Source organism: Megalobrama amblycephala, linkage group LG14 (genome assembly GCF_018812025.1).
Source record: "Megalobrama amblycephala isolate DHTTF-2021 linkage group LG14, ASM1881202v1, whole genome shotgun sequence".
Taxonomy (NCBI): Eukaryota; Metazoa; Chordata; class Actinopteri; order Cypriniformes; family Xenocyprididae; genus Megalobrama; species Megalobrama amblycephala.
This window is the reverse complement of record NC_063057.1, coordinates 45,776,037-45,920,215: the sequence shown is the minus strand read 5'-3', so window position 1 is coordinate 45,920,215 and position 144,179 is coordinate 45,776,037. Positions and strand designations below refer to the sequence as shown.

General features: G+C 40.2%; 5 protein-coding genes across 6 annotated transcripts in view; all 5 read left to right on the top strand.

Moving 5' to 3' along the window:
* Nucleotides 1–10,781, top strand: part of LOC125245797 (tripartite motif-containing protein 16-like) — a 14,564-nt gene extending 3,783 nt beyond the window's left edge. Inside the window, exons 2-6 of one of the 2 annotated variants that reach the window (XM_048156560.1) lie at nucleotides 5,769–5,864; nucleotides 5,951–6,184; nucleotides 6,834–6,993; nucleotides 7,147–7,194; nucleotides 9,061–10,781. In XM_048156560.1, coding sequence (XP_048012517.1) covers nucleotides 5,769–5,864; nucleotides 5,951–6,184; nucleotides 6,834–6,993; nucleotides 7,147–7,194; nucleotides 9,061–9,626 — 1,104 coding nt within the window. In that variant the 3' untranslated portion in view covers nucleotides 9,627–10,781. The remainder of the gene's footprint in view (nucleotides 1–5,768; nucleotides 5,865–5,950; nucleotides 6,185–6,833; nucleotides 6,994–7,146; nucleotides 7,195–9,060) is intronic. The other variant, XM_048156561.1, reaches the window with a different exon arrangement.
* A 21,135-nt stretch (nucleotides 10,782–31,916) lies between these two features.
* LOC125245803 (tripartite motif-containing protein 16-like) lies at nucleotides 31,917–57,268 on the top strand. Its single transcript, XM_048156566.1, has 6 exons — nucleotides 31,917–32,558; nucleotides 44,181–44,276; nucleotides 44,362–44,595; nucleotides 47,431–47,590; nucleotides 47,744–47,791; nucleotides 56,558–57,268. Exons 1-6 carry the CDS (start codon nucleotides 31,986–31,988, stop codon nucleotides 57,076–57,078), a joined length of 1,632 nt encoding a protein of 543 aa, XP_048012523.1. The 5' UTR covers nucleotides 31,917–31,985; the 3' UTR covers nucleotides 57,079–57,268.
* A 13,409-nt stretch (nucleotides 57,269–70,677) lies between these two features.
* LOC125245835 (gastrula zinc finger protein XlCGF57.1-like) lies at nucleotides 70,678–78,169 on the top strand. The gene is made up of 3 exons (XM_048156620.1): nucleotides 70,678–70,755; nucleotides 71,268–71,438; nucleotides 76,449–78,169. The coding sequence occupies exons 2-3, from the start codon at nucleotides 71,318–71,320 to the stop codon at nucleotides 77,543–77,545; spliced, it is 1,218 nt and encodes a 405-aa protein (XP_048012577.1). The 5' UTR covers nucleotides 70,678–70,755; nucleotides 71,268–71,317; the 3' UTR covers nucleotides 77,546–78,169.
* Nucleotides 78,170–83,844: 5,675 nt separating this feature from the next.
* LOC125245801 (tripartite motif-containing protein 16-like) lies at nucleotides 83,845–99,722 on the top strand. Its single transcript, XM_048156565.1, has 6 exons — nucleotides 83,845–84,486; nucleotides 93,545–93,640; nucleotides 93,726–93,959; nucleotides 94,819–94,978; nucleotides 95,132–95,179; nucleotides 99,193–99,722. The coding sequence occupies exons 1-6, from the start codon at nucleotides 83,914–83,916 to the stop codon at nucleotides 99,720–99,722; spliced, it is 1,641 nt and encodes a 546-aa protein (XP_048012522.1). The 5' UTR covers nucleotides 83,845–83,913.
* Nucleotides 99,723–108,276: 8,554 nt separating this feature from the next.
* On the top strand, nucleotides 108,277–116,040 carry LOC125245892 (gastrula zinc finger protein XlCGF8.2DB-like). The gene is made up of 3 exons (XM_048156714.1): nucleotides 108,277–108,329; nucleotides 108,840–109,010; nucleotides 114,147–116,040. The coding sequence occupies exons 2-3, from the start codon at nucleotides 108,926–108,928 to the stop codon at nucleotides 114,905–114,907; spliced, it is 846 nt and encodes a 281-aa protein (XP_048012671.1). The 5' UTR covers nucleotides 108,277–108,329; nucleotides 108,840–108,925; the 3' UTR covers nucleotides 114,908–116,040.
* Nucleotides 116,041–144,179: the final 28,139 nt, after the last annotated feature.

Genomic DNA, 144,179 nt, shown 5'->3' with positions numbered 1-144,179 from the left:
AAGGTGGATCTAACAGTTCTCCAAGTATGTAGGCAATAGCGGATAAATGCTTGGACGGAGGGAACCGAAGTTTCAGTCTCCTGAGAGGGAAACAGAGGGGGCTAATACCCTAATGAAGACTGAAACGGAGATAAACCAGTAGCCAACGAGGGAAGAGAATTATGGGCATACTCGACCCAAGGAAGTTGCTCGCACCACGATGTTGGATTGCGAAAGGCTGAAGTACGGAGCATGCGTCCTAAGATCTGGTTAGTACGCTCTGCTTGTCCATTAGTCTGGGGGTGAAAACATGAGGATAAACTGGCAGACGCCCCAATCAATCAACAAAACTCTCTCCAGAACTGCAAAGCAAATTGGGGACCTCTGTCCGAGACGATGTCTGTGGGGAGACCGTGCAAACGAAAAACATTTTCAATAATAATTTGCATGGTCTCCCTGGCGGAAGGGAGCTTACTAAGCGGTACGAAATGGGCCGCTTTAGAAAAATGGTAGACTATAGTGAGAACGACTGTGTTGTAGGGCTAACACACCCTAGGAAGTAAAATTAGCTCAAATTAAATAATTTATCAGGGAATTATAAAGAGTTGTAAGTTTACGACCGAGCAACTGATTCGTCCAGCGTTCATTTGCTCGAGCCGTAAGCTCTTCTGATCAGAGCAGGTAACTTAAATCAACAGTTTAAGACATTAAATCATAGAAGCACATAATACAAGACACTTTCTTTTAAAAATCTACAGGAGATTTTATTTATTGTAACACAAACTAATCTAAGACAAACACACGCACATACACACACACACGCACATTCATTCGCATTGCAGTAAGAAGGAAATGAGAGAGAAAGAGTTTTAAGAGAGAGAGTGATATGATTAACAGAATTCCTATCAATGTTTTTCAAAGACCCGAACGAACCATGAATCATTAATTTAAATGCACCAGTTCAGTTTTCATCTGGAGGTCCTTGCTTGCATTGACTTATGTGAATTTCCCTCGTCGTGCAGAGAAGGGTTTCCCAAGTCGATGATTTGTCCAGGTTCGGTCCGTGAGGAACAATAAACGGAAGTCTCTTTGTCGCTGGAGTTGAAGCGGCAAAAGTCGTTGGTTGAACTTTGCGGTAATACATAGAACACGAGACTTTCAACGGAAAAGAAAATTAAGTAAAAGCAAAGAAAAGAAAAGTGAGTGAAACTTGAATGGCTTGAATGAGCGACTTGTCTGTTCTTCTTGTTACTCCATGGTTCTGCTTACGACAACAACAAAACTATAACTAAAACTAAAAAACTCCAATCTTCTCTTGCAGTTTGACTATTTAAACTTTGTGACAAACTTTGTTTGTCAGACTTCAAAGGAGTCTTGGCCAATCAGATATTGTCCTGTTTCAAAAGGGCTTTCTCTGCCCCCAATAACACATGGGTGTTACATCCTGGTCTGCTTCAGCAGAGAGTGTCAATTTAACATAATTTCTATTAAATGGAATACAATACATTTTAAACAGATTTCATTCAAGTCAGGATATAGGAAAGGGGGAAAGAGACAAAATAAAGCATACTTTCATTCATTCAGTCAAGAATTAACACATTTACATGAATTGTTGAGTGTTTTAAAGCACAACTATTTGTGAACACATAATGTAAAATGTATGTAGTTAAAAGATGTTTGATAAGTCCATTTAAAATTGTTTGGAACAATTTTGATGCAGTTTTAGTTGTTTAACAGTCTCTGTTGTGTTTTCTGTGAGGTTAGGTCTTTTAGAGAACAAATGGGGCCTGCCTTGTTTTCTCTGTTTCTTTGATCTGGTTATCAAAGAGTCTTAATCTTCCTGGTGACCATTTGGTTTGTCATTTCTCCTGCTATCAGGAAGCATGGGGTGTCATAAAATTAATCAGCCTTGGTGTACTCTGCAGACGAGCTGGAGTCGGAACTTGATTCTGAATTAGGATTATGTTTAAAAGAATCATCTGAATGATTCAATTGTCTGGTTCGTCCACAGTTCCTACAGTGTTATTGTTAGAAGCAGGAAGGCCAGTCATGAAATCCATGGCTATGTGCAACCATGGACAAGATGGAATGGGAAGGGGTCTAAGAAGACCAGCGGGTGGAGAATTATTAGACTTGGTCTAAGCACATACAGGACACAATGAATCAAATCGACGCACGTCGCGCGTCCTAGAGGGCCACCAAAATTGTTGACTAATGGACACGAGGGTTCCTCTAACCCCCGGATGGATAACCTGTTTAGAGGAATGACCCCAACGGAGAACAGCGGGCCGCACAGGCGGGGGAACAAACAATTGGTCAGGAGGACATCATCTGGGAACAGAAACACCAGTAATGGCGGCCTTGACCAGCGTCACCAGCGGAACCGAACTGCCATGAAAGAGCGTCAGGCTTAGTATTCTTTGATCCGGGTCTATAAGAAATAGTGAAGTCAAAACATCTGAAAAAGAGTGCCCAACGAGCCTGACGAGCATTCAACCGTTTATCCGTCCGGATATATTCAAGGTTTCTATGATCGGTCAACACAATGAACGGAACAGAGGAACCCTCCAACCAGTGGCGCCACTCGGCCAAAGCCAAACTAATGGCAAGGAGCTTGCGGTTATCAATGTCATAATTATGTTCAGCAGACAAGAGGCGGTGCGAAAAAAACGCGCAAGGATGGACCCTATTATCAGTAAGGGAGCGCTGAGAAAGGACAACACCCACGGCGATATCAGAGGCATCAACCTCGACAATGAACTGTTTCGTTGGATCATGCGTATATAGAACCAAGAATAAGTGCTGAAGTGAACAGCTCCTTCAGTCTATCAAAAGTGCGCTGAGCTCTCTCGGTCCATTCAAAATGTCTCTTTGGCGAAGTGAGCGCTGTTAGAGGCGCGGCAATGTGACTAAAATTTGCAATGAAACGACGATAGAAATTAGCGAATCCCAGAAAGCACTGGAGAGCAGTACAAAAATCTAGGATGATTCAAAGTGACTGAGTGGAGTATTAAATGCCGTCTTCCACTTGTCTTAATACGCACTAAATGGTAAGCGTTACGGAGGTCTAATTTGGTGAAGATCCGAGCCCCCTGAAGCAGCTCAAAAGTGGATGACATAAGGGGCAGAGGGTAGCGATTCTTTCCTGACTGATGTCATTCAACCCTCTATAATCAATAAAGGGGCGCAACGAGCCGTCCTTATTTACAAAAAAAACCCTGCGCCAGCAGGAGAGGTGGAAGGAACGATAGTACCGGCAGCCAGACTTTCAGATAAATATTTCTCGAGAGCCTCACGCTCAGGGGCTGAGAGAGAGTATAAACTACCACGGGGAGGACTAGTACCAGGGAGTAGTTCTATACTGCAGTCATAAGGACGGTGAGGAGGGAGAGATGCAGCCCTGGAATGACTGAAGACCACCCGCAGATCGTGATACTCCTCCGGCACTCCGGACAAATCGTCAGGCTCCTCCTGCAACACAGAGGCAGAAGAGACAGGAGACACAGCAGACACAAGACATTGGACATGACAAGACAAATTCCAAGTTTGAATAGTTCCTTGTAACCATTTAACTTGTGGATTATGTTGAACGAGCCAAGGATGGCCCAAGACAATAGGGTCAATAGTAGAATGAAAAATAGAAAAGGAAAATAGTCTCTTGGTGGTGAGTTTCAACAAAGGAATCTTCTTCTCACGAGCCCACTGCTCGTCCATAAAATTTCCCTCAGACCCAGAATCAATGAAAGCTCAGCATGTTGCGGTTGTTCCTGCCCACCGGAGAACTATGGGCAGCGTGGTGATAGATTTGGCGGGAGGAGAGCTTGAAACAATGCTCGACAGTATCCCCTGGTCTACTGGCGAGAGTTCTCTTTTAGCGGGCAAACAGCCACCAGATGTCCCGAACGTCCGCAGTACATGCAGAGATGATGGAGAATACAACGCTGACGTTCTGCAGGTGAAATGCGAATACTAGCAGTCTGCATGGGCTCAGGAACCTGAGCAGCCTCAAATGAAACAGTCGCTCATCCAGGCTGGGGTGGAGATGGAGCTCGCTGGGAACCGCAGGCATGGCGTCGGAGATCAGCACGCTTCTCCAAACGGATAGCCAATTACACCAGCTGCTAACACACACATAAATTTCGTTGAGCGAGAAGCACGTCACACTCACATTCAACAATTCCCGGATACAGACAAGAACAAAGAACAGGGAGAAGTAGGCAGCGCAATCAGCGTGAAGACACAGAACAGGTGCATGCACGGGAGCATGAACGCCAGAGGTAACAGGGAACATCTGAAACCAATGAAAGATGAACGATAGAGGGAGAAAAGACACCCAAAAACAAGAGTAATCAAACCTGAGTAAAATTCACTGACTTTTCAAAGACTTTCAAGTGCTTCTCATGTTTTCCAGCACTTCAAAACTCTAAATGTGAATAATTGCATTGCAGATCAATTTAAGGTGTGCCCCTAAATTTTCTGCTTCTGCTCCTAAAAATTTCAGTAAGGGGCTTCAGTGCTCCTAGTAAAAAAAAATAGTCTGGAGCATCATTTACTCATTGGTTAACCTGGAACCTTGTTATTCCAAACGGTTATGATTTTCTTTTTTCTGAGGAACACAAAACTTTCAATCTTCAAAAAGCACAATAAGAATACTTAAACAGTAGGTATTTGACAAAAGTCTGAATTCACAGTACTAATAAAAGAGTAGGCAAAAGTACCCGGATGACCAACTACTTCCGGCGAGATTCTGAAGTGTATATACAATGGACACTTTACTATCCCATGAGGCCACAGGAGAGGATTTGTGAAGGGCTGTTAAATGACGCAACTGTTAGGTCACATGATAATGACAACATGGTGGAATAATTACATATTACAAATAAGTACCTACTCGAGAGTATGCCATTTGTTAGACTGGGTAAACCCAGCCTGATCTGCCGGCGATTTGATTTCGCCCGGCAACTCAGTCTGGAAACCCGTACATTCATTTCTACTGCTTCTGTTACACTTTTGCGGGAACCAATCACAGACTGGCTTATCCACCTTGCTTGCTATTGGCGGGTATAACACGATGACGATAGAGAAGTGATGGGTGTGTGTAAATACCACTCACTTTCATGTTTTTTTTGCACAACCTGCAAAAATTGCTCGATGCCATTGCTGCTTCTGCAAACCGCTGATCAATGCTACAAACCAATACAAACTAAACCTGTCTGGAGTTTTCGCGTCGCTCTGCAAAGTACGTCACCCAGATCGTTGATCTGATTGGTTGAAGGACTATCCAATTGCGTGAATAACGCTCGCTGATCTCGCATCTTGTGCAGTAGAAAATACATAGCAGACTCCCCAGACCAATGTTCAATTTTAAATTGAGCTTGGTCTGGTGATAGCCAGACAACCATTTTGTGATTAGCAAAATCAAATATGGTAGCATGTTTAGTCATGTGACATGCACGAGCCAGTGAGGTTTGCTGTTATTAACGTGTCAACATATTTGATTTGGGCTCTAGAAACAGACATTCAGAATGTCTTCTTTTGTGTTCTGTAAGAGAAAACTATACAAGTTTGGAAAGACATGAGGATGAGTAAACAAATAAAGAATTTACATTTCTGGGTGAACTATCCCTATGAAACTAGACATTGATGAAATAATGCTGACACTTATGATTGGACCTATAATCTTATCATGAAAGATCTTTAACCCGTCAATCTCAGCAATGATACTGGATTCATATCAGTTTACTTGATGATTTATGTGATGTTTCTCCTGTCATTGGTTTGTCCTTTAGCACCAGCTGAAGGAGACGCAGAGGTTGTTCCAGCAGAGGATCCAGCAGAAAGAGAAAGATCTTCAGCAGCTGAGAGAGGCTGTGGAGTCTCATAAGGTGAGTCTGGAGAAGAAGAGAAGTTTGAGAAGTCTCAGTCAGGACTCACTGAAGCCACTGTGTGATTGTGATGTGTGTCCTAACAGCGCTCTGCACAGACAGCAGTGGAGGACAGTGAGAGGATCTTCACTGAGCTCATCCGCTCCATTGAGAGAAGCCGCTCTGAGGCCACACAGCGGATCAGAGATCAGGAAAAGACTGCAGTGAGTCGAGCTGAAGGAAGACTGGAGCGACTGGAGCAGGAGATCAATGATCTGAGGAGGAGAGACGCTGAGCTGGAGCAGCTTTCACACACACAGGATCACATCCATTTCCTGCAGGTAACAGAGATCTAGAAGAACAGGATCATAATGGACTTGAGCAAGAGACTCACAGAGAAACATTTCATGAGAGCAGAATGAGCCGTTGACTGAAGTGTTGATCTGTGTGTTCGGTTATTATATAATCATCAGTCAGACTCTCATCTGATCTTCTTCTTTTGAAAGAGATGCACTTACAAATGCAGTTCAGATCTGGACATCAGGAGGGGGGGGGGGGGGGGCACTCTGTGTTCGGGCCAATTACCAAGCTCGGAGCCCTCTCCCTGGACAGCACGCCAAATATGTTTACCAATTAATTTATCTGACTTTTTTGTAAGTGTGAACTCGTGAAACAGCTTTTCCTGATCAGATCTACTCAACCCTTTCATGTGTCTCCATTGATGCTCTTGATCTGTTTCATTTATGTTATTGCCAGATGTTTGATCATCAAGTGATTTCTTAGAAAGTTCACATATAGTGTAAGAGTCAAACACTAGAACTTATATCTCTAACATGATATAATGAACATGAGAAGAATGAATCTGATGCTGTGAAAGTGCTGGATTGAGGAGAGTTACTAAAGATCAACAAGAGCTGCTCAAATCTGACAGTAGTGCAGGTTATTGGCTGAAGTGTGGAGGTGATGAGCTTTGATTTCTGTTTTCTGTAGAGTTTCCAGTCTCTCTCAGCTCCTCCTGAATCTACAGATGTAAATGACGATCCCTTCAGTTCTGTCTGCTCTTTTGCTGTTTTGAGAGAATCTGTCCGTCAGCTGAGAGACAAACTGGAGGATTTCTGCAAAGAGGAGCTGAAGAAGATCTCTGACAGAGGTAAAGTCCTGGAGATTCATCTGCTCTCAGAAATGATCCTCCATCATCTCATATCATGTAGAAGATCATATTAGAAATGTCTTAGGAACGGATGCAGGGATCATTTTCTCTTGACATGATAATCACACTCTTCATGTCTGTTGATTTCCACAGTCACTTTCACCAACATTGTTCCCAGGACCAGGAACGACTTCCTACTATGTAAGTCACTAAGAAAACAAGCAGGTGGGCACATATACACTAAAGATTTTGGAGATGATACTTATTTATGAAAGAAAATGGTTTACAACATTCTAACAACATTCTACACAATGTGAACATTTTTACAACTATTTATTTCAGTGTCTGTCAGCTTTCTGTAGCACAGCTGCCAAACATCCAGTGAAAATCTTGTGTTTAGCATTCAGAAACAATATAACACAATATGTCTTGTCTTTCGATATGTTTCTTTCTTGTTTTCTGTTGGAAAAATTCATATAAATGCTTCTTGTTTGCTGATTGGATGCAGTTTTTGATAATCTACATAATTAAGGTTTCAGTGCCAAATTTCTGAAGCGTTTATTTGCATGATTTATAAATCGAGGGAACAAAATAATATTTGTGCGCACGATTTAGCCTACTATCTTTTTTCCTGTGTGTCATGTCTGGGGCTCCATAATTTAAATATATTTTAAAATGTAAAATAAATATGTATGTGAAGGTGTTTTCTATCTAGAATTTTTGATGAATAGAAATAGAAATATGAAATTAAAAAAGAAATGTGAGTTATTTTAAATTATTTAAAAAATAGAAATGTTTATTAACATTTTAAATACGTTCACTGTCTTTTTTTTACATTTTTTTTTATTGTACATTTTGCACATGTACAAAGTGGGACAGAGAGCATAACTACATCATACTAATATCCAAATAACAAGACATTAACAAAAAAAAAAAAATTGAGGATTCAATATATTCAAAAATAGGATATCTTCTGAAACTAATGAATAAATTATTATTCTAACTGAAAGCCAATTAAAAACATTCATTCAAGATTTAGAGGTAAAATCACAGTAGTAAAAAAGCTCTTCAAGAATTTCAGAAAAGTAAGAAACTGAAAACTCTTCTGGAAAAATTCCACTATGGATTTATCCTAAACAGGATTTTGTATCAAGTCTCTTTAACCTTTGGGGAAAGCTCAAGACCAAAGTCTACAGCACTGAAAAATCACCAACAACAGACCTACAATGCTTAAAAATCAAATCAATTTAATGGATTCTTGCTGAATTAAAGTATGTTTCTTTTAAAAAGAATCACACTGACCTCAAACATATGAATGGTGTAAATATAATAACAGGCCTTTAAATTATAATAAACACAAAATAATAACCAATATTAAAGGATTAGTTCACCCCAAAATGAAAATGCTGTCATTTAGTACTCACCCTCATGTCATTCTACACCCATAAGACCTTCGATCATCTTCAGAACACAAATTAAGATATTTTTGATGACAGCCTGCCTTTGTTACTAGCAGTTTAGTCCAAATTTTCTGAGGAGAATTGATCGCTTGTTATGATGAACCGATTTAATTTAGGCTTTTACTCAAATGTAAACTTTGATCAGCGCACATAAGCAGAAGCTCAACCAAACCTCAATGATGCACAAGATCAAACCTCTTCCAGAAGCTCAAACGTGCTGCATAACCTATGAGGTACATTCTCGCGTGTTTTGCAGCAAGTTTGGGTTTTTGTTCTTGTTTGGTTGAGCTTCACTCATGTGCGCTGATCAATGTTTATATGCGAGTGAAAAATTAAATTAAATTGGTTCATCATAATAAGTGATCTATCCTCTTCATAAAATTTGGACTAAACCGCACAATTCATATGGATTAGTTTTCCGATATCTTTTTGAAGTTTTTGAAGTGTCAAAGTTTCAGTAACAAAGGCAGTGAGTGGAAGGAAATCTGACAGCATTCTGTCAACAGAAAGATCTTAATTTGTGTTCTGAAGATGAATGAAAGTTTTACAGATACATTAAAGGATCAGATTGATAATTCCTGATTCTGATGTGTTTTATCTCCACCAGATTCCGATCAGCTCAACCTGGATCTGAACACAGTGAATAAATACCTCTGTCTGTCTGAGGGGAACAGAGTGATTGCTTACACTGACATTTTCACAGCACAGCCGTATCCTGATCATCCAGACAGATTTGATGGGTATAATCTTCAGGTGTTGTGTAGAGAGAGTGTGTGTGGACGCTGTTACTGGGAGATTGAGTGGAGTGGAGATATTGGTGTGTCTATATCAGTGTCATATAAGAGCATCAGCAGGAAAGGATCGGGTAATGAGTGTATGTTTGGACGTAATGATCAGTCCTGGAGTTTGATCTGCTCTTCCTCCAGTTACTCATTCAAACACAATAACATAGATACTAAACTCCCAGTAAAGTCCATCAGCAGGAGAATAGGAGTGTATGTGGATCACGGTGCAGGAACTCTGTCCTTCTACAGCGTCTCTGGAGACACAATGAGCCTCATCCACACAGTCCGGACCACATTCACTCAACCGCTCTATCCTGGGTTCAAGGTTTGTTATCTGTTTTGTTCTGGATCATCAGTGAAACTGTTGATGAATCAGAATAGACTGTAGAGAGACTCTACCCATAATGCTTTGAGCTCATGTTAAATTAGTAACAGTGAGATGTTATAGAGCAGAGGTGCCCAAACTTTTTACAACGAAGGGCCAAAAATCAAACTTGATCGAGGTCTGTGGGCCGAAAGTAAAAGTTGCATTATATCAAACTTTTATATTACATTTAAAGTGGTAAACTTTGGTTACCTTGATTTATGATTTCATAATTTTAAAACATTAATCAATTTGCTTAGAAAAAAGAAAAAGAAAAGAATCTTGAACATTAAGGAATCTAAATCATAACTAAACAAAATAATCTAGAGGTTCTGACAAAATGTTAATTGTTGCAGAGTATTTAAAATGTTTAATTAATTTGAATGAATAAATAAAGAATAAAGAATGAATCTTGTGAATGAATGATTCAATGACAAATACATTTTTAACATTCATTTGTTGCCATCTGGTGGCATAACAATGTCATAGATTCAAACATTGTTTAAAGAGACAAGTTACTTTTAAAAGTAGATTTGCTCTATTTTGATTGCTACTGTAGGCATCAGTGTTCATGTGCGAAGTGCAAAGTAATTCTGTGATAATCAGAATATTTGTAAGACAGAAATAGCTATACTTTTTGGTTGAAAAGACTGTGAAGCTGTTTCAGACAACTGCTCTCTCTGGGGCAGCGGCACGGGCAGGAATGAATGTTCCGGGTTCTTTTGTCAAAGGTTTAATAGACAAAATCACTGAATCATAGATATATTATGCATATGAATCATATGCATAATATAACTGCATGTGGACGAAAACAAAAATGAACTTGGTTAAAAACTGATGCACATATTTATGGATAATAATGCAGAAATTAAAACTTGCCATTTTCAACCTCACATGCCACATGATTGTTGGTGCAGCACACGTGTAATCAGAGAAGACCGCTGTAATAATAAAAAGCATTCACATAAACAATTATTAAATTCTATATTTTCAATATTTTTTTTCATTCCATTTTTTGTTTTCACTCTAAGCAGTCCTCCTTCAGACAGACAGTTTTGTTTTTGTTTTCTTGTTCAGTCAGATGGGGCAGGTACAATGGGTGTGTTAAACAGCCCCTGGGTTGCGTTAGAGCGCTCATAAATGGCACACATCTACTTTAACATCTATGTTTTTTTTGTTGTTGTTTGTTTTTGACTTATCAGATGTATTCAAATATAAAATCTTCTATAATCTAAAATAACATTAAACATATTTCCTCAAAACAATGTTTTCTTCAGTGAACAACATTTATGAATTTTGTGTGGGACAAAAAGTTCATTCAACAGAATCTATGCTTGGAGATAATTACCAAATTCCACCTTCAGACCTATTATAAACAATTACAGTTGTAAGAAATGTACAACAAACTTTACAAAATCAGTCCTGTGGTTGGTGCAAAACATTGTGTACACTTTGGCGGCTGCCACGTCAGGTTCTGTGGAGAGAGGAATAGAAGGGTGGTAAGGTTTCAAAAGTGACACGTGGAATGTGGTGTGAAAGTGATACTCAGGAGGGAGTTGAGGGAGCAGATGTACTTTCTCTAGATGCAACACACCAATCCGCAGTTGGAGGGGTCCCACACAGCGACTGACACTCCTTCAACTTAGGGGTTTGCCCGTGATTGAGTGGATCTGGTAGATGGTCGAAGAGGGTGAGGTCTTGAGTTTGAGTTATCGACAGAGGGCGCCAGAAATGAAGTTTCCTGCTGACCCTGAATCGAGGAGCGCCACCACCGAAATAGATACATCGGCAGCAGTAAGGTTTACAACAGTAGTGAGTGGTTTCATCTTTTTAATGGAGGGAATGATGGCACTCATCATAGGACGAGGAGGACGGATTGGGCATGTAGATCTGACATGCCCTGGAGCACCACAATAGAGACACAGATTCAGGGTCAGCCTTCGTTGACGTTCAGTAGGGGAAAGTCTGGTATGCTCTATTTGCATGGGTTCGTGGGCTGGTTCTGGAGGATTGACGGGTTCGGACCGACGGAGGAGGGTGTTGAACAGTGGCTGGCCCTGGTGTTCTTCGATACACGACTGCATACGAGAGCCGAAGTGGATGGATAACTGGATGAAGCGTTCAAGGCCGATGGTATCCTTGTATGCAGCGAGATGCAACCGCACTCTAGGATCCAGACCTTGCCGGTAGGAGGTGACAAGCGCCTGTTCATTCCATCCACTTGACGCCGCCAGCGTTCTGAATTGCAAAGCATATTCATTAACAGACAAGGAACCTTGTTTTAATTTATAGAGTTTCTCACCAATGGAGGAGTCAGAGAGTGGCTTGCCGAAAACTTCCCGGAAGTGGTTGACAAAGGATTCATAGGATTGAACAGCGAGTCCCTTCTGTGTCCAAAGGGAGTCTGCCCATTGCAATGCTTTGCCCTGGAGTTGAGAAATGATGAACGCTATTTTAGAGGTTTCGTTAGGATGCATCTCCAGGAGCAGCGCACATTGCAGGAGGAATCCACTGCAATCCTCCGCCGATCCTGAGTAGGGCGCTGGTCTGACCATGGGACTGGCGTGAACGGCAGGTGAAGGAGGGTGGATGGTGTTGACGGAAGCAACTGCTGGTGTCAGTGACGGTGGTTGAGGCGCAAAGCGTCCACGAGCTCTTGAAATGGATCCGGATGACTCATGTTGGTATCAGGCGGTATTGGTCCGGTCTTCTGTTACAACACAGAAGGCTCGGAGACAGGAATACAAAACCAGGATGTTTATTGATACCAACAGAGTATAAACAGCAGTGCAGGTGAGAATAACGTGAAGATACTGAGATGAATGGAATGCAGAGAAGTGATACTGTCCTTTGATGATTGCAGATATGGACTACTTCGCTGGAGATTCTGGACGAAGGAGATGAGGAACACTCACATGCAGAAGGAAGTCACACGAGGAGAACAGGAGACGCTGGAGACAGGTAAGTATAACACTGGGAGTCCTTGAGGTATACAGGTAAGTCTTGATGCGAACGAGACCGGACAATGAGTGTGTGTGAGTGTGGGTCCTTTATAGTGTTGGTGCAGGTGGCGGTGATCAGTACTCGGGTGATTGAGTGCGTTGTGGTTGGTGGATGGTGGAACCTGACGTGTCTGTGACAATATTGCTGCGTCCCAATTCGCCTACTTATACTACGCCTTAAAAGTATGTACTCTTTCTGTGAACAAAAAGTACTTACTTTTGAGTGTGTAGCAAAAGAGTAGACAAGCTTTGGTACATACTATCACGTCATACAATTGCGTCTTTGCTCTCTGTCGCATCCAGTCACCGTAAACTGCCCTGTCAATCATCTTACATCCTCCACATTTCATTTAGCTAATTTTCTACCGTATCAGAGAGAAATGCAGCACGTTGATCTGCAGTCGCGAGTCTTTCATGTGGAGAACTCTCCTCATATTAATGCATAATGATGCATTTAAAAGTTAATGGCCAATCAGATCTTTATAAAAGTCCACATTGGTATTTGCAGATGAAAAATAACACATATAACATTAAATAAATATTTTCTATCAGTTTGAACTGATTATAAGTCACTCAAACAACCTCTCAGCGTCGATCGTGCATATTCGCCATGTTTTGTAGTTTTTAACACTTTTTACTCGTGTTTGTAGTTCTGAATTGAATCCTCGTACAACGCGCAATGGGTTGTGGGCAATATTAGCCTCTATAGTGTGCACGGATCCACACTTCGAAAATCTACCGAAATAGTAGACCATCCGGGGACTTTTGGCATACTCTTTTCAACATACTATGCTTTGGGACACACTTATTTTAATCTCACATACTATTTAGGATGGATAGTACGGACATTGAGACGCAGGGTATGTTTCTGTTCTGAGAGGATCCTCCTTTATGCCACTTGTGCCAGAGTCCATTATGACTGAAGCATATTTCGATGGATTGTGTTAGTTTTAAATCTGTTAGAATTCATTATTTTTCTGTTGACATTTATGAAAAGATTTTTAATCAAGGCCAGATTTATTTTTAGATTTTTTTTAAGATCACATTTAAAAATGAAATTAAATTTTTCTTTTACATCTTTTAAAGAAAAATTGCATGCCATTAAATAAAATAATTTTGGCCAAATTAAAGATATATCATGTAGGAATCTGCATATATGGTACATGCAGAATTTTACAGGTTTGTCATTTTTTAACAGGTTTACATTTGTCCTCACGTTAAAGAAAACTAGAATGTTTTGGATGGTACCTCAGTTTAGTGCTTTGAAAATCAACAATTATTAATGTAACGAATGTAGCGGTTCGTACAGTTATTAATCAATTTATGGATGAAATATGAATATAATAATTCATAAGGTTATGAATAAATTATGATTCATATATCAACCCAACGGGGAATTAAACATATATTGTGAATCAATTACAACGAATTATAATCAATTACATATATGATTAGTTCTGGTTTAATAATTATCTAGAGAAACTGTTCGTTTGTCCAGCAAACTAAGTCCCTCACAGAATATTATAAACAGAGTTATTTTCTGGCCATGAAAATAACTAAAGCATAAAGCGATCGAAAAACGTTAAAGTGACTTGGGTTTTCAGCTGAAAGAACAAACAGAACAATCGAGCATGAATAACGTTTTAATATATGCAAACTACGAATACAGAGGTAATACATCTAAATATACAAGAAAATACACACCTATGTACAAGAATAGAAGTAGAGAAGGAAAGAGAGAAGGCAAGTAGCAAACTCACAACCAGTCCTAAGCCAGCACGGAAATCAGTTTCATCATCTAAGATTGAGAAACGGCAGTATACTTGCATTGGTTGCGTGTGTCGAATTTCAGGTTAGCGCTGGTGCAGTTCGTTGGCTTCCTCCGTTCAGCGGGAAGGTTTGAACTGAGGACGAGAGTGAGTTTCGCTGGAAGATGGCGATCCCGAAGCTGAGCGCGGTGGCAGCGCGTGGTCACCGGAGAGGTCCGGGAAAAACGTGCACGAGATGCTCGTGAGACAATCGGGAGAGAACACAAGAGATTGTGCGTCTTTGCTTTTATGACAGATAAGCCGACACACCTCCTTGAGGTGGGGTAGCCAATAACATGGGTGCAAAGTTGGCGGGAAAGCTTTCCCTTTGTTTTTGTCTTGCAAACTCATTTGCATGATTTACAAGGTTGGATTAGTGTTCATTTTCCTTCGAAGTACTATTAAAAATAGTACCATGCATTTGTCAGCAGTGTGACATACATTATGGAATAAATCAGATGAACAGCTTTCAAAAGAATCTAGACTTGACATATAAACGAAACATGTAGAAGAAGTTATGGTTTACAGACAAAATTACATTAATAGGAATGAAACTAGAATGGCTACAGTCATTTAAACTCTAAAATCTAAACACTAGGAAGCATATATGCACTTAAAATATAGCGGGTACACTTTGGCACAGTCATATCTTGAGAATAACTGTACATACCATCTCTAGGCATGTTTGTATATGTGTGTGTGTCTGTGTGTGTGTGTGGGGTGTGTGTGTGGAATTTGTCTGGTCAGTCTCTGGCGTTGAGTTTCTTGCCCACAACCGGGGGTTGATCCTTTGATGTTCCAAAAGCTAGGAAATTGGGTCCACTGTCTTACCTCGCCCAGGCCACAAAGATGTCAAATGGGCTCATCTTTGCAGACTGGTCGGAGCCGACTTAGTGATTAACGAACACAGTTCATCAGGTTAAAAGCATTCTGAAAACTCCAAAGTTTATTGATTGTCCTGATACATGTGCATATGCTACATTAAACATTTAAAGGTGAATCTAGTTTAAAGGGAAGCAAAGTTTTGCATTATAAAAATGAAAATAATTTGGATAATAATGTATCTAGAATATATAACTGTCACAGTCTCCATCTACCAGTCCTGTCACCTCATCACACTACATTTCCCAGAATCCCTCCTGCCTCACACCTGCTCACACTCCACAATCACCACATCTGTCTCCTATTACCCTCATCAGCACCTTTCTGTTTAAGCTCACAAGTCAATGCACCTTTTGTCTGGTCTCATCATTCCTACCAAGAACTACTAAACCGACTATCTACCTTTGTGAAACTTACCCGTGCAATCCTTTTTTCAGTCTTTAGTCATCTTCTCCAGTGATCCAGTCATCAAAGTTTTGTCTTTATCTTTCAGCATGGAATAATATGGCAATATTCTTCTAGTCGTTGCAGTGACCTCATGCTTGAGAGGGTACCAGACCTCCTCTGCTTGCTGGCTTGCTCTCAAAATGGAAATCATGCTGGTGATGTGTTCCTCACCAACCAGCATCTCGGCTCTTTGGACGTGACACATTCCTGCTCTTTGCAGGGTCTTCTTTGGGCTTTTCTTTCCCAATGGAACAGATTCTTGATTGGAGGCATTCCTCAAAATGCAGACACATTTCTTCTTGTTTCACTATGGCCAGCTTTGTCTGGTAAAGTGGGATTCTCATTCTAAAAAATGAATTAAAAAAAAATTATGACATATGACTTAAACAACAGAGCCAATTAGAAACCTCACGTCTTGTGCTGGGTGTTATTTGACAAAGTAGGTAACCGTTACCTCTGGGATACTAAGAGCCCACACTTGTTTCTCCCTGAGAGAGTGTTCCGGCCCAGGAAAAAGATCTCTCAAATCATCATGACTGAGGGGGTGGAGAAAGGCCTCATCAATGTTGGCATTTATAAAGACGACCCAATTATTAATAAACCTTGACCTATAATCAATTTCAGCTAATAAATATACTAGCATTTAACTTTGACAGGTCAACTTTTGCTTCTTGTTACTTTGTCTCTTGTCCATGTAAAACAATTTAAAAAAAATTGAGATCACTGTCATACTCACTGATTCACTAAGTTGACAATATATATTACAATATATGTGTTTTTTCCTTCTTCTTGGAAAACATCTGAAAAATGAGGCTACACTTTGTCCACACTTTACATGTCAATAATACATCTGCAACAATAGCACCAAATACGTGTAAAACGTGTGTGCCCCCCAGGACTGATAAACGCAGAGTCATCAAACAACTCATTAAGCAACCAAGAAATACAGTGTGTCAGAGTGAAAATGGATTGAAAGTGGCACTGGATATTGCCAGAGAGCTGGAGATACCACAAGCTAGGCTCCTCATTTCTTATTTCGGCTATGTACTGACACACTTGCCTGTTACTTTCTTTGAAGCAGTTGCTTTGAAGCAGGAAGTATTGCCCAGCGATTGCCCTCCGACTTCAACTTATGTCTTTTCAGCACTATATGATTGGCTTAAGGAAAAAACATTAAAGGTGCCCTAGATTCAAAAATTGAATTTACCTTGGCATAGTTGAATAACAAGAGTTCAGTACATGGAAAAGACATACAGTGAGTCTCAAACTCCATTGTTTCCTCCTCCTTATATAAATCTCATTTGTTTAAAAGACCTCCGAAGAACAGGCGAATCTCAACATAACACCGACTGTTATGTAACAGTCGGGGTGTACGCCCCCAATATTTGCATATGCCAGCCCATGTTCCCAACATTATGAAAGGCATTAGACAAGGGCAGAACATCTAGATGTGCACAGCTGAATCAACAGACTAGGTAAGCAAGCAAGGACAATAGCAAAAAATGGCAGATGGAGCAATAATAACTGACATGATTCATCATAACATGATATTTTTAGTGATATTTGTAAACTGTCTTTCTAAATGTTTCGTTAGCATGTTGCTAATGTACTGTTAAATGTGGTTAAAGTTACCATCGTTTCTTACTGTATTCACGGAGACAAGAGCTGTCTCTATTTTCATTTTTAAACACTTGCAGTCTGTATAATTTATAAACACAACTTCATTCTTTATAAATCTCTCTAACAGTGTAGCATTAGCCGTTAGTCACGGAGCACAGCCTCAAACTCATGCAGAATCAAATGTTAACATCCAAATAAATACTTTACTCACATAATTCGAAGCATGCATACAGCATACATGACGAATATCTTGTAAAGATCCATTTGAGGGTTATATTAGCTGTGTGAACATTGTAAATGAGCTGTAATATAGTCGAGAGCTCGTGTGGTAGGGAGCACGTGATTTAAAGGGGCGGCGCCGAGTGTAAATCAGTGCATTGTTAATGATGCCCCAAAATAGGCAGTTAAAAAAAATCTATGGGGTATTTTGAGCTGAAACTTCACAGACACATTCAGGAGACACCTTACACTTATATTACATCTTGTGAAAAAGCATTCTTGGGCACCTTTAATGTCCCCTGGATCAGATAGGTAATGCGAATCAAACACCTATCTGATCCAGGGGACATGAATGTGTCACTGCACATAAAAAGTGAGAAATCAGTCAATGTGAAATCGACTGGAAATGAGAACTATAGGTTCTATTTTTATGGTATGGCATAGAATTTATGTAATTGTTGGTACATTTTTCCTGTATTTACTTTCAATATAAAAATAAAATATGAAAAGCATTTTCTTCACAAAAGACACAATATGGTCCTCAATTTCCAAGGGGTCATCTTATAAACAGGGTTGTCTTAAGTTCAGAACAATACAGTAACTCATAGCTACTGGTCATGTAGGTCATTTTTAGGTGTTATAAAAGTCAATATTTAAAGGTACTACAGAGGATGTTTTGTTTTATACATTTTTGCAATATTACTTGAAACTGTCTTTACTAACTGATAAAAGACTATTTATTAGGTGCACTGAAAGGAATAATATTACGATACATTATCTGTGCACGAGGTAGGGCCTTAAAAACATCAGCCAATTGTTTACACGATGATCGCGTAAACAATTGGCCCTCTGGCTTGTCAATCACTGCCATTACGTTCCTTGTGAGAGACGTGCACGGCTGCGCGCTCCAGTAACTTTCCACACTCCACAGGCGCCGCATGCAATGTTTTTGTCAGGAGACAGGAGTAACAACTGCAGATTATGAGTTACCTGCGGTGAGTCCGACATAATGAATCCACTAACACGACACAGCGAATGCCGGTGGTAAACAAACACTGGTGTTCCAATACTCGTGCACGAGTTTTGGGAGCCATTCCCTCGAAATGAGCTGCGAAGGAGGGGGGTTGTTCTTACACGTGCTCATTTCAAAAACTCACTAACAGTCTTTGGTTTCTCAGTCGACGAAAAGATCCTCTGTATCACCTTTAAACATCATCCAGTTAATCCATTATTGTAACTTTCTTGTAGTTCCTTTAACTGTTCACAACCTTTGTGAGGAGGAACTCTTTTTTTTTTATAGTTTTTTTATAGTTTTTTATAGTTTGTTTTATCGTTTGAAAGAGCCCACAGAAAGGCATTTTAAAATTTTGAGGCAAGAAAATGAAAATGTGATCAATTTAAAACTTTCTGGCTTTGGAACGTATGTCGTATATGAGACGTTTATTTCTCACTCATGGTCAGTTCCGTGTATGAGGAGGAAGAGTGGAGAAAAACGGAATCAGAGATGCGAAGGGACTATTATATTTTTGTGTTTGCTTTTGTCCGGTGACATACATCAATGCCCCGGTCCTACCACGAGAGATGATTACCAGCGAAGCCTTAGTGATACGAAACCTTACTTGGATGTGCTGACTGCAGGTGGCAAGGAGGGCCAATGATCCGGGATTACAGCGGAATGGAGTTATATTGCCGAAAATTGGGAGAACTTGGCTCCTTTCTACAAGGATAACAGAGTTGTATTGCGTCAGGAGGCGATTGATGGTTTTGCCGATTCTGAGGCCTGCTCCAGGTTGGTAGATTTAAAGTCAAGCCCCGATTATGTGGAGCCCTCGCAGCGTGAGCGGGCGATGGTGTTCAAGCATCTGGATGAATCGGTAAGCTCTATTCGGGAGGAAGCTGTCTACGGTATAGACTTAAGGAAGACCTCAAAGGGTCTACTCATCGCTCATCTGAATGTTAGGAGCTTACTTCCAAAGATCACAGAGATAAGACTGCTATGTTCTGAGCTCAAGTTGTCAGTACTTGGGTGTAGCGAAACATGGTTGGACGATTCGATCTTGGATTCTGAAATCGGAATTGCAAATTATAGTTTGATAAGAAGAGATCGAAATCGTAAGGGAGGAGGTGTATGTGTATATGTCCGATCTGATTTGACGTACAATGTTAGAAATGATTTGGACTGTGCTTCTATTGAGGCTGTGTGGATGGACATTTTATTACCAAAAAGCAAGCCTATTTTAATTGGATCGCTGTATCGTCCACCTGATCAGAGTGATTTTATCAGTTGCTGGAAGGGGTTTTAAATGAAGGTCTGAAACTCCATGATCCAGAGGTCATAATATGTGGGGATTTAAACACGGATGTTGAAAAGTGACTCTGTAATGTATAAGTCCTTTAAGAATTTTTGTGATTTTTTTTTTGCATTGAAACAAATTATTAAGGTACCAACTAGAATTATGCCAAAGTCTCAGACCGTTATTGATGTAATACTGGTATCTGACTCAGTGAAGATAGGCTGCAGTGGTGTTATTGATTGTTGTATGAGTGATCACTGATCACTGATCACATATATATATGTAGAAAAGTGTTGAAGACCAAATTTAATGGACATAATACTGTATCTGTGAGATCTATGAAAAAATATAGACCTGATTTATTTTGTGAGGAATTGGGAAAGGTTGATTGGTCATATGTATTGGGTTGTAAGGATGTTGATAAAGCTTGGGTGTGTTTTTAGGAATTATTTTGTCAGGTTTTAGATAGGGTAGCTCCTGTTAAGAAAGTAAGAGTTAAACAACGATCAGAACCTTGGATCTCTAATGATATATTATGTCGGCTGAAATTAAGGAATGATTGTTTTAAGAAGTATAAGAATGATTTGGAAGTTAGTTAGTTTTGAGCTTTATAAATTAAGAAGAAATGAGGTTAGGGATATGATAAGAGAAGCAAAAAGAAATTATTTTAAGGATAAGATAAATGAAAATAGACATGAACCAAAAAAGCTTTGGGGAGTGTTAAAGAATTTAGGTTATTCAAATGCGGTAAATATGAAGTCTTCAAAATTTTATATAAAGGTGGAGGAGAATTTAATTTCTAATCCAAAAGAAGTTGCTGACATTTTTAAATCAGTATTTTATATCATTAGCTAATAAATTATATAGTTATCTTCCAGGAAGATCTGATATTTATAATGAAAAGCAAGTGCAATCTTTTTATCGGCACCGTGGAATTATTCAAGATTCCTTTAAGTTGAGATCAATTACTGAAAGTGACGTTTTTAAATGTATAAACAAATTAAAAATAAATAAGGCTCCTGGGATTGATAATATTTCGGCTAAATTTTTTTGGGATTCCGCTAGAGTAACTGCTCCTTATGTATCATATATTTTAAACTTATCAGTTCAGCAAGGTAAAATACCAAGAGAGTTTAAAAGTGCTAGAGTTATACCATTATATAAAAAGGGTTGTAAGTTAAATATGGCTAATTATAGGCCTGTTTCTGTCTTAGGTGTGGTGTCTAAGATTATGGAAAGACTTATTTATGACCAGATTGAAAATTATATTCGTAAAAGTAATATCTTGTACGATTTTCAGTCTGGGTTTAGGCCTTTACATTCAACAGAAACTTGTTTATTATATATGACAGATAAAATAAGGAAAGCGGTTGACAATGAAAAATATTGTGGGATGGTTATGTTGGACCTTCAGAAGGCATTTGATACCGTAGACCATAAAATTTTAATGTACAAGTTAAAGGCTGTTGGGTTTGATGAGAAATCCCTCAGGTGGGTTCAGTCCTACCTTGATGATAGGAGCCAGAGGGTTGATATTAAGGGTATATTATCTAGTCCTTTATTTATTAATTGTGGAGTTCCTCAAGGGAGTATATTAGGTCCCTTATTTTTTCTTTTATACATAAACGACCTTAAAGTAGCATGTTCAAAGGAACTTTTTCTTTATGCTGATGATGCAGCAGTTTTAGTGTTTCATCATGATAAGGGGGTCTTAGAGGAAATAATGAATTCACAGTTACAAGAGATGTCCAAACGGTTTTTCGATAATAAGCTTTCCCTACATGCAGGCAAAACTGAGGCCATTCTCTTTGCATCTAAAAGGAAATTTAATAAGGATGATACTTTTTTGATTAAGATTAACAATATGGAAATAGAGGAGGCAAAAAATGTAGTAAACTATTTGGGTTGTTTAATAGACAATAAATTATCAGGTGATCTTATGGCTAGAAAGGTATTTACAAAAATATGTGGTAAAATTAAGTTTTTAGCTAGGCAAGCTGACTTATTGGATGTTCAGTCCTTAAAATTGTTGGCAGGAGCCTTGATTCAGCCCCATTTTGATTATGCTACCTCCTTCTGGTACAGTAGTTGTTCTCAAGGTATGAAAGATAAATTGCAAAAGGCTCAAAATAAATTAGTTAGAATTATTTTAAAAGTGCATTCACGAACACATTTGTATAGTGAATCATTTAAGGAGTTGGGTTTATTGACTGTGGAAAAAAGGGTGCTTTTTTTAAAATTGGGTATGACTCATAAAATTGTCAATAATGTAGTTCCAAGTTATTTAGAAAATTATTTTTATATGGTGAGACAACAGCATTCCTATGGTACTAGGGGTAGAAATTTTAATATTTATCCATGCAAATTTAAAAGTTTGGTAGGGAAGAACACTTTTCTATATACTAGTGCTATTGAATGGAATAAATTACCAGCGTCATTAAAGGGAGTAAAAGATTTTGGGAGATTTAAAAGTTTGGTAAAAAGATGGTTGTTTGGTTATATAAGCTAGCTTGCTTTGTGATGTGTCTATTGTTATAAGTGAATGTATTTTATTTTATATGTTTTTTAATTTGATTGGGAGATATTGTTGCTCTGTCAGCCTCTATTCTTTATATTAACATTGAGGGCTGCAATGGAAATAAGCCAGTGGCTTTATTGTGTTTTATCCTCGACAGTTTTTTGTGAAGTGTATGGGATACTTGTTATTTTGTACAATTTTTATAAAGGCTTGTCAAATAAAAACTAACTAACTAATTGCTAATCGCTATGGATAGGTACATTACAAGATTGCCCCAGGTTGAGTGAGACCATTCTTACGACCACTCATGATGGACAATTGACCATGGAACAGCTTTGTGAATTATCCTGGGTCTGTATGTTGGAGGATATGTAAAAATGAGAAGGTTCTGAAGATACATCAGGACATTAGATGACCTGGACAGGACATGTGTAGGAGTGGCCCATCAGGAATCAGTGAACTGGCCCACTGCAATGGCAAAGAAGCAGTGGGAGAGGTTTTATCACAAAAGTGTATGAGGTGCTGGAAACAGCCTTGGCAGGAGATGTGGGGAAGAAGGACAGAGGACAGATTTCAGCCTTTCAAATACCTGTCAAAACGTCTGGCTAATGTAAGATCAGGGGAGTTGAAAGCAACCAATGAGGAGGCAGAGGAGCACCTTATCGTGATTTGAATTAAAAAGTCTTATATCTAAATGACACATAATACTTCATTAAGTCATACACTGTCTTTAATGTGTATGTTTACATTTGTAGCTATTTGCATATTAATACTCTAATATCTGGAATGTATGGTTCCTACACCCGAACATTATAGTTTTGCCTATTAAACAAAATATTACACTATTTAATTGGTAGTTCCTAATATTTTATTGGGGATAGATAGATAGATAGATAGATAGATAGATAGATAGATAGATAGATAGATAGATAGATAGATTAGTTAACACTCTTGAAACGTTGCAATGCTTTATTTAACATTAATAAGCGTCTTTTTGGGAGTAAATCTCAACTATGAGTAACAGAAAATGTGGATCTCATTTCGCTGTTTAGCGTGAATCAGTTTTATCGTAAACACGAATTTACTGGAAAGAAGTGATGAGAGAATCTTTTTGAATCTGCGAGTCAGTTGAATCAATTGCTTTGTAAAATGATTCAGTGATTTGAATCGCTGTACGCTGATGTCACCTGCTGCTCAAAACAAGAACAAACCAACTGCAAATGTTTTCATGAAAATGTACTCTATTAAATGTGATATACGAATAGTTTAATACAAAATATAAATCACAATTACAAGACACACCCAGAGATTTAGCTTGGATTTATTTTTCTTTCTGTTAATTATTCTCATCTCAAACAGAAAAACTCCTGGTGAAGCGACTGAGATCAATGTGACTCACTACTGTAAAGATGGATGTTATTATTAAAGAGGAGATTGAAGACATAAAGATTGAAGAAACATTCAGTGTGAAACAAGAAGAAACTGAGGAACAAAATGTCCTATATTAGTGTTTTTATTTGATGGAGTGGGTCAGACATGTTGATCACAAGACCAGACAAATACTAATGCTGCCTTCAACCTGAGAAGATTCTGGTTGTTTGGTGTTTGTTATTATGACATAAATGTTATTATGACATAAAAATATTTCAGACAACATTATTTTCTGTAAAATTAAACCCAAAATCAACTTCTGAATTAAAAACAATGAAAACCATTAATCTTTTAATTAATTATGCAACAGTATCTAATTGGGCCCTGTTTCCACCTGGTATTAAGAGTGTGTTTTTGTGCTAGTACCATGACTGGTTTAAGCTTGTTGTGGACAGCAAGACATTCAAATTCTATGGTGGTCAGTTCACGAGCAGTAACAGAAATTAACATTTTTATTAAAGGCCAATATTTGCCACTCTAAGTTGATTTTGAAGGGCATTTTTACCTATATAAATGAAGAACTTGTTAGATCACCTTTAATGTCAAATTCTAACATTCTGATTAAATTAAATTAGAATAATAATTTTCCATGATCATATTGTAATATTCATGTGCTTCAGGTCTGTGTTTTATCAGTTGTTTTTAAGTCAAGTCACGTTTATGTCCAGCTTAAGTAAGTTCAGCATTGATTCATTACATTGTAAAAATCATTAGATATTAATTTAGTTAATTCATCTGTGAATTAGCAGCTCTGGAGAAAACAGTGAGGTCATCGTCCAGTTCAGTTTGCATACAATGGTGTCAACGCAGGCAGATCAAAAACATTGTTGAATATCAAGTGTCCCCAACTAAGCAAGCCAAAAGGCGACAAAAATGGAGAAAAAAACCTTGGGAGAAACCAGGCTCACTCGGGGGCAGGGTTGCCTGGTTTTCACAAAAAACCCACCCAATTGCTCCTCAAAACTAGCCCGATCGTGTTCCAGGGGGTAAAATTAGCTTTTTTGGTGGGGCTCCCCTAGTAAAATTTGCATTCCAGGGACTAAATATCACGTTATTTTGGGTCGATTCAACCCACAGACATGAAAAACAACCTGCGGCAACAGTGTAAAAGTAGCCCAATTCAGCGGGAAAACAGTGGACTTGGCAACACTGGTCGGGGGACCAGTCCTTCTCTGGCCATCATGAACATGATTATGGTTGAGCCATTGTTACAGGTCACAAGTCCGATTGGGTTCGCAACAGTCAAAATATTTAATCCAGATCCATCTGGTTGAAGATTGGATTCATCATGCCAGTATGGAAATGGTTTTGTTGAGGATCTGTGACACTAGCTATGTTTCCATCCACCTATTTTTATGCGCATTTTGGGTTATCGCATAAAAAGATGGAAAATGGATGGAAACGCCAAGATGCGCATAAATTCTAAAAATGTGCATAAAAAATGTATTCGTTTTTGTTCTCTTCGACTCTCTGGATAGAAACAGGGCTTTATTCAAAATTTGTGCACAAGTTAAATACGCAACTTTGGATGGAAACGTAGCTACTGGCTGTTGTGTCGGTGCCTTCACTGGGGATAGTTTTCGTTCCTTTTCCCACTCTCTACACTCCCACTTTTCCATAGCTTTGCACGGCCATTACGTGAGACTTTTCCAAGGGCCAATTCATTCAGGAACAAAGCAAGTGACTGTCTTTATTGATTCGTTAATTAAACTTTGAGTTGCTCAGAGACTCGGCTCTGCTGTGGTTTAATTTTTTTATTCAATACAACTACATCATAGGATAGAAATATAAAACAATAATTAATCGGGGCAAAAATGCCGATGTATCCTGATTTTTGGGGGTACATCAATTGGGCATACATCAGTTCAGCTTGCACGTCATTAAAACAATAATTACAGTATCATCATAGATAATACATATCGCACACTTCTATCCATATAAAGGATTAAAAGATTAGTTTACCCAAAAATGAAAATTTTGTCACCCTCATGTCGTTCCACACCCATCTTCGGAACACAAATTAAGATATTTTTGATCAAATCTGATTGCTCAGTGAGGCATTCTTTGATCGCAAGATAAGATAATCTGTTTGGGTTCAACCTACATGTTACAGTGCATAAATGTTTGGTACCATCGATACTTGTGTTACTGTAGAAAAACAAGTGCGATCAGGATTTTAAAATGTTGATACAGACTCGGTACCGAAGTATTGGTTCTCATGACATCCCTAGTTTCAAAGACATTTGTCATTATTTTGCTTTGATACACAATTAGATGGTAAAAGCAGGTCATTTGTAACTTCAACAAAGATTCTATGCAATGATTGGGCTTAAATCCTGATTGGAATTCTTCACAAATACTGTTGAAAATTGAACATGGTTCAGAAGACACTAATTTTCTGTATGTTGGTTATTTTTATATCATTGTTTTGTTTTTATCTTGTTTTGTTCTGTGTTCTTTTGCTAGCATCTGTGAGTGTTGTAACGCCAACTGTAAGTGGAATGACCCAACATGATGGTCCAAACATCAGAGTTATAGCAAACATATTCTGCCTAATAAATAAATGCATAGAATAACTGTGTTGAGTTTTTGGTATGATGATTGAGCTGGAAAGGTTGCACTAGTTTCTTTTTTTTTTTTTAATTCTTAATCCTTAGAAGATATAATAAATGGAAGATCAATCTACAATTAATCAGTTTACAATAGTACAATTAATCTTCTGGGTCAAATTTTTTTTTTTTTTTTATTAATTAAGGGTTTTACTGCCAGTTTGACAGTTTTGAGACATGTCCTAAAGCAAGTAAAGTGAGCAATTTTGAGAATTTTCTTTTGGTAGTTTAGTGTTATAAGATTGTTTTGATGGTTAAGTTGGTTTTGATGCTTTACATGTTTAAATGTTCGGATGTCTGTTTCTTTGTGCCGTTGAACTGGGGTTAACTCTTTTCCTCTTTCTTCACCTTAGACCTGATGGCACTGAAAGAGGAGAGTGAAGTACTGAATGAAATGGAAGAGAAATATCAAAATAATCATCATGATTTCATTATTGAAGAAAAGCCTTGTAGTTGCTCACAGACTGAAAACACTTCCTCACAAATGATAGCTCAAAAGACAGGGACTAGAAGTCATTTCAGCTGCAAACAGTGTGGAAACAGATTCAATCAAATCACAAGCTTTAACAGGCAAACAGAAATTCACACTGAAAAGCCTTACACGTGTCCTCAGTGTGGAAAGAGTTTTTATCATAAAGGACACTTTAAAGACCACTTGGTAGTTCATACTGGAGAAAAGCCTTTCACTTGCCAAAAGTGTGGAAAAAGTTTCACCCGAAAGGCAAGCCTTAACAGGCACATGGAAATTCACATTAATAAGTCTTACACGTGTCCTCACTGTGGAAAGATGTTTTTTCATAAAGGACACTTTAAAGACCACTTGGTTGTTCACACTGGAGAGAAGCCTATCACCTGCCAACTGTGTGGAAAAGGTTTCAGCCAAAAATCAACTCTTAATTACCACATGAGAATTCACACTGGAGAGAGGCTTTTCACCTGCCAACAGTGTGGAAAAAGTTTCACTAAAAAAGGAAGTCTTAATTGTCACATGGTAGTTCACACTGGAGAGAGGCTTTTCACCTGCCAACAGTGTGGAAAAAGTTTCACTCAAAAAGGAAGTCTTAATTGTCACATGGTAGTTCACACTGGAGAGAGGCTTTTCACCTGCCAACAGTGTGGAAAAAGTTTCACTCAAAAAGGAAGTCTTAATTGTCACATGGTAGTTCACACTGGAGAGAGGCTTTTCACCTGCCAACAGTGTGGAAAAAGTTTCACTCAAAAAGGAAGTCTTAATTGTCACATGGTAGTTCACACTGGAGAGAGGCTTTTCACCTGCCAACAGTGTGGAAAAAGTTTCACTCAAAAAGGAAGTCTTAATTGTCACATGGTAGTTCACACTGGAGAGAGGCTTTTCACCTGCCAACAGTGTGGAAAAAGTTTCACTCAAAAAGGAAGTCTTAATTGTCACATGGTAGTTCACACTGGAGAGAGGCTTTTCACCTGCCAACAGTGTGGAAAAAGTTTCACTCAAAAAGGAAGTCTTAATTGTCACATGGTAGTTCACACTGGAGAGAAGTCTTTCACCTGCCAACAGTGTGGAAAAAGTTTCAACCAAAAAGGAAGCTTTAACAGGCACATAAGAAAGAGAGAAGCTGCTTATATGTGGTTAAGGTGAAAAGAGTTTCAAATGTAAAGAAACCCTTGAGTAATACATGAGGATTCATGTATGAGCGGTTTTATATGTCTTCAGTGTGGAATGAGATTTACAGACAGGAAACACCTCAGGAATCATGTAATAACTAATAGATGTTGTTTGTTAAAACGTACAGTATCTGTATTTAGCATGATTTTCAATGCTTGTGGCCTTAAAGACAAAAAGAATGTATTGAGTGTCGAATCTGTCTAAAATTGATGCCAGACTACGTCCTTAACTACGGTGGCCCAGTAGTGCACAACACAACTAAACTGAACAAGCAAACATAAGTTCACAACACATCGGAAAAAGCCACAACACAACGGAAATACTCCCGACCACTAGGGGTCTCTATGAGCTCAAAGTTAGTTTTCCTTGCCACTGTTTTGCAGTCGGCAGTTTTACAAAGACATAAATACAACGATTAGGTTTAACAGTATGCAACCACTGTATATCGATGTAACACAGTTCATATGTACGGGAAGAAGGAGGCGGGAACCGGCGAACATTCAACGAAAATTTAATTCAAAATAAACAAAGAACAAAACGAAAGTAATGCTGGCAGACCCTCGCGGACATTTGCCGGCCACACAAACATAATAAAACATAACGTAAAGTCCAGGCCTGGTCCTCTCTCGTCCTTCACTGTCGTCGCTCCTCCTTTTATGCTCCCGGATCTCCTCCGTGAGAGACTCAAGGCCGGTGTGCCTCCCAGGTGGAGCTCATCAACTCTCGCGCCACCGGCCTCGCGCCGTTCCCTCACGGCTCTCGCCCGCCCTGGTCGCCACAATCGACATGAAATAGTAATTCATAATTATCTACGTGCATTATAGCTGAATATTTATACCTGGGAATGATTTGACATGCTACCACGGTGCATGATGAAGGGAACATCTGCCAATTCGACCAAGTGCTTAAAACATATAATTTGTATTCAATAAAGTTACTTTTAACATTTATAATCGGACATGTTCAACTAACTTTCCTGAGCTTGGAGAGCCCCCTAGTGGTTGGGAGCACTTCCATTGTGTTGTGGCTTGTTTCCGTTGTGTTGTGGCTTTATTTTGTTGTGTTTCGAACTTGTTTGCTTTTTAAATTTAGTTGTGTTGTGCACTACTGGGCCACTGTACTTGGCTGAAAAGCAGCATGACCCCCTCTCATTAGTTAGTGTCAGGAAGTCTGTTGATCAGAGTGTTGGACTGTTATTTACTAAGTTAACAAAGTTCCATGATGTCATATACAAATATAGTAGTCAACATTTGAAGTGAATCAAAAGCTTTTATCAAAGTTATTCTAAAACCTTCTTGTGATTTAGTGTACATAATTCACTTGACAACTGGAAATAAATTGATTACAAACTGGTTTTATATATATTTATATGTATTCTATTAATCTCTTTTTCTTTTACTACCAAGACAAAATGTGGTTTAGGGAGCATGAAGAATCATTTTCACACATGAATTGACCCCTCTGAGTCCTGACCTTAACCTCATTGAAAGTTTTTGGGATGTGCTGGAGTAGACACTACAGAGCGCTTTAGTGACAATTCTTGCGATACGGTGAAAGGTTTAGGCTCTAATGGATTTAGCTGCCTTACTAGACAGTTTGACAGTTTACTTGAGGCATAAATTCCCTTAGCCTGACAATAACTAAATGGTTCTTAGCTACATACACATTGCAAAAAGCGATGCAACAATTGAAAAGTTAAAAAAACAAATAAAAAATAATAGTCCGTAAGTAGAATAGGGAAGGCATAGGACATAAACGTAAACTTTTTGAAGAATACGAAAGTGCAGTTTTGGCAGAACCTCGCGCAAGGCGATTATTTGTGTTTATAAAGCATATACAGTTGTATTTTTTTCTAAAATGACAGATCGTTTCACTAGATAAGACCCTTATTCCTCGTCTGGTATCGTTTAAAGCCCCTTGAAGCTGCACTGAAACTGTAATTTTGACCTTCAACCATTTGGAGGCCATTGAAGTCCACTATAAGGAGAATAATCCTGGAATGTTTTCATTAAAAACCTTAATTTCTTTTCAACTGAAGAAAGAAGGACATGAACATCTTGGATGACATGGGGGTGAGTAAATTATCAGGAAAATTTTATTTGAAAGTGAACCTTTAAAGTGCACAATACCCCTATTGTCAGATCATTATGAAATCAATTAATATTTGGAATTATATCGGTAATTTTTTCAAAGATCTCTCATTACCTCGCATCAGTACTGATGCTGTGCAGTTTCTGGACAGCCCCATTTCTTTAAATGAGATTCAGGATGCCATTTCAGCCATGCAAAGTGGCAAGAGCCCTGGGCCAGATGGCCTTCCAGCTGAATTTTTAAAGAAATTTTCTAGACAATTGGCTCCCCTTTTGTTAAATATGTACAATGAATCATCAGAAAAGTGAAATGTTTCCCATCAACAATGCTGCCTGGAAGTTTTCTTTTTCTTCTCTCCCATTTAAGGTTTCCCACTCATTTACATACCTTGGTATATAAATATATTGATATCTGACAATATCTTTTGTTTCAAATCAGTGGTTCAGAGCACCAAAGTCACATGATTTCAGTAAACGAACCACTGATTTAATTTAACCTATTTTTCTTTCATATTTTTTATAGTCTTGAGAGTGTCATAAGACAAATAACAAATACAAATCTTGTATAGGCAACATTTTATATTTGTTATCCTCAGTCACTCTCTCAATTGTTTTCTGAAAAAAAGACACAATAGTACATTGTATGAGAATTTAAAAAAACAATATATGAAAACGGGCTATTTTAGCTTAAGGTTCTAGAGGGTTAAAAGGAAGTTTAATTGTGAGATTCTGGAAACGATCTAAATTTAGCAGGACCTGTTGGGTCGGGAAGAAAATAATTATAAGCGGATAGTGGGTGGGGCTATTTATTTAGAATAATAGAAACAAAAATACCCTCATATAAGACCACTTACATTGAGACAGTGATGCTGACAGTGAAAAGCACACAGAGAAAAGTGAATTGAGTAGAGTTGAGGCGAGTTGTTGCGGTACTAAAGAAAAGTGGCTTAATACAACAGTCCTGCAATAAATTCCTGCTACTACACATTTTTTCCCCAGACTTTGAGAGAGGTGTTGATTCACTAGAGGCTGTAAATTTTACTGCTGTTGAACTGTACTGCAATAAAGATGGGTGTTGCTGTTATGTAGCCGACCCTCAGTGAAATAGGGTGGACAAAAACAATAGGAAAGCCTTTTAGCATAACACTATAATTCAGTGGTCTCAAACTGCCAGCCCGCCTCCACCCGCCCCGCAACTGATCTAAAAAATAAAACATAATCAAATCAAAATTATTATTATTTTATTATTATTCTCTAGTTGTCTCATACCATATTCCACATGCAAAGAAAAAGTCGCCGTTCTAAGAGGCCATTCACAGATATCGAATGTCAGTGTTGTTTTATCTGGCTTTAAACTAGTTTAAATCACAGAGACATTTGTTGAAGCTTCTCACTGGACCTCACAGTGCTGTTTTGTGGTTGCATGATCAAGACCAATCAGCGAGTGAAAGCATCCACAGCGCTGGACTGTGTGTACTGTAATTATGAACACAGTTTTCAGTCTGCATTAGCAGTGTAGTATTTAGGACACAGATTTACTGAACTTTTAAGGGTGTTGTCTTGCTTCTCTCTAACTTACATTTTTTGAGTGTGTGTCCGAGACTGATTAAACACAATGTGTGTGGAAACACACATGAAATATTTGGCAGGAATGAGGCTCTTCAAGACCAGGAATGAGGAAGCTGCTTTACAGACACGCCTGTTTTACAGACATCACTTAAACACAGAACCAGGAAACAGGAATCACATGACTTCAGAGAAAGAGAAACTGAAGTGTAGTTGAGCTGTTTTGTGTTTGTGTCTCTGTGTTCATGCAGTAAAATGGCAGAAGCCAGATTTTCTCAGGATGAGTTTATGTGTCCAGTGTGTCTGGATCTCCTGAAGGATCCAGTAGCCATTCCCTGTGGACACAGTTACTGTAAAATCTGTATTACAGGCTGCTGGGATCAGGAGGATCAGATGAGAGTCTACAGCTGTCCTCAGTGCAGACAGACCTTCAGTCCAAGACCTGCTTTAGCTAAAAACACCATTCTGGCTGAAATGGTGGAGAAACTGAAGAAGATTAAATTTCCTGCTGACTGTTACGCTGGAGCTGGAGATGTGCAGTGTGACGTCTGTACTGGAAGAAAACACAAAGCCGTCAAGTCCTGTCTGGTGTGTCTGAACTCTTACTGTCAGAATCACCTTGAACAACATGAGAGTTTGTTTAAAGGAAAGAGACACAATCTGACTGAAGCCACTGGACGACTGCAGGAGATGATCTGCCAGAAACACGACAAGATCCTTGAGGTTTTCTGCCGCACTGATCAGAAGTGTATATGTCTGCTGTGTACGATGGATGAACATAAAAACCACGACACTGTATCAGCTGCATCACAGAGGACAGAAAAACAGGTATGAACTTAAAGATGTCACATTATGATTATTTACATGTTCATAACTTTGTTTATAAGGTCTACTAGAATAAATTTACATATTTAATGACTATTGTCACCCTCACTGTCTGAACACTGTTTTATTTTTTTAGTTTCTTTAAAACCCATCTTCCAAAAATCACAGTCTGCTGTGATTGGTTGACCGCATAAAGTGTGTTTTGTAAATGTAACGCACCTCACCATAAACAGTGATGGAGAGGGGGAGGGATGCAGGACTGAATGATTAAGCTCCTCCCGAACCTACGTTTGTAACTTCATTTATAACATCAGACCTGCATGAAACTGCATAGTTCAGAAATCAGTCATTACAAAAAATAGTGAGGACACAATAAAAGACTAATGTTGTATACTGCTGAGGAATGTGTTAAAAGTACATTTTGATTATCAAGTTAATCTGCATTAGTAAGGCTGCAAAAAAGGGTTTAGAGTAAGTGTTGTAAAAACAGTGGGTCTCATTCACTAAGCATGTGTATTCATGAATCTGTGCATGAAATCTGTGTACAAACGTTTTCAAAAGAACAAACTTCACAAAGTTTGTACACAAAGAACTGTGTACAAAAGAAAATCATGATTCATCTGTTATGGTGCCTGAAGAGAGAACTCAAAAGCAGAGGATAGCGCAGCAGTTTATTTGACACTTCTGAGTATAACTAGAGATGTTCCGATACCCCTTTTCCATTCCCGATACCGATTCCGATACCTGAGCTCAGGGTATCGGCTGATACCGAGTACTGATCCGATACCTGGGTGTGTATCTGTATATACTACTAGCCCTGCATGAATTGATATAATTATTTTTAGGGCTGTGTATTGCCAAGAATTTTGTACAAGACATATCACGATACAGGGATTATGATATGATATATGAGCAATATCACACGAGTAGCCGTGCGATATGGCTGTATATCACCACGCTGTGATTCGTCCGTAGGCACGAGGCCGCAGGCCGAGTGCCGTAGGTAATCACAGCGTGCTGATATACAGCCATATCGCACGGCTACGAGTGTGATATTGCGTTTATACAACAGTTCGACGGCACGAGTGTGTAAATAAATAAGAACAACAACGGAGTGTCTTTAAAACCCTCTTTTGTGCAGCACTACTTCCTTCCGCCACGGATTCAAATCTCAATTTGACAGTTGGACCAAGCCTCCGTTACTAATTCTAAAACGATATTTCAGAACTAGTAACGAAGGAACGTTGAGTCGCTTCATTGAAACACATTGAATTTTGTACAGTATTAGAGAGAGCGAGAGCGAGAGAGAGAGAGTAGGCTATTACCTGTGTCTGGTATATTGCATTACATTAATTCTTCAAGTCGATGTCCATAATATTATATCCTTTATACAAGTCCGTTTGAATGTCCGCTGAGGAAAGCGATCTTTGTATTTGTCCTTTTCCGTAACATCCATTACACCACAGCGCTAAAAACAACTTCCTTTTGCAAAAGTTCCTTTCAATTTAAAAGTCTCTTGTGCTTCACTGACTCATTCTCCTGTAAAGTGTTGCCGCCATCTAATGGCGTATTAATGTAATGTTCACTCAATCCATATTACTTATTGGACATCTTTATATAAAATCATATTTATTAACAATAATATTTAGAACAACAAATAAGCACAACTGTACAGTTCAGTCAAACATAAAGCACTAGTAAAAAATTAGGTCACCATTTACGCTTGTATGTGGGTTTTACAAATATTTAACGAATGAAAAGGATTTTAAAGAGCTTGTGACAAAACCTCCTAACTCCATTGGATCCTCAAACTGTCAATCAAGCCTCATTAATCTGCCTCACCTCCTGAATAAAGTGCGCACGCAGTTTGGACATCTCCTCTGTGCAATGCAAAGGTAAATAAAGATCTGTTGAAAAAAATTGTAAAGCGTTTTCTTTACTCAAAAAAAACATATGTTTATAAAGTTTAATGTTTTACGTATTACATAGTGGAGAAGAGTCTGATATGTCCCGTCTAGTTGTAGCCAATGTGCTATATAAGGATGTAACGTAACGTTTATTATTATCAAATTTAATATAACGTTAGCACAATTCGACTTGCTCTGGAACAAATAATAGATTAATAAGACCAAAGATTGCCCGTTCTATGTACTCAAATTGAATTATGTCTCATGTTTAACCATTATAAGAGCCAGCGGCAAATCCCCGAGGCATTGGCCGAGATGAAGCTGTTCTCGGCGGTTACAGAAGCACTGAACGGCCGCTGACGCACTCGAGCTCGCATCTCCGAAAACGTCAAAACAAATGGTAAAATAGGCGCTGTTATTAAATATGAGTCACATATTTCAGGTCTAAACAACTACATTCTCGCCTAAAAAACTATTAAAACTACAGTTCGTGGTACAAGAAGTAGTATTTGTAAAAATTACGGTTGATTTGATCGGCCGCCATGACGGTCACTTCAAGCGGAGTGATACAAACGGTGAAAAGGCAGTAGGAGTGCTGTTATCACTGAAATATCGCATGGCTATCAGCCAATCAGATTCGAGAACCAGACAGAACTGTTGTATAAATTGTGATATATTGCGATATTGTAAGAAAGGCGATATATTGTGATATTTCTCATTTTTTGTTGTTTTTTATAAAAATATAATTTAAAAATATAAATTAGTGTCATAAAGAACACTCAACCATATGCATAAAACCTGACAAGCAACTTTATTTTAATCAATACTGTATCATTTGCATTTATATCACTAATCACTATTTTGTGCAATCTAAGGGAAAATAGTAAAGTGATTGCAGGATTTTTTTAGGTGTATATGTTTTAAAGGTTAACAGTATAGCAGTTTTTAATTTCTAAACTATTTAACAAGAGAAAGAGCATAGTCCATTCCACGACTGAATGACTGTTTTATATTTAATACTGTAAAGCTGTTTGCTTTAAAGCAGTCTATTTTATAAAGTGCTATTTAAAGTACTGATCTGCAGAGCTGGTGCAACCATATCCACATCAATATGATCAGATGCTTTCTTTCTGCTGCCACCGCTGTCAATTTTGTTGTGTGTTTATTTTAGTTACTGAGAGGAAAACGTGCAGTACATACTTTAAATTCTATCGAAAGCTTCTCTGCAGCGTGGATGATGTCGTTAAGTGAGCTCTCAGATTCATTGCGTTTCCTAAGTTTTGGATTTTAACATGCCTATTTTGCAAACAAAATGACTCTTGTTGATTTCCTTAGTGGCTTCTTTATAGCCAAAATGAGTCCACACTTCAGCTCTGTACACCGCAGGAGCGGAATAATTCTATCATCTTGTAAATTGGGTTTGCTAATGCTAACGCTATTGATGCAATTTTGTCGGTAATCGTTATCGCTCGTTGGCTGTCTTTTGAAAACTGTGATTGAATGAATCTTCTAAAGATTGTTGATTCTGCCATGCCTAATCCTTCTCCGTCCTAGCCTTTCTTTAACCATCGTGTTGCGCGGGGTGACGCGTCTTCAAAGTCAGTGGTTGCTTGTGGCAACACAGCACAACTTCCTGTGTTTGCATTCTGAGCCACGAATTCTCTTGCTGCATTAAGCAAAGATAGCAGGCACAACTCGATATTGTTTAAGAAAATAGTATCGGATCGGTACGTGAGTTTAAGCACTCGCCGATACCGATGCAAGAATTTTTTTGTGGTATCTGTGGTATTTCCGATACTGGTACCGGAATCGGAACAACCCTAAGTATAACAAACATCAGCAGTAGAACAGGTAAGAAAATAAAACCCACAGAACAGATCCAAAACACAAGAGACGAGGCACACAAAACAATCTACTGACAACAAAGGACAGACACCACAGAGAATAAAAGGGAAATGGGAATAGGCAACAGGTGAGGGAAATCAGCTTGTGATCTGTGCGCACCTGCACTGAATAATCAGTGCTGATCAGTGCCAGGTCATGAGCTGCAGAAAAATGACAGAACACACACAGACAACAGGTAAAAGTTTGATGCTCCCTGAACCATGACAGTTGCTCCCAGCTGTCGACAGAACTCTGTCCAAAACTTAGACATGCATTGGGGACCCCTGTCATGCTGCGTTCACACCCGACGCGACTTTTGCGAATAAAACGCGCTATTTGCGCGTAGTTGGAGGCTTGGACATTTTGAGTTTACTCGCTTCATTCGCTTCATACGCTTCATACGCGCGTGAAATTCACTTCACAACAGACGCGAATTTGTGTTATGACAGGGGCTCTCCCGCTCCTTTATGTGTCCCAGACTCTTCCACTCTTTCTGCACAGTTCCTCTGAATAAACACAACTCGTCAGTGAGGAAATAGTTGTAAATTACAGCTCAATTTGTTGGCTTTAGTTAGCTTGTAGTCTCAATATGTGTATATATATATATATATAGCTCAAATTGAGTAAAGACTGTTTTTTACAATTTACCAGATTGTCCGACCTCCTCACTCACTTTCTTTCAAGCAAGATCCTTTTTATTTCTGTTTCTATAAAAGTATGAAGATGTACAGCGAAGATGATTTTGTCCTCCATGTTGTTTCGGATTTTCTGCCTCAGCTCGCTACGTCACGTCACTACTAGAGCAAGCTTCTGATTGGTTAACGCGGCGCGAATTTTCACCAAAGTTCAGATTTTTCAACTTGCGCGTCAAACGCCCGAAACGCACAATTTGCACCGCAGGATGTTGCTCAATTGGAGCCTTCACCCACAGCACAAACAGGACAGGCTGACACAAACTGACGAGCGTCCTGTGCCATGGACGGCCACCAAAACCATTTCTTGATTAAACAGCATGTGCGAGTCGCTCCTGGGTGGCAAGCTAGTTCGGATGAGTGATCCCACTGTAGGACGCTAGTTCAGACTGACTCAGGGCACAAACAACAGGCTCTCAGGGCACTCCGCGGGAATAGTGACGTTGCGCAGAGCATCGCAGACTCTGGACTCCACCCCCAGGTAATCATTGCTACCACCCAATCGGGAGGCAGAATGGTCACAGGGAGAGTGGATCTAGGTTCAGCCTCAAAGATCCCTGAAAGTGCACCAGGCTTACCATTCTTAGACCCCGGGCGGTATGAAATGTTAAAATTGAAATGACTGAAAAACAGTGCCCAGGGAGTCTGTTGGGAATTTAGTCATTTGGCGGTGCGAATGTATTCTAAGTTCTTATGATCGGTCCAAACAATAAAAGGGACCTCCGTGCCCTCTAACCAGTGACGCGACTCCTCCAATGCCAACGTCAATGTCGTAGTTCCGTTCAGAAGGGGTTAAACCAGGGGTGGGGAACGATAATCCTGGAGGGCCATTGTCCTGCAGAGTTTAACTCCAACCTTGAAAAAAAAGCACACATGCCTGTAATTTTAGTAATCCTGAAGACCTTGATTAGCTTCAGGTGTGTTTAATTAGGGTTGGAGCTAAACTCTGCAGGACAATGGCCCTCCAGGATCAACGTTCCCCACCCCTGGGGTAAACGATGAGAAAAAAAAGTGCAGGGATGTATTCTTTCATCCGAAGGTGATCTCTGAGACAAAATAGCCCCCGCTCCCACCTCCAACGCATCCACCTCCACAACGAACTGATGAGACGGATCCGGAGTGGCAAGGATGGGAGCCAAAACAAAGTGACTCTTTAGGTTTGTAAATGCAGTCTGGGCCTGCGCCAACCAACAGAATTGTCTTTGAGTATAAGGGAGATCAGTCAGAGCAAGAGCGAAGCTGGCTAAAATTCCGAATGAACTGCCTGTAAAATCCTCCAGAAATTGCTGGACCGCTCTTCTACTATCTGGGGTGGGCCAATCAGAAACTGCTTTTACTTTGGTGGGATCCATTTGGATACCCTCGGGCGAAAGAATAAAACCCAGGAACCAAACCAACAGTGCGTAAAACTCACACTTCTTCACCTTGGCGAATAGAACGATTCTCAAGCAGCCGTTGGAGCGCTCATTCTGGGAGAAGATTAGGATGTCGTCAAGGTCGACCATGTCTCTGAGCAAGTCATTGACGAGTGTCTGGAAGGCCGCCGGGGAGTTTTAAAGCCCAAAAGACATGACCAAATATTCAAAGTGCCCCGTAGGGGTGTTAAAGTTGGTCTTCCATTTGTCCCCCTCACTTATTCCTACTAGGTGATAAGCATTGTGGAGGTCCAGCTTTGTAAAGATGGGTGCCCCCTGCAAGAGTTCGAAGGCCAATGACATCATCGGTAAAGGATAGCGATTCTTCACTGTGATGTCATTCAACCCCCGATAATCTATGCAGGGGCGCAGCGACCCCACAAAGAAGAACCCCACCCCAGCCAGAGGAAGAGGGCCGGATGATACCAGCTACCTGAGAATCATGAAAATTCCTTAATGAATTACAACATTCATGTCCATTGTCCCACATGCCCGTTCCCCATTCTCTAGCTTGCCCTATCAGGAGCGTGATGCTAAATGCCACCTTAGAGCTTTCCATGGGAAAACGAAGTGGCTGGAGTGGAAAAGTCAGGGAACACTGAGACAGGAAAGAACGGCATGAATTGGGCACACCAGAGTATGGAGCAGGTGGATTGAGGCGAGGTTCGGCACAGCAAGGAACGGCCACCTCAGATTCGGGCGAAGGAGGGACCGTAAGAGCCGCGGAAGGGTTGATCTGGACCAGATCAAGTCATTCTGATAGTTGGGTCAGCTGGAGAGACAGCTCTGGGAGAGCGCGATGAGAGGCATTGATCTCCTCCTGCTGCCTTCCCAGAAGAGCGCCTTGCTGCCTGAGAATTTGGTGAAATTCTGCATCTTCTGCTGAGTCCATGAAGGTCAGCAGATTCTGCTAAGGTGTGTGAAGAGAGAACTCAAAAGCAGAGGATAGTGCAACAGTTTATTTGACACTTCAGGATATAACAAACATCCAAAGTGTAGTGACACACATGGGCAACAAAGGAAGGTTAGGCTGTCTGTACAGACACCTGTGGACACAGGCTGTGGAGACCACCTCAGGTGCGATACCTAACAGGACGAGGAACGAGACAGAATAGCAAACGTATGGCTAGCTGTATACTCCTTGTCTAGACGTCCTGGGCACAGCAGTAGAACAGGTAAGAAAACAAAGAGACACGGAGCAGGTCCAAACCAAGATAGGAGTCACACAAAGGACAGACACCGCAGTGAATAAAAGGGAAACAGGAATAAGTGAGGGAAATCAACTTGTGATCTGTGCGCACCTGCACCGAATAATCAGCGCTTATTGTCCAGGACACGAGCTGCAGAAAAATGAGACGCACACAGACAACAGGTAAAAGTCGATGATGCACCCTGATTCATGACATCATCAATAACTTTTGTTATAAAATTTATTCTAAATTACGAAAAATGTAGGAACATCTGAAACCAATGACCAGCATAATAGGACCCCTTCAAAAAGCTTCCTGCTTCACTACTGTTCGGACGCTCTTGCTTACAGCTCCGCGCTTTGCTCTATTGCTTTTATATTTAATCTCCTAATTTTAACTTCAGCAAATCAACATAGTGCTCAAACGACAAATCTTGGCAACAACAATCTTTTTAACTGGAAGAATTGCTACAAAAAAGGGGAATTTTTATCCAACCAGCCTCCCACTGACGGCAGCCATCAGCTTACATTCCGGAGAAGGAAAAACACAGCTGCCTACATCCAAAAGGATTAGAAATAATATGCCTCCTCTGGTTGAAGAATCTACCTGCTGCACAAACTGCCACAGACTTCTACAAAGGATTGCAGTTCTTGAAACAAAGTTACTTGCGGGACTACCAAACCAGACGGAACACACAACAGAGCTTCATCATGGACGTCCTAAGCCCACAGATGGTGAGTCCCATGAATCTAATGCCCCTAAACAGACCGTACTGAGTGCCGGAATTGATCAGCATATTAATCGATGGCACACACAGGGAGCGAGACCCAAAGGCACTCGAGACATCAGATTGTCACGAGTATCACATATTAATGCAGTAGCATCCTCTACCCCAAACACTAGCTCCCTACCACCGCCAATACATCTGGAGAACAGATTTGAAGTGTTAATGAATGTGGGTGAGGAATCTAATGTGGGTAAGGAATCCCCAAACATGATCGGACACAGATCAAATCAGCCAGCAGCTAACACCGATGCTAACTGCCGCTCAAGGTTGAACAGTCAGCGGCACTCAGCTCTTAGAGCAGCCGAGCCCAGGACTCTGATAGTGGGTGACTCTATTATCAGAAACATTAGCAGCAGGGATACAACTACATGCTGCCTTCCACAAGCAACAGTTTCTGATGTAAACAGGGAACTTAAGAGCATTCTGATGAAATATAAGACTGCAAATCGACTAATCATTCATGTGGGGAAGAATGATATTCGGAAGGAGCAGTCAGAACTCCTTAAGAGGGATTTCAGTGAACTTTTTGAAATGCTTAAAAGACTAAAAGTTCAGTCGTTCATCAGTGGACCACTCCCAGCAAGAGGAACAAATAGATTTACACGGTTGCTTGGACTTAACACATGGCTGCAAAAAACCTGCAACTTAAAAGGACTGAATTTCATCGACAACTTCAATCTGTTCTGGAATCAGAGTCTACTGTTCACTCATGATGGCCTGCACCCAAACAAACTGGGCTCAAGAGTGCTAAAGGACAATATCTACTTCTCCCTTCATCATCCTTCAGCAGTGTGTGCAAATCCACTCAAACTGAATGGCACAAACACACCTGGACAGAGTACAACTGACCACAGGACTTCATTTCAGCAGCTGAATGGACATGCGGTTGACACTTCCCACAAGGTCAATGATAACACCACGCAGCCACAGCAACCACTGCTCACGGACACAATCCTGACTGAGCCCTGCCCACTGAGCTCACCGAGAGACAGTGACGTATTAGAACTGCTCCAAGATTCAGCACCCAAGGACGACTTTCGGGAAAACAGCCAGGGAAGCCAGGACAACATATTACAGCCTCCGGTAACACCAGAGCAACAGCCCCTCTCACCGGACACGTTATCCCTCTCTCCAGCATCCCCTCTTCTGTGCTTCTCAGAGAAAATGGAGGAACTGGTGTACGCTGGAACCAAACTCTCCCACTCTTTTGCTGCGAGCCCCCAGATATCAACAAAAAAGCGTCAAGCCCCGAAACCACCAAAGCCTGTGGGCCCAGCTCGACCTCCCCCTCCTCCTGCGAGAGCTCTTCGGCCCTGCCACAACGCCAGGGCCCTCACCCTCCTTCATCTGTTCTAGGTGAATCAAAAACAACCGATAACAGCTCTCAGTGATGTGTGTCGGGTCCCCGCTATGATAACAGTGATTTTATCAAATGTTTACAGAACAAGCGGGAACCCAGTGTGCCTGTAGCTTTCTCTATTTCTGTTTTATTACGTTATAGAAAGCCTAAGGCCTTTTCAAACCGTTTGGCAAACCCATTTAATCTGCTACCTATTACACGTCAAACTAAGACTACTGTAGAGACAGAAAGTAAGACTGTTAAGTTAGCACTTCTAAACATACGCTCACTTAAAAATAAATCACTTCTAGTCAATGACTTAATAACCACAAACAACCTAGATTTTATGCTTCTAAATGAAACATGGCTTGAAGACAGCTGCAGTGCAACAATCCTGAATGAAACAGCCCCTCCTAACTTTACTTTTATGAGTGTCTGCAGAGCTGTTAGGAGAGGTGGAGGTGTTGCTGCTCTATTTAAAGATGTCTATCAATGCAAGCAAGTGTCATTTGGTGATTACTTGTCTTTTGAATACTTGGGTATTGTATTAAAAGGTGCTCCTCGCATTTTACTTATAGTTATCTACAGGTTATTCTTTAATTTTTTTTTTTCCTGTTTTTATTTCATTTTTAATGTATTTTATACCTTTTATGTATCATCACTGTTATTTCTATTCATGTTCTATTTTTATTCTTCTTTATGTAAAGCACTTTGAATTACCATTGTGTATGAAATGTGCTATACAAATAAAATTGCCTTGCCTTGCCTTGCCTAGTAGTTCACACCAAAAAAGTGAGTAGTCATCAGGGCTCCAGACTGCGACCAAATTACCTTTTTTCTTGTCGGTACAACTAAATTTTGTTTGAGGTTGCACTGGTGCCACCACCATGTTGGCCAACTGATAAGAGCTGCCATTTCTGTTGCATATGAAAAATGCCATCAAAACATCAATGCTACTCGTTCGAGTTGTGCAGCATGGACCATTTATCAGCCCAGACAAATGCAGTGAGAGATCAGAACAGGAGATTATAGGCTGATCTCAATCACATGACACAGTTTCTACACAGCGTTTAAATTCGTCACAGTATTAAAGGTTAGTTCATCTAAAAATGGAAATTCTGTCATTAATTACTCACCCTCATGTCGTTCTACACCCGTAAGACCTTCATTAATCTTAAGAACACAAATTAAGATGTTTTTGATAAAATCTTATGGCTCAGTGAGGCCTCCATTGGACCCTTTTCAAAGACTGATGAAGCGTTTTAACTGTCATCATCGTAAATCTTGCAAATTTTTTTATATCTTCTTTTTTTTTTAATGTATGTACATTAATAACACTATACTTAGTATTGTATTATCTTTTCATAAAATTACAAAAAAAAACTACATGGCTCTGGTCTCCGTAAATAGACTAGAGCCAATGGTAACTTTTCAAAAAACACTGCTGTGAAGATTTTTCTCATATAGCGGCTATGGGAGAGACTGTAAAGTTGACATCTTTCTCTCATCTGACTGCTGCTATCAATCTCTATTTTTTTTTTTTTTTTTTTTTTTTTTTTTGTGAAAACGCTGTTGTTGAGTTTTCTTTTGCTATTTGAGAATATGGCAACACAAAAAAATATATTTAATGTATTCTCTCATTCACCTCCTAGAATTTTACCCAACTATGACTTCTGCTTCTGAGTAACCAGAAATGTGAAAAAGGTCTATTGCCAGCAATGACACTGAACCTCTCAGAATCCAGAAGGGTACTACAGACGTCGTTAAAACAGTCGACATGACTACAGTGGTCTACAACAATTTTATGAAGCGACGATAAAAAATTTTGTGCTCAAAACAAATAAATAAAAATAACGACTTTGTTCAACAAGTTATTCTCTTCCGTCTGGGCCTCTGACATGTGCTTACGAAAAAAAAAACACGACGTGTTACAGTCAAAACAGTGTTACATCATGAAAGAACACGTGTTCGTAAGAACACATTCGTAAGAACACGTGTTTAGGGTGCCATTTGGGATTCAGCCATAGAATTCTGATGCAATAAAAAAAATAAAATATGGTACTATGTTTTGTTGTGACATGAATGAGCCAGTGAGGTTTGGTGTTATTGATGTGTCACCATATTTGATTTGGGCTCTAGAAACAGAGACATTATTCAGAATATCTTCTTTTGTGTTCTGCAAAAGAAAAAAGTTTGTAAAGACATGAGGATGAGTAAACAATGAAAGAATTTACATTTCTGGGTGAACTATCCTTATAAAACTAAACTGATGAAATAATGATGGCACTTATGAATGAACCTATAACCTTATCATGCAAGATCTTTAACCCCTCAATCTCAGCACTTCACTGATACTGGATTCATGTTTACTTGATGATTTATGTTTCTCCTGTTATTGGTTTGTCCTTTAGCACCAGCTGAAGGAGACGCAGAAGATGTTCCAGCAGAGGATCCAGCAGAGAGAGAAAGATCTTCAGCAGCTGAGAGAGGCTGTGGAGTCTCATAAGGTGAGTCTGGAGAAGAAGAGAAGTTTGAGAAGTCTCAGTCAGACTCACTGAAGCCACTGTGTGATTGTGATGTGTGTCCTAACAGCGCTCTGCACAGACAGCAGTGGAGGACAGTGAGAGGATCTTCACTGAGCTCATCCGCTCCATTGAGAGATGCCGCTCTGAGGCCACACAGCGGATCAGAGATCAGGAAAAGACTGCAGTGAGTCGAGCTGAAGGACGACTGGAGCGACTGGAGCAGGATATCAATGATCTGAGGAGGAGAGACGCTGAGATGGAGCAGCTTTCACACACACAGGACCACATCCATTTCCTGCAGGTAACAGAGATCTAGAAGAACAGGATCATAGTGGACTTGAGCAAGAGACTCGCAGAGAAACATTTCATGAGAGCAGAATGAGCCGTTGACTGAAGAGTTGATCTGTGTGTTCAGTTATTATATAATCATCAGTCAGACTCTCATCTGATCTTCTTCTTTTCAAAGAGACGCACTTACAAATGCAGTTCAGATCTGGAAATCTCTTTGGAAACATTTTCCTGAAAGATATATTGAGCTTCCAGACAACAGCTCAAAACTTCACTGGTACCAGTTTCCCCAGCTAGATTTCCCATCCTCATTTTACTTGTCTTTTTTTTTTTACTAGAAATTCTAAGTAATGTTTACCAAAATCATATAATCTTCAAACCTGCTGAGACCTTTTATAATATTTTTCAATAACACCTTAATGAATTTGACAGTGAAGTCCTCAAACAGGAAGTGAGGTTGTATATTAGTGATGCTTCAGCATATTTAAACCACAAAACCTGAGCTTAGGATCGTGTCCAAAGAGTCCTTGTGAATTTCCAAGCCGCTCATAAGTTATAAATAATGATGAATACTCATTGCTTTTGAACTGCTTTTCCTGATCAAATCTACTCAACCCTGTCATGTGACTCCATTGATGCTCTTGATCTGTTACATTTATGTTATTGTCAGATGTTTGATCAAGTGTTTTCCTAGAAAGTTCACATAGTGTAAGTGTCAAACTCTAGATCTTACAGCTCTAACATGATATAATGAACATGTAACCTTGCCCATGTAATGAGCTTACAGGTATATCGTGTATGGAATAAACCAGCAGTCAAGATGAATTTAGTACAAAAAGCTTTTACATAGCAGTTTTATTGGAAACACCAAAATACACTCCAGCATAGACAATAAAAATAAATAAATAAATAAGAAGAACAAAACTAACCAGGCAGTACACTGAGGAACAAGTGGAGTGAAAAATTAATAATACTCCAAACCAAATATTCACCACAGCAAGTATCTACTATGTGAAAACCCACACACCAAACTACCGCATCCACAAAAATACCACACGTGCGCCCACTGTCCCTCAAGTGCAACCGCCTGGGGAAACCTAAAAAGAAACAAACACATTTAAAACAAACTCCTCAGAATTCCCCATTCCTTCTCATTCTGTTGTTACCTCCCAATCATGGGCGTAGGTTTGGTCTCAGGATTCAATATAATGATATAATATTATATATAGAATATAATATATTGTTGTCCTAGATGTACTGCTTCTATTGTTCTCAATTGTAAGTCGCTTTGAATAAAAGTGTCTGCTAAATGAATAAATGTAATTGTAAATCTGTTGTGGTTTGATGCGGTCTTTCCTGCATACAAAATTGTTAATTAATTTTGTAGTCTATCCTATGGCTAGCAAGTTTAACCCTCCTACCAGATAGTGTTATTGGATATTATCAATTAAATAATGATTAATTATATTTTAATAACCAACAGTGGTAACTTTTGCCTTTTTAACATTGCCAACACGTTTTTCCAGCACATGTGTCTAGCAATGTCAGTTCTTCATTAAACTGTGGGTGGTTTCCCTTTTATTTCTCTGCATGTAGGGTAGGCTACACTCACAAATACATTACATAAACAGAATGTAGGAAACGAAAAATGTCTCAGATCCTCCGTTTATGTTGACTGCAAGATTCTAAGTTAAGGTACAGGCTAATTGACATTCAGTCACTTGCTAACATAGCATTCTATCATCCTGGGTAACACATACTATCACCAGTTAATACGATTTTCCACAGTAGAATCTGCATTTGAAAGCCTGGTCAGTCACTACTGATAGTTTATTTGTGTGGCTAGCTAGTTATTTTGCCTACTTACACTCTGACTCTGATGTCCCCTTTCTTCTTATTGGGTGGCATCTACAAAGTACAAACTGTCGTCATCCTGGCTGGTAGAATCGATCCAAATAGCAGTTCAAAGGAGCTTGTTAAATATTGGTGGGGACAAATTTGTCATCTCAAAATATTGATAGGGACTAGTACCTAGCGTCCCCCCCTAAACCTACGCCCATGCTCCCAATACACATTGGACATTTATTGAAGGGAGGGACTCAACATATCCTGAGCACACTAAAAAGCCAACACTTAACACCGAGTTCAAAACTCATTAAATCACCACATTGGTAACACAATAGAATACAAAACTCTAATATAAACAGATTACAATTGGTGCCAGTCCTATGATAAAAAATGCACACATTAGTACATTTCTAAAACAAGAACAATAAATCAAAACTACTGATTCGGCTACTACCTTGTTGTCTTAGTAGTGTGTGCGATCCTCTGATATAATAGTCATCAGCCCCAGTCCTTTTCTTAGTTGGTTGTACTGTCCACTGATATAATAGTCATCAGTCCTGGTCCTTTCACCATCAACATACTGCAACAAACAAGGAACATAACGTTATACTTAGAAAACAAACAAAACCATAAAAAGCAGGTGTTACCTTGCCTTAGCAGCTTGCGTTATCCACTGCTATCATTAGCATCAGCCTGCTCCTGAACAACCAAAGAGCCCAGCTTCCCTTTCCCGTTCTATCCTTCTGATCGTTTATCTTCCCTTTAAAATAGTTATTTTCACCTGATCTAATTTGTGTGGCAATCATTAATCTCAACACCCTTTCCGGTCATGCCTCACCAATTCTCCCCCAGGTCCTAGTGTCCCCCTACCACAATGAGAAGAATGAAGCTGGATTGAGGAGAGTTACTAAAGATCAACAAGAGCTGCTCAAATCTGTCAGTAGGGCAGGTTATTGGCTGAAGTGTGGAGGTGATGAGCTTTGATTTCTGTTTTCTGTAGAGTTTCCAGTCTCTCTCAGCTCCTCCTGAATCTACAGATGTAAATGATGATCCCTTCAGTTCTCTCTCCTCTTTTGATGGCGTAAGAGAATCTGTCCGTCAGCTGAGAGACAAACTGGAGGATTTCTGCAAAGAGGAGCTGAAGAAGATCTCTGACAGAGGTAAAGTCCTGGAGATTCATCTGCTTTCAGAAATGATCCTCCATCATCTCATATCATGTAGAAGATCATATTAGAAATGTCTTAGGAACGGATGCAGGGATCATTTTCTCTTGACATGATAATCACACTCTTCATGTCTGTTGATTTCCACAGTTACTTTCACCAACATTGTTCCCAGAACCAGGAACGACTTCCTACAATGTAAGTCACTAAGAAAACAAGCAGATGGGCGCATTTACACTAAAGATTTAGGAGATTAAACTTACTTACGAAAGAAAATGTTTTGCAACATTCTACACAATGTGAACATTTTTACAACTATTTACTTCAGTATTTGTCAGCTTTCTGTAGTGCAGCTGCTGAACTTCCAGTGAAAAACTTGAAAATGTGTTTAGCATTCAGACACAATATAACACAATATGTTTTTTTTTCTTGTTTTCCATTTTGAAAATGAATATGAATGCTTCTTGTAAGCTGATTGGATGGAGTTTGTGGTAATCTACAGTGGGGATCGAAAATTTGGGAGCCCCTTTCAGAATCTGTGAAAATGTGAAAAGTTTTAACAAAACAAGAGAGATAATACAAAATGCATGTTATTTTTTGTTTAGTACTGTCCTGAGTAAGATATTTTACATTAAAAGATGTTTACGTATAGTTCATAAGACAAAAAAAATAGCATTTCTTTTCATATTTGAACCCTTTCCAACAGTGACTGAATGATTTTGAGATTCATCTTTTCACAATGAGGACAACTGAGGGACTCAAACACAACTATTAAAAAAGGTTCAAACATTCACTGATGCTCCAGAAGGAAACACGATGCATTAAGAGCCGGGGGGTGAAAACTTTTGAACAGGATGAAGATGTCACAATTTTTCTTATTTTATTTAAATATCATTGTTTTTCATTTATTACTGCCCTTCGGAAGCAACAGAAAATACTTGCATGTTTCCCGGAAAAAAAATTAAGTACAATTTACCTTGATATTTGAATTCAAAAGTTTTCACCCCCCAACTCTTAATGCATCGTGTTTCCTTCTGGAGCATCAGTGAATGTTTGAACCTTTTTTAATAGTTGTGTTTGAGTCCCTCAGTTGTCCTCATTGTGAAAAGATGAATCTCAAAATCATTCAGTCACTGCTGGAAAGGGTCCAAATATGCAAAAAATGCTTGAGAACTGAATAATTTGCAGGACCTGGAGGATTTTTCTGAAGAACAGAGCTCAGTTTAACTGCTCAGAACAAACAAGAGACTCATGAACAACCATCACAAAACGTAAAAACAGTCATAGATTATCAGGTAACCACACAGTATTAAGATCCAAGGGTTCCCAAACTTTTGAACGGGGTTATTTGAATAAATTCAGCTATTTTTTTGTCTTGTGGATTATATGTAAACATCTTTTATGTAAAATATCTTACTCGGGACAGTACTAAACAAAAAATAAAATGCATTTTGTATGATCTCTCGTTTTGTTAAAAATTTTCACTTTTTCACAGATTCTGAAAGGGGTTCCCAAACTTTCGATCCCCACTGTACATAATAAAGGTTTCAGTGCCAAATTCCTGAAGCGTTTATTGAACACTCATATATATAATTTCTATTCACATGGTTTATACTTGGGAAAGTAATGATAATGATGTTTAAACTATCCATTCAAATCTGATCCAGTAAAAAAAATTACATGACATTCAATGACAAGCTTTTTAAATGGCATAAAGAATAATAATAATAATAATAACAACAATAATAATATAACATACACTAAAATATATATTATAAACCAAAGTATATTATATAGTACACCACAGATCAAAAGTTTGGGGTCTGTAAGGATTTTTAATGTTTTTGAAAGAAGTCTCTTCTGCTATTTGATCCCAAGATCCATTTAGAACTGTTAAGAACCGTTTAGTCTCTTGTATGTTCTGTGTTCCCTCTTTCATTGTGTTTTTGGTTCTGTCCTGTCACCTGGAGCCCCAACAAAACATTGCAAAATGTTTTTTAGATGGAAATGGTCGAACACCCTTTTCTGATGATGCAAAAGTTGCAACTATGGCAGCTGAGAAGGCCATTCTTTGTGTTCTTATTGAAGAATTTTCAAAGCCTGATGAAATCGGTATAAATATGGGTTTAATACTGCAAAATACGCTCGATATTACAGCCACTGCCCTTGCAAAAGAGAACATCCCAATCGAGTGAAGGGATTTGTGGAAGTGTTATTTTATTTAAAATAAAAAAGTTTATTAACATTTTAAATGTCTTCACTGTCTTTTTACATTATTAATGCACATTTTGTACATTTACAAAGTGGGACAGAGAGCATAACTATATCATACTTACATCCAAATAACAAGACATAAACGAAAAAACTGAGGATTCAACATATTCAAAAACTAAATCTAAAGAATATATATGATTATTTTTCACTGAAAGCCAATTAAAAGCATTCATTCAAGATTTAGATGTATAATCACAGTAGTAAAAAAGCTTTTCAAGAGTTTCAGGAAAGTAAAAAAACTGAAAATTCTTCTGGATAAATTCCACTATTATGGATTTATCCTAAACAGGATTTTGTATCTAGTCTCTTTAACCTTTGGGGAAAGCTCAACTCCAAAGTCTACTGAAATCACCAATAATAGACCTATGCTTAAAAACTTTATAAATCAAATTATTACACTTATTGTTAATTAAATTTAATGGACTCTTGCTGAAATTAAAGTATCAGTTTCTTTTAAAAGAGAATCATACTGACCTCAAACATTTGAATAGTGTAAATATAATAACAGGCCTTTAAATTAAATTATAATAAACACAGAATAATAATGAACATTAAAGGGTTAGTTCACCCCAAAATGAAAATTCTGTCATTTATTACTCACTGTCATGTCGTTCCACACCCGTAAGACCTTCGTTTATCTTCAGAACACATATTAAGATATTTGAAGACAGCCTGCCTTTGTTACTAGCGGTTTAGTCCAAATTTTCTTAAGAGAATCTGTCAGGAAATGAACACAGAGAGAGGATCCAAGTGCAAGGAAAACAATATTTATTGACAGAATACGCTGTACAATAACTTCACTCCAAATGGGCAGTCGATGCAGTGACTGAGGCGTGCTGAAGCAATGGTGTGCAGAGGCAGATGAACAGGGTGGCGCAGGTCTGCAACGGGTATCAGAAACCAAGGATAATCCAACCCAGACGCGGGCACAAGACGACAGTCCATATAATCCACCCAGACGCTGGCACAAGACAATAGTCCAGAAATCCAGGAAACAGGAAGTGAAACACAGAACACACGACAACGGGACAGCCTGCAACGAACTGACAAAGACACCATGTAGACACGCACATTAAATAGCAAACACAGAACAAGACACGACTGGCAGCACATCACAATCAGACAGGTGGGTGACGCCCACACAATCACTCACTCACAGGCAACACACACCACAACCACACGAGGGCGAGTAAGTGAACCCATGAACCGTGACAGTACCCCCTCTCCTACGAGCGCCTCCTGGCACTCCCAGGAGAGCCTACCTGTCCATTGTAATCATCAATGAGAGAGTGATCCAGGATGTCCCTGGCAGGAACCCAACTCCTCTCCTCCGGACCGTAACCTTCCCAGTCCACCAAGTACTGGAATCCGCGTCCCCTCCACCTAGCGTCCAAGATACGACGGACCGAATAAGTAGGTTCCCCATCTACGAGTCACGGCGGGGGAGGAACCGGAACCGGCGGATTAATGTTGGAATGAAAAACAGGTTTGATCTTAGACACGTGAAAGACGGGATGAATTCTGCGGTACGCTGGGGGAAATTTGAGGCGGACAGTCACCGGGCTAAGAATTTTGGTGACCGTAAATGGGCCAATGAATTTGGGTGCTAACTTATTACTCACGGAGCGGAATGTTCTTGGATGAAAGCCACACTTTTTGACCAACGACGTATACGGGAGGCTTCAGCCGGTGGCGATCGGCCTTGGTGCGCGCTCCCACCTGAAGAAGAGTCTCTCGGGCTCTTCTCCACGTGTGACGACACCTCTGGACGAAGGCGTGAGCGGAGGGGACTGCGACTTCGGATTCCAGACTAGGAAAGACAGGTAGCTGGTAACCTAGACTACACTGAAAAGGCGACAGGCCCGTAGCCGACACTGGTAATGAGTTGTGCGCGTACTCCACCCAAGGAAGCTGCTGACTCCAGGAGGAAGGATTCTGAGCTACCCAACATCGCAACGTTCTCTCCAAATCCTGGTTGACTCTCTCAGCTTGCCCGTTCGTCTGGGGATGGAACCCAGATGACAAACTAACAGTCGCCCCCAGTAACCGACAAAACTCCTTCCAGAATTTGGAGGTAAATTGGGATCCTCTGTCAGAAACCACGTCTACCGGGAGGCCATGAACACGGAAGACGTGATTAATGACAGCAACCGCTGTCTCCTTGGCAGTGAGTAATTTGGGCAAGGGAATGAAATGCGCCGCCTTCGAGAACCGGTCCACTACGGTCAAAATCACTGTATTGCCCTGTGAAGGCGGGAGGCCTGTGACGAAATCTAGCGCTATGTGGGTCCAGGGTCTCGAAGGGACAGACAGCGGTTGAAGGAGCCCCTCTGGGGGACGATTGGAAGTCTTACCACGAGCGCAGACAGAGCAAGCCAAAACAAAATTGCGAACGTCGCGAGCCATGCAAGGCCACCAGAATCGTTGTTTAACCAAAAAATTGGTACGACTAACCCCTGGATGACAAGCCAGATTGGAATCATGGCCCCATCGGATAACGTCTGAACGTAACCCCTCTGGCACAAATAACCGACTCGGTGGGCACCCGGGCGGAGGCGTTAAGGCTGTGCAGACCTTCGACTCGACCTCCCATATGAGTGAAGAGACAATAAGTCTCTCAGGAAGTATACACTCGGGAGTGAACGGGCGCTCGGAATGATCAAAAACACGAGATAATGCATCGGTCTTGATGTTTTTGGACCCGGGACAGTAAGATAGAGAAAAATCAAAACGACCGAAATCAGAGCCCACCGAGCCTGCCTAGAGTTTAGTCGTTTAGCAGATCTAATGTATTCAAGGTTCTTATGATCAGTCCAGACGATGAAAGGTACCCCCGAACCCTCCAACCAGTGACGCCACTCTTCCAAAGCTAATTTGACCGCCAGCAGCTCCCTGTTACCAATGTCGTAATTGCGTTTGGCAGCGGTTAAACGATGTGAAAAAAACACGCAAGGATGCATCTTATTGTCCGCTGCAGAGCGCTGGGATAGAACTGCACCTACCCTCACCTCTGACGCATCAACCTCCACCACAAACTGACGTGAAGGATCAGGGGCGACAAGAATGGGAGCCGAAACGAAGCGGCTTTTGAGGTTGGAGAATGCAGCCTCAGCTGGATCCGACCACCTGAACGCCGTTGCGGGGGAGGTCAAGGCAGTCAGAGGAGCGGCTAGTTGGCTGAAATTGCGAATAAAACGGCGGTAAAAATTGACGAACCCCAAAAACCTCTGCAGGACCTTGCGGGAATCTGGAATTGGCCAATCCACCACAGCCTTAACCTTGTCAGGATCCATGCGCACCCCCTCGGACGATACGATGTACCCCAAAAATGGAACTGACTGTGCATGGAAAACGCACTTCTCCGCCTTGACAAAAAGCCCATTCTCTAACAGCCTCTGGAGCACTCGCCTGACATGTTGCACATGTTCCTGGAGAGAAGAAGAAAATATCAATATGTCATCCAGGTAGACATATATGAACTGATCGACCATATCTCTCAACACGTCATTGACGAGTGCTTGGAAGATGGCAGGCGAGTTGGAAAGGCCGAAGGGCATAACCAAGTATTCAAAGTGCCCTCTAAGGGTGTTAAAAGCCATCTTCCACTCATCCCCCTCCCTAATGCGGACCAAATGATAAGCGTTGCACAGGTCCAATTTCGTGAACAGAGATGCGCCCTGCAGCTGCTCAAAGGCAGAAGACATCAACGGCAAAGGATAGGTATTCTTTACCGTGATGTTGTTCAGTCCTCTGTAATCAATGCATGGCCGCAGAGACCCATCCTTCTTACCCACGAAAAGAAACCCTGCCCCCTCAGGAGACGAGGAAGAGCAGATGATCCCAGCTGCCAGAGAATCAGAAATATATTTCTCCATGACCTCCCTTTCTGGATTAGAAAGTGAATATAACTTGCCTTTGGGCGGAGAAGACCCTGGAACTAAGTCTATGGCACAGTCATAGGGACGATGCGGAGGAAGAGAAGCAGCCCGGGACTTACTGAACACTTCCTTCAGGTCATGGTACTCCTGGGGCACGTTTGACAGGTTCACCGACTCCTCCTGTAACACAGAACGAGACACAGAAGAACAGGCAGACAACAAACAAGACGCATGACAGTGCTGACTCCACTCCGCCACGGATCCCTGGCCCCACTCGATCCTGGGCTTGTGTTCCACCAGCCACGGATGTCCCAGGACGATGGGATGATGAACTGATCTGGAGAGGTAAAATGACAATAGTTCAGTATGATTACCGGAAATGATGACGGTTATAGACTCCGTGGCGTGTGTGATGGTGGGTAGTTTCTGTCCGTTGAGAGCGAAACAGATATGGCGTGATCCAAGGGGCGAATAGGGATGTGCCATGATACTTCCCTCAGCACCTGAGTTGACCAGAGCCTGGCAGATGTGACGTCCCGATACCCATTGCAATCTCACCGGGAGGAGTGTTGCAGACGAGGGTTTATCCAAGGTTAGACCGCCCGACAGTAACCTCGGTCCTACTGCCGGACTTTGCCTTTTACTGGGCAATCCCTAAGAAAATGTCCAGCTCCATCACAGTACAAACAAAGTCCTTTCTCCCTCTGGTGTGTCCTCTCCTCCCGGGAGAGCCGAGCTCTCCCCACCTGCATGGGCTCAAGATTGAACGGGGGGCCGACCGTGTTCTCACCGCTGACTCCCACAGCATCCAGTTTCTCGAGACGCGCTACAGGCTTCCTGCGTTCAGCACGTTTGTGCAAACGGCCATCCACTCGCAGCGCGAGCTCAATCAGTCCGTTAAGAGTGGTGGGTAGATCCAGTGAGTAGATTTCTTGTAGAACACGGTCGACCAGCCCATGCAGGAACATATCCCACTGCGCCTCCTCGTTCCATTTACACTCCGCTGCCAGGGTGCAGAATTCAATGGCGTAGTCAGAAACAGATCGAACTCCCTGCCGCAGGTCCGCGAGCTTGCGAGCAGCCTCCCGTCCCGCCACCGAACGGTCGAACACTCGCCTCATCTGCGACAGGGACTGGAACGAGGAGCAGCATGGGCGGTTGTTCTCCCACATCGCCGTTCCCCATAACGCCGCTCGTCCAGTCAATAACGTCATAACCAACGCTACTTTAGACTCCTCCAAAGAGAATGTGTTAGGTTGCAGAGAGAAATAAATAGAGCATTTAGACAAAAAAGCTCTACAAGCATCAGGTTCTCCACCATACCTCTCAGGTGCAGGAATGCGTGGTTCTTGTTGTGTGCTGGCGAATAAGTGGGGAACGGAGGGTGGGGCTGGCGCAGTGGGAGACAAAAGTTGTAATACCTGGGTCGAGAGCTCGGCCACCTGCGCCACCAACGCTTGCACGGCACGAGCAGTGGCCATCACATGCTCGTCCTGCTGATCCATCCGTTGAACGCTCTTGCTCAAATACTCCTGAAGATCCGACGACCTTGCTGGATCCATTCTTGGTCAGTTCGTTCTGTCAGGAAATGAACACAGAGAGAGGATCCAAGTGTAAGTAAAACACTTGACTTGGCGTATTATTGACAGAATACGCTGTACAATAACTTCACTCCAAATGGGCAGTCGATGCAGTGACTGAGGCGTGCTGAAGCAATGGCGTGCAGAGGCAGATGAACAGGGTGGCGCAGGGCTGCAACGGGTATCAGAAACCAAGGATAATCCAACCCAGATGCGGGCACAAGACGACAGTCCATATAATCCACCCAGACGCAGGCACAAGACAATAGTCCAGAAATCCAGGAAACAGGAAGTGAAACACAGAACACATGACACCGGGACAGCCTGCAACGAACTGACAAAGACACCATGTAGACACGCACATTAAATAGCAAACACAGAACAAGACACGGCTGGCAGCACATCACAATCAGACAGGTGGGTGACGCCCACACAATCACTCATTCACAGGCAACGCACACCACAACCACACGAGGGCGAGTAAGTGAACCCATGAACCATGACAGAATCGATCGCTTGTTATGATGAACCAATTTAATTTAGGCTTTTACTCACATGTAAGCATTGATCAGCGCACATAAGCAGAAGCTCAACCAAACCTCAATGATGCACAAGATCAAACCTCTTCCAGAAGCTCAAACGTACTGCATAACCTATGAGGAACTTTCTCACGAGTTATGCAGTAAGTTTGGGTTTTTGTTCTTGTGCGTCATTCAGGTTTGGTTGAGCTTCACTCATGTGCGCTGATCAATGTTTATTTGCGAGTAAAAACCTAAATTAAAGTGGTTCATCATAACAAGTGATGTATCCTTTTCATAAAATTTTGACTAAACAGCTCGATTCACATGGATTTGTTTTCCGATCACTTTATGAAGTTTTTGAAGTTTCAAAGTTTCAGTAACAAAGGCAGTGAATGGCAGGAAATCTGACAGCATTCTGTCATCAAAAATATCTTAATTTGTGTTCTGAAGATGAATGAAATTCTTACGGGTGTGGAACGACATGAGAGTGAGTAATTAATGACAGAATTTTCATTTTGGGAGAACTGAACCTTTAATATTCAGGGAAGACTGATTAGACTGGCCCAAAAAACACTGATGTAAATGATGATTTTCACAGGATATCTGGTAAACTGTACTGAGACACTGATGGTATACTGAACATGAAGAGTTCAGAAACATTAAAAGATCAGATTCATAATTCCTAATTCTGATGTGTTTTATCTCCATCAGATTCCCATCAGCTCAATCTGGATCTGAACACAGTGAATAAACGCCTCCATCTGTCTGAGAGGAACCAAGTGATTACTGACACTAGCACAGATCAGCCATATCCTGATCATCCAGACAGATTTGATCAGTGGCCTCAGGTGTTGTGTAAAGAGAGTGTGTGTGGATGCTGTTACTGGGAGATTGAGAGGAGCAGAAGTGTGTATATATCAGTGTCATATAAGAGCATCAGAAGGAAGGGATGGGGTAAAGAGTGTTTGTTTGGAGGTAATGATCAGTCCTGGTGTTTGTTCTGCTCTCCCTCCAGTTACTCATTCAGACACAATAACATAGAGACTAAACTCCCAGTAAAGCCCATCAGCAGTAGAATAGGAGTGTGTGTGGATTACAGTGCAGGAACTCTGTCCTTCTACAGCGTCTCTGGAGACACAATGAGCCTCATCCACACAGTCCAGACCACATTCACTCAACCGCTCTATCCTGGGTTTAGGGTTGATTTCAGATCATCAGTGAAACTGTGTTGATGAATCAGAATAGACTGTAGAGAGATTCTACCCATAATGCTTTGAGCTCATGATGAATCTGTAACAGTGAGATGTTATAGAGCCGAGGTGTCTAAACTTTTTACTACGAAGGGCCAAAAATCAAACTTGATCAAGGTCTGTGGGCCGAAAGTAAAAGATGCATTATATTAAAATTTAATTTTATATTAAAGGGGTGGTTCAGTGTTTTTTTTCTAGGCTTGATTGTGTTTGTGAAGCACAGTTTAACATGTCTTAATGCTTCATTTTTTTTTTGAAAATGCTGTATTTTTCATATAGTTTACCTTTATTCTACACCTCTGTTTCCACTGTCATATGAACGGCTCGTTTGACTTCCTGCTTCTGTGAAGCCACTCCCTCTGAAATTCGCAGTGTGCTCAGATTGGTTAGCAGGTTGGTAGCTGGCCCAGTGTATCATGATTCGCTGAGGCGTCCAGAAACGCCACGCCCCTTACCATTTGTCGAGCATTTTTGTAAAGGTATTGTTTAAAGGTGCAACAGAGGATGTTTTCGTCGACTGAGAAACCAAAGACTGTTAGTGAGTTTTTGAAATGAGCGCATGCGTAAGAACAACCCCCTCCTTCACAGCTCATTTCAAGGGAACGCCTCCCAAAACTCGTGCACGATTATTGGAACATGAGTGTTTGTTTACCACCGGCATTCGCTGTGTCGTGTTAGTGGATTCATTATGTCGGACTCACCGCAGGTAACTCATAATCTGCAGTTGTTACTCCTGTCTCCTGACAAAAACATTGCATGCGGCGCCTGTGGAGTGTGGAAAGTTACTGGAGCACGTCTCTCACAAGGAACGTCATGGCAGTGATTGACAAGCCAGAAGGCCAATCATTTATGCGATGATCACTGTAACACAGTTCGTAAGTACGGGAAGAAGGAGGCGGGAACCGGCGAACATTCAACATAACTTTAATTCAAAATAAACAAATACAAAATGAAAGTAATGCCGTCTGCCGTCCACACAAACATAATAAAACATAAAATAAAGTCCAGGCCTGGTCCTCTCTCGTCCTTCACTGTCGTCGCTCCTCCTTTTATGCTCCCGGAGCTCCTCCGTGAGAGACTCAAGGCCGGTGCGCCTCCCAGGTGGAGCTCATTAACTCTCACGCCACCGGCCTCACGTTGTTCCCTCACAGCTCTCACCCGCCCTGGTCGCCACAATCATATAAATGATTGGTTGATGTTTTTAAGGCCCTACCTCATGCACCGATGATGTATATTAATATTATTCCTTTCAGTGCACCGAATAAATAGTCTTTTATCAGTTAGTAAAGACAGTTTCAAGTAATATTGCAAAAATGTATAAAACAAAACATCCTCTGTAGCACCTTTAATTTATAGTATGAACAACTGTTTGTCTATGAACATAGAAGTTTGTTGGAGTTTGTTGACATTTGTTGAAGAAGTTTGCACTTGAATTTAGCTAACTGGCTAGCGAAGCAAAAACAAGTTGCTCTTTGTATATGTCCTTGATGCAACCAAAAATAGCAACAGAACTGTACATTTAAAAGACATTTACAAACAATAAAATGTACTTACAGTTTGAAGCCAATAAACAGCAGCTTCTGCTTTTAAAGTGGGAACTGCTTCATCTTTGTGCAAATCCAGCATTAAACTCGTGTAGATTCTGGACGCTTTCTTCCACAGCGCATCCAGTGTAGAAAATATCAACAATGAATATAACAACAATGACCAAATGTGTATATTGTGAGTTCTGCACAAGAGGAATAAAAAAAAAATAAATCAAGATCCAAGTTAATGTTATCATTTCATGGGTAACAGATTATAGAAGATTTTATATTTAAATACATCTGTTAAGTCATAGAAAGTAAAAAAAAAAAAAAAAAAGGGTTTAAGTGATCAATGGAATTCAAGTGTAGTTCACATTGAATAATCAGGGGGCGATCAGCTGATCCCCTACTCCACCTACTCTAATAAACTACAAATATTGAAGCCCATTCAAACGAATGCTCCTCAGTGTGTCATACAGACATCTGTGCCTTAGAGATAACAGTCCCACAGCATACAAGCAACTAATAAAAGTCTAATTCCTCACCTTTCTTTGCATGATGTAATGATGTAATTCATCTACAATGATTTCAGTTCAGCTTACAGTTTTCCTTCTTTCATACCTAATATATTTCTGAGTCATCTGGACTGAACTGATGATGATTTGACTCAATCCTTGTTTTTCTCTTTTCTCAGAGTTGACAGAGCATCAGATCTGTAAATCCTGTTCTGTTCTGTTTGGCCCGCCATGTCATGAAGGAAAGGGAAAAAAATCTAACGCAACCCAGGGGCTGTTACAATACTTTTACAACATGCCCATTGTACATGCCCCATCTTACTGAACGAGAAAACAAAAACAAAACCTACAATGAGAAGTTGGCTGTCTGAAAGAGGACCGCTTAGGAATAAAAAAAAAGGAAACAATATGGAAAATACAGAATTGAATAATCTTTTATATCAAAGCCTATTATTATTATTATTACAGGGGTCATCTCCGATTACACGTGAGCCGCACCAACAAACACGAAGCATGGAAGATTGAGGAAACAAATGCACAAGTTAAATTATGAAAAATCGTTCTGCCAAGTTTGGCACAAACACATTCATTCAACAGAATCTATGCTTGGAGAATTACCTGTTTAATTTTGGCTGAATTGAACACTTGGCATTTGTGGAAATTTTAAATAGTTTGCAGTCCTTGGAGGCGCAGAATTTTAAAGTCATTTTTTGTTGGGTACCAAGGCATTGTAGTATTACAGGAAAAGGACAAGCTGATGGTGGCTAAGTTTTACCGAAGCTTTATCTTCAAAGCTCAAAAATGCCAAATTCAGACTAATTATAAACAATTACATTTGTAAGAAATGGCAAGCTGAATGGCATAAATGTACAACAAACAAACTTTTAAAATAAAACATTTCTGTGGTTGGTGCAAAATGTTGTGTCCACTTTAAAAATTGCTGGGATCATATTATCTACACACACTGTTAGATAGGGCACTCCAGACTAACCCATATGTTTCTGTTCTTTGAAGATCCTCCTTTATGCCCCTTGTGCTAGAATCCATTATCACTGAAGCATATTTTGATGGATTGTTAGTTTTAAATCTGTTAAAATTCTTTATTTTTCTGTTGACATTTATGAAAAGATTTTTAATAAAGGCCAGATTTTTTTTAATTTATTTAAGATCACATTTAAAAATCGAGTTTAATTTCTAAAAAAAAAAATCTCGCCGTGAATATAGCCAAGTTAGCTCGCATGGCATTAAATAAAACATTTGGCCAAATTAAAGATACATCATGTAGGAATGTGCATATGTGGTGCATGCAGAATTTAAAGGTCCCGTTCTTCGTGATCCCATGTTTCAAACTTTAGTTAGTGTGTAATGTTGTTGTTAGAGTATAAATAAAATCTGTAAAATGTTAAAGCTCAAAGTTCAATGCCAAGCGAGATATTTTATTTAACAGAAGTCGCCTACATCGAACGGCCAGTTTGGACTACATCCCTCTACTTCCTTCTTTAATGACGTCACTAAAACAGTTTTTTGACTAACCTCCGCCCACAGGAATACACAAGAGTTGCGTTTGTAGAGTGTGTTTGTCGCCATGTCGTCGAAACGCTGTTATTTTCATCCCGCAGTCCAATCACCGGGCCTGTTCCGGCTCAAATTGATAGGGTAAAATTAAAGACATGTTTACAATAACACTGAGCGCGTGCATCTCCACGTTATGGTAAGAGGCGTGACCTTTCCGGGCAAGATGCGCTAAACTGCTGTCAAATCACAACACAGGAACCGCTGGCACAATCAGAACTCGTTACGTATTTCTGAAGGAGGGACTTCATAGAACAAGGAAGTCATCAGCCCGTTTTTATGACAGTGGAAACAGCGGTATACAGATAAGTAAATTATGTGAAAAATACTGTGTTTTTTTTACACGCGAAACATGAACACATGTTATATTGCACACTATAAACACAATCAAAGCTTCAAAAAACCACGAAAAACGGGACCTTCAACAGGTTTGTCATTTTTTTTAACAGGTTTACATTTGTCCTCATGTTAAAGAAAACTAGAAAATCAACCATTATTAAACATTGAAAGGTGAATCTAGTTTAAAGGGAAGCTAATTTTTGCATTATAAAAATCAAAATAATTTGGATAATGTATTTGGATTATATAATTGTCTCAATCTCCATTCACCAGTCCAGTCACCTCAGCACACTACATTTCCCAGAATCCCTCCTGGCTCACACCTGCTCACACTCCACAATCACCACAATCTGTCTGTGGCCCTGTCCCAAATGGCACACTCTGGACTTGTGGACTTCCTCAGAGTCCACACTTTGGTGATGTCATGTAGTGCAGACCTATAGGGCCCTTGGCGCGAGTCCACGAGGGCACATTGAGAGGTATTTTTGGGACAGACTCGATCGTCATGCCGGAAATAACGGTCTGGTTGTTTTTTGACAGGAGCTGCAGGTTCGGGGAATATGCTGCCTATTGTTGACACAGAGCCGAATAAACAGAAAGGTCATCTCATCAGTCTCTTTATTAGATAAATATCACAAATATCTTATACAAATATTATAATATTTAGCATCGAGAACAGGTTTCTTTTGCAAAATATTATCTCCATGTCAACTACACAGCCTGCTTTTGCTTATGCCACCTGGGCATTAGACAATATATACATGCTTATTTAAATAATGTATACAGTTGTAATAATACATAATGTTCCATTTGAACTAAGATTACAATTTTAACACATAATAAACATGTGCGTGAGTTTCAGATGAATTTACAGGTTTAAATATAAATACTAGGTTTACATATGACTCAGTAAAGCCCTGACATTCGGTTCTATTTATTTAATGAATCATAATGCGATCGTATTATTCAACGCGCTATTATTATGTTTGAGATATCAACCACTGGTCGATGACCATAATGTTTGTATAAACTGTAGGTAACAACTGGTAAAATGTACACCTAGGTCATAAAAACCGTAATGATACCTACACTTAAATGTCATCAGTTGCTCTTGAGCGAAATCTCCTCCCATCCGTTGTCTGATTGGCATTTCGCAAGGATTCCTGGGTAGTTAAAGTGTGCGGAGCCTGCATCTATGCGGGCTTCGCGGAAGACCGCTTCAAGGGTACAAAAGGGGCGCTGCTGAGCACACTTCAGAGCGTTAAAATGCTGAATGGGACGGCCTACGGACTCGTAGACTCGGCGAGCACGCGCAATTCAAGTGCACAAGACCGAAAGTCCACATGAAGTGCGCCATTTGGGACAGGGCCTGTGATTACCCTCATCAGCACCCTTCAGAGTCATCTCCGGTCAATGTGTCCTCTCTGAAGCCGGCTCCTTCTTGTCAATTCAAAACAGAAATCAATCCAGTCTATGTGTCCATCTGAGATTTAACTCCTGACCATGAATCTATTCTAACCCATGAGTCAGCTCCAGAATTAACTCATTTCCCCTAATTCAGCCAGGATTACGCTCACTTCTCTGAAACTCAGGATAACCCAGGATTCTGTTTTGCGCAGAGTTGCGCTTTCCGGAAGGGGGGAGGGAGTATTGTCACAATCTACATTCACCAATCCAGTCAACTAGCACACTATAACTGTGTCCCAATCCAGGGGCTGCATCTTCCGGAGATCAAATTTTGAAGGCTGCATATGTCATAGTGTCGGTATCATGTAAGAAATGTAACAGTAATAAAATTGACAGTTATTTCTTGTGAGGTGTAAAATAGTGTAATTTCTTTATTCATTTTCAATCTAACAATTACTTTTCTCAAATGAGACTGACTCAATGACATATGCAGCCTTCAAATGTGACCTCTGGAGGATGCAGACCCTAAATTGGACACAGCTATGGGTTCCCAGAATCTCTCCTGGCTCACACCTGCTCACAATCACCACATCTGTCTGTTATTACCCTTATCAGCACCTTTCTGTTTAAGCTCACCAGTCAGTTCAACTTTTGTCTGGTCTCGTCATTCCTACTAAGAACTACTAAACTGACTACCTAACTTTGTGAAACGTACCCATGTAATCCTTTTTTTAGTCTTTAGTTGTCTTCTCTGGCGATCCAGTCATCAAAGTTTTGTCTTTATCTTTTAGCATGGGATAATACGCCACTATTCTTCTAGTCATTGCAGTGACTTCATGCTTGAGAGGGTACCAGACCTCCTCTTCTTGCTGGCTTGCTCTCAAAATGGAAATCATGCCGGTGATGTGTTCCCTGCCAACCAGCGTCTCGGCTCTTTGGACATGACACATTCCTGCTCTTTGCAGGGTCTTCTATGGGCTTTTCTTTCCCGATGGAGTGGATTCCTGATTGGAGGCATTCCTCAAAATGCAGACACAGTTCTTCTTGTTCAGGCCCAGGAAAAAGATCTCTAAAATCATCATGACTGAGGGTGTTAAGCAAGGCCTCATCAATGTTGGCATTTATAGACAACCCAATTATTAATAAACCTTTAACTAGATTCAATTTCAGTTAATAAATGTACTAGGATTTAACTTTGACAGGTCAAGTTTTGCATCTCGTTATTTTGTCTCTTGTCCATGTAAAACAGTTTTAAAAAATTTGAGATCACTGTCAACATGTACACTAAGTTGACACTATATATTACCATATATGTTTTTTTTGTCTTCTTGGAAAACATCTGAAAAATGAGGCTACACTTTGTCAACACTTTACATGTCAATAATACATCCGCAACAATAGGGAGCGCCAAATATGTGTAAAATGTGTGTGCCCCCTAGGACTGATCAAAACAACTCATTAAACAGCCAAGAAATACAGTGTGTCAGAGTGTAAATAAATTGAAAGTGGCACTGGATATTGCCAAAGAGCTGGACTTACCCACCAGCTAGGCTCCTCGTTTCTTATTTCGGCTATGTACTGACACACTTGCCTGTTACTTTCTTCGAAGCAGCCGCTTTGAAGCAGCAAGTATTGCCCAGCGATTACCCTCTGACTTCAACTTATGTCTTTTAAGCATTATATGATTGGCTTAAGAAAAAAAACATTCATGTCCCCTGGATCAGATAGGTAATGTGAATTAAACACCTCTCTGATCCAGGGGACATGAATGTGTCACTGCACATAAAAAGGTGAGAAATCAGTCAAGGTGAAATCTACTGGAAATGAGAACTATAGGTTCTATTTTAATGTATTGGCATAAAGAGTTTATTTTTAAATGTAATTGTTGGTACATTTTTCCTGTATACTTTCAATATAAAAAATAAAATATGAAAAGCATTTTCTTCATAAAAGACACAATATGGTCCTCAATTTCCAAGGGTTCATCTTATAAACGGGGTTGTCTTATGTTCAGAACAATACAGTAACACGTAGCTTTATAACACCTAAACGTGACCTACCTATCAAAGTCGATACTTAAACATCATCCAGTTCGTCCATTATTGTAACTTACTTGTAGTTCCTTTAACTGCTCCTTTAAAAAACATCACATAATAATGTTTGTTCACAACCTTTGCGAGGAGGAACTCATTGATAATCGCTATGGAAAGGTACATAGCCCCAGGTCGAGTGAGAGCAGGGGAGGATGATCGGTCTACAGGACAGACCATTGTTACAACCACTCATGATGGACAACTGACCATGGAAAAGCTTAGTGAATTATCCTGGGTCTGTATGTTGGAGGATATGTAAAAATGAGAGGGTTCTGAAGATACATCAGGACATTAGATGCCCTGGACAGGACGTGTTGGAGTGGCCGCTGCAATGGCAAAGAAGCACTGGAAGAGGTTTTCTCACAAAGTGTATGAGGTGCTGGAAACAGCCTTGGCAGGAGATGTGAGGAAGAAGGACAGAGGACAGATTTCACCAAGAACCCTTTCAAATACCTGTCAAAACTTCTGGGCGATATAAGATCAGGGGAGTTGAAAGCAAAAAATGAGGAGGTGGAGGAGCACCTTATCGTTATTTGAATTAAAATGTCTTATATCTAAATGACTCATAATACTTTAATTAGTAATACACTGTCTTTAATGTGTATTTTTACATTTGTAGCTATTTGCATATTAATACTGTAATATCTGGTATAAATGGTTCCTACATCCAAACACTTTTCAGTTTTGCCTATTAAACAAAATATTACACTATTTCATAGGTAGTTCATAATATTTTATTGGGGATAGATAGATAGATAGATAGATAGATAGATAGATAGGAAGTCACATGTGGGAGGACGACTGGGGTTGGAGAGAACAGGTCGATCGGAGGTACATGAAGTGGACTGGACGGTGGATTGTAATCAAACTGTATCGTGAGTGTAGCAATGGATTTTGATTCAGATGGTGACGATGGCAGGTGGCCTTCAGATATGGAGGTTTACCAAACTAAAAAGGCAAGGAAAAAATCATGGTCTGAAGCGAGTAGTGGAGGAGAAAGTACTCCAAAACAAACTACCAAAAAGATCAGAGCTAAACCTAATGGAAGTAGTAGGTTAGATGATGATAAACAGGAAGAGTGGAAAGTCATTATTACGCTTAGTAATGATAAAGGTCACTTTCATCCAGTACATGTAACTAAAGCAATTGAGAAGGAAATTGGGAAAATTAAATATGCTAAATTGCTGAATAATAGAAGAATTCTAATTTCAGCAGTGAATAAGAAACAGCAGGAGATGATTCTGAAAATGAGTAACCTTGGTGGTGGAAAGATTAAAGCTCATGTACCAGGAATGGCAGCAAAGCTAAGAGGAGTAATATCAAATGTGCCTCTGGAAATGTCCATGGAGGATGTGAAGAATGAGATACAAGGTGGGAATGTAATTGAAGCCAAAAGATTCCAAATTAATAAAGGTGGTGTTAAATCAGATAGCATGACTGTACTGCTTGTTTTTGAAAAGATAATGCCTACTGAAGTGCAAATGGGTTGGATCAAATACAAAGTGAGGGAATACATTCCACAACCGTTAAGGTGCTTCAAATGTCAGAGAATGGGGCATACAGCACAACAGTGTAAATGGAAACAAAGATGTGCGAAATGTGGAGGAGAACATGACTATGGTAAATGTAAAAAGGATGCTAAACTACAATGTTGCAATTGTGGAGGGGAGCATAGTGCTGCATATGCTGGATGTGTAGTACAGAAACAAGCTAAAGAAGTACAAAGATACAAGGTTATGAATAAGGTGACATATGCAGAGGCCTTAAAGGGTATTGGCAATTATGAAAACAAACAACATAGACTAATAGAATATCAAGAAAACTGTAATGACAATACAAGGTATGTAGTACCCCCGAACTCAGACGTAAGGAGATATCAGCCAGGAAGGCCAGCACCTCCACAGCAACCATGCAATCACAAATGTAAAGTTGAGGAGAACACCATGATTGTGGAAAAGAAAACTTTTATAGCTTTTATATGCAAAGTTGTTAATGTTGCAACCCGGCAAGAAAGGAAAAGTGACAGAATCAAGACAGTGGTGGAAGCTGCAGAGGAGTTTCTAGGCATCAAAGATGTTAAAGCTGAAGATATACATAGTATGTTGAGTACTAATAATAATGATGGGGGATCTCAGAGTGGTATTTAATCTTATAATGGTATTCCACCTCTTGCAATGGAACGCTAGAAGCCTGATTTCAAATGGACAAGAATTTAAAAAGTTTCTATCAGAATATGAAGTTAAACCTGATATTATTTGCATTCAAGAAACTTGGCTTCGACCGCACCTTGATTTTATTATACCTGGATATGAGTCTGTCAGGTTTGATAGAGAAGGAAACCAGGGGGGAGGTTGTGCAACTTTTGTAAGGGATGGGATATCATTTAAAAGATTAGCAACTTCAATAGAATTAGAATGTGTTATTATAGAAGTATACAAATCAGACTGGAACTTGGTAGTAGTCAACCTTTATAACCCATGTAAATCATTAAGTCTAGACGTATTAGAGGATATAATTATGAGACAAGGAAAAAGGAAAGAAATATGGTGTGGTGACTTCAATGCACATAATAGTCTTTGGGGAAGTAAACACACTGATAATAATGGGGAAGTAGTGGAAGAATTGATGGATATTAGGCAGCTAGTTTGTCTAAATAATGGAAATGGTACAAGAATTGATATACGTTCCAACACATTGTCTTGTATTGATCTCACCTTAGTTTCGAATAATCTGGCAAATTCTTGTGAGTGGAATATAAAAGATAATACAAGTATTGGGAGTGACCACTTTCCAATAATATGCTCAATAAATGTTGAAATAGATATCCAAGAAAGGCCTAGGCATAAGAAATGGGATTTTACAAAAGCTGACTGGCAAAAATTTATAGAAATATGTAGTGAATCAGCCGATTTAATAGTAATGGAAGGTGATATTGAGAAATGTGCATCTGAAGTATCACAATTAATATTAAATGCTGCTTTGAATAGCATACCACTCAAGACAGTTGGAGGGAAAAGGAAAATGGTTCCATGGTGGAATGATAAATGTACAGAAATTATAAAAGAACGAAATAAAGCTCTGAGAATATTAAGAAATAACTTGAATCAGGAAAATATTATTATTTATCAGAGGAAAAAGGCTCAAGCTCGAAGAGAAATTAAAAATAGTAAATTAAATGCATGGAGGAGTTATTGTTCAACTATAGGGACAGAAGTTCAAATAGGAGAAATATGGTCAATGCTGAAGAAAATGAGTGGGAATAAAGTGTATGTTAAAACACCAGTATTAGTGGATCAAGGAATAATGGCAATAACAGATAAGGAAAAGGCAAATATGTTAGGAAAGAAGTTTGCCAGTGTGCATAGTGGAGATCACTTAGATGATATTCATAGACAAAATAAAGAAAATATTTTAAATGAAAATAGGGATGTGCTTATTAAAAAAGATAACATGGAAAATGCTATGGATGAAGAAATTAATATGAATGAGTTAGTGACAGTATTAAATGGTATCAGAAATACTGCTACAGGAGAAGATCAACTGAGCTATGTTATGTTTCAAAAATTACCGGAAAAAGTATTAGAGATAATATTATATCTATTTAATAAGATTTGGGAAAGAAGGCAAAATGCCAAAAAATTGGAAGAGTGCATTAATACTTACCTTTTAAAAAACCTGGAAAGGATCCTAACAACGCTGGCAATTACAGACCCATCGCCCTAACATCCCACTTATGCAAGTGGATGGAGAAGATCTTGGTAAGAAGACTTAATTATTTCGTTGAACACAGAGGTTTATTTGCACCATACCAAAGTGGTTTCAGAAAAGGACGTTCTACAATGGATGCTGTTGTGAAAGTAAGCAATGAGATAGAGAAAACATTTAAAATGAAACAATTAATGAATATTGTATTCTTTTGATATTGAAAATGGCTTATGACTCTATGTGGAGGGAAGGATTATTAATCAAATTAAATAAAATTGGAATAAAAGGTAGGTTCTATAATTGGGTTTTAGATTTTTTATCAGAAAGAAGATTTAGAGTTAAAGTAGGATCAGAAGTATCAGAGGAATATGAAATTGCTAATGGAATTCCACAAGGAAGCGTCATAAGTCCAGTTTTGTTTAATGTTATGATTAATGATATTTTTATGAATTTAGATAGAAGAGTTGGGTCAGCTTTGTATGCAGATGATGGGGCCATTTGGGTAAGAGGACGAGATCCCATAGGTGTGATATAATACAAATCAAAGGAAGCAATAAGTAAAGTAGAGCAATGGTCATATAATTGGGGCTTTAAGCTCTCTCCAAGTAAATCCTGTTATATGTTATTAACCAAAGAAAAAAGGGATAGATAAACAGAACTTGAAGTTATATGGTCACAATATGGAAATGGTAGAATGTTTTAAATATTTGGGTATGTGGTTAGATCAAAAAGGAACATGGAAAATACATATAGAAAAGGTGGAATCAAAATGTAAAAAAGTTATAAACTTAATGAGAGCATTAGCTGGGAAAGACTGGGGAGCAGATAAACAATCACTGATGTACATTTATAGGGCTTTAATGAGGTCAACGATAGATTATGGTTGCTTTGTGTATGGAGCAGCAGCTAAAACACATTTAATGAAAATGGATAGAGTTGTTAATAAAGCTCTGAGGATTTGTTCTGGTGCTATGAGATCAACACCAACCAAAGCAATTCAAGTAGAATTAGGAGAAGTGCCCTTAGAACTGAGAAGAGATAAACTCATGCTTACATACTGGTGTCGATTACGTGGATGTGGAAATGAAAACCCTACCAATAGTGTTATTCAGGAATGTTGGGAGTATATCTCTTTTAAAGGTAATGGCTTTTGGATGGGTAACAAAGACTAAATCAGAGGAATATAGATTAAACAATATATTTTTTAACACTCCTACAGCTGTTAGTAATATTCCTGTTTGGATGTTTCCAAAAACTGAGGTAGATTTGAATATAATGGAACTGAAGGATAAATGGGAAGAGAGTGAGAAAGGACATATGGCAAGCCAATACATAAAAAACAAATTTTACAGTTATTTAGAGATTTATACAGATGGATCCAAAGATGAAGAAAACAGGGTAGGTATAGGTATATACATACCAACATTTAATGTAAGTATTGGGAAAAGATTACCTAACCAGCTGTCAGTTTATACGGCAGAGATGATGGCAATTATTATAGGGTTACAGTGGGTAGAAGAAGTAAAACCAGATAGAGTGGTATGTTGTGTTGACTCTGTAGCAGCCCTTTACAGTATTCAAAATATGATGTCTAATAGAGAAGATTTAATGCTAGAAATCCACCAAAGTTTATTTAGATTGTGGAGGCTTCAGATAGATGTGAGATTATGCTGGGTACCTGCTCATGTAAATATTAAAGGGAATGAGGAAGCAGACAAAATAGCAAAGAAATCAACCAGGATAAATGATATTATAAATATTCCATTTGGCAAAGGAGAAGCTAAAGCAATAATTAAAAGAGAAATGATGAAGAAATGGCAGGACAATATGGGACATGGATAATAGTGGAAGGAAAATATTATAGTATACAGAAATGTATTAACGCACAAGGGTATTAACAGAAGGAAACGAAGGGAGGAGTCTGTTTTAACCAGACTGAGGTTTGACCATACAGGGTTAAATAAAACATTGTTTTTATTAGGTAAATGTAAATCAGATGAATGTATGGAATGTAAAATCACAGAAAATGCAGAACATATACTGTTACATTGTAGAAAATATAGGGAAGAGAGGAATAGATTAAAACAAAAGATAATTCAGATTGGAAGGAAATGGAACCTTGAAGGTGTATTGGGAACAACAGGAGAAGGGGTTAACAAAACGCAGGATGCTGTTGTGGAATACTTAAAGGATATAGGGTTGTATGATAGGATTTAATTTAATTTTTTTTTTTTTTTTTTTTTTTTTAATTATTTTGTAAAGTAGATTCATAATCCATGCTTACATACTCCGATACAGTAGGTGGCGGTATGCACCTGATAAGCCATGGTTGCAATCTGCCATAAAACTTAGAAGAAGAAGAAGAAGATAGATAGATAGATAGATAGATAGATAGATAGATAGATAGATAGAATGTCTACGGGACTTTTATTTTGGTCTGGTGGTGTGACGTCATAAGACTGCTCCGCGCTTCAGCATCTGTTGTGATTCAGATGGAGAAAGGTTTGTGTTTTTACGCATTTAAAGTGTTTAAATCAGTGCAAACTGTTGAGTCAATTTAATTGTTTTTTCTAGCTATGTAGAGTCAAAACTCTTGAAACGTTGCAATGCTTTATTTAACATTAATATGCGTTATTTTTGGAAGTAAATCGCATGAGAAATCTATGATAACAAAAAAATGTGCGTCTCATTTCGCTGTTTAACGTGAATCAGTTTATCGTAAACACGAATTCATTTACTGGAAAGAAGTGATGAGAGAAACTTTTTGAATCTGCGAGTCAGTTGAATCAATTGTTTTGTAAAATTATTCATTGATTCGAATCGCCGTACGCTGATGTCACCTGCTGCTTAAAACGAGAACAAACCAACTGCAAATGTTTTCATGAAAATGTACTCTATTAAATGTGACATGCGAATAATTTAATACAAAATATAAATCATAATTACAAGACACACCCAGAGATTTAGTTTGGATTTATTTTTCTTTCTGTTAATTATTCTCATCTCAAACACAGAAAAAATCCTGGTGAAGCGACTGAGATCCACATGATACACTATTATAAAGATGGAATGTATTAAAGAAGAGACTGAAGACTTAAAGATGGCGTTTATTAAAGAGGAGACTGAAGACATAAAGATTGAAGAAACATTCAGTGTGAAACAAGAAGAAACTGAGGAACAAACAGGTTGGTTTCATTCTCAAATCTGAACTCAGTCCAGCTCTACAGAAATGAGTGATATTTGTGAAGAATATCCTAATAAATTAAAGTGTTTTTATTTGATGCAGTGGGTCAGACATGTTGATCACCTGACCAGACAAATACTAATGCTGCCTTCAACCTGAGAACATCCTGGTTATTTGGTGTTCGTTATTGTAACATAAAAACTGAAAAATATTTCAGACAACATTATTTTCTGTAAAATTAAACCCAAAATCAACTTCTGAATTAGAAACAATGAAAACAATTAATCTTTAACTTAATTATGCAACAGTATCTAAGGCCCTGTTTCCACCTGGTATTAAGATGTTTTGGTCGATCGGATTACAAGCGGATGAGGGAGATACTGGTGGTTTACACCTGGTGTTTCAACCACTTCTGTCCTGATTTCTTCGAGGGGAGGGACTGCGGGTGGGTAAATGTAAGGCTTTTTCAGAACTTTGATAATGAACAAAATAATTAATTTATATATGAATGGGACCAGAGATAACGGAATAACATATGGAGAACAGCAGCTTTTGTTTCTGCCCTGACAGCCACAATCTGGCTGAATGCTGTGAGTGTGTGTTAGAAATCAGGAATGGTGAAGAGGGCCTAACAGAAACATGGAGACTTCATTTATAGCGCTTCCCAATGGTTTGAAATATACTTGCAGTGGTAGCCAGGTGGAAAATCTTCCTATTACCCTTGGCACAAAAATGGTCTACTACATGTGACAAACATATGACAAACAACAATAATGTGATTTTTTTTTAACAATATTTTTTCTTTTAAAGGGTTAGTTCACCCAAAATAATGTCATTTATTACTCACCCTCATGTCGTTCTACACCCGTAAGACCTTCGTTCATCTTTCGAACGCAAATTAAGATATTGTTGATGAAATCCGATGGCTTATTGAGGCCTCTATTGAGAGCAAAGCCTTTTCAAACTCTCAAAATCCATAAAGGTACTAAAACATATTTGAGACGGTTCATGTGAGTTCATTATTTGTGTAAATTGCGCTATTGATTGATTGATAATCATTTTGAAGCAGTCTGATGCCGCCATGTGACTTTGCAATGTGCAACAGTCTTTTTTTTTTAATGAAATCAAAATATGTAAGATGGCTATGGAAATGCAAACCGGAAGACAAAAGACAACGAGCCCAGCACTTATCATAATACACTTTAACATACCTGAACATAAATATGAATTGAATAAGATTTTAATTTTTTTACGTCACATTAAGACCCAAACAGTTCAAATCAAAGACAAAAATTGAGCTCTAAATAAACACTTGTTTTGACTTTCACATCTTCTATCAGGTTCAGCTTTAAATGAAGCATCAGAAGTTCATGAAGCAGAAACACATGTGAGGAATCACGTTAAATTGAAATTGTAACGGTTATCAGTTTTTGTTAAAATTTGCTGTAAATGTTCAAAAAGTATGATACACACTGGAACTATTTTATCAGAGTTTTATATAAGACCAACAAATAAAATTAGCAGCACTATACAAATTTTGTGACGAAAGAAGAAGGTTGTTGTGTTTACATCTGTGACAATGATCGCGCATCAGGATAAAATAACACTTGATTTTCAAAAGTTTGAGAAGTTTTTCATGGGCGTAAACACTTTAAAATACGTCCGAGAGTTTTACATGCTGGTCTGTTATTGTAGGGACATCGACTTTACAGTTCCACTCCCCTAAACATTATGCTGAATAAAACAAACCGTGACTGGGTGATTTACATGTCAATCATGCCTCAAACTTGTGTGAACAGTGCAGATAACTTCAAATGGAGCCCACCAGTGCTTGAAGACTATTGCTGGACAATGACGAGATGATTTTATTATTATTATTATTTATAACTGATTGCTGAAAGTGTTCGATAAACAGGACGGGAGGCAGTCCTATAAATCTACACAATATACATTGGCCAATCATTTGTTATAATTGTCATATTTAAATTAAGCACATCAAAATACATAATAAATATAAAACTTTTAAAAAGTTGTAGATGGGGGATGCACTAAGATGGTGAGGTTGTCGATGTAGCACTCCTCGCCCATGTTTTAGGACAGTATAATATGCAGTTTATTGGTAATATGGTCATACTTTCTGGTTCTAGTAAGAAATCCAGCTGCTGCGTTTGTATGGGAGACAGAGAGCAGGGGAAAGATAGTGTGCTTTCCATAGATGATAATAGGAAATTTATTTGAAAAAACATGGAAATTGTTTGTGATTTTTATATGGTTGCTGCACATTTCTAAAGTCAAGACCTGGAGAAATAAAAAAATAATGCTGTATATTAGGGGTGTGCAATATTGACAAAAAAAATGTATATCAATATTTTCAAAGATTTTGTTAATGACAATAACAAAACATTTTGCTGAGTGTGTTTTTGTGCTAGTACCATGACTGGTTTAAGCCTGTTGTGGACAGCAAGACATTCATATTATATGTGGTGGTCAGTTCACAAGCAGTAACAGAAATTAACATTTTTATTAAAGGGCAATATTTGCCACCCTAAATTGATTTCCAAAGGGATTTTTACCTATATAATTTAAGAAATTGTTAGATCACATTTAATGTCAAATTGTAACATTCTGATTAAATTAAATTAGAATAATAATTCTCTGTGGTCATATTGTAATATTCATGTGTTTCCGGTCTGTGTTTTATTGGTTGTTTTTAAGTCAAGTCACCTTTATTTCCAGCTTAAGTAAGTTCAGCATTGATTCATTCCGTTGTAAAAATCATAAGTTATTAATATAGTTAATTCATCTCTGAATTAGCAGCTCTGGAGAAAACAGTGAGGCCATCGTCCAGTTCAGTTTGCATACAATGGTGTCAATGCAGGCAGAATATCAAGTGTCCCCAACTAAGCAAGCCAAAAGGCGACAAAAATGGAGAAAAAAACCTTGGGAGAAACAAGGCTCAGTTGGGGGCAGGGTTGCCTGGTTTTCACAACAAAACCCATCCAATTGCTCCTCAAAACTAGCCCGATTGCATACTGGGGGGTAAAATTAGCTTTTCTGGTGGGGCTCCCCTAGTAAATTTTGCATTCCAGGGACTAAATATAACGTTATTTTGGGTTGATTCAACCCACGGACATGAAAAACAACCTGCGGCAACAGTGTAAAAGTAGCCCAATTCTGCGGGAAAACAGTGGACTTGGGAACACTGGTCGGGGGGCCAGTTCTCCTCAGGCAGCGTTACAGGTCACAAGTCCGATTAGGTTTGCAACAGTCAAAATATTTAATCCAGATCCATCTGGTTGAAGATGGGATTCATCACGCCAGTATGGAAATGGTTTTGTTGAGGATCTGTGACACTAGCTATGTTTCCATCCACCTATTTTTATGCACATTTTGGGTTATCGCATAAAAAAAATGGAAAATGGATGGAAACGGCAAGATGCGCATAAATTCTAAAAATGTGCATAAAAAGAAGTATTCGTTTTTGTTCTCTTCGACTTGCTGAAAGGAAACAGGGCTTTATTCAAAATGTTTTATGCAATAAATTTGTGCATAAGTTAAATACTCAACTTTGGATGGAAACATAGCTACTGGCTGTTGTGTCTGCCTTCACAGGGGATAGTTTTCGTTCCTTTTCCCACTCTCTACACTCCCACTTTTCCATAGCTTTGCACGGCCATTCCGGAGACTTTTCCAAGGGCCAATTCATTCAGGAACAAGTAACTGTCTTTATTGATTCATTAATTAAACTTTGAGTTGCTCGGAGACTCGGCTCTGCTGTGGTTTAATTTTTTTATTCAATACAACTACATCATAGGATATAAATATAAAACAATAATTAATCGGGGCAAAAATGCCGATGTATCCTGATGTATGGGGATACATCAATTGGGCATACATCAGTTCAGGTTGCGCGTCATTAAAACAATTATTACAGTATCATCATAGACAATACATATCGCAGACTTCTATGCATATAAAGGATTAAAAGATTAGTTTGCTCAAAAATGAAAATTCTGTCACCCTCATGTCATTCCACACTTGTAAGTCCAACTTCGGAACACAAATTAAGATATTTTTGATCAAATCTAATTGCTCAGTGAGGCATTCTTTGATAGCAAGATAATATAATCTCTTTGGGTTCAACCTACATTTTACAGTGCATATATGTTTGGTACCATCAATACTTACGTTACTGTAGAAAAACAAGTACGGTCAGGATTTTAAAATGTTGATACTGACAAGATACCAAAGTATCAATCAGATGGTAAAAGCAGGTAATTTGTAACTTCAACAAAGTTTTTATGCAATGATTGGGCTTAAATCCTGATTGGAATTCTTCACAAATACTGTTGAAAATTGAACATGGTTCAGAAGACACTAATTTTCTGTATGTTGGTTATTTTTATATCATTGTTTTGTTTTTATCTTGTTTTGTTCTGTGTTCTTTTGCTAGCATCTGTGAGTGTTTTGGTTTCATGTTTGGTTGATTGGGGATTTGTAACTCCAACTGTAAGTGATGTTTGGACCATCATGTTGGGTCATTCCAAAGTTATAAAGTTATAACAAACATATTCTGCCTAATAATAAAGAGTTTTTGGTATGATGGTTGAGTGGGAAGGTTGCCCTAGTTTCTTTTCTTTCTTTCTTTCTTTCTTTCTTTCTTTCTTTTTTCTTCTTCTTTTTTTTTGGTTTTTAATCCTTAGAAGATATAGTAAATGGAAGATCAGTCTACAATTAATCTCCTGGGTCTTTTTTCTTTTTTTTTTTTTTAATTAAGGGTTTTATCGCCAGTTTGACAGTTTTGAGACGTCCTAAAGCAATTAAAGTGAGCAATTTTGAGAATTTTTCTCAGATTACATCAGACAACATTTATTTTGGTAGTTTAGTGTTATAAGATGGTTTTGATGGTTAAGTTGGTTTTGATGCTTTACATGTTTAAATGTTCGGATGTCTGTTTCTTTGTGCCGTTGAACTGGGGTTAACCTTTTTTCTCTTACTTTCTTCACCTTAGACCTGATGGCACTGAAAGAGGAGAGTGAAGTACTGAATGAAATGGAAGAGAAATATCAAAATAATCATCATGATTTCATTACTGAAGAAAAACCTTGTAGTTGCTCACAGACTGTAAACACTTCCTCACAAATGATAGCTCAAAAGACAGGGACTAGAAGTCATTTCAGCTGCAAACAGTGTGGAAACAGATTCAATCAAAACACAAGCTTTAACAGGCAAACAGAAATTCACACTGAAAAGCCTTACACGTGTCCTCAGTGTGGAAAGAGTTTTTATCATAAAGGACACTTTAAAGACCACTTGGTAGTTCATACTGGAGAAAAGCCTTTCACCTGCCAACACTGTGGAAAACGTTTCACCCGAAAAGAAACTCTTAATTACCACATGAGAATTCACACTCAAGAGAACTTTTTCACTTGCCAAAAGTGTGGAAAAAGTTTCACCCGAAAGGCAAGCCTTAACAGGCACATGGAAATACACATTGATAAGTCTTACTCGTGTCCTCACTGCGGAAAGATGTTTTATCATAAAGGACACTTTGTAGACCACTTGGTTGTTCACACTGGAGAGAAGCCTATCACCTGCCAACTGTGTGGAAAAGGTTTCAGCCGAAAATCAACTCTTAATTACCACATGAGAATTCACACTGGAGAGAGGCTTTTCACCTGCCAACAGTGTGGAAAAAGTTTCACTCAAAAAGGAAGTCTTAATTATCACATGGTAGTTCACACTGGAGAGAAGTCTTTCACCTGCCAACAGTGTGGAAAAAGTTTCACACGAAAAGAAAGTCTTAAGTATCACATGAGAATACACACAGGAGAGAGGCTTTTCACCTGCCAACAGTGTGGAAAACGTTTTACCCGAAAAGGAAGGCTTGATTACCACATGAGAATTCACACCGGAGAGAAGCCCTTTACCTGCCAACAGTGTGGAAAAAGTTTCAACCAAAAAGGATGCTTTAACAGGCACATGAGAATTCACACAAGAGAGAAGCCCTTTACCTGCCAACAGTGTGGAAAAAGTTTCAACCAAAAAGGAAGCTTTAACAGGCACATAAGAATTTACACAAGAGAGAAGCTGCTTATATGTGGTTAAGGTGGAAAGAGTTTCAAATGTAAAGAAACCCTTGAGTAATACATGAGGATTCATGTATGAACGGTTTATATGTCTTTAGTGTGGAATGAGTTTTACAGACAGGAAACACCTCAGGAATTATGTAATTACTATAACAGATGTTGTTTGTTAAAACGTACAGTATCTGTATTTAGCATGATTTTCAATGCTTGTGGCCTTAAAGACAAAGGGAATGTATTGAGTGTGGAATCTGTCTAAAATTGATGCCAGACTACGTCCTTAACTACGGTGGCCCAGTAGTGCACAACACAACTAAACTGAACAAGCAAACATAAGTTCACAACACATCGGAAAAAGCCACAACACAACGGAAATACTCCCGACCACTAGGGGTCTCTATGAGCTCAAAGTTAGTTTTCCTTGCCACTGTTTTGCAGTCGGCAGTTTTACAAAGATATAAATACCACGATTAGGTTTAACAGTATGCAACCACTGTATATCGATGTAACACAGTTCATATGTACGGGAAGAAGGAGGCGGGAACCGGTGAACATTCAACAAAACTTTAATTCAAAATAAACAAAGAACAAAACGAAAGTAATGCCGGCAGACCCTCGCGGACGTCTGCTGGCCACACAAACATAATAAAACATAACGTAAAGTCCAGGCCTGGGCCTCTCTCGTCCTTCACTGTCGTCGCTCCTCCTTTTATGCTCCTGGATCTCCTCCGTGAGAGACTCAAGGCCGGTGTGCCTCCCCTCGCGCCGTTCCCTCACGGCTCTCGCCCGCCCTGGTCACCACATACCCCCATCGCCCCTCGCAGGCCGGGGGGTACTCCCGAGACTGCGCTCTACTCCACCCCGGGGCCTGTCTCGGCGGCCGCAGCACCTGGGGGTAAGGACAGACGAGACGAGAGAAAGGAGACGGGAGCAAGGGGAGCGACAGAACGAGAGAGGGGAGAGAGGAAAAAAGAAAAAAAAAATTCTTGGTCTGGTTCCCTGACACACTGCCGCTCTCGGTCCTCAGCCAGCCGAGAGGCTCTTCTTCGCGGTGCCATGCGATGGCACTGGACGCTCGGTGGACGGCCCGATCCTCGACCGCCTCCTGGCGGCCGGCGATGGCTCCTCCGACTGAGGGCAGCCGGCAGCGAGTCCCCCGTCCCCTGCTCCTCCCCTTCATGGCGGACGGTAGCAGGCTCCAGCCCACGGCGGACGGCGGCGACTCCTCCGCTCCCTTCTGGACGGCAGCCAACCCACCTCGTCCCAGGAGCACGGCATCCGGGTCTCCGTCCCACCTTTCTCAAGGCTCCAGTACCACCGCCTCGGGCAGCCTCTCGCGGTCTTCACTCCCGCGCTGCCCGAACTCCGCAGCACCGCGATCCCCCTCAGCAGCGAGGGCTCTCCGACAGCATGTCCCTCCTTCCTCCCGGGCTTCGGCACCAATGTAACACAGTTCATATGTACGGGAAGAAGGAGGCGGGAACCGGCGAACATTCAACGAAACTTTAATTCAAAATAAACAAAGAACAAAACGAAAGTAATGCCGGCAGACCCTCGCGGACGTTTGCCGGCCACACAAACATAATAAAACATAACGTAAAGTCCAGGCCTGGTCCTCTCTCATCCTTCTCTGTCGTCGCTCCTCCTTTTATGCTCCCGAATCTCCTCCGTGAGAGACTCAAGGCCGGTGTGCCTCCCAGGTGGAGCTCATCAACTCTCGCGCCACCGGCCTCGCGCCGTTCCCTCACGGCTCTCGCCCGCCCTGTTCGCCATAATCGACATGAAATAGTAATTCTTAATTATCTACGTGCATTATAGCTGAATATTTATACCTGGGAATGATTTGACATGCTACCACGGTGCATGATGAAGGGAACATCTGCCAATTCAACCAAGTGCTTAAAACATATAATTTGTATTCAATAAAGTTACTTTTAACATTTATAATCGGACATGTTCAACTAACTTTCCTGAGCTTGGAGAGCCCCCTAGTGGTTGGGAGCATTTCCGTTGTGTTGTGGCTTTATTTTGTTGTGTTTCGAACTTGTTTGCTTTTTAAATTTAGTTGTGTTGTGCACTACTGGGCCACTGTACTTAACAGCTGAAAAGCAGAATGACCCCCTCTCATTAGTTAGTGTCAGGAAGTCTGTTGATCAGAGTGTTGGACTGTTATTTACTAAGTTAACAAAGTTCCATGATGTCATATACAAATATAGTAGTCAACATTTGAAGTGAATCAAAAGCTTTTATCAAAGTTTTTCTAAAACCTTCTTGTGATTTAGTGTACATAATTCACTTGACAACTGGAAATAAATTGATTACAAACTGGTTTTATATATATTTATATGTATTCTATTAATCTCTTTTTCTTTTACTACCAAGACAAAATGTGGTTTAGGGAGCATGAAGAATCATTTTCACACATGAATTGACCCCTCTGAGTCCTGACCTTAACCTCATTGAAAGTTTTTGGGATGTGCTGGAGTAGACACTACAGAGCGCTTTAGTGACAATTCTTGCGATACGGTGAAAGGTTTAGGCTCTAATGGACTTAGCTGCCTTACTAGACAGTTTGACAGTTTACTTGAGGCATAAATTCCCTTAGCCTGACAATAACTAAATGGTTCTTAGCTACATACACATTGCAAAAAGCGATGCAACAATTGAAAAGTAAAAAAAACAAATAAAAAATAATAGTCCGTAAGTAGAATAGGGAAGGCATAGGACATAAACGTAAACTTTTTGAAGAATACGAAAGTGCGGTTTTGGCAGAACCCTGTGTTTATAAAGCATATACAGTTGTATTTTTTTCTAAAATGACAGATCGTTTCTCTAGATAAGACCCTTATTCCTCGTCTGGTATCGTTTAAAGCCCCTTGAAGCTGCACTGAAACTGTAATTTTGACCTTCAACCATTTGGAGGCCATTGAAGTCCACTATAAGGAGAATAATCCTGGAATGTTTTCATTAAAAACCTTAATTTCTTTTCAACTGAAGAAAGAAAGACATGAACATCTTGGATGACATGGAGGTGAGTAAATTATCAGGAAAATTTTATTTGAAAGTGAACCTTTAAAGTGCACAATACCCCTATTGTCAGATCATTATGAAATCAATTAATTTTTGGAATTATATTGGTAATTTTTTCAAAGATCTTTCATTACCTCGCATCAGTACTGATGCTGTGCAGTTTCTGGACAGCCCCATTTCTTTAAATGAGATTCAGGATGCCATTTCAGCCATGCAAAGTGGCAAGAGCCCTGGGCCAGATGGCCTTCCAGCTGAATTTTTAAAGAAATTTTCTAGACAATTGGCTGCCCTTTTGTTAAATATGTACAATGAATCATTTGATCTGTCTTCCCCAAACTCTACGAGAAGCCTCAATTTCCTTAATTATGAAAAAGGACAAAGATCCCCATATGTGTAGTTTATATCACCAAATATCTTTTTTAAATGTTGATGTAAAAAATCTTAGCCAAAATTTTTGCTTTGCTATTAGAATCAATACTTCCTAGTAGAATTTCCACTGACCAAACTGGCTTCATTAAAAACAGGCTCTCGTTCTTTAATGTCAGGCTTCTCTATCATCCCGTGTCTTCAGCTGATACAGAAAAGTCATTTGACTGGGTGGAGTGGGATTACTTATTTCACACTCTTCAGATGTTTGGTTTTGGACCAAGTTTTATATCGTGGATCAAGATATTACACAAAGTCCCACCCTGCTCTGTTCGTACTAACAATATTTCCTCTGCATATTTTCAGATTAATTGAGGCACAAGACAAGGTTTACAGAAAAGTGAAATGTTTCCCATCAACAATGCTGCCTGGAAGTTCTCTTTTTCTTCTCTCCCATTTAAGGTTTCCCACTCATTTACATACATTGGTATATAAATATTATATTGATATCTGACAATATCTTTTGTTTCAAATCAGTGGTTCAGAGCACCAAAGTCACATGATTTCAGTAAACGAACCACTGATTTAATTTAACCTATTTTTTATAGTCTTGAGAGTGTCATAAGACAAATAACAAATACAAATCTTGTATAGGCAACATTTTATATTTATTATCCTCAGTCACTCTCTCAATTGTTTTCTGAAAAAAAGACACAATAGTACATTGTGTGAGAATTTAAAAAAAACAATATATGAAAACTGGCTATTTTAGCTTAAGGTTCTAGAGGGTTAAAATGAAGTTTAATTGTGAGATTCTGGAAACGATCTAAATTTAGCAGGACCTGTTGGGTCGGGAAGAAAATAATTATAAGCGGATAGTGGGTGGGGCTATTTATTTAGAATAATAGAAACAAAAATACCCTCATATAAGACCACTTACATTGAGACAGTGCTGCTGACAGTGAAAAGCACACAGAGAAAAGTGAATTGAGTAGAGTTGAGGCGAGTTGTTGCGGTACTAAAGAAAAGTGGCTTAATACAACAGTCCTGCAATAAATTCCTGCTACTACACATTTTTTCCCCAGACTTTGAGAGAGGTGTTGATTTACTAGAGGCTGTAAATTTTACTGCTGTTGAACTGTACTGCAATAAAGATGGGTGTTGCTGTTATGTAGCCGACCCTCAGTGAAATAGGGTGGACAAAAACAATAGGAAAGCCTTTTAGCATAACACTATAATTCAGTGGTCTCAAACTGCCAGCCCGCCTCCACCCGCCCCGCAACTGATCTAAAAAATAAAACATAAATCAAAATTATTATTATTTTATTATTATTCTCTAGTTGTCTCATACCATATTCCACATGCAAAGAAAAAGTCGCCGTTCTAAGAGGCCATTCACAGATACTGAATGCCAGTGTTGTTTTATCTGGCTTTAAACTAGTTTAAATCACAGAGACATTTGTTGAAGCTTCTCACTGGACCTCACAGTGCTGTTTTGTGGTTGCATGATCAACACCAATCAGCGAGTGAAAGCATCCACAGCACTGGACTGTGTGTACTGTAATTATGAACGCAGTTTTCAGTCTGCATTAGCAGTGTAGTATTTAGGACACAGATTTACTGAACTTTTAAGGGTGCTGTCTTGCTTCTCTCTAACTTACATTTTTTGAGTGTGTGTCTGAGACTGATTAAACACAATGTGTGTGGAAACACACATGAAAAACTTGGCAGGAATGAGGCTCTTCAAGACCAGGAATGAGGAAGCTGTTTTACAGACGTCACTTAAACACAGAACCATGAAACGGGAATCACATGACTTCAGAGAAAGAGAAACTGAAGTGTAGTTGAGCTGTTTTGTGTTTGTGTCTCTGTGTTCATGCAGTAAAATGGCAGAAGCCAGATTTTCTCAGGATGAGTTTATGTGTTCAGTGTGTCTGGATCTCCTGAAAGATCCAGTGACCACTTTGTGTGGACACAGTTACTGTAAGATCTGTATTACAGGCTGCTGGGATCAGGAGGATCAGAAGAGAGTCTACAGCTGTCCTCAGTGCAGACAGACCTTCAGTCCAAGACCTGCTTTAGCTAAAAACACCATTCTGGCTGAACTGGTGGAGAAACTGAAGAAGATTAAACTTCCTGCTGACTGTTACGCTGGAGCTGGAGATGTGCAGTGTGACGTCTGTACTGGAAGAAAACACAAAGCCGTCAAGTCCTGTCTGGTGTGTCTGAACTCTTACTGTCAGAATCACCTTGAACAACATGAGAGTTTGTTTAAAGGAAAGAGACACAATCTGACTGAAGCCACTGGACGACTGCAGGAGATGATGTGCCCGAAAACACGACAAGATCCTTGAGGTTTTGCAACTGATCTAAAAAATAAAACATAATCAAATCAAAATTATTATTATTTTATTATTATTCTCTAGTTGTCTCATACCATATTCCACATGCAAAGAAAAAGTCGCCGTTCTAAGAGGCCATTCACAGATATCGAATGTCAGTGTTGTTTTATCTGGCTTTAAACTAGTTTAAATCACAGAGACATTTGTTGAAGCTTCTCACTGGACCTCACAGTGCTGTTTTGTGGTTGCATGATCAAGACCAATCAGCGAGTGAAAGCATCCACAGCGCTGGACTGTGTGTACTGTAATTATGAACACAGTTTTCAGTCTGCATTAGCAGTGTAGTATTTAGGACACAGATTTACTGAACTTTTAAGGGTGTTGTCTTGCTTCTCTCTAACTTACATTTTTTGAGTGTGTGTCCGAGACTGATTAAACACAATGTGTGTGGAAACACACATGAAATATTTGGCAGGAATGAGGCTCTTCAAGACCAGGAATGAGGAAGCTGCTTTACAGACACGCCACGCCTGTTTTACAGACATCACTTAAACACAGAACCAGGAAACAGGAATCACATGACTTCAGAGAAAGAGAAACTGAAGTGTAGTTGAGCTGTTTTGTGTTTGTGTCTCTGTGTTCATGCAGTAAAATGGCAGAAGCCAGATTTTCTCAGGATGAGTTTATGTGTCCAGTGTGTCTGGATCTCCTGAAGGATCCAGTAGCCATTCCCTGTGGACACAGTTACTGTAAAATCTGTATTACAGGCTGCTGGGATCAGGAGGATCAGATGAGAGTCTACAGCTGTCCTCAGTGCAGACAGACCTTCAGTCCAAGACCTGCTTTAGCTAAAAACACCATTCTGGCTGAAATGGTGGAGAAACTGAAGAAGATTAAATTTCCTGCTGACTGTTACGCTGGAGCTGGAGATGTGCAGTGTGACGTCTGTACTGGAAGAAAACACAAAGCCGTCAAGTCCTGTCTGGTGTGTCTGAACTCTTACTGTCAGAATCACCTTGAACAACATGAGAGTTTGTTTAAAGGAAAGAGACACAATCTGACTGAAGCCACTGGACGACTGCAGGAGATGATCTGCCAGAAACACGACAAGATCCTTGAGGTTTTCTGCCGCACTGATCAGAAGTGTATATGTCTGCTGTGTACGATGGATGAACATAAAAACCACGACACTGTATCAGCTGCATCACAGAGGACAGAAAAACAGGTATGAACTTAAAGATGTCACATTATGATTATTTACATGTTCATAACTTTGTTTATAAGGTCTACTAGAATAAATTTACATATTTAATGACTATTGTCACCCTCACTGTCTGAACACTGTTTTATTTTTTAGTTTCTTTAAAACCCATCTTCCAAAAATCACAGTCTGCTGTTATTGGTTGACCGCATAAAGTGTGTTTTGTAAATGTAACGCACCTCACCATAAACAGTGATGGAGAGGGGGAGGGATGCAGGACTGAATGATTAAGCTCCTCCCGAACCTACGTTTGTAACTTCATTTATAACATCAGACCTGCATGAAACTGCATAGTTCAGAAATCAGTCATTACAAAAAATAGTGAGGACACAATAAAAGACTAATGTTGTATACTGCTGAGGAATGTGTTAAAAGTACATTTTGATTATCAAGTTAATCTGCATTAGTAAGGCTGCAAAAAAGGGTTTAGAGTAAGTGTTGTAAAAACAGTGGGTCTCATTCACTAAGCATGTGTATTCATGAATCTGTGCATGAAATCTGTGTACAAACGTTTTCAAAAGAACAAACTTCACAAAGTTTGTACACAAAGAACTGTGTACAAAAGAAAATCATGATTCATCTGTTATGGTGCCTGAAGAGAGAACTCAAAAGCAGAGGATAGCGCAGCAGTTTATTTGACACTTCTGAGTATAACTAGAGATGTTCCGATACCCCTTTTCCATTCCCGATACCGATTTCGATACCTGAGCTCAGGGTATCGGCTGATACCGAGTACTGATCCGATACCTGGGTGTGTATCTGTATATACTACTAGCCCTGCATGAATTGATATAATTATTTTTAGGGCTGTGTATTGCCAAGAATTTTGTACAAGACATATCACGATACAGGATTATGATATGATATATGAGCAATATCACACGAGTAGCCGTGCGATATGGCTGTATATCACCACGCTGTGATTCGTCCGTAGGCACGAGGCCGCAGGCCGAGTGCCGTAGGTAATCACAGCGTGCTGATATACAGCCATATCGCACGGCTACGAGTGTGATATTGCGTTTATACAACAGTTCGACGGCACGAGTGTGTAAATAAATAAGAACAACAACGGAGTGTCTTTAAAACCCTCTTTTGTGCAGCACTACTTCCTTCCGCCACGGATTCAAATCTCAATTTGACAGTTGGACCAAGCCTCCGTTACTAATTCTAAAACGATATTTCAGAACTAGTAACGAAGGAACGTTGAGTCGCTTCATTGAAACACATTGAATTTTGTACAGTATTAGAGAGAGCGAGAGCGAGAGAGAGAGAGTAGGCTATTACCTGTGTCTGGTATATTGCATTACATTAATTCTTCAAGTCGATGTCCATAATATTATATCCTTTATACAAGTCCGTTTGAATGTCCGCTGAGGAAAGCGATCTTTGTATTTGTCCTTTTCCGTAACATCCATTACACCACAGCGCTAAAAACAACTTCCTTTTGCAAAAGTTCCTTTCAATTTAAAAGTCTCTTGTGCTTCACTGACTCATTCTCCTGTAAAGTGTTGCCGCCATCTAATGGCGTATTAATGTAATGTTCACTCAATCCATATTACTTATTGGACATCTTTATATAAAATCATATTTATTAACAATAATATTTAGAACAACAAATAAGCACAACTGTACAGTTCAGTCAAACATAAAGCACTAGTAAAAAATTAGGTCACCATTTACGCTTGTATGTGGGTTTTACAAATATTTAACGAATGAAAAGGATTTTAAAGAGCTTGTGACAAAACCTCCTAACTCCATTGGATCCTCAAACTGTCAATCAAGCCTCATTAATCTGCCTCACCTCCTGAATAAAGTGCGCACGCAGTTTGGACATCTCCTCTGTGCAATGCAAAGGTAAATAAAGATCTGTTGAAAAAAATTGTAAAGCGTTTTCTTTACTCAAAAAAAACATATGTTTATAAAGTTTAATGTTTTACGTATTACATAGTGGAGAAGAGTCTGATATGTCCCGTCTAGTTGTAGCCAATGTGCTATATAAGGATGTAACGTAACGTTTATTATTATCAAATTTAATATAACGTTAGCACAATTCGACTTGCTCTGGAACAAATAATAGATTAATAAGACCAAAGATTGCCCGTTCTATGTACTCAAATTGAATTATGTCTCATGTTTAACCATTATAAGAGCCAGCGGCAAATCCCCGAGGCATTGGCCGAGATGAAGCTGTTCTCGGCGGTTACAGAAGCACTGAACGGCCGCTGACGCACTCGAGCTCGCATCTCCGAAAACGTCAAAACAAATGGTAAAATAGGCGCTGTTATTAAATATGAGTCACATATTTCAGGTCTAAACAACTACATTCTCGCCTAAAAAACTATTAAAACTACAGTTCGTGGTACAAGAAGTAGTATTTGTAAAAATTACGGTTGATTTGATCGGCCGCCATGACGGTCACTTCAAGCGGAGTGATACAAACGGTGAAAAGGCAGTAGGAGTGCTGTTATCACTGAAATATCGCATGGCTATCAGCCAATCAGATTCGAGAACCAGACAGAACTGTTGTATAAATTGTGATATATTGCGATATTGTAAGAAAGGTGATATATTGTGATATTTCTCATTTTTTGTTGTTTTTTATAAAAATATAATTTAAAAATATAAATTAGTGTCATAAAGAACACTCAACCATATGCATAAAACCTGACAAGCAACTTTATTTTAATCAATACAGTATCATTTGCATTTATATCACTAATCACTATTTTGTGCAATCTAAGGGAAAATAGTAAAGTGATTGCAGGATTTTTTTAGGTGTATATGTTTTAAAGGTTAACAGTATAGCAGTTTTTAATTTCTAAACTATTTAACAAGAGAAAGAGCATAGTCCATTCCACGACTGAATGACTGTTTTATATTTAATACTGTAAAGCTGTTTGCTTTAAAGCAGTCTATTTTATAAGGTGCTATTTAAAGTACTGATCTGCAGAGCTGGTGCAACCATATCCACATCAATATGATCAGATGCTTTCTTTCTGCTGCCACCGCTGTCAATTTTGTTGTGTGTTTATTTTAGTTACTGAGAGGAAAACGTGCAGTACATACTTTAAATTCTATCGAAAGCTTCTCTGCAGCGTGGATGATGTCGTTAAGTGAGCTCTCAGATTCATTGCGTTTCCTAAGTTTTGGATTTTAACATGCCTATTTTGCAAACAAAATGACTCTTGTTGATTTCCTTAGTGGCTTCTTTATAGCCAAAATGAGTCCACACTTCAGCTCTGTACACCGCGGGAGCGGAATAATTCTATCATCTTGTAAATTGGGTTTGCTAATGCTAACGCTATTGATGCGCACCTTGCGCTTCTTTGGCTCCACGTCAGCTTGCAATTTTGTCTGTAATCTTTATCGCTCGTTGGCTGTCTTTTGAAAACTGTGATTGAATGAATCTTCTAAAGATTGTTGATTCTGCCACGCCTAATCCTTCTCCGTCCTAGCCTTTCTTTAACCATCGTGTTGCGCGGGGTGACGCGTCTTCAAAGACAGTGGTTGCTTGTGGCAACACAGCACAACTTCCTGTGTTTGCATTCTGAGCCACGAATTCTCTTGCTGCATTAAGCAAAAATAGCAGGCACAACTCGATATTGTTTAAGAAAATAGCATCGGATCGGTACGTGAATTTAAGTACTCGCCGATACCGATGCAAGAATTTTTTTGTGGTATCGGTGGTATTTCCGATACTAGTATCGGAATCGGAACAACCCTAAGTATAACAAACATCAGCAGTAGAACAGGTAAGAAAATAAAACCCACAGAACAGATCCAAAACACAAGAGACGAGGCACACAAAACAATCTACTGACAACAAAGGACAGACACCACAGAGAATAAAAGGGAAATGGGAATAGGCAACAGGTGAGGGAAATCAGCTTGTGATCTGTGCGCACCTGCACTGAATAATCAGTGCTGATCAGTGCCAGGTCATGAGCTGCAGAAAAATGACAGAACACACACAGACAACAGGTAAGTTTGATGCTCCCTGAACCATGACAGTTGCTCCCAGCTGTCGACAGAACTCTGTCCAAAACTTAGACATGCATTGGGGACCCCTGTCATGCTGCGTTCACACCCGACGCGACTTTTGCGAATAAAACGCGCTATTTGCGCGTAGTTGGAGGCTTGGACATTTTGAGTTTACTCGCTTCATTCGCTTCATACGCTTCATACGCGCGTGAAATTCACTTCACAACAGACGCGAATTTGTGTTATGACAGGGGCTCTCCCGCTCCTTTATGTGTCCCAGACTCTTCCACTCTTTCTGCACAGTTCCTCTGAATAAACACAACTCGTCAGTGAGGAAATAGTTGTAAATTACAGCTCAATTTGTTGGCTTTAGTTAGCTTGTAGTCTCAATATGTGTGTATATATATATAGCTCAAATTGAGTAAAGACTGTTTTTTACAATTTACCAGATTGTCCGACCTCCTCACTCACTTTCTTTCAAGCAAGATCCTTTTTATTTCTGTTTCTATAAAAGTATGAAGATGTACAGCGAAGATGATTTTGTCCTCCATGTTGTTTCGGATTTTCTGCCTCAGCTCGCTACGTCACGTCACTACTAGAGCAAGCTTCTGATTGGTTAACGCGGCGCGAATTTTCACCAAAGTTCAGATTTTTCAACTTGCGCGTCAAACGCCCGAAACGCACAATTTGCACCGCAGGATGTTGCTCAATTGGAGCCTTCACCCACAGCACAAACAGGACAGGCTGACACAAACTGACGAGCGTCCTGTGCCATGGACGGCCACCAAAACCATTTCTTGATTAAACAGCATGTGCGAGTCGCTCCTGGGTGGCAAGCTAGTTCGGATGAGTGATCCCACTGTAGGACGCTAGTTCAGACTGACTCAGGCACAAACAACAGGCTCTCAGGGCACTCCGCGGGAATAGTGACGTTGCGCAGAGCATCGCAGACTCTGGACTCCACCCCCAGGTAATCATTGCTACCACCCAATCGGGAGGCAGAATGGTCACAGGGAGAGTGGATCTAGGTTCAGCCTCAAAGATCCCTGAAAGTGCACCAGGCTTACCATTCTTAGACCCCGGGCGGTATGAAATGTTAAAATTGAAATGACTGAAAAACAGTGCCCAGGGAGTCTGTTGGGAATTTAGTCATTTGGCGGTGCGAATGTATTCTAAATTCTTATGATCGGTCCAAACAATAAAAGGGACCTCCGTGCCCTCTAACCAGTGACGCGACTCCTCCAATGCCAACGTCAATGTCGTAGTTCCGTTCAGAAGGGGTTAAACCAGGGGTGGGGAACGATAATCCTGGAGGGCCATTGTCCTGCAGAGTTTAACTCCAACCTTGAAAAAAAAGCACACATGCCTGTAATTTTAGTAATCCTGAAGACCTTGATTAGCTTCAGGTGTGTTTAATTAGGGTTGGAGCTAAACTCTGCAGGACAATGGCCCTCCAGGATCAACGTTCCCCACCCCTGGGGTAAACGATGAGAAAAAAAAGTGCAGGGATGTATTCTTTCATCCGAAGGTGATCTCTGAGACAAAATAGCCCCCGCTCCCACCTCCAACGCATCCACCTCCACAACGAACTGATGAGACGGATCCGGAGTGGCAAGGATGGGAGCCAAAACAAAGTGACTCTTTAGGTTTGTAAATGCAGTCTGGGCCTGCGCCAACCAACAGAATTGTCTTTGAGTATAAGGGAGATCAGTCAGAGCAAGAGCGAGCTGGCTAAAATTCCGAATGAACTGCCTGTAAAATCCCTCAGAAATTGCTGGACCGCTCTACTACTATCTGGGGTGGGCCAATCAGAAACTGCTTTTACTTTGGTGGGATCCATTTGGATACCCTCGGGCGAAAAAATAAAACCCAGGAACCAAACCAACAGTGCGTAAAACTCACACTTCTTCACCTTGGCGAATAAACGATTCTCAAGCAGCCGTTGGAGCGCTCATTCTGGGAGAAGATTAGGATGTCGTCAAGGTCGACCATGTCTCTGAGCAAGTCATTGACGAGTGTCTGGAAGGCCGCCTGGGGAGTTTTAAAGCCCAAAAGACATGGACCAAATATTCAAAGTGCCCCGTAGGGGTGTTAAAGTTGGTCTTCCATTTGTCCCCCTCACTTATTCCTACTAGGTGATAAGCATTGTGGAGGTCCAGCTTTGTAAAGATGGGTGCCCCCTGCAAGAGTTCGAAGGCCAATGACATCATCGGTAAAGGATAGCGATTCTTCACTGTGATGTCATTCAACCCCCGATAATCTATGCAGGGGCGCAGCGACCCCACAAAGAAGAACCCCACCCCAGCCAGAGGAAGAGGGCCGGATGATACCAGCTACCTGAGAATCATGAAAATTCCTTAATGAATTACAACATTCATGTCCATTGTCCCACATGCCCGTTCCCCATTCTCTAGCTTGCCCTATCAGGAGCGTGATGCTAAATGCCACCTTAGAGCTTTCCATGGGAAAACGAAGTGGCTGGAGTGGAAAAGTCAGGGAACACTGAGACAGGAAAGAACGGCATGAATTGGGCACACCAGAGGTAAGGAACGGCCACCTCAGATTCGGGCGAAGGAGGGACCGTAAGAGCCGCGGAAGGGTTGATCTGGACCAGATCAAGTCATTCTGATAGTTGGGTCAGCTGGAGAAACAGCTCTGGGAAAGCGCGATGAGAGGCATTGATCTCCTCCTGCTGCCTTCCCAGAAGAGCGCCTTGCTGCCTGAGAATTTGGTGAAATTCTGCATCTTCTGCTGAGTCCATGATGGTCAGTAGATTCTGTCAAGGTGCGTGAAGAGAGAACTCAAAAGCAGAGGATAGTGCAACAGTTTATTTGACACTTCAGGATATAACAAACCTCCAAAGTGTAGTGACACACATGGGCAACAAAGGAAGGTTAGAGAGTTCCAGAGCTGTCTGTACAGACACCTGTGGACACAGGCTGTGGAGACCACCTCAGGTGCGATACCTAACAGGACGAGGAACGAGACAGAATAGCAAACGTATGGCCTAGCTGTATACTCCTTGTCTAGACGTCCTGGGCACAGCAGTAGAACAGGTAAGAAAACAAAGAGACACGGAGCAGGTCCAAACCAAGATAGGAGTCACACAAAGGACAGACACCGCAGTGAATAAAAGGGAAACAGGAATAAGTGAGGGAAATCAACTTGTGATCTGTGGGCACCTGCACCGAATAATCAGCGCTTATTGTCCAGGTCACGAGCTGCAGAAAAATGAGACGCACACAGACAACAGGTAAAAGTCGATGATGCACCCTGATTCATGACATCATCAATAACTTTTGTTATAAAATTTATTCTAAATTACGAAAAATGTAGGAACATCTGAAACCAATGACCAGCATAATAGGACCCCTTCAAACTAGTAGTTCACACCAAAAAGTGAGTAGTCATCAGGGCTCCAGACTGCGACCAAATTACCTTTTTTCTTGTCAGTACAACTAAATTTTGTTTGAGGTTGCACTGGTGCCCAACTGATAAGAGCTGCTATTTCTGTTGCATATGAAAAATGCCATCAAAACAGCAATGCTACTTGTTCGAGATGTGCAGCATGGACCATTTATCAGCCCAGACAAATGCAGTGAGAGATCAGAACAGGAGATTATAGGCTGATCTCGATCACATGACACAGTTTCTACACAGCGTTTGAATTCGTCACAGTATTAAAGGTTAGTCCATCTTAAAATGGAAATTCTGTTATTAATTAATTACCCTCATGTCGTTCTACACCCGTAAGACCTTCATTCATCTTCAGAACACAAATTAAGATCTTTTTGATAAAATCCTATGGCTCAGTGAGGCCTCTATTGGACCCTTTTCACAGACAGATGACACGTTTTAACTGTCATCAGCATCGTAAATCTTTCACTCTTTTATAACTTTATTTTTTTTTAAATGTATGTACATTAATAACACTATTCTTAGTATTGTATTATCTTTTCATCAAAATACAAAAAAACTACATGGTTCTGGTCTCTGTGAATACTGTAAGAAACATTGGTAACTTTTCAAAAAACACTGCTGTGAAGATGTTTCTAATACAGCAGCTATGGGAGAGACTGTAAAGTTGACATCTTTCTCTCAACTGACTGCTGTTATCAATCTCTAATATTTTTTTTTTTTTTTTTTTTTTTTTTAAATTGTGAAAACGCTGTTGTTGAGTTTTTCTTTTGCTATTTGAGAATATGGGAACACAAAAAAAATATATTTAATGTATTCTCTCATTCACCTCCTAGAATTTTACCCAACTAAGACGACTTCCGCTTCTGAGTAACCAGAAATGTGAAAAAGGTCTATTGCCAGCAATGACACTGAACCTCTCAGAATCCAGAAGTGTACTATAGACGTCGTTAAAACAGTCAACATGACTACAGTGGTCTACAACATTTTTATGAAGCAACAAGAAAACTTTTTGTGCGCAAAACAAATAAATAAAAATAGCGACTTTGTTCAACAAGTTCTTCTCTTCCGTCTGGGCTTCTGACATGTGCTTATGAAAACACCACGACGCATGCGCACTTTTACAGAGCCCGCAGACTTTTTCCTGACAGTCAAAACAGTGTTACATCATGAAAGTGTGGACTCGTAAGAAGACGTGTTTAGGGTGCCATTTGGGATTCAGCTATAGTCTTCTGAAGCATTAAGAAAAATCAAATATGGTGCTATGTTTTGTCATGTGACATGAATGAGCCAGTGAGGTTTGGTGTTATTGATATGTCACCATATTTGATTTGGGCTCTAGAAACAGAGACATTATTCAGAATATCTTCTTTTGTGTTCTGCAAAAGAAAAAAGTTTGTAAAGACATGAGGATGAGTAAACAATTAAATAATTTACATTTCTGGGTGAACTATCTCTATAAAACTAGACTTTGATGAAATAATGCTGACACTTATGAATGAACCTATAACCTTACTATGCAAGATCTTTAACCCTCAATCTCAGCACTTCACAGATACTGGATTCATTTCTGTTTACTTGACGATTTATGTGATGTTTCTCCTGTCATTGGTTTGTCCTTTAGCACCAGCTGAAGGAGAAGCAGAGGTGTTTCCAGCAGAGGATCCAGCAGAGAGAGAAAGATCTTCAGCAGCTGAGAGAGGCTATGGAGTCTCATAAGGTGAGTCTGGAGAAGAAGAGAAGTTTGTGAAGTCTCAGTCAGACTCACTGAAGCCACTGTGTGATTGTGATGTGTGTCCTAACAGCGCTCTGCACAGACAGCAGTGGAGGACAGTGAGAGGATCTTCACTGAGCTCATCCGCTCCATTGAGAGAAGCCGCTCTGAGGCCACACAGCGGATCAGAGATCAGGAAAAGACTGCAGTGAGTCGAGCTGAAGGACGACTGGAGCGACTGGAGCAGGAGATCAATGATCTGAGGAGGAGAGACGCTGAGCTGGAGCAGCTTTCCCACACACAGGATCACATCCATTTCCTGCAGGTAACAGAGATCTAGAAGAACAGGATCATAGTGGACTTGAGCAAGAGACTCACAGAGAAACATTTCATGAGAGCAGAATGAGCCGTTGATCTGTGTGTTCGGTTATTATATAATCATCAGTCAGACTCTCATCTGATCTTCTTCTTTTGAGAGAGACGCACTTACAAATGCAGTTCAGCTCTGGAAATCTCTTAGGAAACATTTTTCTGAAAGATATATTGAGCTTCCAGAGAACAGCTCAAAACTTCACTGGTACCAGTTTCCCCCGCTAGATTTCCCATCCTCCTTTTACTTGTCTTTTTTTTTTTTTTTAATAGAAATTCTTGCTGAAACCTTTTATAATAATTTTCAGTAACACATTAATATACAGCCTCACTTCCTGTTTGAGGACTTCACTGTCAAATTAATTAGTGATGCTTCCGCATATTTAAACCACAAAACCTGATCTTGGGATCGTGTCCTAAGAGTCCTTGTGAGTTTAAGAGCCACTAACTGCTATATATAAATAATGGTTATAAATAATGGTCAATCTACTCGTTGACTTTAAGCTGCTTTTCCTGATCAAATCTACTCAACCCTGTCATGTGACTCCATTGATGCTCTTGATCTGTTAAGTTATTGGCAGATGTTTGATCATCAAGTGTTTTCCTAGAAAGTTCACATATCATTTAAGTGGTAAACGCTAGAACTTATAGATCTAACATGATATAATGAACATGAGAAGAATGAATCTGATGCTGTGAAAGTGCTGGATTGAGGAGAGTTACTAAAGATCAACAAGAGCTGCTCAAATCTGACAGCAGTGCAGGTTATTGGCTGAAGTGTGGAGGTGATGAGCTTTGATTTCTGTTTTCTGTAGAGTTTCCAGTCTCTCTCAGCTCCTCCTGAATCTACAGACGTAAATGACGATCCCTTCAGTTCTCTCTCCTCTTTTGATGTTGTGAGAGAATCTGCCCGTCAGCTGAGAGACAAACTGGAGGATTTCTGCAAAGAGGAGCTGAAGAAGATCTCTGACAGAGGTAAAGTCCTGGAGATTCATCTGCTCTCAGAAATGATCCTCCATCATCTCATATCATGAAGAAGATCATATTAGAAATGTCTTAGGAACGGATGCAGGGATCATTTTCTCTTGACATGATAATCACACTCTTCATGTCTGTTGTTTTCCACAGTCACTTTCACCAACATTGTTCCCAGAACCAGGAACGACTTCCTACAATGTAAGTCACTAAGAAAACAAGCAGAGAAACTCACTGAGTGTGTTCATGTTCTGAATGCTTTTGTCATGTTGTCAGTAGCGAAATCTTGATCAAGTGTGTCAGAAATATATTATATATATATATATATATATATATACTCATCTGTTTAAGGTGAAGGAACATCAAATTCAATCATTTTATTTGGTCAGAATTACATATATTATATTTTACCCTCGTACACCCTGTTCACGAAGACATCATACCTCAGCAGCGCGTTTCATGCTATGCAAAGTTTATCATCCACCTTATTCCTGATGAGCCTACAGTGTTATGAATTATGGGTGGCACTTCCAGTTTGGGGAACTCTCATTCAAAAAGACTGAAAGTAATCATTTCAGTCTAGTCTCCCAATTTAATTCACGATATATCCCATTAATTCACTGGAATGCACAAAGAATCTCTCGTTTTTCTCCTCAATTCCTCATGTCTCTTTCCAGGTTTGTTTTCACAGGTAAATAAAATTTATTATCTGTCAAAATTACAGAAATCACTTTGAAATAGTATCACGCAATGGTAAAATAAATTAACATTTTTGATTAAGGTAAAACGTATGTTACATAATACAGATTTATATTACTACAGTGATATTTAACCAGTTCGTTATTGCTGTGGAAAGAATCATGTTTTTGGGGTTATTCATGGTCTGTTTAAAGTACTTGTTAATGCCTTTACACTTTTAAATGTCCTTTTAACGTTGGATGGTTGAAAGATGAGTATAATAAAATGTCATACATTGTTAAAAAATTATTCAAGTATTATTGTGTTCATGGTGCGCTTAACGGGAGTTACACCTATAATTCACACAAAGCGTCATAGGCGTAGGAATAAGGTGGAAACATAAAACATCCAATAATGGAGCACCGGAAACAACCCGCAGCCACCTTTTTCAGTTCCTCCTGAATCAAAACAACAACAGGGTATTCGCGGGACATTGAAAAGCATTAAAAGTCATTAAATGGATTTTGTGAAAATTAAGGCCTTAAATGGCTTTAAAAATCATTCAATTTTATTCCTACAGGCAAATTTTTTTATAGTTTTGAATAAAGAAACAATACGAGTATAACTCCAGGGTAGTTGGAAAATGAGCCTATTTTCAAAATCATGTTCCTTTAGATCAAGATGCTTTTACTAGTGTAACTTATCCACTGGAGGCAAGTTGATTTGAACTCATGTGCAGTATTTATTTAACATAAACGTGTACAATAGGGGTATCCAACCCTGGACCTGGTGGGCTACCGCCCTGCTGATTTCAGCTCCAACCCCAATCAAACACACCTGAACCAGCTAATCGTGGTGTTCAGGGCTGATTGATAATTACAGACAGGAGTGTTAGAGCATAGTTGAAACTGATGGTGCGTTCAAGTCCTCCTGGGAAGTTCGTATTTACAAGGTGGGAAGTTGTGTTTACGATGGTAGGTGCGTTCAAGTCACTTGTGTCGGAGTATGATGGCAGTGTGCCTTCTCTAAAATAATTGCACAAAATAACAACACTTCAACTTAGAAAATGTAGAGCAAAGAATGTGCATTGGTTGTATGTTGCTGTTTTATGTTTTTAATTAATTTATGAAGCCATTGTAAACTTTATTGTTACATATTACATTTTTATATTATGATGCTATCGTATTTTTTGTAAAAATATATGATCTTCCCGACATGACTTGAACGCATGATGAAATCTGCAGGACATAGCACTCCAGGAGCAGGGTTGGACAGCACTGGTGTACAAAATAAACAAAGACTTGATTAAGCATAACTTAACTTGACCTGACATAAAACTCACTCAACAGTGATACAGGGAACATCAAAGCTAGACAAGAGAACAATGAAACACAAGGGCTATTTACACAGAGAGACGAGTGACAAACAAGGAACACCTGTGAACAATCAAGACAATGACCCAATCACAAAACCACATGACTAAAACAACCAATGACAACATGACACAATGGGCATGTATGACTTCATGTGGTGCCGCAAAGATCGACTGCCGTCTGACAAAAGAAAATTTGTCTGACTTTGATTGGCGCTGCAGCCACCTTAAGATAACATCAAAGTACCGCGAGAGCAAAACGAGACCAGCCACCTAGATCAGGTGCTACATTTGCTCAAAATCGGCTATGAAAGCCTTGATGACGACACACTTTATTCTCATTGGTCAGATTCGGTGATGATAAGGATGTTGTGTGGTTTTTTTAGACAAGTTTCTGTATGGAATATCTGATGCTCCAACAAAACATTAAAGTCCCTGTAAAGTCAATTCTGAGAATTCTTTCTAAACACTTTATAAATGTTACAAATGTATTGCTGAAACACATTACAAAGTCTGTGAATTGTGTAATGCTTAATTGTGAAGTTAGAGCGTTAAACAGTTTTTCACCAAGTCTCTGCTCAGGATTTTTTGGGCGGAGCTAAAACGGGGGTCTGATGACGCACATCATCCCCCGAGCATAGCCCCTCCCCTAACACTATATAATGTGTTCCCCTAACGCATATTACATGGTTGTTATAATATACAATATGCTCGGTCTCCTTATTTAAATTTCCTAAAACGATGATATGAAGGATTCTAAAGTGATCGTTCTACGCCTGATAATTTTACAAACTTTAATCAGACAGCTGGGATTCACAGATAATCCGCTGTTTTTGGTGAATGTGACTGAAAAGACCTCGGCCCCCCTCCCGCCTCGGCCTTCTTACCGTCCCGACGATAACCGATGATATATGGGGCCGGACAGAGTCTCTCCCGTCCCGGGCCTCATCCTCCCGTCTCGCGGCGCCGTCATTTGTTGACTCGACAACAGTCGGCAGTACGTGCCCATTGAGTGTAAATAGCCGAGTTTGCGTATGTTATAATTAGTAGGTAGTCCACAGTAACTCTACTAAAATGTGCAACCCTCTAATGTGATTCTTTTGTTTATATGCATCAGTATGTTTGACTCATTAGACTCGAGTCAGTTGAGACGGCAGCTCTCGCGAGTGGGTGTGGTTTCAGCGCCGACAGCGGACACGCCCCCAGTGTTTGAGAGCAGAGAGCGCTGCCTATTTTTTTCGAGATTTTGATAACTTATTTCATTTACTTGCGGATTTTTTTAATTATTCAAATTTGGCTGGGTGGTTAATAACACATTTTTCTGTGGTGTGACAAACTCAGAACACATACTTTAAAATGACTTTACAGGGACTTTAACAAAAATATATATATTATTTCAATTCACTTGTTCGCCTACAATCAATGCAAAATCGTGTGGTCTGCCATGAATGATGTTAGTTCAGTACGCTATGGAAAACACGAAGTGTCCGACCTGACAGCCGTCTCTGTACTTCTTCCCTGCCTGCAACCGGCAGATCTCGCCATCTGGTGACAGGCTAGTGTAGTTCATGTCGAACAAGCCTATTCAGAAGGCGAGCGCGTGGCAAGATCACATGAGGAGCAAGAGCATCACATGACAACAGGAAGCACTTGGCAAACATAACAAACATAGCAGTGAAACATAAAAAGGAGCATGAACAAAACATCAAATAAGACATTACCAATAGATAAGTAAAATGACAAAATATATTTTTTGTTTTCTGGAATTTTTTTTTTTTATATATATAATTTTGGGTTTTTTTGGGACAGAAACAAGAAACAAGATTTTAAACAGAAATAAGATTATTTTTCTTACCCCATTGGCAGATCATTTTATTTGTTTTAAGCAAAAAACTCACTTTATTTTGATTTTTTCCCCAGGAAATAAGAAAAAAAAAAAACTAATGTCAATTTACTTATATTTAGTTATGTAGTAAAAGCACATGGGTTTAAAGATTTTTAGATATTGAGACTGAAAACAAGACAAAAATACAATTTTTTTTTTTTTTTAGTGTTTCTGGTAAACTGTACAGAGACACTGATGGTATACTGAACATGAAGAGTTCAGAAACATTAAAAGATCAGATTGATAATTCCTGATTCTGATGTGTTTTATCTCCATCAGATTCCCGTCAGCTCAACCTGGATCTGAACACAGTAAATAAATACCTCCATCTGTCTGAGAGGAACAGAGTGATTACTTACACTAACACCGTCCAGCCGTATCCTGATCATCCAGACAGATTTGATCATGCGTGGCAGGTGTTGTGTAGAGAGAGTGTGTGTGGACGCTGTTACTGGGAGATTGAGTGGAGTGTTGGTGTGCGTATATCAGTGTCATATAAGAGCATCAGCAGGAAGGTATCGGGTAATGAGTGTTTGTTTGGATATAATGATCAGTCCTGGTGTTTGTTCTGCTCTTCCTCCAGTTACTCATTCTGGCACAATAACATACAGACTAAACTCCCTGTAAAGCCCATCAGCAGTAGAATAGGAGTGTATGTGGATCACAGTGCAGGAACTCTGTCCTTCTACAGCGTCTCTGGAGACACAATGATCCTCATCCACACAGTCCAGACCACATTCACTCAACCGCTCTATCCTGGGTTTAGGCTTAGTTATTTGTTTTGTTCTGGATCAGTGAAACTGTGTTGATGAATCAGAATAGACTGTAGAGAGACTCTACCCATAATGCTTTGAGCTCATGATGAATCAGTAACAGTGAGATGTTATAGAGTCTCTTATTTTCTCTTCATTACATTAATACTACAGCTGAACTTCTGTCAGTGAAATAACATGAAGAATAAATGTGTGTAATCAATCCTCAGATAGACAGTGAGATCAGTGTGTGTGTATGTGTGTGTGTGTGTGTGTGTGTGTGTGTGTGTGTGTGTGTGTGAGTGTGTGTGAGAGAGAGTGTGTGTAATCCAGTTACTTTAAATAAACCTCCTCCAGAACAGGATTCACAGATCTGATACTCTGACAACTCTGAGAAAACATAAAATAAGGATTAAGTCAAATTATCATCAGTTAAATCCTGATAACTATCTCTCATTAGATGAGCAACCCATGTGATGACCTTTGACCTTCCTGAAAGATGAGCCAGTCTTACTCGATTATGACGTCTGTCAGTGTTTCTACATGTTAAAGAAACCTGCTGTACCTGAAAAACTTCTTTGTTCTATTGTGTGTAATTTGATTCTTTGTTCTTATTTTTAACAACAAAAATTAAATAACCAAAACATCTTTATTGTGAGACATTGTTACTGTTATTTTTATTTGAAATAAAATGTCTTATATCTTAAACTAAGATTTTGATCATTTCGCCCACCACAAAATGACACATAATATGAACTCTGCTTTATTAAGTCATACACTGTTTTTTTATTAATATTATTGTTATATTTGGTATGAATGATTTCTACATCCAAAGATTACAGTTTTGCCTATTAGACAAAATATCTCACTCTTCCAGTTATATAGATCAATAGGACTTTTATTTTGATTTGGCTGAAGAAAGGTTTGTGTTTTTACACATTTAAAGTGTTAAAATTAATGCAAACTGTTGGGTAAGTTTAAATTACTTTTACAAGCGATAAATAATAAATAAAATATTATTGAAATCAACATTGCAATGCCTTATTTAATAATATTTTTGGGAGTAAATAGCATCATGAGTAACACAAAATGTGCGTCTCTTTTCGCTCTCTATAATGTGAGTCAATTTATCGTAAACACAAATTCATTTACTGGAAAGAAGTGATTGAATCAATTGTTTTGTAAAATGATTCAGTGAATCGAAGCGCTCAAATCACCGCAGGCTGACGTCACCTGCAGCTCAAAAACTGTAAATGAATGAGAACACAAATGTGTGATGACAACTTTTACAAACCAACTGCTGATGTTTTCATTTTAAGTTCAATCTATTAAATGTGACGTTCGACTAAATGAATACAAAATACAAATCATAAATAAAATATTATTTGTATTTATTTTTTAATCAGATCTTTTAAGTCCATTAACTCTCACTCTCTCCCAGGTGAAAAAATACTACTAACTACTAATACTATAGTAATTTATAGTAAATACTGTAGTGTTTTTGAACCATACTATAATAAAGTACTTAAATTAATTTATTGTGCTAATTCTATACACAGTTTACTGTAGTAAAACATAAAGTATACCACAGTATTTATTACATTTTATCAGTTCACAATAGTTAATACTACAGTATGATTTAGCAATCATTTCATATGTTGTAAATAATATAATATACACAGTTGGCTATCCTACAATTTACTATAGTATTTTTTCCTGAGCTGAACTGCTGAACAAGAGCTGATTGAGCTGATTTATTTTTCTTTGTTAATAATTCTCTTTTTAAACACAGAAAAACTCCTGATGAAGCGACTGAGATCCAAGTGACACACTATTATAAAGAGTGAGTTTATTAAAGAGGACATTGAAGACATTAAGATTGAAGAAACATTCAGAGTGAAACAAGAAGAAACTGAGGAACAAACAGGTTGGTTTAAGTCCAGTCCAGCTCTACAGAAAAGAATGATATTTTTGAAGAGTGTCAATTAAAGGGCTTTATATTAACATGGAGCAGGTCAGATGTGTTGATCTTCAACCTGAGAAGATCCTGGGCTGTTTTCAGCCCCGACAAAACGTTGCAAAACTGTTTTTTAAAGGAAATGGTAGTGCATTGAACGTCCTGTTCTGATGACATAAGAGTTGCAACTATGGCAGCTGAGAAGGCCATTCTTTGTGTTCTTTTTGAAGAATTTTCGGAGCCTGATAATCAGTATAAATACGTATTTAATACTGCAAAATACACTAAATGTTACAGTCACTGCCCTAGCCTACCAGAATAAAAGAGAACACATTTGAAAAAGACTTTACTTGGACCCATTGTGCGAGCTGTCTCTTTAATCTTGTGGTTTATATACATGTTGCTGCTGATTGGGCTGACATTTTTGACACCCACCAAACAAGAGAAAATGTATATTTCGAACCCGTTTCCAGGAAACATGTCGTTCAACCTGGAAATCGTAGCAAAACGCTGCGCACCAGTTTGAGCTTGAACATGCCCTAGCTTTGGTGTTCGTTATTACGATGTGTCACACATTAAATCAGGAAAAATAATTCAGACATTGTTTTCTGTAAAATTAAACCCAAAATCTAAAATCTACTTCTGAATTGAAAACAATGAAAACCATTAATTTATTTCATTTAATTATGCAACAGTATCTAACAAAAATATGGAGGCTGCAGTAACTAAAATTCAGATGGTTGTAGGAACTGTGGACGAACCAGACAAATGAATCATTCAGATGATTCTTTCAAACATAATCCTAATTCAGAATCAAGTTCCGACTCCAGCTCGTCTGCAGAGTAAACCAAGGCTGATTAATTTTATGACACCCCATGCTTCCTGATAACAGGAGAAGTGACAAACCAAATGGTCACCAGGAAGATAAAGATTCTTTGATCACCAGATCAAAGAAACAGAGAAAACAATGCAGGCCCTATTTGTTTCTCTAAAGGACCTAACTTAACTGAAAACTCAACAGAGACTGTCATACAACTAAAACTGCATCAAAATTGTTCCAAACAATTTTAAATGGACTTATCAAACATCTTTTAACTACATACATTTTACATTATGTGTTCACAAATAGTTATGCTTTAAAACACTCAACAATTCATGTAAATGTGTTAATTCTTGACTGAATGAATGAAAGTATGCTTTATTTTGTCTCTTTCCCCCTTTCCTATATCCTGACTTGAATTAAATCTGTTTAAAATGTATTGTATTCCATTTAATAGAAACTATGTTAAATTGACTCTCTCTGCTGAAGCAGACCAGGATGTAACACCCATGTTTTATTGGGGGCAGAGAAAGCCCTTTTGAAACAGGACAATATCTGATTGGCCAAGACTCCTCTGAGGTGTGAAAACAACTAGTTTAAATAGTCAAACTGCAAGAGAAGACGGATGTGGCAAGGGGGGCGTGGTTCAGCGAACGCTGCAGCGGGGGAGAGCGTCAGGAGACGCGCGGTGGATGAGCGGGTTAAGCGCAAATAACAAACACCTGTCTCTCGTTACAGTAATTGCCGTGGAGAGAGTATTTAACGCCAGGAGAAACAGGAGCAAGCGAGAGAGAGAAGGACTACTGGCTGCCACACTCCTGGAGACCTGCTGAAACTGCTGGAGTGAATCACAATATTATTTATGACTGTTTTTGTGCCTGTCTGCACACCTTTTTGTTTAATTGTATTAATAAAGCAGCCAGTAGTCATAGCCGACCCTTGTCGTCTTCCTTCCTTGAATTACGAACTCTGTTACACTGGTGCCGAAACCCGGGAGGGAAGACGGACGCGGCCGCCATGCAAACGCCCTCCGCCGCACCATTTGCGGAGCTCATCACGTCCCTCGCGGTCATGCAGCGAGAACAACATCAGGCCCTGCTGGACTTACATCAAGATCAGGAGAGGCGGTTCCAAACCGTCCTCCAAGTCCAGCAGGAAGACCGCGAGAGGTTCCGGAGCTGGATGGACCGGGAGGTTCGGCCGGAAGCCCTGGAACAACGAGCTGTGCCCGCCAGCATTCCACTTCACAAAATGGGGCCTGAGGACGACCCGGAAGCATTTCTTGACCTCTTCGAGAGGACGGCCGAGGTCTGTGGATGGCCAAAGGACCAGTGGCCGATGCGCCTGGTCCCGCTGCTCTCCGGGGAGTCCCAGGCCGCGGCACAGCAGCTTCCTGTGCAGAACCTCCTGGTGTTTGAAGATCTGAAGAGGGCCATCATCCAGCGGGTCGGCCGGAGCCCTGAACAACACCGCCAGCGGTTCCGGTCCTTGGAGCTGGCGGAGTCCGGCCGGCCCTTCGTGATGGCCCAACAGCTCCGGGACTCCTGCAGCAAATGGTTGCTGGCCGACGGAAGCGACGTGGAGATGATCATCGACCGAGTGGTACTGGAGCAGTTTATCACTCGGCTGCCCAGGAGGACAGCCGAGTGGGTCCAGTGCCACCGCCCCACGTCGCTGGAGTCGGCTATTCATCTTGCGGAGGACCATATGGTGGTGTGCCCAGGGGTCGGCGAACCTCTTCCATCTGCTTCTCTCTCTCCCTCTCTTCCATCTCCTTCTCTCTCTCGCCCTGTCCCTCTACCCAGGTCTCGTCCACCCGGCCCTCCTCGCGTCCCGCCCCGGGGGCGGGACTGCCGTCGGCCGGGGTGGACCCCGCTCCTGTTTCTCCGCTCTCTTCACGCCAGCCGCTTAACCCACTCTCTGCCACCGGAGCGGCGGGGAGGTCTGGGCCAGCCTGCTGACGTTGCGGGGACCCGGACCATTTTGTGGACAGGTGCCCAGTTATGGAGGTAAGGACAATGATCCGGGTCCCAGATGTCCCGCAGGCTGCCCCCGGTCAGGCTGGGTGGTACCAAATACCTGTGAGTATTAAGGGGGGTACCTATCAGGCATTGGTGGATTCAGGATGTAACCAAACCTTGATCCATCAAAGTCTGGTACAATCTGGGGCATTGGATACGAGCCGCATGGTTAAGGTGTGGTGTGTACACGGGGATGTGGTGGAGTATCCTTTTGTGCCAGTTATTATTCAATTTCGGGGTCAAAAACATAGTGTTGAGGTGGCAGTTAATCCGCACCTCCGGCATCCGTTAATTTTGGGAACGAATTGGCCAGCGTTTACAGAATTATTGGGGGTTTTATGTACGGATGCCTCTTGGGGAAAAAATGCACTGGAAGGGAGTGCGAGTGTGCAGGCGGGAGAGACTGAACCGGGACCACTGGGTACTGCTTCAGGGGAACAGAGTGAAATCGAGAGAATTATTCTCTCGGAGCGCGATGATTTTCCCCTGGAGCAGTCTCAGGATGAGACGCTAAAACGCGCATTTGAACAGGTCAGAACCATCGACGGTCAGCCTCTCCATCCTGGACAGCCGCTTACCTATCCATATTTTGCAATAATTAAAGATAGGTTGTATCGAATGACCCAAGACGCTCAGACAAAAGAAGATACAACACAGTTATTAGTTCCTAGGAGCCGCCGGGAAATGCTTTTCAGGCGGCTCATTCTAATCCAATGGCTGGTCATTTAGGACAGGGAACAACACTAAATCGCCTCATGACCCGATTTTTTTGGCCGGGCATTCATGAGAATGTGCGCAGGTGGTGCGCGGCTTGTCGTGAATGTCAGTTGGTAAACCCACCGGCCACCCCAAAAGCACCTTTGCGCCCCCTCCCATTAATGCAGGTCCCCTTCGAGAGAATTGGCATGGACCTCATCGGGCCATTAGAGCGATCAGCACGAGGACATCGTTTTGCATTAGTCATTGTGGATTATGCAACACGATATCCAGAAGCAGTGGCTCTCCGCAACATTTCCGCTAAGAGTGTTGCTGACGCACTGTTTTCTTTAATCTCCCGAGTGGGGATTCCTAAGGAAATCCTCACTGATCAGGGCACGGCGTTTATGTCACGGACGTTACGCGAACTTTACGAATTATTGGGCATTAAATCGATTCGGACCAGCGTCTTTCACCCACAAACGGACGGGCTGGTCGAACGTTTTAATCGCACGCTTAAAACAATGATTCGTAAATTCGTTCAGGAAGACACCAAAAATTGGGATAGATGGTTGGAACCCCTGTTGTTCACCGTGCGAGAGGTCCCGCAAGCCTCCACGGGGTTTTCCCCCTTCGAGTTGCTCTATGGTCGCCAGCCCAGGGGCGTGCTGGACGTCATAAGAGAGACTTGGGAGGACGGACCTTCTCAGTCTAAAAATGAAATTCAGTTTGTGATAGACCTGAGAACAAAACTCCACACTTTGGGGCGGCTCTCTATGGAGAATTTGTTACAGGCTCAGGACAAACAGAGCCGGCTGTATAACAGGGGAACCAATCTGCGTAAATTTGCACCGGGAGATAAAGTGCTTGTATTACTCCCAACGTCAAGTTCAAAATTACTTGCAAAGTGGCAAGGACCGTTTGAGGTCACACGGCAAGTTGGAGAGCTCGATTATGAGGTAATACGCTCAGATAGGAGAGGAGCACGTCAAATTTATCACCTCAATCTCCTTAAAAAATGGAATGAGGGAGAACCAGTGATGCTGGCGACGGTGATTAGTGGAGAGGATGATCTTGGACCAGAAGCGAATATAAAAAAACAATCTCTCGCTCTGGCCCCAGGGGGAGATCACCTCTCGCCCTCCCAGCTCATTGATTTAACCAAATTACAGGCGGATTTTGCCGACGTGTTTTCTCCCCTACCTGGCCATACAAACCTGAAATCATGCTGGTGATGTGTTCCTCACCAACCAGCGTCTCGGCTCTTTGGACGTGACGCATTCCTGCTCTTTGCAGGGTCTTCTTTGAGCTTTTCTTTCCCGATGGAGTGGATTCCTGGTTGGAGGCATTCCTCAAAATGCAGACACATTTCTTCTTGTTCACTATGGCCAGCTTTGTCTGGTAAGGATTCTCATTCTAAAAAATGAAAAAAATAATATTTACAAGACTTAAACAACAGAGCCAATTAGAAACCACACGTCTTGTTCCGGGTGTTATTTAACAAAGTAGGTAACCGTTAAGATCTCTCAAATCATCATGACTGAGGGTGTGGAGAAAGGCCTCATCAGTGTTGACATTTATAAAGACAACCCAATTATTAATAAACCTTTAACTATAATCAATTACAGCTAATACATTTACTAGCATTTAACTTTGACAGATCAAGTTTTGCTTCTTGTTACTTTATCTCTTGTCCATGTAAAACTTTTTAAAAAATTTGAGATCATTGTCATACTCACTGATTCACTAAGTTGACAATATATGTGTTTTTTCCTTCTTCTTGGAAAACATCTGAAAAATTAGGCTACATTTTGTCCACACTTTACATGTCAATAATACATCCGCAACAATAGGGAGCACCAAATATGTGTAAAATGTGTGTGCCCCCCAGGACTGATAAACGCAGTGAAGTCATCAAACAACTCATTAAGCAGCCAAGAAATACAGTGTGTCAGAGTGTAAATGGATTGAAAGTGGCACTGGATATTGCCAGAGAGCTGGACATACCCACCAGCTAGGCTCCTCGTTTCTTATTTCGGCTATGTACTGACACACTTGCCTGTTACTTTCTTCGAAGCAGCCGCTTTGAAGCAGCAAGTATTGCCCAGCGATTGCCCCTCCGCCCATAGAAGACACAATATGGTCCTCAAAAAGCCTTTTTCCAAGGGTTCATCTTATAAACAGGGTTGTCTTATGTTCAGAACAATACAGTAACACATAGCTTTATAACACCTAAACATGACCTACCTATCAAAGTCGATACTTAAACATCATCCAGTTCATCCATTATTGTAACTTTCTTGTAGTTCCTTTAACTGCTCCTTTAAAAAACATCACATAATAATGTTTGTTCACAACCTTTGCGAGGAGGAACTCATTGATAATCACTATGGAAAGGTACATAGCCCCAGGTCGAGTGAGAGCAGGGGAGGATGATCGCTCTACAGGACAGATCATTGTTAGGACCACTCATGATGGACAGTTGACCATGGAAAAGCTTAGTGAATTATCTTGGGTCTGTATGTTGGAGGATATGTAAAAATGAGAGGGTTCTGAAGATACATCAGGACATTAGATGACCTGGACAGGACATGTTTAGGAGTGGCCCAACAGGAATCAGTGAACTGGCCTGCTGCAGTAGCAAACAAGCAATGGGAGAGGTTTTCTCACAAAGTGTATGAGGTGCTGGAAACAGCCTTGGCAGGAGATGTGGGGAAGAAGGACAGAGGACAGATTTCACCAAGAACCCTTTCAAATAGCCTACGTGTCAAAACTTCTGGGCTAATGTAAGATCAGGGGAGTTGAAAGCAGCAAAGGAGGAGGCAGAGGAGCACCTTATCGTGATTTGAATTAAAAAGTCTTTTATCTAAATGACTTATAATACTTTAATTAGTAATACACGGTCTTTAATGTGTATTTTTACATTTGTAGCTATTTGCATATTAATACTCTAATATCTGGTATGAATGGTTCCTACATCCAAACACTTTTCAGTTTTGCCTATTAAACAAAATATTACACTGTTTCATTGGGACTAATATTTTATTGGGGATAGATAGATAGATAGATAGATAGATAGATAGTCAACGGGACATTTATTTTGGTCTGGTGGTGTGACGTCATAAGACTGCGCCGCACTCCTGCATCTGTTGTGATTCAGCTGGAGAAAGGTTTGTGTTTTTACGCATTTAAAGTGTTTAAATCAGTGGAAACTGTTGAGTCAATTTAATTGTTTTTTCTAGTTATGTAACTCTTGAAACGTTGCAATGCTTTATTTAACATTAATATTCGTTATTTTTGGGAGTGAATCGCATCCATGAGAAATCCATGATAACAGAAAATGTGCGTCTCATTTCGCTGTCTAACGTGAATCAGTTTATCGTAAACACGAATTCATTTACTGGAAATAAGTGATGAGAGAAACTTTTTGAATCTGCGAGTCAGTTGAATCAATTGCTTTGTAAAATGATTCAGTGAATCGAATCGCCGTACGCTGATGTCACCTGCTGCTTAAAACGAGAAAAACAAACCAACTGCAAATGTTTTCATGAAAATGTACTCTATTAAATGAGATATGAATGATTTAATATAAAAAATATTAATCATAATTACAAGACACACCCAGAGGTGTAGTTTTTATTTATTTTTCTTTCTGTTAATTATTCTCATCTCAAACACAGAAAAACTCCTGGTGAAGCGACTGAGATCCACATGATACACTATTATAAAGCTGGAATGTATTAAAGAAGAGAGTGAAGACTTAAAGATGGCGTTTATTAAAGAGGAGACTGAAGACATAAAGATTGAAGAAACATTCAGTGTGAAACAAGAAGAAACTGAGGAACAAACAGGTTGGTTTCATTCTCAAAACTGAACTCAGTCCAGCTCTACAGAAATGAGTGATATTTGTGAAGAATATCCTAATAAATTAAAGTGTTTTTATTTGACATGGAGCGGGTCAGACATGTTGATCACATGACCAGACAAATACTAATGCTGCCTTCAACTTAAGATCCTGGTTATTTGGTGTTTGTTATTATGACATAAGTGGAAAAATATTTCAGGCAACATTATTTTCTGTAAAATTAAACCCAAAATCAACTTCTGAATTAGAAACAATGAAAACAATTAATCTTTAACTTAATTATGCAACAGTATCTAAGGCCCTGTTTCCACCTGGTATTAAGATGTTTTGGTCGATCGGATCACAAGCGGATGAGGGAGACACATACTGGTGTTTCAACCACTTTTGTCCTGCTGATTTCTTTGAGTGGAGGGACTGCGGGTGGGTAAATGTAAGGCTTTTTCAGAACTTTGATCTAATGAACAAAATAAGCAATTTACATGTGAATGGGCCCAGAGATAATGGAAAAACATACGTAGAACAGCAGCTTTTGTTTCTGCCCTGACAGCCACGATCTGGCTGAATGCTGTGAGTGTGTGTTAGAAATCAGGAATGGTGAAGAGGGCCTAACAGAAACATGGAGACTTCATTTATAGTGCTTCCCAATGGTTTGAAATATACTTGCAGTGGTAGCCAGATGGAAAATCTTCCTATTACCCTTGGCACAAAAATGGTCTACTACATGTGACAAACATGTGACAAACAACAAATAATGTGATTTTTAACAATATTTTTTCTTTTAAAGGGTTAGTTCACCCAAAATAATGTCATTTATTACTCACCCTCATGTCATTCTACACCTGTAAGACCTTCGTTCATCTTTCGAACGCAAATTAAGATATTGTTGATGAAATCCGATGGCTTATTGAGAGCAAAGCCTTTTCAAACTCTCAAAATCCATAAAGGTACTAAAACATATTTGAAACGGTTCATGTGACTTCATTATTTGTGTAAATTGCGCTATTCATTGATTGAGAATCACTTTGAAGCAGTCTGATGCCGCCATGTGACTTTGCAATGTGCAACAGTCTTTTTTTTAATGAAATCAAAATATGTAAGATCGCTATGGAAATACAAACCAAAAGACAACGAGCTCAGCGCTTATTATCATAATACACTTTAACATACCTGAACATAAAAATGAATTGAATAAGATTTTAATTTTTTTACATCACATTAAAAATAAAATAAAACACTTGATTTTCAAAAGTTTGAGAAGGAAGCGAGGTTCATGGGCGTAAACGCTTTAAAATACGTCCGAGAGTTTACACGCTGTTATTGTAGGGACATCGACTTTACAGTTCCACTCCCCTAAACATGATGCTGAATAAAACAAACCGTGACTGGTTGATTTACATGTCAATCATGCCTCAAACTTGTGTTAACAGTGCAGATAACTTCAAATGGAGCCCACCAGTGCTTGAAGACTATTGCTGGACAATGATGAAATGATTTTATTATTATTATTTATAACTGTTTGCTGAAAGTGTTCGATAAACAGGACGGGAGGCAGTCCTATAAATCTACACAATATACATTGGCCAATGATTTGTTATAATTGTCATATTTGAATTAAGCACATCAAAATACATAATAAACATACAACTTTTAAAAAGTTGTAGATGGGGGATGCACTGAGATGGTGAGGTTGTCGATGTAGCACTCCTCGCCCATGTTTTAGGACAGTATAATATGCAGTTTATTGATTATATGGTCATACTTTCTGGTTCTAGTAAGAAATCCAGCTGCTGTGTTTGTATGGGAGAGAGAGAGCAGGGAAAAGATAGTGTGCTTTCCATAGATGATAACAGGAAATTTATTTGATAAAACATGGAAATTGTTTGTGATTTTTATATGGTTGCTGCAGATTTCTAAAGTCAAGACTTGGAGAAATAAAAATAATGCTGTATATTAGGGGTGTGCAATATTGACAAAAAAACATTTATATCAATATTTTCAAAGATTTTGTTAATGACAATAACAAGACATTTTGCTGAGTGTGTTTTTGTGCTAGTACCATGACTGGTTTAAGCCTGTTGTGGACAGCAAGACATTCATATTCTGTGGTGGTCAGTTCACAAGCAGTAACAGAAATTAACATTTTTATTAAAGGGCAATATTTGCCACCCTAAACTGATTTCCAAAGGGATTTTTACCTTTATAATTTAAGAAATTGTTAGATCACATTTAATGTCAAATTGTAACATTCTGATTACATTAAATTAGAATAATAATTCTCTGTGGTCATATTGTAATATTCATGTGTTTCAGGTCTGTGTTTTATTGGTTGTTTTTAAGGGGGCTCTATGTAAGATTTTTACTTTAATAAAGCATAAAAATACCCTAATATGTTTGCAGATATTTAGGAAACATGCTAAGTTCACCTACTTGTTTCTCAGAAAAGCAATGTTACAGCCAGATATTCTACTTTGAAAATGTGCGTTCCGTGTCAGAATGTCTGTCTTTGTTTTGGTCTGTGCGAAACCTCGTGCTGCCAGTTTATCCAATAGTATTTCGACATCACAGGTTGCCAGTTGGCGGAAAACACCGCGTATTGCAGCCATGGAAACCAGCAAACAAACTGAGTCAGAGAATCAGGCAATAACGTCAGCTGCGCGTTCTCGCTTTCTTCTCTGTCACGGTGAAGTGACAAACACCCGCGCGGGCGCCTGTTGTCATTTATAGTTCTTAGAAAGAAAATCGGAATCAGCAAAAAATATGTATAGGCTGATCACACTAACAAAAAATCGGAAATCGGAATTGGCCAAGAAAATTGCAATCGGTACATCTCTACTAAAAAGTCTCTGAATCCATCTAAATATCTCTATGAACAACAGCATATCAAAACAGATAAATCAACTCATCAGCTTACAGTGTTTAAATCTCCTCAGCTTTCATTGTCAATTGCACTCCCTATTGTTGCTGGCAACCATATGCTGTAAAAGCTGGCAACCCGCATCTTTGAACGAGGGGGCGGACCAAACAATATTTTGAATTTGGACTGCAGTACCTATTTTGAACACTGGGTGTCATTCTTACAGAGAGCCCCTTTAAGTCAAGTCCCCTTTATTTCCAGCTTAAGTAAGTTCAGCATTGATTCATTCCGTTGTAAAAATCATAAATTATTAATTTAGTTAATTCATCTCTGAATTAGCAGCTCTGGAGAAAACAGTGAGGTCATCGTCCAGTTCAGTTCGCATACAATGGTGTCAATGCAGGCAGATCAAAAACATTGTTGAATATCAAGTGTCCCCAACTAAGCAAGCCAAAAGGTGACAAAAATGGAGAAAAAACCTTGGGAGAAACAAGGCTCAGTTGGGGGCAGGGTTGCCTGGTTTTCACAACAAAACCCACCCAACTGCTCCTCAAAACTAGCCCGATTGCGTACTGGGGGGTAAAATTAGCTTTTCTGGTGGAGCTCCCCTAGTAAAGTTTGCATTCCAGGGACTAAATATCACATTATTTTGGGTTGATTCAACCCACAGACATGAAAAACAACCTGCGGCAACAGTGTAAAAGTAGCCCAATTCTGCGGGAAAACAGTGGACTTGAGAACACTGGTCGGGGGGGGGCCAGTTCTCCTCTGGCCAACATGAACAGTGCATGATTATGATTCAGGCAGCGTTACATGTCACAAGTCCGATTAGGTTTGGAACAGTCAAAATAATTAATCCAGATCCATCTGGTTGAAGATGGGATTCATCACGCCAGTATGGAAATGGTTTTGTTGAGGATCTGTGACACTAGCTATGTTTCCATCCACCTATTTTTATGCACATTTTGGGTTATCGCATAAAAAAATGTAAAATGGATGGAAACGGTAAGATGCACATAAATTCTAAAAATGTGCATAAAAAGAAGTATTCCTTTTTGTACTCTTCGACTCGCTGAAAGGAAACAGGGCTTTATTCAAAATGTTTTATGCAATAAATTTGTGCATAAGTTAAATACGCAACTTTGGATGGAAACATAGCTACTGGCTGTTGTGTCTGCCTTCACAGGGGATAGTTTTCGTTCCTTTCCCCACTCTATCCACACTCCCACTTTTCCATAGCTTTGCACAGCCATTCCGGAGACTTTTCCAAGGGCCAATTCATTCAGGAACAAAGCAAGTAACTGTCTTTATTGATTCATTAATTAAACTTTGAGTTGCTCAGAGACTCGGTTCTGCTGTGGTTTAATTTTTTTATTCAATACAACTACATCATAGGATATAAATATAAAACAATAATTAATAAGGGCAAAAATGCCAATGTCTCCTGATGTACGGGGATACATCAATTGGGCATACATCAGTTCAGCTCTCACGTCATTAAAACAAATATTACAGTATCATCATAGACAATACATATTGCAGACTTCTATGCATATAAAGGATTAAAAGATTAGTTTGCCAAAAATGAAATTCTGTCACCCTCATGTCGTTCCACACCCCTAAGTCCATCTTCGGAACACAAATTAAGATTTTTTTGATCAAATCTGATTGCTCAGTGAGGCATTCTTTGATCGCAAGATAATATAATCTGTTTGGGTTCAACCTACATGTTCCCTTTCGATACTTCATCGTACTGCGTATGGGGAAGGTCTCCTTTTTCCCCGTTACTGAAGCCTTTTTCAATAATTTTTCAAATCGTCATTTGTTCACTCATAGACAAGTTGTTGAACCAATGACGGTGCGGCATAGCTGCAGGGCCTATGGCGACAGAGTGCGCGAATATTCCCGCCAAAATGGGCAGGGTTTAGGGCTATATAAGCGGGCGTTTAATCCTTAGAAGATATAGTAAATGGAAGATCAGTCTACAATTAATCTCCTGGGTCTTTTTTCTTTTTTTTTTAAATTAAGGGTTTTACCGTTTGACAGTTTGACAGTTTTGAGACATGTCCTAAATCAAGTAAAGTAAGCAATTTTGAGAATTTTTCTCAGATTACATCAGACAACATTTATTTTGGTAGTTTAGTGTTATAAGATGGTTTTGATGGTTAAGTTGGTTTTGATGCTTTACATGTTTAAATGTTTGGATGTCTGTTTCTTTGTGCCGTTGAACTGGGGTTAACCTTTTTTCTCTTACTTTCTTCACCTTAGACCTGATGGCACTGAAAGAGGAGAGTGAAGTACTGAATGAAATGGAAGAGAAATATCAAAATAATCATCATGATTTCATTACTGAAGAAAAACCTTGTAGTTGCTCACAGACTGAAAACACTTCCTCACAAATGATAGCTGAAAAGACAGGGACTAGAAGTCATTTCAGCTGCAAACAGTGTGGAAACAGATTAAATCAAAACACAAGCTTTAACAGGCAAACAGAAATTCACACTGAAAAGCCTTACACGTGTCCTCAGTGTGGAAAGAGTTTTTATCATAAAGGACACTTTAAAGACCACTTGGTAGTTCATACTGGAGAAAAGCCTTTCACCTGCCAACACTGTGGAAAACGTTTCACCCGAAAAGAAACTCTTAATTACCACATGAGAATTCACACTCAAGAGAACTTTTTCACTTGCCAAAAGTGTGGAAAAAGTTTCACCCGAAAGGCAAGCCTTAACAGGCACATGGAAATTCACATTGATAAGTCTTACATGTGTCCTCACTGCGGAAAGATGTTTTATCATAAAGGACACTTTGTAGACCACTTGGTTGTTCACACTGGAGAGAAGCCTATCACCTGCCAACAGTGTGGAAAAAGTTTTAACCAAAAAGGATGCTTTAACAGGCATATGAGAATTCACACAAGAGAGAAGCCCTTTACCTGCCAACAGTGTGGAAAAAGTTTCAACCAAAAAGGAAGCTTTAACAGGCACATAAGAATTTACACAAGGGAGAAGCTGCTTATATGTGGTTAAGGTGGAAAGAGTTTCAAATGTAAAGAAACCCTTGAGTAATACATGAGGATTCATGTATGAACGGTTTATATGTCTTTAGTGTGGAATGAGTTTTACAGACAGGAAACACCTCAGGAATTATGTAATTACTATAACAGATGTTGTTTGTTAAAACGTACAGTATCTGTATTTAGCATTATTTTCAATGCTTGTGGCCTAAAAGACAAAGGAAATGTATTGAGTGTGGAATCTGTCTAAAATTGATGCCAGACTACGTCCTTAACTATGGTTCGCCCAGTACTGCACAACACAACTAAACTGAACCAAGCAAACATAAGTTCACAACACAATGGAAAAAAAGCCACAACACAGCGAAATTGAGCCACAACACAATGGAAATACTCCCGACCACTAGGGGTCTCTATGAGCTCAAAGTTAGTTTTCCTTGCAAAGTTGGCAGTTTTACAAAGATATAAATACCACAATGAGGTTTAACAGTATGCAACCACTGTATATTGACATGAAATAGTAATTCATAATTATCTACATGCATTATAGCTGACAAAATTCTTAAAACATAATTTGTATTCATTAAAATTACTTTCAACATTTAAAATTGGAAATGTTCAACTAATCTTTCCTGAGCTTGGAGAGCCCCCTAGTGGTTGGGAGCACTTCCGTTGTGTTGTGGCTTGTTTCCGCTGTGTTGTGGCTTTATTTTGTTGTGTTTTGAACTTGTTTGCTTTTTAAATTTAGTTGTGTTGTGCACTACTGGGCCACTGTACTTGGCTGAAAAGCAGCATGACCCCCTCTCATTAGTTAGTGTCAGGAAGTCTGTTGATCAGAGTGTTGGACTGTTATTTACTAAGTTAACAAAATTCCATGATGTCATATGCAAATATAGTAGTCAACATTTGAAGTGGATCAAAAGGTTTTATCAAAGTTATTCTAAAACCTTCTTCTTAAGATTAGGTTAGTTCTTAGGACAACTTTGAACTTTTTTGATCCACTTAAAATGTTGACTACTGTAGTATGCAGCAGTATATTTTATAAAAAATGGTTTACATAATCTTACCGTCATCAGAATGTGATTTAGTGTACATAATTCACTTGACAACTGGAAATAAATTGATTACAAACTGGTTTTATATATATTTATATGTATTCTGTTAATCTCTTTTTCTTTTACTACCAAGAAAAAATGTGGTTTAGGGAGCATGAAGAATCATTTTCCATATGAATTGGCCCCTCTGAGTCCTGACCTTAACCTCATTGAAAGTCTTTGGTATGTGCTGGAGTAGACTTTACAGAGCGCTTTAGTGATAATTCTTGTGATACGACGAAAGGTATAGGCTCTAATGGGCTTAGCTGCCTTAAGGCTGATTTATACTTCTGCGTCGAGTGTACGCCGTAGCAACGGCGTAGGCTGTGCGTAGCATGCGTAGCCTACCACGTAGCCTGACGTGCACCTCTTCAAAAATGTAACAACGCGTCAATTCTACGCGGACCGCAAGCGCTGTGATTGGTCTGCTAGAACCCCTCCCTCGGGTCAAAAAACTGGTGTGGAGCAATCGGAGAAGAGCGAGCGCTTTCAACTTCCATATGAATGAAAAAAAAACACTGTTTCAGGGGACACATGAAGTCAAACTGCAACAAAAGTCATTATCTATTTGCCGTTTCTGTTTGTAAGCTTCTCTGACAACGTACATGATGAGCTGCTTCTTCTTCGGCTTTTGTTTTGATACTCAACATGACCGCGTATACTGCCTCCTAGTGGTCTGCATGCTCGTCGACGCGGACAATGACGCAGAAGTATAAATGAAAACAGATGCATAGCCTACGGCGCAGAGGCTCCGGTGTAGGTCCGACGCAGAAGTATAAATCAGCCGTTACTAGACAGTTTGAAAGTTTACTTGAGGCATAAATTCCCTTAGCCTGACAATAACTAAATGGTTCTTAGCTACATACACATTGCAAAAAGCGATGCAACAATTGAAAATAAAAAATAATAGTCCATTAAATATAGTTTCTAATAAAAAAAAAAAAACGGAACGAACGCAGCGGCAGTTCAGTTTTTCCCGTAAGTAGAATAGGGAAGGCGTAGGACATAAAATGTAAGCTTTTTGAACAATACGAAAGTGCAGTTTTGGCAGAACCACGTGCAAGGCAATTATTTGTGTTTATAAAGCATATACAGTTGTATTTTTTTCAAAAATTACATATCGTTTCACTAGATAAGACCCTTATTCCTCGTCTGGTATCGTTTAAAGCTCTTTGAAGCTGCACTGAAACTGTAATTTTGACCTTCAACCGTTTGGAGACCATTGAAGTCCACTATAAGGAGAATAATCCAGGAATGTTTTCATCAAAAACCTTAATTTCTTTTCAACTGAAGAAAGAAGGACATGAACATCTTGGATGACATGGAACATTTTATTTGAATGTGAACTAATCCTTTAAAGTGCACAATACCTGACTGTCAGATCATTATGAAATCAATTAATTTTTGGAATTGTATCGGTCATTGTAATTTTTTCAACGATTACCTTTACCCTCATTACCTTGCATCAGTACTGATGCTGTGCAGTTTCTGGACAGCCCCATTTCTTTAAATGAGATTCAGGATGCCATTTCAGCCATGCAAAGTGGCAAGAGCCCTGGGCCAGATGGCCTTCCAGCTGAATTTTTTAAGAAATTTTCTAGACAATTGTCTCCCCTTTTGTTAAATATGTACAATGAATCATTTGATCTAGCCTGTCTTCCCCAAACTCTACGAGAAGCCTCAATTTCCTTAATTCTGAAAAAGGACAAAGATCCCCATATGTGTAGTTCATATCGCCAATATCTTTTTTAAATGTTGATGTAAAAATTTTAGCCAAAATTCTTGCTTTGTGATTAGAAACAATACTTCCTAGTAAAATTTCTACTGACCAAACTGGTTTCATTAAAAACAGGCTCTCATTCTTTAATGTCAGTTATTCAACATTCTCTATCATCCTGTGTCTTCAGCTGATATGGAAAAGGCATTTGACTAGGTGGAGTGGGATTACTTACTTCACACTCTTCAGATGTTTGGTTTTGGACCAAGTTTTATATCGTTGATCAAGATATTACACCAGTGTTTCTCAACCCTGGTCCTGAAGGACCCCCAACACTGCAGGTTTTGGCTTTCTCCCTAATTAAACACACCTGATTCAACTCATCAGCTCATTAGAAGAAACTCCACTACCTGAAATGAGTGTGTCAGACAGAGGAGACTTTCAAAATGTGCAGTGTTGGGGGTCCTACAGGACCAGGGTTGAGAAACACTGTATTACACAAAGCCCCACTTGGCTCTGTTCGTACTTACAATATTTCCTCTGTATATTTTCAGATTAATTGAGGCACAAGACAAGGTTACCCCCTCTTGCCTCTTTTGTTTGCAGTTGTGATAGAGCCATTGCTTTGTGTCAAATCTCCAAAAATTGCTGGTATAATCAGAGGAGGACGAGAGCACAATGTCTCTACGCAGACGACTTGCTCTTATATATTTCCGACCCATCTGAATCCTTACCTCAAGTCCTCAAAATTTGTTAATATGTTCGGAAGGCTCTCCGGCTATAAATTGAATTACAGAAAAGTGAAATGTTTCCCATCAACAATGCTGCCTGGGAGTTCTCTTTTTTTCTTCTCTCCCATTTAAGGTTTCCCACTCATTTACGTACCTTGGTATATAAATATTATATTGATATCTAACAATATTCAAATCAGTGGTTTGGAGCGCCAGAGTCACATGATTTCAGTAAATGAACCATTCCGAACCACTGATTACCACTAATTTAATTTAGCCTATTTTTCTCTTTCATATTTTTTACAGTCTTGAGAATATCATAAGACAAATAACAAATAAAAATCTTGTATAGGCAACAATTTATATTTGTTTCCTCAGTCACTCTCTCATTTGTTTTCTGAAAAAAAATACAAAAATGACCTTGCACTTGAAGATTGTGTGAGAATTAAAAAAAAAAATATATATACATATATATGAAAACAAGCTAGTTTAGCTTAAGGTTTTAGAGGGTTAAAAGGAAGTTTAATTGTGAGTTTCTGGAAATGATCTAAATTTAGCAGGACCTGTCGGGTCGGGAATAAAATAATTATAAGTGGATAGTGGGTGGGGCTATTTATTTAGAATAATAGAAACAAAAATACCCTCATATAAGACCACTTACATTGAGACAGTGCTGCTGACAGTGCCGCTGACAGTACTATCTACAGTGAAAAGCACACAGAGAAAAGTGAATTGAGTCGAGGCGAGTTGTTGCGGTACTAAAGAAAAGTGGCTTAATACAACAGTCCTGCAATAAATTCCTGCTACTACACATTTTTTCCCCCAGACTTTGAGAGAGGTGTTGATTCACTAGAGGCTGTAAATTTTACTGCTGTTGAACTGTACTGCAATAAAGATGGGTGTTGCTGTTATGTAGCCGACCCTCAGTGAAATAGGGTGGACAAAAACAATAGGAAAGCCTTTTAGCATAACACTATAATTCAGTGGTCTCAAACTGCCGGACCGTGGGCCATTTATGGCCCGCCCTCCCCCTCCACCCGGCCCGCAACTGATCTCAAAAATAAAACATAATCCGGCCCGCTAAATTATTATTATTTTATTATTGTCTCATACCATATTCCACATTGCAAAGAAAAAGTCACCGGTCTAAGAGGCCATTCACAGATATCGAATGTCAGTGTTGTTTTATCTGGCTTTAAACTAGTTTAAATCACAGAGACATTTGTTGAAGCTTCTCACTGGACCTCACAGTGCTGTTTTGCAGTTGCATGATCAAGACCAATCAGCGAGTGAAAGCATCCGCAGCACTGGTCTGTGTGTACTGTAATTCTGGACACAGGTTTCCATCTGCAGTAGCAGTGTAGTATTTAGGACTCAGATTTACTGAACTTTTAAGGGTGTTGTCTTGCTTCTCTCTAACTTACATTTTTGAGTGTGTGTCCGAGACTGATTAAACACAATGTGTGTGGGAACACACATGGAAACTTGGCAGGAATGAGGCTCTTCAGGGCCAGGAATGAGGAAGCTGCTTTACAGACACACCTGTTTTGCACATGTCACTCAAACACAAAACCAGGAAAAAGGAATCACCTGAGTTCAGAGAAAGAGAAACTCAAGTGTAGTTGAGCTGTTGTGTGTTTGTGTCTCTGTGTTCATGCAGTAAAATGGCAGAAGCCAGATTTTCTCAGGATGAGTTTATGTGTTCAGTGTGTCTGGATCTCCTGAAGGATCCAGTGACCACTTCTTGTGGACACAGTTACTGTAAGATCTGTATTACAGGCTGCTGGGATCAGGAGGATCAGATGAGAGTCTACAGCTGCCCTCAGTGCAGACAGACCTTCAGTCCAAGACCTGCTTTAGCTAAAAACACCATTCTGGCTGAACTGGTGGAGAAACTGAAGAAGACTAAACTTACTGCTGACTGTTACGCTGGAGCTGGAGATGTGCAGTGTGATGTCTGTACTGGAAGAAAACACAAATCTGTCAAGTCCTGTCTTGTGTGTCTGGAGTCTTACTGTCAGAATCACCTTGAACAACATGAGAGTTGGTTTAGAGGAAAGAGACACAATCTGACTGAAGCCACTGGACGACTGCAGGAGATGATCTGCCAGAAACACAACAAGATCCTTGAGGTTTTCTGCCGCACCGATCAGAATTGTATATGTGTGCTGTGTATGATAGATGAACATAAAAACCACGACACTGTATCAGCTGCAGCACAGAGGACAGAGAAACAGGTATGAACTTAAAGATGTCACATTATGGTTATTTACATGTTCATAACTTTGTTTATAAGGTCTACTAGAATACATTTACATATTTAATGACTGTTTTCACCCTCACTGTCTGAACACTGTTTTATTTTCAGTTTCTTTAAAACCCATCTTCCAAAAATCACAGTCTGCTGTGATTGGTCGACCGCATAAAGTGTGTATTGTAAATGTAATGCACTTATAAACAGTGATGGAGAGGGGGAGGGATGTAGGACTGAATGATTAAGCTCCTCTCAAACCAACGTTTGTAACTTCATATATAACATCAGACCTGCATGAAACTGCATAGTTCAGAAATCAGTCATTACAAAAAATGGTGAGGACACAATAAAAGACTGATGTTGTATACTGCTGAGGAATAGTGTTAAAAGTACATTTTGATTATCAAGTTAATCTGCATTAGTAAGGCTGCAAAAAAGGGTTTAGAGTCAGGGTTGTAAAAACAGTGGGTCTCATTCACTAAGCATGTGTATTCATGAATCTGTGCATGAAATCTGCGTACAAACGTTTTCACAAGAAAATCATGATTCATCTGCCATGGTGCCTGAAGAGAGAACTCAAAAGCAGAGGATAGCGCAGCAGTTTATTTGTTATACTTCTGAGTATAACAAACATCAGCAGTAGAACAGGTAAGAAAAAAAAAAAAACTGATCCAAAACACAAGAGACGAGGCACACAAATCAATCTACTGACAACAAAGGACAGACACCGCAGAGAATAAAAGGGAAACGGGAATAAGCGACAGGTGAGGGAAATCAGCTTGTGATCTGTGCGTACCTGCACCGAATAATCAGTGCTGATCAGTGCCAGGTCATGAGCTGCAGAAAAATGACAGAACACGCACAGACAACAGGTAAAAGTTTGATGCACCCTGAACCATGACAGTTGCTCCCAGCTGTCGACAGAACTCTGTCCAAAACTTAGACATAAATTGGGGACCCCTGTCAGAGACCACTTTCGCCGGGAGGCTATGAATCCAGAAAACGTGATCTAATACAGAAGTCGCTGTCTCCCTCGCTGAGGGCAATTTGCAGAGGGGAGTAAAATGGGCCACCTTCGAGAACCTGTCCACCACAGTGAGGACTACCGTGTTGCCACTAGACGGGGGTAGGCCAGTAACGAAGTCCACAGCGATGTGTGGCCATGGCCTCGAAGGGACAGGCAGCGGCTGGAGTAGCCCTGACGGGGGTCGATTGGAGCCTTTACCCGCAGCACAAACAGGACAGGCTGACACAAACTGATGAGCGTCCTGTGCCATGGACAGCCACCAAAACTGTTTCTTGATTAAACAGCATGTGCGAGTTGCTCCTGGGTGGCAAGCTAGTTCGGATGAGTGACCCCACTGTAGGACGCTAGTTCAGACCGACTCAGGCACAAAGAACAGGCTCTCAGGGCACCCCGCAGGAATCGTGACGTTGCACAGAGCTTTGCGGACTCTGGACTCCACCCCCCAGGTAATCATTGCTACCACCCGATCGGGAGGCAAAATGGTCACAGGGAGAGTGGATCTAGGTTCAGCCTCAAAGATCCCTGAAAGTGCATCAGGCTTACCATTCTTAGACCCCGGGTGGTATGAGATGTTAAAATTGAAATGACCGAAAAACAGTGCCCAGTGAGTCTCTTGGGAATTTAGTCATTTGGCGGTGCAAATGTATTCTAAGTTCTTATGTTCGGTCCAAACAATAAAAGGGACCTCCGTGCCCTCTAACCAGTGACACGTCTCCTCCAATGCCAACATCAATGTCGTAGTTCCGTTCCGAAGGGGTTAAACCAGGGTGGGGATCCTGGAGGGCCATTGTCCTGCAGAGTTTAGCTCCAACCCTGAAAAAAAACACACATGCCTGTAATTTTAGTAATCCTGAAGACCTTGATTAGCTTCAGGTGTGTTTAATTAGGGTTGGAGCTAAACTCTGCAGGACAATGGCCCTCCAGGAGTAAACGATGAAAAAAAAGTGCAGGGATGTATTCTTTCATCCGAAGGTGATCTCTGAGACAAAATTAGCACCCGCTCCCACCTCCGACGCATCCACCTCCACAACGAACTGATGAGACCGATCTGGAGTGGCAAGGTATGGGAGCCGAAACAAAGTGACTCTTTAGGTTTGTAAATGCAGTCTGGGCCTGCGCCAACCAACAGAATCGTCTTCGAGTATAGGGGAGATCAGTCAGAGCGACCTGGCTAAAATTCTGAATGAAAATTTGGCGAACCCCAGAAATTGCTGGACCGCTCTACGACTATCTGGGGTGGGCCAATCAGAAACTGCTTTTACCCTGGTTGGATCCATTTGGATACCCTCGGGCGAAAGAATAAAACCCAGGAACCAAACCAACAGTGCGTGAAACTCACACTTCTCCACCTTGGCGAATAAACGATTCTCAAGTAGCCGTTGGAGCACTCGCTTGACATGTTGGACATGGTCGTGCTCATTCTGGGAGAAGATCAGGATGTCGTCAAGTCGACCATGTCTCTGAGCACGTTCATTGAGGAGTGTCTGGAAGACCGCCTGGGGAGTTTGAAAGCCCAAAAGACATGACCAAATATTCAAAGTGCCCCATAGGGGTGTTAAAGTTGGTCTTCCATTTGTCCCCCTCACGTATTCCAACTAGGTGATAAGCATTGTGGAGGTCCAGATTTGTAAAGATAGTTGCCCCCTGCAAGAGTTTGAAGGCCAATGACATCATTGGTAAAGGATAGCGATTCTTCACCAGTGATGTCATTCAACCCCCAAAAAATCTATGCAGGGGCGCAGTGACCCATCTTTCTTCCCCACAAAGAAGAACCCCACCCCAGCCAGAGGAAGAGGGCCGGATGATACCAGCTACCTGAGAATCATGAATATACTTCTCCATGGCCTCCCTCTCAGGTCCAGAGAGAGAGTAAAGGTGCCCCCTAAGTGGAGAAGTACCAGGTTCTCTGACTCCTCCTGAAGCACAGAGCAAGACATAAAGGGAAAACACAGGACCCAAACATTCAGATAAACAAAAAGGGCACCATCCCAACACAGAATTTGACCAACCTCCCTGTTGCAGCAGTGATAAAGCCCGAGCTGCCTCAGTCCCAAGAGTGGAGTGGTCGAAAACCTTGCGTAGTTCCTCTGAAAATTCCTTAATGAATTACAACATTCATGTCCATTGTCCCACATGCCCGTTCCCCATTCTCTAGCTTGCCCGATCAGGAGCGTGATGCTAAATGCCACCTTAGAGCTCTCCATGGGAAAACAGGATGGCTGGAAGTGGAAAAGTCAGAGAACACTGAGACAGGAAAGAACGGCATGAATTGGGCACACCAGAGTATGGAGCAGGTGGATTGAGGCGAGGTAGGGCAGGGAACGGTCACCTCAGATTCGGGCGAAGGAGGGACCGTAGGAGCCGTGGAAGGGTTGATCTGGACCAAATCAAGCCATTCTGAGATTTGGGTCAGCTGGAGAGACAGCTCTGGGAAAGCGCGATGAGAGGCAGTGATCTACTCCTGCTGCCTTCCCAGAAGAGCGCCTTGCTGCCTGAGAATTCGGTGAACATCTGCATTTCTGCTGAGTCCATGATGGTCAGTAGATTCTGTCAAGGTGCGTGAAGAGAGAACTCAAAAGCAGAGGATAGTGCAACAGTTTATTTGACACTTCTGGATATAACAAACCTGCAAAGTGTAATGACACACACGGGCAACAAAGGAAGGTGAGAGAGTTCCAAAGCTGTCTGTACAGACACCTGTGGACACAGGCTGTGGAGACCACCTCAGGTGCGATACCCAACGGGACGGGGAACGAGACAGAATAGCAAGCACACGGCCTAGCTGTATATTCCTTCGTCTAGACGTCCTGGGCACAGCAGTAGAACAGGTAAGAAAACAAAGAGACACAGAACATGTCCAAAACTCAAGATACGAGACACACAAAGGACAGACACCGCAGTGAATAAAAGGGAAACAGGAATAAGTGAGGGAAAACAACTTGTGATCTGAGCGCACCTACACAGAATAATCAGCGCTTATTGTCCAGGACACGAGCTGCAGAAAAATGAGACGCACACAGACAACAGGTAAAAGTCGATGATGCACCCTCATCCGTGACATCATCAATAACTTTTGTTATGAAATTTGATTCTAAATTATGAAAAATGTAGGAACATCTGAAACCAATGACCAGCATAATAGGACCCCTTCAAACTAGTAGTTCAAACCAAAAAGTGAGCAGTCATCAGGGCTCCAGACTGCGACCAAATTACCTTTTTTCTTGTCGGTACAACTAAATTTTGTTTGAGGTTGCACTGGTGCCACCACCATGTTGGCCAAATGATAAGAGCTGCTATTTCTGTTGCATATGAAAAATGCCATCAAAACATCAATGCCACTCGTTCGAGTTGTGCAGCATGGACCATTTATCAGCCCAGACAAATACAGCGAGAGATCAGAGCAGGAGATTATGGGCTGATCTCGATCATGTGACACAGTTTCTACACAGCGTTTGAATTCGTCACAGTATTAAAGGTTAGTTCATCTAAAAATGGAAATTCTGTCATTAATTACTCACCCTCATGTCGTTATACACCCGTAAGACCTTCATTCATCTTCAGAACACAAATTAAGATGTTTTTGATCAAATCTGATGGCTCAGTGAGGCCTCCATTGGATCCTTGTCACAGACTGATATATCTTTATTTTTTTTTAATGTATGTACATTAATAACACTATACTTACTATTGTATTATCTTTTCATCAAATTACAAAAAACTACTGCATGACTCTGGTCTCCGTGAATACTGTAAGAAACAATGGTAACTTTTCAAAAAACACTGCTGTGAAGATGTTTCTCATACAGCAGCTATGGGAGAGACTGTAAAGTTGACATCTTTCTCTCAACTGACTGCTGCTATCAATCTCTCTCTCTCTCTCTCTCTATATATATATATATATATATATATATTCTTTTTTTTTTGACGTTGTGAAAACACTGTTGTTGAGTTTTTCTTTTGCTATTTGAGAATATGGGAACACAAAAAATATATTTAATGTATTCTCTCATTCACCTCCTAGAATTTTACCCAACTATGACTTCCGCTTCTGAGTAACCAGAAATGTGAAAAAGGTCTATTGCCAGCAATGACACTGAACCTCTCAGAATCCAGAAGGGTACTATAGACGTTGTTAAAACAGTCGACATGACTACAGTGGTCTACAACAATTTTATGAAGCGACAAGAAAACTTTTTGTGCGCAAAAAAAAAATAAAATAAAAATAACGACTTTGTTCAACAAGTTCTTCTCTTCCGTCTGGGCCTCTGACATGTGCTTACGAAAGCACCACGACGCATGCACACTTTTACCGAGCCCGCGGACTTTTTCCTGACAGTCGAAGCAGTGTTACATCATGAAAGTGCGGACTCGTAAGAAAACGTGTTTAGGGTGCCATTCGGGATTCAGCCATAGTCTTCTGAAGCATTAAGAAATTTCAAATATGGTGCTATGTTTTGTCGTGACATGAATGAGCCAGTGAGGTTTGGTGTTATTGATGTGTCACCATATTTGATTTGGGCTCTAGAAACAGAGACTAGAATATCTTCTTTTGTGTTCTGCAAAAGAAAAGTTTGTAAAGACATGAGGATGAGTAAACAATGAAAGAATTTACATTTCTGGGTGAACTATCCCTATAAATCTAGACATTGGTGAAATAATGCTGACACTTATGACTGAACCTATAACCTTATCATGAAAGATCTTTAACCCTCAATCTCAGCACTTCACTGATACTGGATTCATATCTGTTTACTTGATGATTTATGTGATGTTTCTCCTGTTATTGGTTTGTCCTTTAGCACCAGCTGAAAGGAGACGCAGAGGTCATTCCAGCAGAGGATCCAGCAGAGAGAGAAAGAATCTTCAGCAGCTGAGAGAGGCTGTGGAGTCTCATAAGGTTGAGTCTGGAGAAGAAGAGAAGTTTGAGAAGTCTCAGTCAGGACTCACTGAAGCCACTGTGTGATTGTGATGTGTGTCCTAACAGCGCTCTGCACAGACAGCAGTGGAGGACAGTGAGAGGATCTTCACTGAGCTCATCCGCTCCATTGAGAGAAGCCGCTCTGAGGCCACACATCGGATCAGAGATCAGGAAAAGACTGCAGTGAGTCGAGCTGAAGGACGACTGGAGCGACTGGAGCAGGAGATCAATGATCTGAGGAGGAGAGACGCTGAGCTGGAGCAGCTTTCACACACACAGGATCACATCCATTTCCTGCAGGTAACAGAGATCTAGAAGAACAGGATCATAGTGGACTTGAGCAAGAGACTCACAGAGAAACATTTCATGAGAGCAGAATGAGCAGTGTTGATCTGTGTGTTCGGTTATTATGTAATCATCAGTCAGACTCTCATCTGATCTTCTTCTTTTGAAAGAGACACACTTACACTGCGCTCCAAATTATTACGCAATTGACATATCAGTAAGATTTCAGTACAATACACATTCAGATTTTAGTTTTTCTAAGAAAATGTTTGTTTATTTATCCATGTCTTTTTAGATAACTGGTATTAATCTCAGACAAAATAATTTGCCAGATCTATGGAAACCCTACTTAGAGGTTGTTCCACATTATTAAGCAAGTCACAGTTCTCATGCAATATGGGGAGGAAGAAAGATCTTTCTGAAGATGAAAAGCATGAAATGGTGCAATGTTGTGCAAAAGGCATGAAAACCACTAATTTTGTATGAAACTGAATGGAGATTATCGAATGATCTTAAGATTTGTGAGTGATTTAGAGCACAGCAGAACTCGGTCATATAAAGGCTTATTGAGGAAAGTTCCTATCAAAAAAAATTATTGTATTAAAAGGGCAGCTATAAAAAAAAGCCAGTGTTGAGCAGCAAACAGGTATTTGAAGCTGCTGGTGTCTCTGGAGTCTCAAGAAGCTCTCCATGCAGGCTGGCAGTCGTGCGTAAAGATGCATTTCAGCCACTCCAAACCAAACCTCACAAAGAGAAACATTGAAAATGTATTTCTAAACCCACTGTAAGACAGTTGTATTGCTGTGGTGTTTTTTTGCAGCATGGGATACTGCATAGTGCATTATACAATAGTGCATTGTACTATGCACTATCCTCCTTTTATACCATAGCTGAAAATGGCCAGTTATGAACTCCACATATCTTGCAAAAGTCATTTTAATACCCTCCATCTCACTTCCCAGTATTCCAGCCCAAATCATCACCCACCAGCTCCTTGCTGACGTCACAGTCATGTTGGAACGTGGTGGCTATTCACCAACCATCCAGAAATCCATCCATTTAGACCATCCATTGTAGTACGGCATTAGTCAGTGAATAAAACTATTTAAAAATGAGTCTTCATGTATTTCTAAACCCACTGTAAATGTTTCTCTTTGTGAGGTTTGGTTTGGAGTGGCTGAAATGCATCTTTACGCACAACTGCCAGCCTGCATGGAGAGCTTCTTGAGACTCCAGAGACACCAGAAGCTTCAAATACCTGTTTGCTGCTCAACACTGGCTTTTTTATAGCTGCCCTTTTAATACAATTAATTTTTTTGACAGGAACTTTCATTAATAAACCTTTATCTGACCGAATTCTGCTATGCTCTAAATCACTCACAAATCTCATGATAATTCGATAATCTCCATTCAGTTTCACACAATATTAGTTGTTTTCATGCCTTTTGCACAACATTGCACCATTTCATGCTTTTCATCTTCAGAAAGATCTTTCTTCATCCCCATATTGCATGAGAACTGTGACTTGCTTAATGTGGAACAACCTCTAAGTAGGGTTTTCATAGATCTGGCAAATTATTTTGTCTGAGATTGATACCAATTATCTAAAAAGACAAGGATAAATAAACGAACAAACATTTTCTTAGAAAAACTAAAATTGAATGTTTATTGTACAGAAATCTTACTGATTTGTCTCTTGCATAATAATTTGGAACGCAGTGTACAAATGCAGTTCAGCTCTGGAAATTTCTTAGGAAACATTTTTCTGAAAGATATATTGAGCTTCCAGACAACAACAGCTCAAAACTTCACTGGTACCAGTTTCCCCAGCTCAGGGGCAGGCAAGTTCGGTCCTAGAGAGCTGCTGTCCTGCTGAGTTTAGCTCCAACTTTAATCAAACACACCTGAACAAGCTAATCAAGCTCTTCAGGATTACTAAGGCTATAGAGGGTATGCGTCAATGTCACTTTCCCGCCGAAAACGCGCTCCCTCAGCTGGACTGAGTGGCAAAAGAACCTGCTGCATGACTGGATTTAATAGAGGAAACTGCGAAAACACGAGTAAAACTAACGAATTACACTAAAGGTTGAACTCGAAAGTGTTCCTTACAACTTGTCAAATAAACCTAATCCATGGATATTGACATGCAGCCAGGAGTCGTGTTTCCTGACATTTATATGTGCCTGATTTTGACGGCGGGGAAATACATAAAGCAAATCTGCCTGTGAATATTTTATATAACTACAATATAGGTAGGTTTAAATCCGCGTAATCACTTATATCAATGTTATATCGTCATATTGTCCAGCCCTAAAACATATAGTTTTATAGTATAGTTTTTGTCAGTGTTTATTTAAAAACACCCAATTATGCAGAATATAAGATGGAAAATATTTAATTGATGAGTTGTCAACACAATATATAACAATACAATATATACGGTAGGATTTGACCTCAAAATCCAACAATTTGACACAAAATGATAACTGCAAATCCATGTTTCTCTGCTGAATTGCAGTGATCCATTTGCTTCTTTTTTCTGTAGCTTTCGGCAGCCTTTAAATATATACCTCAGGTTTTGTGTCAAAGCTATTTGTACAGTCAATCACAAAGCTCTTTCCCGTTTTGGATGTGTTTTCGCGAAATTCACGCTGAAAACCAATGCTGCCGCTCAGTCTTTTGCCACTCAGTGGGCGTGACCGCAGTCGTAACGGTCGATGGTGACGTCACGTGCACACCCTCTATAGGCAGGTGAAGGTTTTTTTTTTCAGGGTTGGAGCTAAACTCTGCAGGACAGTGGCTCGCTAGGACCGAACTTGCCTCTGCCCCAGCTAGATTTTCCCATCCTCCTTTTACTTGTCTTTTTTTTTATTTTTTATTTTACTAGAAATTCTGAGTAATGTTTACCAAAATCATATAATCTTCAAACCTGCTGAAACCTTTTATAATAATTTTCAGTAACACTTTAATATACAGCCTCACTTCCTGTTTGAGGACTTCACGGTCAAATTCATTAGTGATGTTTCAGCATATTTAAACCACAAAACCTGACCTTGGGATCGTGTCCTAAGAGTCCTTGTGAATGTCAGAGCCACTAACTGCTCAAAAGTTATAAATAATGATCAATCTACTCGTTGACTTTGAACTGCTTTTCCTGATCAAATCTACTCAACCCTGTCATGTGACTCCATTGATGCTCTTGATCTGTTACATTTATGTTATTGCCAAGATGTTTGAACACCAAAATACACTCCAGCATAGACACAATAATAATAATAAAAAATAAATAAATAAATAAAAAGAACAAAACAAACCAGAAAAATAAATTAATAATACTCCAAACTAAATATTCACAACAGCAAGTACTGACTATGTGAAAACCCACACACCAAACCACCGCATCCACAAAAACACCACATGTGCACCCACTGCCCCTTAAGTGCAACCGCCTGGGAAAACCTAAAAAGAAACAAACACATTTAAAACAAACAACTCAGAATTCCCCATTCCTTCTCATTCTGTTGTTACCTCCCGATACACGTTGGACATTTATTGAAGGGAGGGACTCAACATATTCTGAGCACACTAAAAAGCAAACACTTAACACTGAGTTCAAAACTCATTAAATCACCACATTGGTAACACAATACAATACAAAACTCTAATATAAACAGATTACAATTGGTGCCAGTCCTATGATTAAGATGCACACATTAGTACATTTCTAAAACAAGAACAATAAATCAAAACTACTGATTCAGCTACTACCTTGTTGTCTTAGTAGTGTGTGCTATCCACTGATATAATAGTCATCAATTCCGCACCTGAACCATCACATACTGCAACAAACAAGGAACATATTATATTTGCAAAACAAACAAAACCATAAAAAGCAGGTGCTACCTTGCCTTAGCAGCTTGCGTTATCCACTGCTATAATTAGCATCAACCTGCTCCGGAACAACCAAAGAGCCTAGCTTCCCATTCTATCCTTCTGATTGTTTATCTTCCCTTTAAAACAGTTATTTTCACCTGATCTAATTTGTATGACAATCATTAATCTCAACACCCTTTCCGGTCATGCCTCACCAATTCTCCCCCAGGTCCTAGTGTCCCCCTACCACAATGAGAAGAATGAAGCTGATGCTGCGAAAATGCTGGATTGAGGAGAGTTACTAAAGATCAACAAGAGCTGCTCAAATCTGACAGTAGTGCAGGTTATTGGCTGAAGTGTGGAGGTGATAAGCTTTGATTTCTGTTTTCTGTAGAGTTTCCAGTCTCTCTCAGCTCCTCCTGAATCTACAGATGTAAATGACGAACCCTTCAGTTCTCTCTTCTCTTTTGCTGTTGTGAGAGAATCTGTCAGTCAGCTGAGAGACAAACTGGAGGATTTCTGCAAAGAGGAGCTGAAGAAGATCTCTGACAGAGGTAAAGTCCTGGAGATTCATCTGCTCTCAGAAATGATCCTCCATCATCTCATATCATGTAGAAGATCATATTAGAAATGTCTTAGGAACGGATGCAGGGATCATTTTCTCTTGACATGATAATCACACTCTTCATGTCTGTTGATTTCCATAGTCACTTTCGCCAACATTGTTCCCAGAACCAGGAACGACTTCCTACAATGTAAGTCACTATGAAAACAGAGAAACTCACTGAGTGTGTTCATGTTCTGAATGCTTTTGTCTTGTTGTCAGTAGCGAAATCTTGCAGATCAAGTGCATCAGAAATATATATATGTATGTGTATATGTATATATATATCGTCTGTGTAAGGTGAAGGAACATCAAATTCCATCATTTTATTTGGTCAGAATTACATATATTATATTTTACATACCACACCCTCGTACACCCTGTTCGGGCAGACATCATACCTCAGCAGCGCGTTTTATGCTATGCAAAGTTTATCCACCTTATTCCTGATGAGCCTACTGTGTTATGAATTATGGATGGCACTTCTGGTTTGGGGAACTCTCATTCAAAAAGACTGAAACTAATCATTTCAGTCTATTCTCCCAATTGACCCTTCGCTAAGCCACGCCCGAAAACCACCACAGGCCAATCGTGGTTTAGCAACCGTTACTAGGCACGGGAGGTCTGTCAAGCTTTCGAGCGAGAGAACATGGCGAAGCGTTGTGCCTATGGATTGTGTTAACCTGATACCCGGTATCCTAAAAGTTTGGACGGGGTGGTGGAATTTTTTTCCCTTCCCGAAACCTAAAACCCAAGGGGAGAAATGCCGGTGTTATGACAATTTGTGCTACCCTGTCAGATTTTGCTACCTTCCATTGAAACAGTAGGTAACGTTAGCAAAATCTGACAAAATCTGAAAAATGCTAACGTTACCCATCAGATTGTGCTTCCAGCGTGATATTAACGTGGTCTATGGCTTTATTAACATCTACACCTACCCCAACACTAAACCTACCCTTACAATAATGCATATACCGTAATTTTGTGTTATTTATCATGACAACAATGATGTAATATTGATGTATGCATATGCAGTAAGCCCAGGTAGGACAATCTGACGAGTAGGTTAGCTAGCTAGCTAACTCAGCACATCATTGCTTGGAAATAATGACGGTTCTTTGTTCATAATGCATAGCCTATATTTGAACGTGAAATAAAATGATTAAAGGCAAGACAGAGCGTGCGTTAGCCTGGCGTGCAAAAAATATAAGCGGGAGAATGTTATCATTGCAAAGTGGTCAGGCTAACATCTTGTGTTTATTTCACAAGACTTATGGATAAGCTGTTTGATTTATAATTATTAGGTTATTTTCAAGAATTTCACTTAACCTGCTGTGGATGAACAAAGCTTTTCCTCAATAAATTGTGTGTTTCCCATTTGAATGGTCAGCGTATGAGGCGGCTGCTGCTCGTGCTCGGAGCTTTAGCTTCAATTTTGATCAAATTATTTTCTAATCGGTTGCATATTATGTCGTGGATATATCCCTTGAATGCATACTGCAGTCCCTTTTGTCTTGCTCTCTCAGATATTTCACCTGTTCGCCAAAAATGACTAATTATCTCCTTGAAAATGTCTGACACCAGTGCTTACATACTGTAAATGACTTGCCAGACACAAAAGCTTGACAGGCGTAGCAACAGTAACTAAGGAGGGCGGGGCTTAGCGAAGGGTCCATTTAATTTACGACATATCCCATTAATTCACTGGAATGCATGAAGAATCTCTCGTTCCCTTTCGATACTTCACTCGTACTGCGTATGGGGAAAAGTCTCCCTTTTTCCCCGTCACTGAAGCCTTTTTTCAATAACGCAGTGTAACTGCACCGTCATTGGTTCACTCATAGCCAGTTGTTGAACCAATGGCGGCGCGGCATAGCTGCGCGGCCTATGGCAACAAAGCGCGCGAACTTTCCCGTCGAAAAGGGCGGGGTTAAGGGCTATATAAGCAGGCGTTTCGCCATAGGATTTCTCCAAGCCCTGCCGGACCACATCTACCCTGGCTGGACGGGCTTACACCTCGGCGGGCCAGGCTGCCTCCGCACTCCATACAATGGCCATATTGAGAACAAGAGAACGATTGAGCCATGGATTGAGCGCGTGTGAGCTGGCTGGCCCTGAGCCAAATAATCAGTAGCGGTAAGAATACTGTAATGTTTGAGGACTAAATGCAGCAATACGAGAGGCAACGCGAAACGAAAAGAAATGTGAAATAAAACTCCATGTTTTAATGAAAAGTGGTGGAAATAACGGATGATGGGCACAGAATGCTAACAAAACTCTGAGACATTTACAATCACACAACCACCACAGGTGTAGCTTGCAAACTCAAAATACATCAGTGATATACCTCAGTTTAAATAGATTTTTGTGTGTGGTGGTGTGGGTTTCAGGGATGTTTAGATAACTATAAAAGAGTTAACGTTCACTTTTCTTAAAAATATTTAGCTATCAGTTTAAATGCTTCAGTTTGTTTTCACTTTATAATATATTAAAACAAATGGAAGCATTTAAACTGATATAATACTGTATATCAGTTTAAATACTTAAATATTATATTATATTTTATTATATTATAATGTAAGCCTAATAAAAAATTGATCTCACAAGGGGATTGTTTAGGGCTCCTTGCCACGAAAAATCTTAACCTTCTGGTATATAAAATCTGGGAAATTCATAAGCAATAAACATGTAATTTTGATGGTTTAACACTGTCTGTTGCTAATAATTGACTGTACAAAAACACATTATGGTTGTTCCAAACCATCATTGAAACTGCTCATATTATATTATAAAGAATTGAACTGTCCTGCAGGAGGACAGAAATTATTTTTTAATAGAATTTCTTGGTAAAGACTGGTACAGTTAATACAGCAATGTGAAAAAATCTCAAGTAACCTAAAATGTGCTTAATTTAGTGACTGAACTGCTTGTTTTCAAACATATTATTTAATAAATCCCTTAAGTTACATCAAGGGTCAAATAAAATAGAAACGGCACATTAAAGTTAAATGTTACAGTTGCATGATAAAACCATTTTTTGTGTGTGTGTGTGTGTGTTTATGTTGATTGTACAGGTCTGATATAAAGTATGTTTTTGCTCAGGTGGCCAAAATGTGCGCTCAACAGAGAAAAGTTTTGCTCAGCAAGAAAAAAAATTAGAGGGAACATTGCCTGCGAGCCACGAAGGCTACGGCCCAAGCCATTGGCGGCTCAATGGCCAGCCGGGTAGTTTTGGAGCGCCACCTGTGGCTCAACTTAACGGAGATCAAGGACCTGGATAAGACGGCCTTCCTGGACGCTCCGGTCTCACCCTTCGGTCTCTTTGGGCCAGCAGTGGATGGCTTTACCGAGCGCTCCACCGCGGCGCAGAAGTCGTCTCAGGCTATGAGACATTTCCTGCCCAAGTGTTCCAGCTCTGCTTCTGCTTCCAGCCGCCCCAGGACTGCGCCGGCTCAGCAGAACAAGCCAGCTCCAGCCGCCTTCCAGGCAGCGCCACCAAAGGAGCACCGCCAGCGCTCGTGCCCTGCAAAGCGCCCCTCCTTCCCCAGACGCCATGGACCCCGGCCCAAAATTGTGCTGGACCCGGTGACTCCGAAGACGTCCTGATTTATCAGAAAGGAAGAGGATGGGGATTGTCTCGTTGCGACCGGACCACCCCAAAAGCTCCTGCGTGCAGTTTCCCCTCCGCCTCGTCTAATTCCGGGCATGGGAGACATGCTTCATGTTGTAGCTGGGCCCACACCTGTTGCGCCCATTCAAACCGCCGTTTTCATGGCGAACACTATTTTACTTGATCAAAAAGAGAGCAAATTTCCTCTTCCACCTCTCTCGGTGTACGGCTCCCTCACCGGCGGCCTGTCATCCAATGTTATACAACCCCTTGTCACTCGGGCCGAGGCTTGGCAAGCCATCCCCGATGTGTCAGACTGGATCCTGGGGATCGTAACTCAGGGCAACTCGCTCCAATTTGCACGACGGCCCCCTCGCTTCGGCGGGGTGCTTCAAACCTCGGTGAACCCGGAAGACGCTCACGTCCTCCGAGCCGAAGTTATGACGTTGCTAAGAAAGGGAGCTGTGGAAATAGTTTCCCCTGCGGAGAGCGAGTCAGGCTTTTACAGCCGCTACTTTCTGGTCCCCAAGAAGGATGGCGGTCTCAGACCCATCCTAGATCTCAGACTTTTGAATCGCTCCCTCATGAGATGGAAGTTGAAAATGCTGAGGCAGATCCTCGTGCACATTTGCCCCAAGGACTGGTTCTGCTCGCTGGACCTGAAGGATGCGTATTTTCACATCCAGATAGCCCCCCATCACAGACGATTCTTGAGATTCGCATTCGAGGGGGTGGCGTACCAATATACGGTCCTGCCCTTCGGGCTGTCTCTAGCTCCTTGCACTTTCACCAAGTGCATGAACGCGGCGCTTTCCCCTCTGAGACAAATGGGAATCCGGGTTCTAAATTATCTCGACGACTGGCTCATTCTAGCCCGTTCGCGAGCCAAGCTGGAACACCACAGATCCGTGCTCCTCAGCCGTCTACAATGTCTGGGTCTCAGGGTCAACTTAGCCAAGAGCTCGCTGTGCCCCAGCCAGCAAATTTAGTTTCTGGGGGCAGTCTTCGACTCAGTCCGTATGACGACAGTAGTCTCGCCGGAATGTGCTCTGGCGATTCAGCAGCTCGCGGCCTCAGTCAAGAACAAAGCCTATCTCCCTCTGAAGCTTTTCCAGAGGTTGCTAGGGTTGATGGCTTCCGCCTCCCTGGTGCTGCAGCTCGGCCTTCTTCGGATGCGGCCTCTTCAGTACTGGTTGAAGCTCCGGGTTCCTCCAAACGCCTGGCGGCACGGCCGCCTATGTCTCAAGGTCAATCGGGCCTGTCTTCTAGCCCTGAAACCTTGGTTGAACCCTGCTTGGTTCAGTCTTGGAGTACCCCTGCAGGCGGTCTCACAACAGACGGTGCTCTCAACGGACGCCTCCAACTCGGGTTGGGGCGCTGTGTGCGAGGGCAGACCGGCCTTCGGCTCGTGGAGTCACAAGGAAAGCCGTCTACACATCAACTGCCTAGAGATGCTAGCAGTGATGAAAGCCCTTCAATCCTTTCAGGCTCACTTGACAGGACGCCATGTCTTAGTCCAATCGGACAGCATGACAGTGGTGTCGTACATAAACCACCCAGGGCGGTCTTTTGTCCAGCCGCTTATGCTTCTGGTGAAACGCCTTCTGGAATGGGCTCTGCCGAGACTTCAGTCGCTCAGAGCGACTCATATTCCTGGCAAGACCAATCTGGGCGCGGACATGTTGTCGCGGAGCAACATCCCCCCAGACGGTTCTCATGATTTGGGAGTTCTTCGGGAAAGCAGAGGTAGACCTCTTCGCCTCAGAAGACAACTCTCACTGCCCAACATTTTTCTCGAAGGAAGTCGATGCTCTGGCCCACGCATGGCCCAGCACGCTCCTTTATGCTTTTCCTCCGATTGCACTGATCCCCCAGGTCATCAGGCGCATCAGAGAAGACCAACACAGAGTCCTTCTGGTGGCCCCACTCTGGAGGAGCCAAGTTTGGTCCTCGGAGCTGTTCAAGCTCTCTACGAGAGCCCCTTGGCCGATTCCCCTGAGACGGGATCTCCTCTCTCAGGCAAACAGGACGATCTGGCACCCACAGCCAGAGCTCTGGGCTCTACACCTCTGGTCCCTCGATGGGAGCCGGCTAACCTCCCCGGGGACATTCTAAATACCATATCTCAGGCAAGAACCCCGTCCACGAGACGCCTCTACGCCCAGAAATGGTCGGTCTTTGTTGATTGGTGTTCCTCGCGCAACATAGACCCTGTGGAGAGTGACGTATCTTTCATACTGTCTTTCCTCCAAGAGCGTTTGGATATGGGGCGCACCCCTTCAACGCTTAAAGTATACGTAGCAGCCATCGCAGCATTTTATGCTCCTATTGCTGGATCAGTGGGTCGAAACGGCCTTGTGGTCCGTTTTTTAAGGGGTTCTAGGCGTTTAAATCCACCTCGTCCCCTCACTGTTCCCACTTGGGACCTTTCCCTGGTCCTCAGGGCCCTAAAAGGTAACCCCTTTGAGCCGCTGCATTCAGCTGACCTCAGGCCCCTGACGCTGAAAACCACTCTGCTGCTTGCATTAGCATCGGTCAAGCATGTTGGCGATTTGCAGGCCCTCTCTGTGAGCCCTGCATGCCTCGAATTTGGGCCTAATGACTCAAAGGTCGTTCTGAAACCCAGGCATGGCTACGTCCCCAAGGTGCTCTCAACCCCATTTAGAGCACAGGTCATCTCACTCTCTGCTCTTCCTCCCTCTACGGATGAACGAGAGCTAGAGTTACTCTGCCCTGTCAGGGCATTGAGGACCTATGTGGAGCGATCGCAGCCTTTCAGGCAGTCAGATCAGCTCTTTGTTTGTTTTGGTGGCCGCACCAAAGGGTCTCCGGTCTCAAAGCAGCGTCTCTCACGTTGGATAGTCGACGCCATTAACCTGTGTTACTCCTCTCTGGGCGCTGAATGCCCCATAGGAGTTAAAGCCCATTCCACTAGGGGAATGGCTTCCTCATGGGCTTGGTCCAACGGAGTTTCCATTAAAGACATCTGTGAGGCGGCCGGCTGGTCTTCGCCGTCCACTTTTGTCAGGTTCTATCATCTTGATGTCCCGACCTTGCAAGCTCGGGTTCTTTCGGTGTGATTGGGCGGCCTCTTGCGAGTTCCGCCTCACGCCATTACAGGAATCATTTCCTTGTAGTGTAACAAGGGATACGGCGGCTTTGCCTTCTTACTTGTTTTCTTGGTCCCCTCCCGGTGTCCAAAACAAGTTATGTCATTCCCTGCCGTGGCACGGCGCAGTTGAATTCGTTCCCCATACGCAGTACGAGTGAAGTATCGAAAGGGAACGTACTCGGTTACTAACGTAACCTCGGTTCCCTGAGATACGGAACGAGTACTGCGTTACTTGCCGTGCCACGAGGCTGCAGCTTCAGAGTCGTCGCTTCAGTCGATTGGCCTGAAATCCTATGGCGAAACGCCTGCTTATATAGCCCTTAACCCCGCCCTTTTCGGCGGGAAAGTTTGCGCGCTTTGTCGCCATAGGCCGCGCAGCTATGCCGCGCCGCCATTGGTTCAACAACTGGCTATGAGTGAACCAATGACGGTGCAGTTACACTGCGTTATTGAAAAAAGGCTTCAGTGACGGGGAAAAAGGGAGACTTTTCCCCATACGCCGTACTCGTTCCGTATCTCAGGGAACCGAGGTTACGTTAGTAACCGACGTACGTTTTTCTTTTCAAATCCTCATGTCTCTTTCCAGGTTTGTTTTCACTGGTAAATAAAATTTATTATCTGTCAAAATTACGAAAATCATTTTGAAATAGTATCACGCAATGGTAAAGTAAATGAACATTTTTAATTAAGGTAAAACATATGTTACATAATACAGATTTATATTACTACAGTGATATTTAACCTGTTTGTAATTGCTGTGGGCTGGGGTTATTCATGGTCTGTTTAAAGTACTTGTTGATGCTTTTACACTTTTAAATGTCCTTTTAACGTTGGATGGTTGAAGGATGAGTATAATAAAATGTCATACATTATTAAAAAATATTATTAAAGTATTATTGTGTTCATGGAGCGCTTAACAGGAGTTACACCCATAATTCACACAAAGCGTCATGGGCGTAGGAATAAGGTGGAAACAAGACCTCAATAATGGAGCACCGGAAACAAACAGCAGCCACCCTTTACAGCTCCTTCTGAATCAAAACAACAACAGGGTATTCACTGGGCATTAAAATTCTTTAAATGGATTTTGCAAAAATTAAGGCCTTAAATGTCTTTAAAAATCATTCAATTTTATTCCTACAGGCAAATTTTTTGATAGTTTTGAATAAAGAAATAATACGAGTTTATTTTGAATATAGGCTTCATAATTGATAGCCATGCAAAATATGTACTGCCAGACAGGGGCGATTCTAGGATTTTGATTTTAGGGGGGCTCAGCCCCCAATAAGGGTATGATTAAAAAAATATTATTTGACTATTAGGGTAGGGTGGTATGCTACTAACCTTACTGCAATCCACTATTCCATTGTATTCCCTGTATTTCATATATGGGAGTAGGAGTACTGACTGAGCCATATACAACACTGTAATAAAAAAATAATTATTGGATGTGACCACTAGAAAATAGGGAATGTTGATTTTTTTTTTTTTTTTTTTTTTTTTTTATTACAATAAAGACCTCCTGATTCATTCACTGTACAAACACACTAATAATTTCTTGTTGAGTGTCAATAATGTCAGGAGTCAGGACATTTGTGTTTATCCTTTGACGATACCACTGCTTTTTCTTATAAAATGTACAGGGAAATTGGCAGACAATTAAAACAATGTCAGGGTTCAATGACTGAAATGAATCTTGGGAACACAGTGGTATTGTGTGTGTGAGAGGCTGTCTACGTTCTATTCTCACCTGCTCATTAGCAGACCTACTCCCGCACGACAAGAAAAAATGTCGTATATCCATCTACAATGAAATATAAATTATTTTAGTTTTTTAGCTTTTTAGCCTTTATAATCAACAATACGGTTGGATATTCATAAAGTCACCCCATGAAAATTGATGTAATTTTAAGTATTTTAACTAACCAGCTAATATTCATTAAGAATATAGACAAACCATGTATTAATGTAATTGTCTATTGGCAATATGATTAATCTGTTCTATATTTATTTCTATTTATTAAAAATAACAACATGAATTATCAATTTGCCACTTCTATAAATCAAGTACAAATCTAGTATAAATAGTATAAATCAAGAAAATCAAATATCCCTTTACTCTACGCTTACTCTAATTTATGTATCATGACACTCCTCCTGATTCATTATTACTTAATACAAAACTATATTTAATAATACAAAACAAAATAACTCCACATTCTCTCTCTGGGCCATCTAGTGCTTTCAGACAATGATGTGTGTCATTTCTGTGCATGGCTGCATAATGTAATGTCAAAATACATTATAATATGTCTGTAATTGTAAAAAGTAAATTAAAATAAATCATGATCGTTTTCTGAATCTAAAGTATGTTTTCATGGGTGTTAATCACTTCATTTTTGTAGGAATAAAAACAACTATCACACAAGGGCTGAAGGTGAACGCAGCGAAACGTATTGGTATTGGATGAGAAACCGAGCCGTCCCGTGTGCTCCCAATGCTCCAGTAACATTACATTATGTAAACTGCAATGCATTTATGACAAAGAACTGCACCGATGCAGATGTGATATCATAGCATTAGCAATCTATCAATAAATGCACGCACACACGACACACACCTTGTGCTCTCTGATGTTCGCTCTGCTCGGCGCCCCTGCAGATTGAAAAATGCGCTAAATCCAAGCAGACTCAGATAAGGGGAGGAGCCGAAACTTGACGCAGCTTGCCGCCGTTTCAAATGAGTTTTTTTTAAAGGGGACTGAAGCGATCAAAAATTTATTAATCAAATATTTTTTAAGGGGGGCTGGGCAGAAGTTTAGGGGGGCTGAAGCCCCCCTAAAAAGGGCCTAGTGACGCCCCTGCTGCCAGACCCGGAGATCGGCTGAATGGATTCGAAAACGGTAAAACTCAACTGTTTAACTCTAGAAGAGTTGGAAAATGAGCCTATTTTCAAAAAAAGTTCTTTTAGATCAAGATGCTTTTACTAGAATAACTTATCCACTGGAGGCAAGTTGATTTGAACCCATGTGCAGTATTTATTTAAAGCAGAACTAAGTAACTTTTTTTACCTTCATAAATAGTTTTCTAAGTCCTTACGATGGTTAATTGACTTGTGGTGTGTTTGAAGCGAGCACTAACCCCCTCTGGCACGTCTACACCAGAATACAGCACTTGCAAGTTGAGCTGCGCCGACCCGACACAATCTTGCCTCATGTTCACTTTTTCGCGAGAGTGACAAAATGCTTTACGGTAATTCAAAAACAATGTATATATTATGACTGTATATATTATACATGTACATATTATCGAAGATAATTTCGAAAATTACCCACCTCCATCGAGTGTACTGTATTTGCAAAACTACTGCGCTGGTGAGCGTTGTAGTCGTTGTAGTCCAGAGCTGCGCTTGGAGTATTTACGACAGTGTAATTCACTGAAGGAAACTGTAGGGGGAGCTTCGCAAATATTACTGAGTTCCGCTTTAACTTAAACGTGTACAATAGGGGTGTCGAACCCTGCTCCTGGTGGGCTACCGCCCTGCAGATTTCAGCTCCAACCCCAGTCAAACACACATGACCCAGCTAATCGTGGTGTTCAGGGCTGATTGATAATTACAGACAGGAGTGTTAGAGCACAGTTTAAACTGATGGTGCGTTCAAGTCCTCCTGGGAAGTTGTGTTTATGACAGTAGGTGTGTTCAAGTCACTTTTTTTGATGCCGGTGTGCCTTCTCTAAAATAATTAAACAAAATAACATTTCTACTTAGAAAATGTAGAGCAAAGAATGTGCATTGGTTGTATGTTGCTTTTTTATGTTTTTAATTAATTTATGAAGCCATTTTAAACTTCATCGTTACATATTACATTTTTATATTATGATGGCATTGTATTTTTTGATGGGAATCAGCTTACTTCGTTGTAAATAGAAAAGCCTGACAACGTCACTGCTAAATACCTGTAAGTATTGTGGTATTTCACTATGTTTCTGACTGACACGCCCCCAACTCGTTCAGATCGGGGCTTAGAGAAAATCCCGAGCTCCCCACTCGTATTTACGAAATTGTGGTGCCGTTCATGTGCGTTCAGCTCGTAAAAATATACGATCTTCCAGACATGATTTGAATGCACGATGAAATCTGCAGGACAGCTCTCCAGGAGCAGGGTTGGACAGCCCTGGTGTACAAAATAAACAAAGGCTTGATTAAGCATAACTTGACCTGACATAAAACTCACCAAACAATGATACATGGAACATCAAAGCTAGACAAGAGAACAATGAAACACGAGGGCTATTTATACAGAGAGACGAGTGCCAAACAAGGAACACCTGTGAACAATCAAGACAATGACCCAATCACAAAACCACATGACTAAAACAACCAATGACAACATGACACAATGGGCTTTGTACGACTTCATGTGGTGCCGCAAAGATCGACTGCCGTCTGACAAAAGAAAATTTGTCCAATTTTGATCAGCGCTGCAGCCGCCTTATGATCACATGTACCATCAAAGTACTGCGAGAGCAAAATGAGACCACCCGCCTAGGTCAGGTGCTGCAGTTGCTCAAAATCAGCTGTGAAAGCCTTGATGAAGACACACTTTATTCTCATTGGTCAGATTCGGTGATGACAAGGATGTTGTGTGTTTTTTCTTAGACAAGTTTCTGTATGGAATATCTGATATTCCAACAAAACATTGACAAAATATATATATATATATATATTATATCAATCCACTTCTTCACCTACAATCAATGCAAAATTGTGTGGTCTGCCATGAACGATTTTGGTTCAGCACACTACAGTGATCATGAGGTGTTCGACCAGACAGCTGTATCTGTACTTATTCCCTGCCTGCAACCAGACGTTCAAGCTCAAACCGGTGCGCAACGTTTTGCTACGTTTTCCGGGTTGAACGTCATGTTTCCAGGAAACGGTGTGCATTGGTGTGCAACGGGTTTGAGATGCGTTTTCTCTTGTTTGGTAGGTGTGTCAGAAATGTCAGCCCAATCAACGGCAAGATGTATATAAACCATGTGGTATTAAAGAGACAGCTCGCACAATGAGTATTAATGTAACATAAAAATACTATACTTATATATTTTGCTGTTGTATTGTGAAGTGACACTTTAATAAACTTTTCTATACTCCTCTGATTATATAATGGTAAATATTACAACATCATAGCACAACAATAGTGATCAGCAAAATTGATAAGCCTAATACTCACAATAAAAATAATATAGATCAACACAGTCTCGGAGGTAAGAAGTGGATTATCCTTCACCTGAAATGTTTGTCTTTTCATCCTGAAATGCAAGGCAAGTGTTGTATCACAATAATTAAGTTTCCACAAATCCTTTCATTGGATTGGGATGTTCTCTTTTATTCTGGACGGCAAGGTCAGTGACTGTAACATCGAGCATATTTTGCAGTATTAAACACCGACTTCATCAGGCTCCAAAAATTATTCAAAAAGAACACAAAGCATTGCCTTCTCAGCTGCCATATTTACAACTCCAGCATCATTAGAACGGGGTGTTCAACGCACCTCTGTTTCCATTTAAAAAACGTTTTACAACGTTTTGTCAAGGCTGAATATATATGTATATATATATATTTATACAACAGTTCTGTCTGGTTCTCGAATCTGATTGGCTGATAGCCATGCGATATTTCAGTGATAACAGCACTCCTACTGTCTTTTCACCGTTTGTATCACTCCGCTTGAAGTGACCGTCATGGCGGCCGATCAAATCAACCGTAATTTTTACAAATACTACTTCTTGTACCACGAACTGTAGTTTTAATAGTTTTTTAGGCAAGAATGTAGTTGTTTAGACCTGAAATATGTGACTCATATTTAATAACAGCGCCTATTTTACAATTTGTTTTGACGTTTTCGTTTCGGAGATGCAAGCTCGAGTGCGTCAGCGGCCGTTCAGTGCTTCTGTAACCGCCGAGAACAGCTTCATCTCGGCCAGTGCTTCGGGGATTTACCGCTGGCTCTTATAGTGGTTAAACATGAGACATATTCAATTTGAGTACATAAAAAGG

Coding starts and splice junctions, on each gene's coding strand:
- LOC125245835 (XM_048156620.1), top strand. CDS start 71,318: ATGGAATGTATTAAAGAAGAGACTGAAGACTTAAAGATGGCGTTTATT. Junction 71,439..76,448: donor AGAAACTGAGGAACAAACAG/GTTGGTTTCATT, acceptor TCTTCACCTTAG/ACCTGATGGCACTGAAAGAG.
- LOC125245803 (XM_048156566.1), top strand. CDS start 31,986: ATGGCAGAAGCCAGATTTTCTCAGGATGAGTTTATGTGTCCAGTGTGT. Junction 44,277..44,361: donor AGGCTGTGGAGTCTCATAAG/GTGAGTCTGGAG, acceptor GTGTCCTAACAG/CGCTCTGCACAGACAGCAGT. Junction 47,591..47,743: donor GAAGAAGATCTCTGACAGAG/GTAAAGTCCTGG, acceptor TGATTTCCACAG/TTACTTTCACCAACATTGTT.
- LOC125245801 (XM_048156565.1), top strand. CDS start 83,914: ATGGCAGAAGCCAGATTTTCTCAGGATGAGTTTATGTGTCCAGTGTGT. Junction 84,487..93,544: donor CACAGAGGACAGAAAAACAG/GTATGAACTTAA, acceptor TTTGTCCTTTAG/CACCAGCTGAAGGAGAAGCA. Junction 95,180..99,192: donor CAGGAACGACTTCCTACAAT/GTAAGTCACTAA, acceptor TATCTCCATCAG/ATTCCCGTCAGCTCAACCTG.
- LOC125245892 (XM_048156714.1), top strand. CDS start 108,926: ATGGCGTTTATTAAAGAGGAGACTGAAGACATAAAGATTGAAGAAACA. Junction 109,011..114,146: donor AGAAACTGAGGAACAAACAG/GTTGGTTTCATT, acceptor TCTTCACCTTAG/ACCTGATGGCACTGAAAGAG.